Source organism: Bos indicus x Bos taurus, chromosome 4 (genome assembly GCF_003369695.1).
Source record: "Bos indicus x Bos taurus breed Angus x Brahman F1 hybrid chromosome 4, Bos_hybrid_MaternalHap_v2.0, whole genome shotgun sequence".
Lineage (NCBI taxonomy): Eukaryota > Metazoa > Chordata > Mammalia > Artiodactyla > Bovidae > Bos > Bos indicus x Bos taurus.
This window is the reverse complement of record NC_040079.1, coordinates 61,488,293-61,632,471: the sequence shown is the minus strand read 5'-3', so window position 1 is coordinate 61,632,471 and position 144,179 is coordinate 61,488,293.

The following is a 144,179-nucleotide window of genomic DNA, read 5'->3' as shown; positions in this document are numbered from 1 at the left end:
TTGTTTCAATTCCCAGTGTATCAAGCATTCATCTACACATTTCTACTATGCTAAGAAGAATCTTCTCCATAACTGTTTTCTGTTCCTCTAAAGTCTTGAACTTACGCAGTACATAAAAAGCAAGATTCAGCCCCTATTGACAACACTGTATTTGAGGTATTTGAAACTGACACAATGCTTAAAAGAATCAATCTTCAATCTCTTCTACTTCCTACTTGATTCATTTACTGAAATTAAACTCAAAGTGTAGGTGAGAAATATAGAGACAGAGCTGAGAACAGTCATCTGTTTACTTAAATACCATTTCTAGCACAAACAGCAGTTTGTCTATGGGAAGAAGACCTGAATAGACATTTTTCCCAAAGAGGACATGCAGATGACCAATAGGCACAAGAAGAGATGCTCAACGTCATTAATCAGAGGAATACAAACAAAACCACAATGAGATATCCCTTTACACCTACCAAAAATACTATCCTTAAAGAAATCTACAAATAACAAATATTGATAAGGATGTGGAGAAAAGGGAACTCCTGTACACTGCTGATGGGAATGTAAACTGGTATACCCATTGTGGAAAACAGAATGAAGTTGCCTCAAAAAACTGAAAATGGAAATAACCCATGATCCAGCAATTCTACTCCTGGGTACATATCTGAAGAAAACAAAAACACTCATTCATTAAGATACTTGCACCCTAATGTTCATAGTATCATTATTTACAATAGCCAAGATACAGAAGCAACCTAAGGGTCCATCAACAGACCACAGGATAAAGAAGCTGTGACTACACTCACACACATACACAGTTACACAGTCATAACAACAGAATGAAATTTTGCTATTTGCAACAACATGGATGTACCCAGAGGTTATCATTTTTAGTGAAATAATTCAGATAAAAGCAAATACTCTACGGCATCATTTATATGTGGGATCTAAACCATCAACTAATAAGTGTAACAAGCAAGAAACAGACTCACAGAACAAACTAGTGGTGACCAGTGGGGAGAGGGAAAGAGAGGGACAAGATAAGGGTTGGGGATCAAGAGGTTTACAGACTATTATGTATAAAATAAGTTGCAAGCATATATTGTTCACTACAGGGAATACACCCAATATTTTATAATAACTAATAATGGAGAATAATACATAAAATTTTTGAATCACTATTTTGTACACCTAAAACTAATACTATAAATTAACTGTCTCAATAATTTCTTTAAAAAGTAGAAAAAATCAGTTTGCTCACATTTCTGCTTGATCCCAACCTAATCTATGAATCCAGAAACTAATACTGAGAGAGGGAAAAGATATTCCTGGCTTCCATTAAGTAAGTGCACTGTTCTCTTTAAGAGGCCAAGCCTGGGCATTCATCAGTTGTTTTTCTCCATCGTTTTATTGCCCTTATGGTTAGTGGAAGTGGAGTGAAGCAATCAATTGCCTGTCAGCCTTCATTTTTGGATTGTTGTGAGTGTTGATCTTTTTTTAAATTGGTACTTTTTTCCTCCTCTTGTTCCTAGTCACCAGTCTTATCATTGCTCCAGTTAAGCTTGCCCTAAAAGCCTCAGTCAAGTGTCTTTGCTATTTCCAAGCCTTGCTGATGTTGTCTGAGGCATTTTTCTGAGGTCAAATGATAACCTACCAGCCAGCATCCCCACGACAGAGGCCTGAGATTGTCAGCAATTTCAAAATTAAATAAGTCAGTCATGAAGGCATATTTCTGACTTTTTAAAAAGCCTAGAGGATTACAAAGACATGACAGAAGCAACTTGGCACGCATACATACATGCATAATTTACTTAAATATTACCATAAAAAGCTCTGATGAACAGATCTTCAGTACTGGGAGGTGGGGATGCTCCTTACATGCATGTGCCCTCACACATAAACACACTCATTTGTCCTTAGGAGACCTAAGGTAATGAAGGCAGGAGAAAGATGTGTGAGGCACTTTATATCTATTCTTTGTCACTCTCAAGAGTAACTCAACAAGGAAGCTACCAGGGCTCAAATGGTTTCAATTATTCATTCACAAGATTTACCAGGTGCCTACAGTGAGCTCAGCACTGAAATGGAGACTCAATAAAAAGCTAGGAAATTACTCAGTGATAACGGTGTCACATCAAATCTAACTATATTGTTTGTGCAGTTAATTTTCCCTTGCTAAGATATAGGACTGATTTATTTTTATATATTATTTTTTCCCAGAACACTATTCACATAGTTTTTTCTAATAAATTCAAATAAAAACATATTGCTTTACCTAATAAAACTGAGTTGGACAGATTTTGATGGAAGTTTCCATACAATTTTTCTCTTTCAACAATGTTGAGTAGAACTTAAGTTTAAGATACTAGCCTAGGAAAATGATGATGGCAGAAAAGCTTTTTGAAGACCTATCTGAATGCCATAGCCTTCCACAATAACTGACAGAGCCACTGGAAGACTACAAAGTCTCAAAGTTTCGCTGCAAAAAAAAAAGCTGTAAGGTGATCCCCAAACCTGAAAATTCAAATTGGGAGATACACAGCACCAATAAGACCCATGTGGAATCTGCAATTTAGAAGAGGAAACAGAAAAAAAAAAAAAAAAGACTTCCAATGACATTAAGACCCAGAAAACCAGCCATACTAACCAGAATACTCAACAGGCCAATCTGAGAGAAGGAGCCAAAGATGGCAGGGAGGTTTACGGGCTCCAATTTGCAGGTTAGTGGCAGAGAACCACAATCATGTCAGGTGGCGGTGGAGTGGTCTGGGTCTTTTAAACTCTGACTCTAACTAGCTGAAGCTCTCTTCTAGAACAAGAGGTCGACACTGAGAACAAACTACTGGAAATAGAAACCAAACTGAACAAGACAGGGACAGAGAGACAAAAAACGGTTCTGATAAAAGCAGAGGTGAGAAGGATGGTGGTTTTCGTATCACAGAAAGCACAGGTCATAATGTTGAACACTGTGAAAGTAACCAAAGGAGTTCCTCAGATCTGAATGAGGGAAGCTATCCAGGCCCATCTTCTAATAAAAATACAAGAAAAACGATCCCATTTAAACATGAATAGCGAAAGGTTTATGATAAAACCTCACCCAAAATATGTTTAAAAAATAAGGTGCAGATCACTATGCTGTTCACCTGAAACAACGTTGTAAATTGACTTTACTTCAACTAAAAACTAAGGTCCAGAACAATAGGTCTGTAAACAAATGAATGCATATCAGAAAGATACTCCTGAAAAGGTGAGAATTGTAATGCCACATCAAAAGAATTTGCAAGAAATTAATGGTGAAATAATGACACAACTGATGCACAAAAGCTCAGAATTTAGATGACTAAAGACTTGAAAAGACTGTTGGACAAATACAGAAAATATCTGGAAATAAAAAAGAAAAATATTTCAAAAATAAATGGGAGAACACGAGTGAAGAAGTACCAGGGATAATAAATGAAGAGAAATAGCATATGGGAAGAAAACTTTAAAATTAAAAAATGAAGCTAAAAGATTCAAGAGACAGTGATAGAAATAGAGAAAGTGAAAGTAAAGATTCCCCCCCGCCCCCCACACACACACACGAGAAAAGAGGAAAAACTACAATGGAATAGAATACTAAAATTTTCAACTTGATAAGCTTTAAAACAAGCAGCAACTTGGAGTTATAACCAGAAGAGCCAGCATGGGAAAATACACTAACAGTATGATTAACCTTAAAAGAAAATAGAGTCCATGGACAGACAGGGAAAAGTACTAAGTTACTAATAAAAAAGATGAGATTATCAAATTGTCTGAAGCAACATTTTATGACAGAAAACAATTTAGTAAAACAGAAACATGGCAGAATTTAGTAAAAAAAAAAAAAAGAAAGAAAGAAACGGCATGTAAATGTGAGCCAATGATTTAATATTAAGCATAAGTGATTTCAAGTATAAAAGTCATGACAAAATGTTATGAAAATTCAAGAGTTCTAAGAACATTATGCCTATAAACCCTTCTTTAGGCATTTTCTAAGAATGAGCTTTTGAAAATCAAAATAAATCGAGTGAAAACATTAGGACTAGCAATGAATGTTACATGAATATGTGCCTGAAAAAATTAAAGCTAAATGATGTTTAGTAGAGAAATCATAGTATGTGAAGGCTATACAACCTTATATACATTTATCAAAAGAGGTGAAGAATGGAAAGAATAGATTAAAAATAGATCAAAGTAATCATTACATTATTAGCTGAGAAAGAATAACGCGTTACATAAAATGCTGGGAGAGAAGGCGGAAAGAGAAATAGGTCATCACTACTTTCAGTTGCACTCATGGTGGGACAACATCTAGAAAGGGACTGTGGTTATTACATAAACATATTTGTATAAAATAATCATTAAAGCAAAAATACAAACCTTCTTAAGTGTCAAAAGAAAAGAAAAAGAAAAGGGGTTTTGATGGATGGATCAGTTGAAAAATTTTCAGTTTACCTATACAGGAGTTATAAGGCCTGAGGTCAGGAAGATGGAGATAGAACTCGGTTCTCTGCACATGGTTTGTTTATAGACTTGATATTGATATTGGAACAATGAAAATGCACATAAAAATTTTTAAAGGCAAATTCTAAAAAGCTGAAGTAAAGCAAATAAACTCAACTATGTTCTGAGTTCGTAGGAAAACAGGACTATTTTAAGTGACTTTGAAACACAGAAACTTTTACTACATGTGAGGTGAGTCATAACCTAAGTACAAAAAATAATAATAATTGGAAAAAAAATTTTAAATGTATTAAGCATATTGCCCGTGGTGGTGTTTTTACTTTATTGAATTCATTGTGTGTGTGTGTATTAGAGAATAAAGCAACTGAATGATTATATTGATTTCTTCGAGAACTGAGGTTTCCAGCATGAGACAAACGAGATATATATGTAAGATCAATACAGTTAAATAAAAATTCTATAATCTTAAAAGTGAGTAGAATGTATCAATAAGAACTCATGATGTAATTTATTAAGACAAGAAAAGTTCTGGTCACTGGAAAAACCCAGATTCAGGGACCAAAGCAAAAGTAATAACCTTTAACAGTGAGCAAACAACCCCTAACCCTAGCACCCAAATTGTTACTTTTAATACTATTTCCTGAAATTCTGGAGATTTTGATGTCTGTTACATAAAATGTATAAAATGAAACTAGCACTTTTTATTATAACAGAAAACTAGGAAGATACTAAAGAGTATTACAGTCCTTTGGACTCACAAACCAACTTATTTCATTGGCTAAAGATAGGACAATCAAACATCAATGCATAAAACAACTTCAATGGATTAACACATAAAAAATACATAGCATGTAGGGAATCCATTGTTGTTTTGTACTAATAAATAAAGAATCATGCAAACTGAATCTGTATGCAAACTGTATCTTAAGATACATAAATAGTTGACAAGGAGAAGTATTTCTTTTTATTTATTTTTAATTGAAGGATAATTACTTTATAGTATTGTGTTGGTTTCTAGCAAACATCAACATGAATCAGCCACAGATGTATCCACATCTCCTTACACTTGAACATCCCTTTAGAGTAGCATTTCTTTACAGTAGTACCCCAAAATCACTGCAGATGGTGATTGCAGCCATGGAATTAAAAGACCCTTACTCCTTGGAAGGAAAGTTATGACCAACCTAGACAGCATATTAAAAAGCAAAGACATTACTTTGTCAACAAAGGTCCGTCTAGTCAAGGCTATGGTTTTTCCAGTGGTCACGTATGGATGTGAGAGTTGGACTATAAAGAAAGCTGAGTGTCAAAGAATTGATGCTTTTGAACTGTGGGGCTGGAGAAGACTCTTGAGAGTCCCTTGGACTGCAAGGAGATCCAACCAGTCCATCCTAAAGCAGATCAGTCCTGGGTGTTCATTGGAAGGACTGATGTTGAAGCTGAAACTCCAATCCTTTGGCCACCTGATGCAAAGAGCTGACTCATTTGAAAAGACCCTGATGCTAGGAAAGATTGAGGGCAGGAGGAGAAGGGGATGACAGAGGATGAGATGGTTGGATGGCATCACCGACTCAATGGACATGGGTTTGGTAGACTCTGGGAGTTGGTGATGGACAGGGAGGCCTGGTGTACTGCGGTTCATGGGGTCGCAGAGAGTCGGACAAGCAACTGAACTGAACAACTGAACTGAACAGTAGTACCCCAGATAATAAATGAAATGTGAGAGATAGAATTTTAATATTTTAACACTGGAATTAAAGAATGGATCTAGGCAATAATCATTAATGGCTATTGTCATAAAAAAGTTAAACAGACATTACATGCTTCCTGGTAGAATGGAAATACAACACATTATCTCAAGTATTCATGTCCAAAAATTAAAGCTAAATCTAATCAATTCTGAAGACTTTACTACCAATTTACAGGAAATAAATGAGACAGTGGAACATGATGATTGACATACTGGAATGCAATCAACAGAATCCATACAGAATAAATGACCTGATTTCTTCCACAAAGAAATTGTAAAACAAAATTAGACATGGAGAGGAAACCTATATAGCAAAAGAGACTTCATAGTTTTATCAACTAGCTGTAATGTGTGAGTCTTATTTGAATGCTGATGATTTGAAACCTGTAATTTCTGACATATTTAAAGAACCTGAACACTTACTTGATATCTAAGGCTGTTAGAAAATTGTTAACTTTTAAGTATAATAGTAGGCCTATGATTCTGTGTTTTAAGAGTCCTTAGCCTATGAAGGTACATACTGAAATATTTACAGAGAAATTATATAACCTTAAAGTAATCTGGCTTCCCTGATAGCTCAGCTGGTAAAGAATCCGCCAACAATGCAAGAGACCCCAGTGGATTCCTGGGTAAGGAAGATCAGCTGGAGAAGGGATAGGCTACCCACTCCAGTATTCTTGGGCTTCCCTTGTGGCTCAGCTGGTAAAGAATCTGGGTGCGATGCAGGAGACCTGGGTTGGCTCCCTGGGTTGGGAAGATCCCCTGGAGAAGGGAAAGGCTACCCACTCCAGTATTCTGGACTGGAGAATTCAATGACTGTATAGTCCATGGGGTGGCAAAGAGTTGGATATGACTGAGTGACTTTCACACACACACAAACTAATCTGGATGGGGATAGGAAGAGTGGGTAGTGTAGACAAAACAAGATTAAATTTGATAACTGAAGAAACTAGTGAGAGATACATAGAGAAGTTTTATAATCTTATCCTTTATATTTCAAAAGTACAGAAATGAACTAATAAAAAGAATACTAGTTGAAAGGGTAAAGTAGGAATCCTCACTTATTAAAATAAAATGGATATTTTGTTTTCAACCTGTATTACAGAGTAAAAAATATTCCAATTCTTTAAAAAGTTTGAAAGCAATACTCCTAGGTTTAACTATAGAAAAATAAGAAACAGAGTTTTAAATCTGTAACCAGTTATTAATCTATTTTGTTTTGTTTGTGGAATTTTTTTTCCTAGTAATTTCAAACAAAACACTTCCTTTAAGACATGAATAGAAAAATGTAAATAACTAGAAAGCTCATGCTCATATTTTTAACCACCACCTTTTCTCAACGGAAATAAATTTAAGTATTATCTATTCTCTCTCCAAAAGCAGACTTCATTAGCATTGAAATGGATTTTTTATGTGTAATTTACTTTTCCCCCACTGTATTACCTTATAGCTCTTTTACATCTAAGAAGCATAAAAACATTAAAGGACAAATTTTTAAACAATGTAAGATTTCACCATCTCTGAATTGGAATTAAAATATATCAGATATAAAGTAACAAATTAAAAGTAAGAAAATAATCACAAACTCAGAAGGCTTATATTTTACTCATTCCTGGGAGATTTAACTCACAATTACTGAAAATTGAGTAAACTCTCATTTGTGATGTTTATTGCACTGTTTTGAGGACTCATTAGTTTAGCTAGTACAGCAATGCATCATGATTATGATATGGTCGAACCAGTGATGATAGTGCTTGATGGAAATAAAAGTATCATTTGGCTCTCCAGGAGCTATTTATTTGCTAATGTAAACAAGATTAAGAAGAATATACATGCAATAAGGAAGGCAGTAAATGATAGGCAACTACCTAATTTGACTACAACATTTTCATGAGAATGCTGACTCAGGACCCAAGAAAGAGTTCAAAAAAGAGCAAAAGTTTCAGCTCTACCATATACAACCAAATAGATGAGAAAATATATATAACGAATTAGGGCAGAAGGAGTCATCATAAAGGTGGGCTCATTACCTGGAAAACACTCAGTCTCTTCTCCAACCCCAATAGCTATGTATTTCAGAGAATCCAAGTCTCACCATTGTGTCAATTTTCTGTTGTAATGGAGACTCTTGGAAGATTTAAGTGTGTCCGAAGACCAGTTTCATAATCATTCTAAGAAGGCATTGGCAATCTCATGGTAGAACATAAAAATTACAAATAAATCACTTTGGATTCTATCCTAAATTTATCTTTTAGGGATGAGTATATATGTAGTGTGGAGAAGGCAATGGCACCCCACTCCAGCACTCTTGCCTGGAAAATCCCATGGATGGAGGAGACTGGTAGGCTACAGTCCATGGGGTCGCTAGGAGTCGGGCACGACTGAGCGACTTCACTTTAACTTTTCACTTTTCACTTTCCACTGTCATGCATTGGAGAAGGAAATGGCAACCCACTCCAGTGTTCTTGCCTGGAGAATCCCAGGGACAGGAGAGCCTGGTGGGCTGCCGTCTACGGGGTCGCACAGAGTCGGACATGACTGAGCGACTTCACTTTCACTTTCCACTGTCATGCATTGGAGAAGGAAATGGCAACCCACTCCAGTGTTCTTGCCTGGAGAATCCCAGGGACAGGAGAGCCTGGTGGGCTGCCGTCTACGGGGTCGCACAGAGTCGGACATGACTGAGCGACTTCACTTTCACTTTCCACTGTCATGCATTGGAGAAGGAAATGGCAACCCACTCCAGTGTTCTTGCCTGGAGAATCCCAGGGACAGGGGAGCCTGGTGGGCTGCCGTCTACGGGGTCGCACAGAGTCGGACACGACTGAAGCGACTTAGCAGCAGCAGCATATATGTAGTGGAAGTTGTGATGCAACATCCAGATCTTTCAGAAGGAAGGGACTAGCACTGCCAGCCCACTTAGGAAGTTACCTTGCCTGAAGACATCACCTCACCCAAAGCCATGCCCTATTCCTGGGATAGCCCTCACCCAATGTTTGATCAACATGGGGATATAAAGGCCTTGCAACATTGCCCCAGCTCGTGGCAATTCTGAAGGAATCTTCCAGGTTCAAACCTCCCATTGGGGTGGCTGGGGATTTATTTCAGTGACACCACTGCACAGCCCAAGTTCTCGCTCTGCCCACGTCTATTTTCTCTGTCTTGTCTCTGGCTTAGGTGTGATCCCTGCGCACTCTCCAATAAACTTCATGCACATAATCTCTGTACCAGATTCAGATTCCTGCTTCTCAGGAATCTGCGACAGTAAGCATCAGAAACTAGTGGGAAAAGAAGACAAAAGACACATAGAAAAGACGAAACTGTGTAAGACTAAGTAGATACTGGACTGAGGTGTGTCCCCAGGTGCCATCTGCATAGCAGGACATCTTTGAGTGCCGAAGGGTTGGATGACTGGGTACATTTTATTCACAATGAGGGTCAAGAAAATAATAGGTATCTCAATTTCAAAGATGAGGTACCCCTTTATGCTGTACAGTTTCTTGCCACTGATCATATAAATACAAAGGCAGAATTCCTATTGAAGGAGGTGCAGTTCAGCCTAACATATTGCTGCATACATAAAACATCAGTATATTACAGTGCTCAATACTGGGAAGCTTTTAAGAAGGTCTAATGACAATATACAATATTGAATTGCATAATACCACAGGCTGGTCCAACTGCATTGGCAGAAAGGTTGAGGCTATTTCTTCTATTTTACATTTCCCCACTAGGTGCTATGATCATTGAAAGCTGCTGACATGCCCAGTACTCACTAAAGTCTTGCTATGAGTCCAGAACTGTGCAGAAAATTTTATATAAGTACATTTATCCTCTCTGCTGCACTCTGAGCTCCTTGAGGACAAAAACATATCCAATATGCTTACCTCTAAATTTCCCAAGTCTAGCAGAGATCCTAGAATTAACTGCTAAGAACACACGTATACTGTATATGAAGAATATCACAAAAAATCCTCTGAGACCTCCCCCCAGAGATAAGGGCTATTATCATCCCCCTTTTACAGATGACTGACCAAGACTTAGGTAGAGGTCTTGGCAGTAGGTAGAAACAAACAATCCAAACTAATGGTCTCAGGTTCCAATGTACTACTGGGTAAAAGCATCTCCACTCCACCTCACAGCAGAGGAGGAGGTGAGTAAAGAGGAAAAAAAGAGAAAAACATTCCTTGCTAGAGACACTCTCTTCTTTCTGAATCACTTTCTCTGGGGCTCATCTTCAACTCCAAACCCTTCAAAAAAAAAACTCTTCATTAGCTGTTCAGGTTTTTTTCTTGTTTGTTTTCTCCAAACACTATCTGGACAGTAAAGGATAACAACAACAATACAGGTTACCCCCAGATCTCCTGCAGAACTTGTTCTTAACTATGTAAATAGGATCCTCTAAACTCCCCAACAATATTATAAACACCTAGGAGCAAGATAGCAATACCTTCTTATTTTCCCTGTTTGTGGAACAGCAGAACCACACAAAGCTGAGCACACAGATTTCTGTCTCTAACTACCCAGCCAATAGTCAGATCAGGTGGAAGATGAATGAGACATTGATGTAAACACCACCAATACCAGACCGGAAACATCCTTTTCCTCTCCTTTGCAAAATTCTTTCTAATGTCACATCTTGGAACAAGGAACTTACTCATCTTTTTTCAGTGACAGATCTCATGTATTGAACTAGCTGGGAAAATGCCTTAGCAAAACAGAAGAAAAATTAGAGGATGAAGAGATGGTAAAGGTTTTGCTTTCTCCATTGTATAATTTGCTCAATTCAAAGAGCATTTGTTTTTTATTTCATGAGTGACCAAGGACTCCTAGTTTAAAAACAGTGATTAAGGCCTGCACAATTCCGGAAAAAGAAAATAAAAATGCTTCAGAGCCATTTAATCGATCTGAATCAAGAATGGGCCAGGTTTTTTAGCACTCCCTGGAAGTATTAGGTGGAGCTCTAGTTAAAATTATCTATTTCATTACAAGAATAGTACAAGGCTGTCTTTATGCCAGAAAATTATTTAGTTAATTGCTCTAGAATGAGTATAACCCAGTTTCCAGATACATAACATACATTTGCCAAATGTGATTTGACTTATGCCAGCAGCCTGCAACAGTTTTAGCTATAAAAGTTACCACTAGAACTAAAGGATACCCACAGGAGCCTGTGGCATACTGAGAACTGCAGAAAAGCAACACAGGGAAAGGGAGAGAAGAAAAAGACCAAGGACTCCAGGAAAGGAGAAGGAAGAAAGGAACTTAGAAAGAAGGATACTAGGAAATGAATGGGAGAAAGGAAAAAAAAATAAAGTGTGGCGAAGAACAATGACCTTCCATTAACATTCAAGGAAGATGATAAGTTTTTGGCACTATGGATGTTACTGCTTTTCTTAAAGAATAAAATAAAACATGCAATGAGCTGGGCAAAGTGCCAGACATACAGTAACTATGTTAGGTCCTTTTCCTTCCCCCAAATGGGGTATTTGCTTGTGTACTCTATAATATACATTGAGGCTAATTAGGATAACAATACTGATAATGTTTCTTTAATTACTGGGAGAGTTTAGACTAGTCTAAGCTTCCAGGAAAAGCCTTGTCCTGATAGATATAAAAAGTATTCATTCTACTACCATAAGCCATAAGCTTTGCTGGTGCTTCATGAATGATAATTACTTTTTAAGTCCTGTATCAAATTTGGAAATCAAGGTTATGCATACAAATCTCTCAATGTATTTAGGAATTATGCATCTCCTACCTCAAACTCTCATTTATGTTATAGCCATTATCTGCCATCGATTGCAATAGAACACATAAAATAAATGAAACAGTATGTTTCTAAACCCTATCAAAATCTTAATCTCCAAATCTCATTGTAATCATGGGTTTCAGTTCTTTGCCCTGAAGCCCTTTACCAGAGTTATTATTAAGAAGTTAGATGGACTTCTTTAAGTTCCTGTATTTATGACTACCTCAGCCATATGTGTGTGTGTGTGTTATAATCAGTGAATGCTGAAATAACCCAAAAGTAAGCTGCAAGAGGAAAGGAAAATAATTGGTAAGCTCCAATCTCATCAACTGATTAATTATTCTCTAATTGTTGAGAAAGAAAATGACAGATACTAGTAAGTACCTGTACACTCACGTCTTAAAGTGGCTCCAGAGTATGTCCATTTTGTGATCCTCAGAATAAAATGTACAAACCCATTTCGTTGTACAAAGGAACTATGCTGATTATAGTGAAGGCTCTAGGCAATACCCCACAGGTTCTTGGGGGCTGAATCAGCTTTAGTAAAGGATTCCTAACTCAGGGTAGTGTTCCCTCCATGCGTTACCCCACAGCTTCCTCAAAGTCTGAGCTAATTACCTGTGGTCCATTTTTCTTTTAAATAATGTAAATATCTTATGGCTCCTGGAAAATAAATGGTAGTTGATATGCTGCTGCTGCTAAGTCACTTCAGTCATGTCCGACTCTGTGCGACCCCATAGACGGCAGCCCACCAGGCTCCCCCATCCCTGGGATTCTCCAGACAAGAACACTGGAGTGGGTTGCCATTTCCTTCTCCAATGCATGAAAGTGAAAAGTGAAAGTGAAGTCGCTCAGTCATGTCTGACTCTTCGCAACCCCATGGACTGTAGCCTACCAGTCTCCTCCATCCATGGGATTTTCCAGGCAAGAGTACTGGAGTGCGTTGCCATTGTCTTCTCTGGGAAGTTGATATGGCAGGCCCTTAACTACCCTTTTCCATTCATTCCAGTGGCATGTATTATCTGGAAGAAAATCTGTCCCAGGAATTATTCTTTATCTCCAATGAACTCCCCATTTCTACCCCAGAAGGTGGGATGGAAGCCTGCCTCCAGATTATCTGGCCAAGGTGCAACTGTCTGCTGATGCAGTTGTCTTCCCTTTCCATTCAGATAAAGAGAGGCAGATGAGAAAAGGGACTTGCAAATAGTGGTGTCAATGATCTTGTCAACGATCTATTTCTTATTGTCAGCTTCTGCATATTTCTCTCTTTTTCTGGTCTCTTGTTTAGTGCCATGTGTAGGCAAAATTGCAAACAAAACCAGAAAGAAAGATGTTAGCTGTTGGCTGATGACATAGCTTTGCAAAAAAAAACCCAGAGTAACATCTACAGGCGACTGCACTTCAGACTTCAATTTAATTCACTTTCCACCACCAACAAGAATAAGAATAATTTGCTTCAGTGTTGGGAGATCAGAGAAGAGAAGCTTCACTGCGTTTCGAGATGGAAAGTGACTAGATGAAATGGCAGAGGTGGCAGGCACTGCTCATCACAAGATGGAGAAAGGCTGGAAGATGAAATGGAAGCTGAATGTGATTTTTATGAGCTTGGCTCTGAGTACAGTGACCCATCTCTCCGTGAGAAATCCGTTGAAACCAACCCTCCTTGGAGCCGATGTGGACAGTCTGTAATCTCTGAGTACTGAGAAATAAGCTTCTTACAGACAGAATCAGGGGAGACATCTGCCAAGAGTAGGGATACATGGACTACAATAAAAAGACTGAAGCCCAGTTTTCACTGGCACATATCTTCATGCTCTGCTCACCAGGGAGAGATGGACATACAAGTTATGAAAGCATCTAAAAATGTGTAAGTGTGGAAAGTATGTTCATGCACTTATTGTGTATTATTTACTGAACTGTTGCAATAGTCAGCCACCAGGACAAGTACCTTGCTCATATTATAAAATCCACTCTCCATAACAACCTTTGAAATATGAACTACTGTTTTCACCATTTTTCAGATGAGTAAACTGAAGCTAGAAAAGAAAACTGCTTCCTTGCCAAGTTACCATTTTTAAAAGGAAAAGAATGTTATTGCGGAAGAAAAAAAAATTATCTCTATTATTCCCCAGTGGTTCAGATGATTAAGAATCTGCCTGCAACACAGAAGACCTGGGTTCGATCGCTGGGTTAAGAAGATCCCCTGGAGAATGGAATGGCTACCTACCTCAGTATTCTTGCCTAGAGAATTCCACCCACGGACAGAGGAGCCTGGCGGGCTACAGTCAGTCCATGAGGTTTCAAAGAGACAGACGTGACTGGGCAACTAACACTCTCACTTACTTTCAGGGGATTCAAACATACACACTGTATTAGAGGAGAGTGAAAATCATTTATGAAAAATAAATTGGTAGCATGGCATGGTTTATTTAGGTGTTTTCAGCAAAGTCTATATCCTGCATCAGTTTTTGTACCTGAAAAAGGAAGGAACAAAATGTTTGAGTTGTTTTCCTTTTATTGCTTTAAAACCAAAAACAGCTGAACTTAAATTGTTCATCCCCTGGGACCTAGTCCAAGCTTGAAGAATTCTCAGAAAAATCACATTCCTGCACTTCCCCATTTATGCCATCTGCAGTGTTGGGATCATCCCTGGAACCTTTGGGGAAAAGTGTGCTCCTCCTGCAGGTACTATTTGCAGAAGTCACTCATCTATTGATTTCTGATGTTGCTGGTCTTAGCAAGATAAGGCTCCTAATCCATCCACTGAATGTTACTCTGCCAGAGATGAAATAGCTTTAACGCCAACAAAGATTACTGTGATGTTAGGCAGGAGAAGACTGTGTTGTTGGAATTACAGCAGCCCCTGGAATACTTGCCATGTCGTGTTAAAGCCAGATTGACGTGGAACACTGACTCCACTGCTCCTTCTACTCAGAAATCTCGGGGAAGAGCAACCATATGTGGGTGCTTAACTCTGGCAAGAGGCTTATTTCTCATTACAAACTATGGTAATTTTATTTCAACTGGCCTTTCCCTTATATAAGTGATTTATTTAGCTGTTCTTAAGGCATCAATTGTGAAACACACCATCAGTTAATAATAGCTTTTCAGAGGAAGAAACACATTAAATATATGAGTCAACATAAAAAGCAGTCTAGTATCAGAAAACATTTTAATGTGCAAATATATGCATCTTAAAATTAAGGTGTATATGTGTATGTATATTATGTTACAGATATACATAACTACATTTATAGATACATATACTGAATACATATTAGGAAAAAGGAATGGTCATGGAAAACTTTTATATTTAAATCTTGGTGAACACACACATTCCATTTACTCACTGCAGATTGATGTCACAGAGAGTATGACATACAAAGATTTGAAGCATAACCCATCATCTGCTTTGAATAGGAAGAAAGTGGAAAGCCATCTGCTTACAATACTAGTTAGTGTTACTACCTATTAAAAGAATATTATTCTTTTATAAAAAAAAAAAAAAAAAAACACTGAGAACAGAGGGTTTCTAATTTTTTTTTTTTTTGGCTTGGTATATCATATAGTAAGACTTTGGAATAAGCAATGCAAAGGAAGTTCCAGAATGTTTTAGAACATATGAAGGAGCTCCCCTCAAAATCTCCATAGGAAATATGTAATGCAGGAAGCAAGACAAACAAAATGGGTGCCAGGCCACAACAGAAAGAGAGCTCATATCCCCTTTTTGCACACTACAGAAGGACCTGGGGCCTAGCCATAAAAGACAAACGTCTTCCCTCTTCACATTGAGAGGATATAATTCCTTATATCCTCCTTGCCAGTTCCTCTGAAGCCTAAACTCTTAGGCTACATTGCAACAAATATAATTTATACAATATAACAATATACAAAGATAAGTAAGATACCCGTTCTGCCAGAAGAAGTTTATAGTAGGACTGTATGGATAAAAAAGATACACAATCAAAATTACCCATGAAAAGGATAAATAAAACCTAAGGAAATTCACCAGAAGAATGATTATAATCTGTGGGAGAGATTAGAAGCACCTTCATGGGATGAAACTGGAAGATAATAGAATACAGTGGAAGGAGAACATTGGAGGCAGAGAGAGCCGCCTAAATGTTACCGCCACGTAGGACTTGTCCTACAAATGATGCATAGAACATGTGCACACAAAAGTAGGATTAAAGCAGAATCCCATAGGCCTTTAATAAGGGACTTTCAACAGTCCTGGGTGGTCAAAAACACAAACTATATTTTAATAGCTAGTGAGTCAAGACTACCTCATTCTACCGATTGTTTAACAGCAATAAAGTATTCCAAACCAAGTAATGAACTATGTGAAAATGAAATATTTTCCAGAGAACTAATCTAATGACTATACTAGTAAAACAAGAAGCAAACTAGAGGCTCAGAGGTTCTTAATGGGACCTATATTTTCTTTTTTCACTAATTCCCTTTTAAAAAATGAACTTAGACAATGGAGTATGTATATAAAGGCAGATATTATTTATTAGTTTAATGAATTGCTATGTATAATCACCTTTGCATGAAAACTTTCAAGTTAAATCATGCTCCTGTGGGGTCATTAAGGTTGTTAACAAAATCCAAACAGAAATTTAAAGTAGGTTGATCTTTGCAGTGGGAGGGTGCAGTAATTAAAAGCCTGGGTATGGAAACCCATTCCAGTATTCTTGCCTGGAGAATCCCATGGACGGAGGAGCCTGGTGGGCTACAGTCCATGGGGTCACAAAGAGTCGGACAGGACTGAGCAACTTCACTTACTTATTCACTTATGGGAGTCAGAAAAGCCTAGAGTTAAATCCCATCAGTGGGACTCATTGTTTGTATCTAAGCAAATAACCTGACCTCTCTAAGCCTCAGGCTACTCTTCTATGAAACAGGAATATAAAACGTCTATCCCTTTGATATAGGGATAAAAGTATATAGTAGGAAAATAAAATATGAAAAAAGATCATGTGAAAAGTAAATGAGGATGTTTTTAAGTATCCTTTAAAAAAACATCCTAGAACATTGCTTGGAATGTAATGGGAGACAGTTGTTGAAAAACTCATCAATTCAGAGTGTCAGGAGACAATTTCCCAAGGGTATTATGTATTTCTGTATGTTTTCCATGCAGAGGCACTAACTGCCCTACTGTTTTGGACTCTTTCAAGGACATTTATCCAGTAAACAGCTTGGAAGAGGGAGACAATTTCTCTGTCCAGAGAACAAGGCATGTGTGCCTACTATCCAGTATCACATGGAGAATGTTCTCTCCTGGGACAAAGTTCTGGCTAGTTTAGTTGGATCTATTATAAAAGAGTCAGGTTACTGGTGCTTGGGGTAGCTCGCCTGTCACACAACCCATCAGGTGTGCAGGCAAGACTAGAAGCTTGTTCCATCACCCTGTGGGAATTGAGCCTCAGGAAATGGCAGGAGAAATCAATGAGGCTCTGGCTACCCTACTGCCTTACGTATACTGCTTGAGGCCAGTCATATAACCTTGTCCTTGGTGTCTCCCCTTGGAGTCTCAGATTTTCTGCCAGCTTCTGTTAAACTGGGGTGGGCTAATTTGTTAGCTGTCAAGGAGGACAAAAATCTTAGAATTTCACAGTTCTTGACATAGAGCATTCAAAACCCAGTCTAACGCCAAAAGATTTCCCCATGGATTTGCCATGTGGACATTAATGACTACCACCACATCCGATCTTTTGATTAAAGACAGCTCCTGTAAATTTGTAAATATATTATCTCTAACAGAAACTGCAGTGAGTCATTAATGCCTAATTGCTAATTGGCTTATCGTTTAGTTTGTAAAACACTTAGCAAATGCCAGTTGTAATGGAAAATAGGAGGGTCAGTTTGGAAAGGAGTTTCAGTGTTAATAGATGCCTGTGCTGGAGAGACTCCATCCTTGAAAACACCATTTCTTGGAGAGAAATGATACAGAATATACTGAGGTGGCTAAAAAGTTCATTTGGGTTTTTCTGTACCTTCTTAGGGAAAACCCCCTGGAGAAGGGAATGGCTACCCTCTCCAGTATTCTTGCCTGGAGAATCCTATGGACAGAGAAGCTTGGTGGACTACAGTCCATGGGGTTGCAAAGAGTTGAGTATGACTAAGCAACTAACATGTAGGGAAAAACCCAAACAAACTCAAAATATAATTACTTTTTCTCATGCTTTAGTGCATCCCATAAGAGTAAAATATTTTTAAAAATCAATTTCAATTTTTAAATATAGAATCATAAAGGTGGCAGTGTTTTCAGTACTTTCATTCGTCACTATTCTGCATTTGTTAAGTGTGTCACAGTAATTTGTATTATCCTTCCTTCTCACAATTTTGTCAATTCCACTGGCAGGAAACATAGTAAATTTTTCCTTCCTTCCCAATCCCTAACCTTACCCTAGCTTCTTCCCTCCTGAGACCTATCATAGAACCTTGCCCATATCAGACATGCTTAGCAAATACTATGTGAATTGTGAAAGTGACAAAGTTGCTCAGTCGTGTCCGACTCTTTGCAACCCCGTGGACTATACAGTCCATGGAATTCTCCAGGCCAGAATACTGGAGTGAGTAGCTTTTCCCTTCTCCAGGGGATCTTCCCACCCAGGGATCAAACCCAGGTCTCCCACGTGGCAGGCAGATTTTTTTTACCAGCTGAGGAACAAGGGAAGCCAAAGAATACTGAAGGGTAGCCTATCCCTTCTCCAGTGGATCTTCCCAACACAGGAATCGACCTGGGGTCTCCTGCATTGCAGGAGGATTCTTTACCAACTGAGCTATGAGGGAAGCCTACTGTAATCCCAGAAATCCAGAACCTCACAAGCAGTATGAAAAACAAGCCAAGTAATTTCCAGACTACGTACAAGATTAAAAAAATCAAAAGTGTAGTATTCACAATGTTGGATTAATTCATTCAATATTTTATCAATGGCTACTTAGCACTTTTAAATAACCTTGCATTAATCACTTTCTAAACCAGTCCTTGTGAAGAAAAGTATTGCCTCATTTCATTTGTTGCTTTATTTGGATAGCAATGATTTAGTTTGTCTTTCTGGTTTAAGCATGGACTAAGTTGGGAGGAAGCTGAGCACTGAAGAATTGATGCTTTTGAACTGTGGTGTTGGAGAAGACTCTTGAGAGTCCCTTAGACTGCAAGGAGATCCAACCAGTCCATTCTGAAGGAGATCAGCCTGGGATTTCTTTGGAAGGAATGATGCTAAAGCTGAAACTCCAGTATTTTGGCCACCTCATGCGAAGAGTTGACTCATTGGAAAAGACTCTGATGCTGGGAGGGATTGGGGGCAGGAGGAGAAGGGGATGACAGAGGATGAGATGGCTGGATGGCATCACCGACTCGATGGCCATGAGTCTGAGTGAACTCCGGGAGTTGGTGATGGACAGGGAGGCGGGTGTGCTGCGATTCATGGGGTCTCAAAGAGTTGGACACAACTGAGTGACGGAATTGAACTGAACTGAAGTTGGGAGGAATTAAAAAAAAAAAAAATGCTAATTCTCTCATTGTAAGAATTGAAGAGTCAACATCCAGGAGTTCAAACTGACACCATAGTGAGATTAGACACTGGCTCTTCAAATAAATAAGATTCTGCATGCAAAGCTTTTAATGTATGGTAGGGATTCTATAAATAGTAGCTATTATAACTCTGCCAAAAAAAGTTAATCCCAAGGCTCTCTTTATGTTGAGAGTTCTAATACATGTTCAAAAAAATCCATTTATAAAAACGAAAGGCTAAAAATTTTTTCATTAACCCATCAAATATTTAAAGTAGGCTACACTTAAAAGTTGAAGCCATATGAGCTCATGAAAGCAGGAATTTCATGAATTAAACATAGTGAAAATTTTGAAAGAGTATGGATAACTGTACCCTATGCAATCAAGCAGAATTAAATGTGCATATTCCATAAAACACGAATTAAAGTATGGCCTACAGAAAATTACACTGCATAAAGATTTGAGGTTAAGAGGACAAAAACGCTGACTTCCTCATGTAGATCCCTGAGCTACATTGCGGTTTTGGGTCATAACTGTGTGCCATTTGACTTCTACGAAAACCGATGTTCCCTGATGCGATTTCACAGAATTGAGAGGCAGTCTATTATCTCAGAAGAAATAAGGCTTTATCTGGAAAAGGACTTCAATTTGAACTTCAAGTCTAGCATTATTTTAGTTGTGCTGTGGGTCTTGGGTAATTTAAATTTTCTTAACTTTTATTCTCCAATTAGTAAGCTCGAAATAAAAATACACACATTGTAAGATTGTTCTGAAGATGTGTACTGATAATAACGAGTATTTATTGAGTACTTGAGCTTCCCTGTTGGCTCAGATGGTAAAGAATCTGCCTGAAATGTGGGAGACATGTGTTCGATCCCTGATTTAGGAAGATTCCCCTGGAAGAGGGCATGGCAATCCACTCCAGTATTCTTGCCTGGAGAATCCCATGGACAGAGGAGCCTGATGGGCCACAGCCCATGGGGTCGCAGAGTCAGACATGACTGAGCAACTAATCACATTGAGTACCTAGGTTTCCCTGGTGGCTCAGCAGTAAAGAATCTGCCGGCAATGCAGGAGCTACAGGAGACTCAGGTTTGAATCCTGGGTCAGGAAGATCCCCTGGAGAAGGAAATGTCAACCCACTCCAGTATTCTTGCTTGAAAAATCCCGTGGACAGAGGAACCTGGCAGGCTATAGTCCATGGGGTAGCAAATAGTCAGACACAACTGAACAACTAAGCACACATATTGAGTACTCACCACACTGCATTTTATAAAACAATTGCTCTATTCTAAGTTTATAATATTTTTCCAGGTTTCTGTGTTTTATAAACATTATTAATTTTGGTAAAAAAAAAAAAAATTATGTTCCTGAGCTCTTCAAGGCTTGACAAGCATTATATGCACATCTCCAAACTCACTGTGCAATAAAAGTCCAGAAGCAAGCAGAGCCATAGAGTGCAAAGCTTAATTGCTTTAATTGCATTAATGACTACTAAAATAGCCTGGAAAAAAATTACTTTTCTGCATAAGAAGTTTTTAAAACTTTCAGATATCACAACTGGAGGTAAACACTTGTGGGATCCATCAGTACACCCCCATTGCTTTCCTACATTGAGCTACAGAACTTCATTTCTCTCCTGAGGCTGATATAAATTGCCACTGATAGAGGCATAAGTTGGACAAAGGCAAGGTGGTGCCCACCTTTTGACATCACAAAATTCAGAAGGCAAATACAAGATATCAGCACTCTAACAACATCTGAATTTAAAAGGCCCCTTCCATGTAATAAAGGAACGATCAGAATTATGAGTTATAAAATTATCCAATCTTTTCCCTTCCTTCTCAAACATAATATACCTTCACGCAGCATCTCACTCATCCCTCTAGACTGAGAGAAAAGTCCAACCCAGCCAAACTCTCCATCTGTGCTCTGCATCCTGTCCCATTCTTTTTCCTCTGCATACTAGTCCCCTCCTCTTTTCTGTACATTCACACTCTTATCCCTACCAGCTCCCTCCCTTCAACCTACAAGTACATTAAAAATACCTCCACACACGCCTATTTCTCACTTCCAAGAAACGTCTTGCACCAAACATGCAACCCCCATTCCTTACCCACTTTCAAGTCCAAACTTAGTAACACATATACTCCAACTATACGTCAACTTCATCTCACTCTAGAATTTACTACAATCTATTTACCCCCACCCTGGATATCAAGATGTCTTTGGAATGATTTTCTGTGTATCACCAGTCTATCGTCAGTCCCCACATGTAATGGACTTTTAAAGCATCTTCTAGTAATAATTCTTTTCTCCTTAAAAATCTGTCCACCTTGGCTTCTATCCTTGCATTGTTCCCTTCTTCTGAGCTCCAGCCCTCAAGCCTTATATGTTGGCATTTCTCAATGAGCCACTCGTCACACTCTTTGTATTCACATCCTTCACTATGGGTTTGTAATGTTGCCACCCATAAACTACTTCTTCCATAGTCTCTCTCTTGATCCAAGTAATCACCATCTGCCCACTCATTGAAATTTGAAATCTTAGTTGTACTTTCAACTTCTTCATTTGCTATCAATTCCTCAGATTCAATATGACATAAAACACAGTGGCTTTTCAGGTTAAAAAGACCTGAATTCAAATTCCTGTTCTGCCCTCAAAGAGTTTAGAATCCCGTATCTTCTGTGAAAGAGAAGCACGTAAGTGCCCTTGGAATTAAAACACATGCTAATATGTGGGTACTTACAAAATGAAGCGGGAGCCCAGAAAAAAAGTTGTGATTTGCTCTAAGCCTGGATAAGTGGAGGGAAGAATGAGATAGCAAGGGTTGGGGGAGGCGGGGGGAAGCAGGAGCAACCAGAGAGAGTGGAGGGCTAGAATTCAGGGAGTGGAAGAAGCAGGAACTAGACTTGTTGACTGAGCTCATACAGTGATGAGCCTAGTACCCCAAGGGTGGTAGCCCTATTGTGGTTGATGGAGATGCATTAAATATTTCTGAGAACACACTCAATTTTTGTGCCTGAAAATTCTTCATGGCAGTATACAAGTTGACAGAGGGAATAAAGCCTGGAGTGAAAGTCTGCCTGGGAGGCTAAGCCTGATAAAATAATATCAACCTATTCAATAATATTTGTAGGCACCACTGGAGATATATCAGAGTAGAAATGAAGACATTTGAAGATTGGTGCCTTCTCATTGCCTCTGAGGTGTACAATACTGAAGACTCTGAAATCTCATCAACACTTTGAATAAACATTACATAATTTGATGATTGTCTTTCTCTTCTTTAGAAGAAGGCTGCAGAAGTAAAATGTGTAAAGAGCAAGACAGAGTGAAGAAAGAGAAACAGGATAATAGGAGGAAAGAGTAAACAAAAGTATTGTGGGCAAGCACAGAATGCAAAGAGAGGGAAAAGATGGAAATCAAGGAAAATGAAGGAACATATTCTTTTCTAAATATCTGAAAACTAAACTTTCAGTGTTTTGGAAAAAATAAAGCCTTAATAACCATTTTTGAGTTTTATATGGTTACTTTCATGAGCCTATGTATTATGGATATTGACACATTTGAAAATGATGTGCTTTTATTTTACTGGCTAGGATAGTAAACACGTGTGCTTGCCAATAATAATGATTTATCCCTCAGGTTAGTTTTAGTTCTCTTTGATCATGGCACAATTGCTTGATTAACCTACAGTTAAAAAAGGCTTTTAGAAAAAATGTTCATTGTAAAACAAAAAACAAAAAAACCCTATCTTCTAAAAAATGTTCAAATTACAAGCAAGTGTGGAAACTTTATAAGAAAAGCATAAGAGCCATATTAAGTATTAATGTGCTAGACATACCACCTGTGAAGACACTGCATTAATAGCATCACTTAACCTGAATACTTCATTCCACTGCTTTAACCTTTACACCAACAGACTTAATATATTCAGCTTTGTTTTCAATTATCTGTTATGTCCTGCATTGGGTTTATTGTAGACACTGTGAAAACTCTTATGACCCCTCAAAGACATAAGGCAATTTTCTTCCCACCAGGATATTTTGAACAAATTACTCTCAGTTTTAACATGAATAAGTCTATGAATTTTCATTCCCCAGATCTGAAATAATGGAATTCAGCTGTAACTTCAATTGTAATTATCATGTCAATAAATTGAATTTTTTTTAAAAAAACCACTGAAGACGAAACTTTCTGTCTTTATCTGATTTTACTTTCTCCATTTTTCCCCCTCATTTGGGGTCAATCCTAGGGAGCACTTTGAAGTGTAATTATTTTTTAGGGTGCTGAAGGCAGTTCTACTGTTTGAAAAGACAGTGGTATAGCATCTCACTGCTGTTCGCATTACAAAGCATTGCTATACCCTGCACTAATTAAAGGCTGTTAAGAATTTTATGATTAGCCCCTATTAAAGCTCATTGAGCTTAAGTTTTGAAATGCTGCACTGAGTTCAAGCCTAAAATGTTTCTTAGTCATATAACACATTTTAAAGATTAATTTGGATGTTTTTCAGAGCCCTCTTGTTTCCCCTACTCTTGGGTTATCTTAATATCCTTTCACAGCACGGTGAGTGTTAAAGCTAAGAGCTCATGCCCAGAACAAGGAATTTAGCTCCTCTATTCTAATGTAGATGCCCTATCCACCTCAGAATGTTCCCAGGCAAGGAGAATCTTTATAAAGTAGCCCTTGGACTCACTCAACTCAGCTGCTAAAGCCATGGCTACCAATACAGTAAGTCAAATACCAGAAGTTCAGCTGTAAAATATACAGCTGAAAGAAGTCTTCGGATTGAAAAAAAGATCATTAAACTTAGTTCTCCCTCTCCTTAAAAGCCCTTCACTGCAGTCATCGAGAATATATAGGTATTTAAACTTTGACAACAATATTAGCATGATAATTCGTCTCACTTGCTTTTTAATATGCTTAAAGATATAAAACCAGACCCTTGTGGCTCAGTTGGTAAAGAACCTGCCTGCCATGCAGGAGACCTGGGTTCAATCCCTGAGTTGGAGAGATCCCCTGGAGAAGGGAAAGGCTACTCACTCTAGAATTCTGACCTGGAGAATTCTATGGACTGTATGGTCCATGGAGTCACAGAGTTGGACACAACTGACCGACTTACACACACACACATAAAACAGCAATAGCAACAAGGACATTGGTGCCAAACAACTTTTTTTTCTTATAAGTAACAGGAGAGATAAAATCCTTCCTATTTTTCTTCCACCTCTTCCCTACAACCCCACCACCCTCCAGCCTCTCTTTCAAAACCTGTTCAGGGGGTGATGAAGAGAAAATGAATGCAGATGAAGAGAAAAAAATGAAGGATATGTAATCAAGTGCAAAATACCCTGGTAACTATAGAGGAAGAATGAGATGGAAAGGAAAGTGAAAAGGGTAGGGGTGGTTAGGAGTTCTAAGAACTTTCTGTAAAAACAGGATTCTCCAGTGGGGTTTCCCATTGGGAGGGACAATGAAACTGTTATAGACTTTAAAAAAAAAAAAATTTTTTTTTTAAGATTAAGAATCTAACCAAAGAGAGAATAGCCCTTTACCACCCCCTACCCTGGCCCTTGAACAATCAGTTGACTCCTTTTACCCACTCCTAAGAAACAAGGGAGATTAAACAGGCCACAACATGCATGAAACTCGAGGACTTTATGCTAGGTAAAATAAATGGGTTACAAAGAAACATGGTCCAATTCCACCTATATGAGGGACTTAGAGTAGTCAAAATCATAAAGAGTGTAGTGATAGTTGTCACAGGCTTAGGGGAGGGGAGCATAGGGAATTTGATAGGTAATCAGCATACTTTTTAATAAATACACTGTTTAATCTACCATACAACATACTGTTCAATAGGTAATCGGTTTCACTTTTACAGATAAAAGGTTATGGGGATGGATGGTGGCCGTAATTGCACAATAACGTGAGTATATTTAATACCAGTGAATTTAAAAAATGGTTAAGATAGTAACTTTTATGTTATATGTATTCTACCACAAACTTTTTTTAAAAGCCAGTGATACAAAAATATTAAAATAAAAAGTTCTGCCAAATGATTGAAACATGGGAGTATAAATCAACAAAGACGAGAGAGGGACCTTAGGCAGATGAGTGATACCTACAAGTTTCTATGAGATGAAAACAGGACATAGAGATAACTAAGCATAGCCTGAAGTACAAATCAATTTGCCTTGTGAGACCCAAGCCCACAGAATGCTTGAGAACATCCTGAAGACATGATAATGACAAAGCAGAAAACAAAGCAAGAAGAGTATAATGCTCTTTAATAAAAGATATTTCTCAGCCCTTTCAGAAGTTATTCCTAATGAAAAGCCTGAAGGGTAAATCCATTACCACGATATTGTACAAACCATAGTACATCTGGAAGTTTTCTGAGATACTCGGGAAAAAAAATTGTTTTCATACCTTAACAGATGTCAGATTGGAGCCCCAAATTCAGCTCCAGAAGCCTGTTTTGCTGCAAGTAAGCCTTCAGACTCTCAGATGGATTCTGGGGGCCACTCCACAGCTCCTCTGAGCTGGGAGAGAAGGGAGTCTTTCACGAGGGGTGGGGCTTGACCCACACGTGGCATGAGCCAGACCCTTTATGGACTAGCATGGAGGCGGGGGCAAAATGCCAGGGCACACGTGTTGTTCATCCAGGATTCTCATGCTGCCCTTAGAGAAATCCTGAGATCCCAGATTGGGTTTCTTCTGGGAAGAGTGGTCAGGGTGACTCGGCCTCTGGCCTGGTTCCTCCATTCTGTTTTGAAAACTGTATTAACACTTTAAAGTCTGTAAGATGTTCTCTTGTACCCAGCAAAGAATAGCATCACCATGCTACACTTTTATCTTTTTACAAGGTTTATAAAATTTGGAATCCTTGCTAAAAGTCCATCTTAACCAGAATTTATATAGGCATTCCATTAAAGAGGGAGGAAGAGAAGCAGAGAGATTGAGAGAGAAAAGAGACAAAGAGAGAACTCAGAGCCCACAAAACACTGAATACCTTCAAGAACAGTTCCATCCTATTGATCACAAGGCAAAGTTGAGCAGCTGGCTCATCTTGATCCTGTGTAGTGAATTAGACCCACCTGGAGAGAGATCTGAGCCGCATGATGAAATTAGATTCATTCTATCCTACTATCGCCCCTGTGATTCATACCAATCAAATTTCTAATTGAAGACTTAAGAAGTCAACCCAGCTGGTATTCAGAATCCAAATACCATAAAAAGTTCTTTCTTCTGGCTTCAAGATAAAAGACTATTCTTCAACATGTTATAATTTCATGTCAAATGAGATTTTTAGATATACAAAGACTTGTCATTCTCAGAGTGGCTAAAGCACCAAGGCAGGTTATATTCCAGGGCATTCTGTGTAAACTGTGACAGGAAAACAGGGAATGATCTAGCAGCAGTCCCCAAACTTTTTGATAGCAGGGACCAATTTCATGGAAGACAGGTTTTCCACAGACAAGCAGCAGATGGGGGGCAGGAGGTGGTTTTAGGCTGATTACATTCATTGTGTGCTTTATTTCTATTATTATTACATCAGCTCTACCACAGATCATTAGGCATTAGATCCTGGAAGTCGGGAACCCCTGCTTTAAAGCATTGTTGATATTTCAATAACAAAATACCAGAAAAAAGAAGTTACATTTTCTTCCCTCACATGTCAAGATAGAAACACTCTATCAGCTAGAAGTTTCCCTGTAGATGGAAAAGGTCTAAAGCTCTTACTTTGTACATAATGGCATTTAACTGAGGGCACCAGTGATTTTCCATAGTTACTAACCCCAGGTTGGAGCTAGAATTGCTGTTGTTGCTGTTGTTTAGTTGCCAAGTTGTGTCCAACTCTTTTGTGACCTCATGGACTGTAGCCCATCAGGCTCCTCTGTCCATGGGATTTCCCAGGCAGGAATACTGGAGTGGGTCGCCATTTCCTTCTCCAGGGAATCTTCCTGACCCAGGGATTGAACCTATGTCTCTTGCATTGGCAAGCAGGTTTTTTACCACTGAGCCACCAGGGAAGCCATAGAATAGGCTTCAACAAATGAGTCTTCTAGAACATCCTTGTGTTAACCAGATATTAAACTTTTAGAATTTTACAGAATATCAAAATGAAGGCATTATTATAGATCAACTGCCTAGACATCTTACAAGTATCTAATGTAAAAAACCCAGAGATAAATGGAATCCTTAAATATTCTAGAAAATCTGGTCTGCAAAATTAAATGTTGAGCTTTTAAATAGCCTATGGTTATGTAGAGCAAAATATGAGGGAAAAAAAAGGAATAATATGTTCCTAAAGACCCAAAAATTGAGGGCAATTAGTTACTTCATAGGTATAGAAAGACATAAAGAATTTTACTGTGGTGTTCAATAGAACCATATACATGATGGGTTCACTCAGTATAAATAAATAGTCAACAAATACTAATTTTGTGCATGATTGTCTGATTTTGGAAATTAGATAACCATATTCCAGGATTAAAAAAATCCAACACAGGGGACATGTGTTCGATCCCTGGTCAATCCCTAGATTTCCAATACAGCAACCAAAAAAAAAAAAAAAAGTACCACATGCATCAAGAAAGATGAAATCAAAGATCCTGTGTGCTACAACTAAGACCCAGTGTAACCAAATAAATAATTAAATGTGAAGTGAAGTGAAAGTCGTTCAGTTGTGTGTGACTCTGCAACCCCATGGACTATACAGTCCATGGAATTCTCCAGGCCAGAATACTCGAGTGGGTAGCCTTTCCCTTCTCCAAGGGATCTTCCCAACCCGGGGATCAAACCCAGGTCTCCCGCATTGCAGGCGGATTCTTTACCAGCTGAGCCACAAGGAAAGCCCAAGAACACTGGAATGGGTAGCTTATGCCATCTCTAGTGATCTTCCCAACCCAGGATTGAACCAGGGTCTCCTGCATTGCAGGCAGATTCTTTGCCAACTGAGCTATCAGGGAATAAATCAAATTAAATGAAAAATACACCTCAATAAAGAAGCCAACAAGGCATATATTAGCAGCCAAAGGTGGCTTGATCAAATTCAAGGGGAAGGAAGTTGATATTTATGTATGGGGATAAATGTGACTATGATAATAGAATCATGTAATAGTTTCAGAGCTGGAATCATGGTATATAGTCTGAGGTCTGCCATTAACAGTGAATTTAGTCTCATGTTCTTTGTGGCATTTCTGGGTATTTAAAATGCACCCATAAATTGCTTAATTGTTTTGCAAGCAACAGGAACACTAAAAGCTCTTTCCAGTGTCTCAATACAATATTAGAACACAACTTCCTTGAATTTGAGCTGAATGTCACACAGTAAACCTCAAGGTCTTTCTCTTTGGAGCCCTTAAAAGTCAATTTCATAGGCCATTTTTCTTTTGAATATTAACAAATCTTTATCCATTTTCAAAAAATAACTTCTGTATGTTTTTTCTACATGTATAAATTGACAGAAGACTTTTAAATGTCTTCGAAAGTCTAAGGATTTATGCTCTTAGTCTTCTTTAAAATTCTGGTAAGACAACCAAACCCCTTAAAATTTAGTGGCAGCTGTATTTATAATCGAATCTGCTCTCTTTGTTCCCAAATCAGCCCTCATTCATCTGCAAACATTGTTCCCTGTGGGTCTTTATCAGCTGTACTCTAACCTGAGTAGAAATTGATCTTTCTCTCTGGCTCCATCATAAATTGTTCACCGTTATTTTATTGTATTCAATACAACCTCATTCCTTTATGTGCAAACATGCAGTCTTTTGCATGTTTGAGGCTCGGGCCCATACTGTCCTTCTCCTGCTCTGTCCTGCCTACTAGGGTACTACATTGCCTCTCTCTCTTGTCAGTTGGCCTCCAGGTAGGCTCAGCCAATGGGAGATTGTGAAAGACTGGAGCATGGGAGGGAGAAGCCAGGGTATTTCTCCCTCGCCTATCTGCCTCAAGGGGTCGTGGTGGCCCCACAGCAGCAGCTGCATCTTCTCTGTGGTCACCTTCATCAGACATCTTCCTCCTCCATGACTTAGCACCTTCCAGACAGTCCTCACCATGGATGCAGCTCGAGCCAAACTGCCCCAGTTGGGGCCTTGTCACATCACCTCCTTCCTCTCTCTTTCCCTTCAGAGAAATGTTAGCACTTTTTGTTGCTCAACTCTGGGTTACTTACAATTTCATGTTTGGCTTCCCAGCTTGTGACACACCTTTGTAAACACGTTTTTTCATTAAAACCCCTCTGTCTGGAAAACTAAGAATGGTTTCTGTTTTTGTAACTGTAACCTGTCTGATATACACAGTTTTATTCCCTTTCTTGGCTGTAAACCCCTGAAGTTCAAGAGCCTTTATAATGTCCTTAGTGTGCCATTTTGTTCCCAATCTGAAACCCCCTTTAAATTATCCTGACAAAGCTACCTGTGTTATCTTACTACCCTATAAACATAATTAAATCATTCTTTTTAGAAATCTTTGAGGGCTCCCCATTTCCATGACAGTTTTAAAAAATGTTCTTTTTCTTTGTTTCTCAACATGTTTTTCAGTGAATTAGCAGCTGATAAAATATATTTAGTAAGAGAAAATATGAATATAAGCTCATGGTGGCTCAGATGGTAAAGCGTCTGCCTACAATGCTGGAGACCTGGGTTTGATCCCTGGGTCTGGAAAATCCTTTGGAGAAGGCAATGGCACCCCACTCCAGTACTCTTGCCTGGAAAATCCCATGGACGGAGGAGCATGGTAGGCTACAGTCCATGGGGTCGCAAAGAGTCAGACACGACTGAGCGACTTCACTTTCACTTTATCACCATAGAAAAAGTAAACAGATACATTATACCAGAAGAAAAGTTGGGAAGGGAACTTATAGTTACAAAGTTTGTCTCCAAACATTTTGACAGTGGTAAGAGGGAGACACTCAATTACACACCTCTCTTTCAGAGAGCTAGCAAAATGTTCTTGGCATTTCCTTCTGATGGAAATTGCTCACCTTATCAGAAGTGAGGGGAAGTCAAGCAAGTAAGACTTAAAATTTCATGTAAAGAAAGGCTTCAGCAATTAAAAAAGGTATTTGAAAGTCACAGCTCACTTGGGATGGATGAATTGCCTGTCATTCAAACAATCTTTCATAATTGCTAGTTGTCTCTAGGATTTTAATAAATGTGAACAGGAAAGAATTAACTTTGTTCACAGACATTCTCTAATGCTATTAAGAACAGCTCCATACTCTTTAAAGACCAAATAAACAGGCGATAAAACTAGCATTGGGCTTCCCAGGTGGTGCGAGTGGTAAAGAACTTGCCTGCCAACACAAGAGACATAAAAAATGTCTGGTTCGATCCCTGGGTCAGGAAGATCTCTGGGAGGAGGGAATGGCAACCCACTCTAGTATTCCTGCCTGGAGAATCCCCTGGACAGAGGAGCCAGGTGGGGTTTATAGGGTCACAAAGAGTTGGACATGACTGAAATGATTTAGCACACATGCAAGGCTAACATTACTGGATGAAATTGAGGAGCATGGCTCACTCCTGAATAAATGGTTCTTTCCATTTTTTTCTGCTGTGGCCAAAGGAATACCTTCAGGTGAGGCTAGGATATTTCCCTCAAATTAAGAGATATAGAAATAAGAGTCCCAGGTCTGCTCCCAACATGAACAAATAATTGATCAAGTCCTTTACAATTTTGTTTAACAGAGAGTAGAAGAGACAATTGACTGATTAGGATTTATAAAATTTCCACCAATCCCATAAGAAGTAAGCTTCACTTTTTCTCAGTGACTATCTAATTGAGTAAGAAAGGTCTCTATTGAAATTGCTTTAAGAGTCAGTAGAAATACATATTTCTGAACAACCAAAGCAAATATCTGCTGGAGGGTTTTATTTTTTAATATAAATTGATTAAAATTTAGAGACTTCTGCCAAATATAATTTATTCAGTTTTAGAATAATGGATTTTAATCCATTCTTTCTAATGATTACATTAGAGCAAAACCAGTTGTGTTGAGTCCACTTCTGATTTGACAAAATAAAAAATAAAAGTATAAGGGAATTTTAAAAATGATAACGCCTAATGTTGATGAGTGTGTGAGGAAAAGATCATTTTTATAAATAGCCGGTAGACATGAAATCAATAAAGCCTCTCTTCTGGGTTATCAATAAATATCAGAAGTCTTAATATATGTGTGTACCTCTTGATTAAATAATACCGGTTCTAGGAATTTGTTTTAGTGAAATACTTATGGGCATGTACAAAATTTTCTACACAGATGTTCATCACAGCATTGCTTCTAAAACTAAAAAATTGGAAATGACCCAAAAGAAAGTTATTAAATAAATGATCATATATTCCCACAATAGAACATGATGCAGCTATTAAAAATTGTGTAGTAGAAGAATTTAATCATACTGAAAGATGTTCTCAATATATTATACAAAGAAACTATTGCTAAGGAGACTTCCAGTAAAAGATGGTAATGGCAGATTGAACACATACATATAGGCTCACTCCTTCCTGGAACCCTAAAAGTGACAGTAAAGAGGTTTTTTAAAGGGGGAAAAAAAAAAACCCACAAAGTCAAAGACAGAAAAAGAGGAGACAATAACAGGAACACTTAAGATGCTGGAAAGCAAATAGATATGTCATCAGTAATTTAGATACAAGAAAGCTGAGCCCCTACTCAACAACATAGAAAACCAATAAGCAACTTGATTTCCATTTTGTTCCAGAACTCATGAAGAACTCAGAAATTGATGGTATCCGGTCCTTATGAAAGTGGCCTAAAGGTAGTACTAAACATATAAAGATTAATTGAAAGTTAGATTAAAAGGTAGTAAGGGAAACAAATTTTATTGACAAAGGAAAATAGAAAAGCAAATCACCCATTGGCTTCTGCTTTTAACATAATTTTGTGAGCATGTGATATAAGAAGCAGCCATAAAAATAAGAAAGCCAGAGAGGAACTTTGCTGGTGGTCCGGTGGCAAAGATTCCATGCTCCCAATGCAGGGGGCCCAGTTGAATCTCTGGTCAGGGAACTGGTTCCCACATGATGCAACTAAGGATTCTCAACTAAGACCCAAGACAGCCAAGTAAATATAAAAATAATAATAATAATTAGGCCAGAGAAGCCAGAACAAAAGTCTGGCATTTTTTAGCCAAACTATTGGCAGCAATTGGATTTCTTATTACATGATAAAACTAGCCCCATTGCTTTAAGCTAGTCTTCATCAAGCATTCTATTCATTTGACTGAAAGGACTGCAAGTCCAAAGGGAGGTCACCTCAGAAGTAACCAGATTGAATTGTTAATGATATAGTTATTTATACTTTTATATAAGCCAACTACTCATAAAGTATATGTCCTGGCTGATTAAAAATTCTTAGGCAATACATTTAAAAATAGGACTCTACCAAATAATAATATAATTGCCATTTCTAAAATTCAAGTTTGTAAATAGACATAATGGAGAAGGAAATGGCAAGCCACTCCAGTGTTCTTGCCTGGAGAATCCCAAGGACTGGGGAGCCTGGTGGGCTGCTGTCTGTGGGGTCACGCAGAGTCGGACACGACTGAAGCGACTTAGCAGCAAATAGACATAAATGAATTAAATCTAATGACATCCCTCATCATTTTGGATTAAGACTAACCTAGTCATAGTTGGTCAAAGAAATCTGTGATATTTGCCCACATTTTTCAAGAAGTGTTGAGTATGCATCTGTTCTCTGTCAGGAAATACAGTAGATATTGGAGACATCAATATAAATTAGACTCTGCCTCTGCCCATAAGTTACATGTAGCTACTCTACAAATGAAGAATATTGAGGTACTTTCAATTAAATCTTAAAGGATCCTTTGATCATAACTGTAAAATTGTCCTTCCCTGTCTGTAGGAAGAGTGGGCTTCCCAGGTGCTGCAGAGGTAAAGAACCGGCCTGCCAGTGCAGGAGATGCAGGTTTGATCACTGGATCAGGAAGACCCTCTGGAGGAGGAAGTGGCAACCCACTCCACATTCTTGCCAAAGAAATCCCATGGATAGAGGAACTGGTGAGCTATAGTCCATGGGATCTCAAGGAGTCAGACACCACTTAGCTACTGAGCAGGCAAGCATGTCTGTAGGAAGAGTAACCACAAGGATGAAGGAGAAGATATATCTGAGTAACAGAAATCTCTGTGATCCTTGATATCCCTGCAAACTTCACAATGAGGAAGTTTTCAAGTTACTTCAGGCAGAATATATTTCTGGTTTTAAAAAGAGAATATCTTTCTTCTCTTAGAGACATAGAAACCATAGTGACATAAAACACTAAGAACACATTACTTCTTGTTCATTGTGTAATCACTGAAATAAAGTTTTTGATTATGAAGGTTAAAAAGAGCCATTCCTCAACTCCAAACAAGAAGTAATAAATGACCAAAAACCAGGGTCTCAGTCAATGATTCCTTTTCAAACCAAAAGTTGACACATAATGATCATAGTATCAGCATATTAATGATTACTGTATAACTAAGACTATAATTAGCCGTGTTACATTAATAATAATAATGATAAGGAAATCCATCATAATATACTTTTAGATCTTATTCCTTCTTGATTAATTTTCTTTCTTTTATTGGAATTTAAACCAAATCTCATGAATCAAACCCTGCACCAGTGTCATATCAGCAAATTTAGCTTAAACAGAAAATTATATTAATTGCTTTGGATCAGATCAAGCATTACATTCTCCCATTTGTATATTCTCCTTTGACTTCTCTGACAGTGATGATGTCAATGAGTCCTTTCTGTATATAATAATAGGGCTTACTCAGCTGAGGTCACAAATGTCTCCTGGATCTGTCTGACTGACAGATGGCATGTGCTTAGGAGGAAATAGACACTTTAATTATCACAGTTACTCTCAGGTACCTTGGACACTGTGCCCCAAAGTTGATGACTATAATAAACATTGACAGGAGAACCCTAGTCTTCGACTAAAGAGACTCTTACAAAATGGGGGAATCATTTAAAAGTGCTGCATCCCTCAATCCAAGAGTCTCAAATCACAGATTTTTAAGCTTTCATTTCCTACTCTAGGCCCAAGAATCATTAAACTGGTAGTGCTGCAAAGGTATTTCAGTGGATAAAGGATAGTCTTTTCAAGAAATGATATTGGAACCATTGAAAATCCAATGCAAAACCCCCCAAGCCCCTCAAAATTTCCATTCATTTCTCACACCATAATGAAATTATTAACTCAGAAACAGTTGATAGACCAAAATGCAATACCTAAAGCTGTAAAACCTACAGTAGAAAATATAATTGTAGGGAAACTTTCTAAGATGCAATGTTAAAAGCATGATTCATAAAGAAATTGATAAACTGGATTTAATCAAAAGTAAAAATTTCTGTGTTTTAAAAATCACTATTAAGAAAACACAAATGAAACCACAGACTGGGAGAAAATAATTACAAAACATAAAACAAACTATCAAAGGACTTGTGTATAGATTATACACAGAACTTTTACAACTCAATAATAAAAGACTGAAAACCTAATTTAAATATAGGCAAAAGATTTCAACAGACATTTCAACAAAGGAGATATATGGATGGTAGATAAGCACGTGAGAAAATGCTTAAAATCATTATTCATTAGGGAAATGTAAATTAGAACCACAATGAAATACAATTATACATGGCTAGAGTGGATAAAATGAAAGGGATTGACTATGAGAAGTTTTGGCAAGAATATGAAGCAATTTGCAGTCTCACTCACTGCTAGTGGGAATATACAATTGTATAACAACTAGAAAACAATTTGACAGCTTCTTAAAATTTTAACTTATGCCTACCATATAATCCACCCATTCTACTCCTAGGTATTTACCTAAGAGAAAGAGAAGCATGTGTCCATATGTAGACTTGTACATGAATGTCCATCAGTTCAGTTCAGTCGCTCAGTTGTGTCCGACTCTTTGCGACCCCATGAATTGCAGCATACCAGGCCTCCCTGTCCATCACCAACTCCCGGAGTTCACCCAGACTCACAGCCATCGAGTCAGTGATGCCGTCCAGCCATCTCATCCTCTGTCATCCCCTTCTCCTCCTGCCCCCAATCCCTCCCAGCATCAGAGTCTTTTCCAATGAGTCAACTCTTCACATGAGGTGGCCAAAGTACTGGAGTTTCAGCTTTAGCATCATTCCTTCCAAAGAAATCCCAGGCTGATCTCCTTCAGAATGGTCTGGTTGGATCTCCTTGCAGTCTAAGGGACTCTCAAGAGTCTTCTCCAACACCACAGTTCAAAAGTATCAATTCTTCGGTGCTCAGCTTTCTTCACAGTCCAACTCTCACATCCATACCTGACCACTGGAAAAACCATAGCCTTGACTAGATGAACCTTTGTTGGCAAAGTAATGTCTCTGCTTTTGAATATGCTATCTAGATTGGTCACAACCTTCCTTCCAAGGAGTAAGCATCTTTTAATTTCATGGCTGCAGTCGCCATCTGCAGTGATTTTGGAGCCCCAAAAAATAAAGTCTGACACTGTTTCCCCATCTATCTCCCATGAAATGATGGGACTGGATGCCATGATCTTCGTTTTCTGAATGTTGAGCTTTAAGCCAACTTTTTCACTCTCCTCTTTCACTTTCATCAAGAGGCTTTTGAGTTCCTCTTCACTTTCTGCCATAAGGATGGTGTCATCTGCATATCTGAGGTTATTGAGATTTCTCCCGGCATTCTTGATTCCAGCTTGTGTTTCTTCCAGTCCAGCGTTTCTCATGATGTACTCTGCATAGAAGTAAAATAAGCAGGGTGACAATATACAGCCTTGATGAACTCCTTTTCCTGTTTGGAACCAGTCTGTTGTTCCATGTCCAGTTCTAACTGTTGCTTCCTGACCTGCATATATGTTTCTCAAGAGGCAGGTCAGGTGGTCTGGTATTCCCGTCTCTTTCAGAATTTTCCACAGTTTATTGTGATCCACACAGTCAAAGGCTTTGGCATAGTCAATAAAGCAGAAATAGATGTTTTTCTCAAACTCTCTTGCTTTTTCCACGATCCAGCGGATGTTGGCAATTTGATCTCTGGTTCCTCGGCCTTTTCTAAAACCAGCTTGAACATCAGAAAGTTCACAGTTCACATATTGCTGAATCCTGGCTTGGAGAATTTTGAGCATTACTTTACTAGCATGTGAGATGAGTGCAATTGTACGGTAGTTTGAGCATTCTTTGGCATTGCCTTTCTTTGGGATTGGAATGCAAACTGACCTTTTCCAGTCCTGTGGCCACTGCTGAGTTTTCCAAAGTTGCTGGCATATTGAGTGCAGCACTTTCACAGCATCATTTTTCAGGATTTGAAATAGCTCAACTGGAATTCCATCACCTCCACTAGCAATGTCCATAGCAGATTTATTTGGAATAGTCAGAAATTGGAAACCAAAATGTTTTTCAACATGTGAGTGGATAGACAACTTGTGTACATTCATACAATGGAATATAACTCAGCAATTAAAGAAATGAACTATTGATGTTCATTATAGTTTGGATGATACTAAAAATATATGTATATTTAGTGATGAAGACAAACAAAAAGGAACATATACTGTATGATTTAATTTATATAAAATTCTGGGAAATGGAAACTAATATATATAGACAGAAATCAGATCAGTGGTTGCCTGGAAATGGGAGTTAGGGTGAGGCAGAAGGGTCAGGAGGGAGAAATTGCAAAGTAAAACCAAGAAACTTTTGGGGGTGATGGATACTATTCACTATGTTAACTGAGTGATTATTCACTGTTGTATACATATGTCAAAATTTATTAAATTGCGTGCTTTCATTATGTGCAATTTATGTTAAGTACACCTCAATAAAATTGTTTAAAAACCAACTTCAACCTGCTAATTGTGCAACTGAGAGTGAGTACTCGACCTGTCTAAAATTTACTATTTTATTTGTAAATGACAATAATAATAAAACCCTGTATATCCTCAAGGTTACTGCAAAAATCAAATGAGATGCTTGTAAAACATTAAGCAAATTACAAAGAGCTATCTCTACAAAATAAAGTATTACTTTTGACATGGTTATTATTAATAATTTCAAAACCATGCATGACAATCAACAAACTAGTGATTTGTGGTATGGAAAAGGCATGCAGAAAAATGTGAAAGGCATGAGAAGCAGAGTATTAAGTTGAAGTATACTTGAATTCTGAAGAAAGCCAGTGACCACAACCTTTGACTCATGCTATTGATTTTCTATTCTCAACTATCCACATTAGTCCTTGACACTTTAGCTCATTCAGATTCAAACCTGTGTTGCACTTTCTTTTACCGTCTTTCTTTTGTCTTTCTCGTAGTGAGTATGTGCAGAGAAATGACCAGGAGAGTCATACGTAACCTATAAGCAGTGAAACCCAGATGCCAAGTGGTGTTCCCCTGCCATTCTGAGCCAAGTTAGTTTAACTCAACACCCTCCACTCACATACACACATACTCCTTCACCATTTCCCTAGTTGATACAAGTTCAGAGTGTACCTCAAGATTTCTGGAAATTCTCTTGAAGCATCCATGTTCATGGGTTCTTCTAGCTTCTGGATCTCCATAAGTAGAGACAGCATTTCTATTTACACTACATCACCCCAGACATGAAAATACTATCACTTGTTTTCACTAAATAATGTATGAGTTTAGTATTAATAGACCTTACTGGAGAATCAGAGGTCAAGAGTAATCACATTACAGACCATAAAGTCATTAGCACCTAGTTCTATATCCCAATTTCTCCTTGTTATACAGTTCTAGGAGCTCCAAAAACTTCTTTGGTTAGGCAGAACAGTTCAGCTCTTCTCTCAGAAACTTGAGACTCATGACCAGGCCTGTGGGTCTTTCTTCTAGCAGAAAGACTGATCAAGGAATTTTTCCAATAAAAATAATACCCTCCTAAGATGATTCTGATATTAGCTATTAAGACAATAATTATTTTAAAATTCTGTTGTTATAAAATGTGGAGGCAATTCACAATCATAAAATCATGCTTCAATAGAATATATGCAAGACTGATCTTAAATCAAATTGAGGATTTGACATTTTTTGCCTTGTTTTTAAAAACCAAGTAAGACCCTTTCTTTTCTCCAGCTGTGTTGCCCGCTCTTTCCTACAACTCCATGTGCATTTCTCAATTCTCATTATTTTCCTCAAACAGAATTTAAATGAGATACATGAGTCTCGGGTAAGGAACAATTACAATTATATAAGTAACAATAGGTCCTTTAGGTATTTTTAAAGAAAAAAATTGTTCCATATCCGAAGAATGAAGTTCTTATAGAACTGGCTATAGTGTTTTGTATTGGGGAGGCAAGGTGCCCCTCTTCCATATCTAAGTGTATAAGTAGATGAGAAATTTTACTTCTTTATAGATGTAAAAACACAATGAATCTTAAGCAGCTCTTCATTAGAATCATGAATAAGCCAAATTTACTCAGTGAACACATAAAAAATACATAAATCACATAAAAAGGATTATTTTTGTGCATACTTTCTGTATTTAGATAGTTGAGATGCTATGTCCCATGACTAAAATCAAATAAAAAATGCCTAAACCAAAAAGCTACAGTGTTCCCTAAGTGCTAGGGAAGTTGATACTTATTCATAGAGGTAAACACAGTTTTGTATTTAAGATCCCCCTATGATTATTTTAGAGCTGAAATTCTGGCATTAGCAGCGAGTTTGATCTCATGTTATTTCATATTTAAAATATACTTGTGATGTACTTATTTAAGATGTCAATGTGTATGAGCTATATAAAAGTTATATAACCTCCATTTGCCAATGAAAGAAACAATGGTTTCAGATTTAGTGGTAGAATTTCTTTTGACAGTGAAATCAAGTTCAACACCAGGACACAGAACTTAGAGGTCACTTTGTAGGGCTATTCTCATGGATTTTTACAAATTTCCATCCAATTTATTACTAAATTCCATACAAAACTTCTATACTTTTCTTTATACATAAACTTGCAGACTTAAAACCTCCCTGAAGACCTAAATATTTGAGCTTTAGAATCTAATGATTTAATCAAAATCCTTAAAATGTTGTTTAGTCAGTAAGTTGTTTCTACAGCCTGTCAGGTTCTCTGCCCCTGGGATTTCCTAGACAAGACTACTGGAATAGATTGTTATGTCCTTCTCCAGGGGATCTTCCTGACAACAGGGATCAAACCTGTATGTCTTACATTGTAGCCAATTCTTTACCACTGAGACACCAGGGAAGCCCCTTAAATTTTAGCAGCAGCGAATATCTGGGAGTTCTTCATAATAGTTGCAGATTTAGGTGTCTTGTGTTTGGAGGATGACACATTTAGTAGATGAGGAAATTTATGAGGATAAAGGAAGATAAGAAAATGATTCAGTAAGATAATGGAGGAATAGGAAAGATAATTTCTGTAATGTGACAATGCAACATGTTTCTAGAATGGGAAGAATTTAAAGTTGTGTTCAGTCTTGCATTGTAATTATATTCTTCCATACAGAAACAGAGCAAGTGGAGGTGGTGGAATTCCAGTTGAGCTATTTCAAATCCTGAAAGTGAAGGTGCTGTGAAGGTGCTGCACTCAATATGCCAGCAAATTTGGAAAATTCAGCAGTGGCCACAGGACTGGAAAAGGTCAGTTTGCATTCCAATCCCAAAGAAAGGCAATGCCAAAGAATGCTCAAACTACCGCACAATTGCACTCATCTCACACGCTAGCAAAGTAATGCTTAAAATCCTCCAAAACAGACTTCAGCAATACATGAACCACGAACTTCCAGATGTTCAAGCTGGTTTTAGAAAAGGCACAGGAAGCAGAGATCCAATTGCCAACATCCGCTGGATCATTGAAAAAGCAAGAGAGTTTCAGAAAAATATCTACTTCAACTTTATTGATTATGCCAAAGCCTTTGACTGTGTGGATCACAATAAACTGTGGAAAATTCTGAAAGAGATGGGAATACCAAACCACCTGACCTGCCTGTTGAGAAATTTGTATGCAGGTCAGGAAGCAACAGTTAGAACTGGACATGGAACAACAGACTGGTTCCAAATAGGAAGAGGAGTACGTCAAGGCTGTATATTGTCACCCTGCTTATTTAACTTATATGCAGAGTACATCATGAGAAATGCTGGGCTGGATGAAGCACAAGCTGGAATAAAGATTGCTGGGAGAAATACCAATAACCTCAGATATGCAGATGACTTCATCCTCATGGCAGAAAGTGAAGAAGAACTAAAGAGCCTCTTGATGAAAATGAAAGTGGAGAGTGAAAAAGTTGGCTTAAAGCTCAACATTGAGAAAACTAAGATCACGGCGTCTGGTCTCATCACTTCATAGCAAATAGATGGGGAAACAGTGGACACAGTGGATGACTTTAATTTTGGGGGGCTCCAAAATCACTGCAAATGGTGATTAAGTCATGAAATTAAAAGACAGTTACTCCTTGGAAGGAAAGTTATGACCCATCTAGACAGCATATTGAAAAGCAGAGACATTACTTTGCAACAAAGGTTCATCTAGTCAAGGCTATGGTTTTTCTAGTGGTCATGTATGGATGAGAGAGTTGGACTATAAAGAAAGCTGAGCTCTGAAAAATTGATGCTTTTGAACTGTGGTGTTGGAGAAGACTCTTGAGAGTCCCTTGGACTGCAAGGAGATCCAACGAGTCCATCCTAAAGGAGATCAATCCTGGGTGTTTATTAGAAGGGCTGATGTTGAAACTGAAGCCCCAATACTTTGGCTACCTGATGTGAAGGGCTGACTTATTGGAAAAGACCCTGATGCTGAAAGATTGAAGGCAGGACGAAAAGGGGACAACAGAGGATGAGATGGTTGGATGGTATCACTGGCTCGATAGACATGAGTTTAGGTGGACTCCGGGAGTTAGTGATGGACAGGGAGACCTGGCGTGCTGCGTTTCATGAGGTCACAAAGAGTCTGACATGACTGAGCGACTGAACTGAACTGAACTGGATACAGAAACATTCAACATGCTTTATACATACACGGACACTATGAGAGGATGAAGGAAAGAGAAATATCCTCAACATTAAGAAGGAGATAAGAAGCAAGAGAAGATAACAACCCTGCAGTTCAGTTCAGTTTAGTTCAGTCACTCAGTCATGTCCGACTGTTTGTGATCCCATGTACTGCAGCATGCCAGGCCTTCCTGTCCATCACCAATTCCTGGAGTTTACTCAAACTCATGTCTGTTGAGTCAGTGATGCCATCCAACCATCTTATTCTCTGTCATCCCCTTCTCCTCTCGCCTTCAATGTTTCCCAGCATCAGGGTCTTTTCCAGTGAGTCAGTTTTTTGCATCAGGTAGCCAAAGTATTGGAGTTTCAGCTTCAACATCAGTCATTCCAATGAATATTCAGGACTGATTTCCTTTAGGATGGACTGGTTGAATCTCCTTGTAGTCCAACGGACTCTCAAGAGTCTCCTCCAACACCACAGTTCAAAGGCATCAATTCTTCAGCACTCCTCTTTCTTTATAGTCCAACTCTCACATCCATACATGACCACTGGAAAAACCATAGCCTTGACTAGATGGACCTTTGTTGGCAAATAGTATCACTGCTTTTTAATATGCTGTCTAGGTGCGTCATAACTTTTCTTCGAAGGAGTAAGCTTCTTTCAATTTTATGGCTGCAGTCACCATCTTCAGTGATTTTTGAGCCCCCCAAAATAAAGTCTGCCACTATTTACACTGTTTCCCCATCTATCTGCCAGAAGTGATGGGACCAGATGCCATGATCTTAGTTTTTTTAATGTTGAGCTTTAAGCCAACTTTTTCATTCTCCTCTTTTACTTTCATCAAGAGACTGTTTAGCTTTTTTTGCTTTCTGCCATAAGGGTGGTGTCATCTGCATATCTGAGGTTATTGATATTTCTCCCAGCATTCTTGATTCTAGCTTGTGCTTCATCCAGCCCAGCGTTTCTCATGATGTACTCTGCATATAAGTTAAATAAGCAGGGTGACAATATACAGCCTTGACGTACTCTTTTTCCTATTTAGAACCCATCTGTTGTTCCATGTCCAGTTCTAACTGTTGCTTCCTGGCCTGCATATAGGTTTCTCAAGAGGCAGGTCAGGTGGTCTGGTGTTCCCATCTCTTTCAGAATTTTACACATTTTTCTGTGATCCACACAGTCAAAGACTTCGGCAGAGGGATTACTAAAACCAGATTGCTAGTAATGATTAGCATCAGAAGAGTAGGATGCTGAATGGACCAATCAGGAGAAATTTTAGTTATCCATCCCTATCTTCTCATGCCAAGGATGCTTAGAAACATGGAGGGGCAAAGTTTAACTTCTCAGATTGTGTAGAAAATATTTGTGAAATTACACATAAAAAAATTTAGTGGCAACTATATTTATAAGATGCTAGCTACTCAGATAAAAAGCTATGATAAACCTAGACAGTGTATTAAAAAGCAGAGACATCACTTTGCTGACAACAGTCCATGTAGTCCAAGCTATGGATTTTCTAGCAGTCATGTACAGATATAAGAGCTGGATCATAAAAAGGGCTAAGCACTGATGAACTGAGGCTTTCAAACTGTGGTGCTGGAGAATACTCTTGAGAGTTCCTTGGACAGCAAGATCAAACCAGTCAAGCCTAAAGGAATTCAACCCTGACAATTCATTGGAAGGACTGATTCAAAGCTGAAGCTCCAATGCTTTGGCCACTTGATGCGAAGAGCCACCTCATTGGAAAAGACCCTGATGCTGGGAAAGGCTGAGGGCAGGAGGAGAAAGAGGCAACAGAGGATGAGATGGTTGGATGGCATCATCAACTCAATGGACACGAGTTTGTGCAAACTCTGGGTGATAGTGAAGGACAGGGAAGGCTGGAGTGCTGCAGTCCATGAGGTCACAAAGATTTCAGGCATGACTGAGTGACTGAATTACCATTATTTATAATCAAATTTGCTCTCTCTTTTCTCAGATCAGCCCTCATTCATTTGTAAAAACATTGTTCTCTAAGGTCATTTATCAGCTGAACTCTCACCCAATGGAAATTAATCTTTTTCTCTGTTTCTGAGCCACAAGGGAAGCCCCTATCATAAATTATTCACCCTTATTTTATGACACAAACCACATTATTTTACTTGCAGTACCAGTCTTTTGCCTATTTGAGGCTTAGAGCCATACTCTGTCCTTCTCTTGCTCTGTCCTGCCTACTAAGAACACTGTATTACTCTCCCTCTCTTGTTAACTGGCATCCATGTAGGCTCAGCCAGTAGGAGACAGTGAGCAGCTAGAGCTTCAGAGAATGGGAGAAGCCAGGTATTTCTCCCTCTTTTCCTCTGCCTCAGGGGTGGGTGGTGGTCCCACAGCAACTGCATCCTGTCTGTGGTAACTTTTAGCCAAACGTTTTCTTCTTTCCTCCATGATTCAGCACACTCCAGACAGCCCTCACTCTGAATTTGCTGCTGCTGCTGCTAAGTCGCTTCAGTTGTGTCCGACTCTGTGCGACCCCATAGATGGCAGCCCACCAGGCTCCCCCATCCCTGGGATTCTCCAGGCAAGAACACTGGAGTGGGTTGCCATTTCCTTCTCCAATGCATGAGAGTGAAAAGTGAAAGTGAAGTTGCTCAGTCATGTCCGACTCTTAGCAACCCCATGGACTGCAGCCTACCAGGCTCCTCCATCCATGGGATTTTCCAGGCAAGAGTACAGGAGTGGGGTGCCATTGCCTTCTCCGCACTCTGAATTTAACTGTCAACAAATTCTTCCTCCTAGGCTCTGGCATTTTCATCAGTATATGAGCCTCTGATTACATGATCCTGAACTCTGAATGAACAGAAATACCTCAAAAATTGATGTTCAACATTAGTAACACTAATAGTTAATAGCTATATTCTTGATATTGTATGATGAGAATGGTACTTTACACCTGTGCTCTTCCTCCCCAGAACCAACAACCCCAGTCCAATCTTGAGAAAAACATCACATAAAATCGTGTTGGAGGACTTTCTTCAAAATACTTGACCAGTACTCTTTCAGATGAATTTTTAAGACATTTTCTCTAAAGCTTTTAGTAACTCTTGTAGTATCTACTATTTTATCCCTTAAAATCAGTGGGACTATGTAATGAAGCCTTCATTGTAATGAACACTGGAATATGCATTAAATATACCAAAGTTAATATATTACAGCAGTATTGATTTTACCTCACTAATTCATATATAGTATGTTCATATTTATACATAATTTACAAATTTGTATAATACGTATATGTTATACATATACATATGTATAACATATTTGTAATACAAATATGTAACACAAATTGTAATACAAATATGTATAATATACAAAATTATACATATTTATACGTAATTCATATCTGAATGTGTTTTGTAGTAGGATTACTTTGTTTCTGATTTCAAATGCAAAATAGCTTGAGTACTTCCATTTCAACATATCACAAATAAAATAATGTAAAATAAAATTTTAAGTGACAATCATAAGATATATATTTTATTCTATCCCATTTTCCCTAAATTTAATCTCCCTCAATATTACAACTAATTATTCAAAAAACAGTTGCATATCTTGTTTCCATGTCTCTACTCCCCTCTCCTTTCTTAACTTTGAAAACGTAAGATGGAAGCCACAGTCTTTTATAACCTAATCATAGAAATGAACCCTATAGTGGGAAGTGAACCCACCAAGTGTTCTTGGTCACATCATCCCATCCCTGATACAATGTGGGAGGAACTGCAGAAGGCCGGGATCATTTGGGGCCATTTTGGAAACTAATCACTCCAGTAAAATCAGCCATTAATATGAAAAGAAGGGCAGACCCTTTCTTCTGCTTAACTAACCCTCAGAACCCTGTACCTGTTTGTAATAACTTACATGAATGAATATTTATTCATTCAAAAAAAAAAAAGGATTAATGTTTTTTGATGGAGCAGGGACTAGGGGGAAATAAAGGAAACTGGAAGACATAGTTTGGTTTCTTTGGTTGATCTTTTTTAACATTTTTTATTGTGGTAAAAGTCACATAATATAAAACATATGATTTTAACCGTATTAAACTGTACAGTTCAGGGCACTAAGTGCATTCACATTGTTGTGCAGTTCTCATGATCAACCATCTCCCGAATGTTTCACGTTCCTAAATTGAAACTCTGTCCCTATTAAAAACTAACTCTCCAATCCCTCTCCCATCTCTTTGTTGATTTGGACCCTTGCACTGAGTGTGAGGCACTGTGATTGAAGAGGCACAGGCTAAAATCTAAAAAATCAATTTTTAAGAAAAACTGTAGTTTCAAGAGTAGTATAACAGACCACCTCACCTGCCTCCTGAGAAATCTGTATGCAGGTCAAGAAACAACAGTTAGAAATGGACATGGAACAACAGACTGGTTCCAAATAGGAAAAGGAGTACATCAAGGCTGTATATTATCACCCTGTTTACTTAATGTATATGCAGTGTACATCATGCAAAATGCTGGGCTGGATGAAGCACAAGCTGGAATCAAGATTTCTGGGAGAAATATTAATTACCGAAGATATACAGATGACACCACCCTTATGGCAGAAAGCAAAGAAGAACTAAAGAGCCTCTTGATGAAAGTGAAAGAGGAGAGTGAAAAAGTAGGCTTAAAGCTCAACATTCAGAAAACTAAGATCATGGCATCTGGTCCCATCACTTCATGGCAAATAGATGGGGAAACAGTGGAAAACAGTGTCAGACTTTATTTTTGGGGGCTCCAAAATCACTGCAGATGGTGACTGCAGCTATGAAATTAGAAGATGCTTGCTCCTTGGAAGAAAAGCTATGACCTAGACAGCATATTAAAAAGCAGAGACATTACTTTACCAACAAAGCTCTGTCTAGTCAAAGCTATGGTTTTTCCAGTAGTCATGTGTGGATATGAGAGTTGTATTCTAAAGAAAGCTGAGCACTGAAGAACTGATGCTTTTGAACTGTGGTGTTGTATAAGACTCTTGGGAGTCCCTTGGACTGCAAGGAGATCCAAGCAGTCCATCCTGAAGGAAATCAGTATATTCATTGGAAGGACTGATGTTGAAGCTGAAACTCCAATACTTTGGCCACCTGATGTGAAGAATTGACTCACTGAAAAAGACTCTGATGCTGGGAAAGATTGAAGGCAGGTACAGAAGGGGATGACAGGATGAGATGGTTGGATGCCATCACTGACTTGATGGACATGAGTTTGAGCAAGCTCCTGGAGTTGGTCATGGATAGGGACGCCTGGTGTGCTGCAGTCCATGGGATTGCAAAGAGTTGAACACAACTGAGTGACTGAATTGAACTGACTGTAGTTTCAAGAGAAGGTAAGGCCTAGAATATGAAAGGATTCCTAGAGTCTTTGTAAATTGTACAAAAGTACAAGAAGGTGCAGCTGGAAAAGCACAGAAGTTTGATGAAGAACGGATTCTCACCTTGCAGGATGAAGACCACTCCAGTCCCTAAGCTTGTGGGGCCAGAACACTTGGCAGTCTGTGTGATCCTTTCTCTAAGGGCTCCAGAAACCATTCCCATAATGATCCCCAGCTAAGTTCCTGCTTAGGCAGGAGAGGAAGAGATAACATAACAAGGACGTGAAAGCAAATGTGAATTGATTTTGTAAACTCAGGTAGGTAAGGCCAGGTATTCCAACCTCTGTCTTGGGTTGCACACACTGGTTGTGTGCTCAGTTGCTTACTCGTGTCCAACTCTTTGCAACCCCATGGACTGCAGCCTGCAGGGCTCCTCTGTTCATGGGATTTTCTAGGCAAGAATACTGGATTGAGTTGTCATTTCTTACTCCAAGGGATCTTCCTGACTCAGGGATTCAAGCTGTGTCTTCTATGTCTTCTTCACTGGCAGGAGGATTCTTCACCACTGTGCCACCTGGGAATCCCTTGGGATTCTCAATTACTTTTTAAATATTCCAGATATTCCTATACAGTTGTTTCTCAAATATGTTTCTCTAGTCTCCTCCTGTCTTCTGAAACTCAGGGCAGCATATTCAAAAGTCTATTGGACACTTGTGCCTACTTGCCAGCTGCCCCTGAAACACATGACAAGAACCAATATTCCCTCCTCTTCCTCTCAGCATTGTGATTTCTATTAATGGCACTCTCATTCTCCTCATCAATTTTAAACCTTGAACACATGCTTATTTCTTTCCACCCAAACTCCCTTGGATCAGTAATAGTGATTGTTAAAAAAAAAAAGCAACCTTGTCTCAAACTGTCTTAAACCATAAGAAATTATTATTGTATGCAACTCCAATCCAGGGTCAGTATGGAGGAAAGGAAAGAAGAGTGAATTAGAACCTAATCCACAGCCCAAAGATATCAAGGAAGACTTAGATTCCTTCAAGACTTAGAAATTCTTTAAATTCCTTCTGAGCCCTACTGTTTTATCCTAAGTCTAATTTTCTTTGTGGTCAAAAGATGATTACTGTGAAAATTAAAACAATGTTGTTCCAGCAGGAGGAAGAAACCATATTCCTATCGAACACAAATCCTTCTTTCATGTGACTGAGTCCATTTTACTCATAAGCTTGTCCCTGGAGTCTAAAGAGTTCCAGATGAAAGCTATGTGGTTTGTTTGTTTGTTTGTTTAGCTATTTAACTAATGAGAATCCATTCCAGGAGGAAGGCAAATAGAATTATATTCCCTCAAGTCATGTGAGGGCCGTCTGGGATACCTAAACAAAGACATGTTTCCACCAGGAAGAAGACAGTCATGGATGTCCAATCAAGCAATGATCAGCAGGATGACATAGTGCAGATTACTCACACTGTCTCCCTAAAATACAAATCTGATCTTGTCATTATGGTTCTCTTTTTGTCTTACAAAATAACAGCTAAACACTGTTACACTAAATTCCTACTTCCCTATAATTTGTACTCAACACAGCCTTAAAATGTGAACATTCTTTACACTCCAACCAGACCATGACACTCACCATTCTCCATGTGCTCTGCTGTATCTCCTGGTCTTAACTTTGTGAGCATTAGTGTTTCCACTGGGAACTTCCACTAACCCCTATTTCAATCGATCAGCTAAATGACTGCTTCTACTTTTAGGACACCTGTTCTCAAAAGTAATTATATATTATAATCACTTGGGGAGATTTTTTAAATTACTTAAGCCTGGGACACTTTCCCAGAGTTTCTGATTTAATTGGTCTGGGGGAGGGCACAGACATTGGTTTTTGATTTTTAAAACTTTTCAGGTGATTCTGATGTCCAGTCAAGACTGAGGACTATTGTTACAGAACAACAACTTAGTCTTTCCTGCCCACAGCTGAACGTAAATCTCTCCTGATCCTGAACTTCCACAGAACTTTTCATTTCTCTCTGATATCAAGGAAGACTTAGATTCCTTCAAGAATTAGAAATTCCTTAAATTCCTTCTGAGCCCTACTGTTTAATCCTGTCTAATTTTCTTTGTGGTCAAAAGATGATTACTGTGAAAATTAAAACAATATTTCTTGTTCCAGCAGGAGGAAGAAACCATATTCCTATCAAACATAAATCCACTGTGGCTATATGTGTGCCTGACTCAAGACTTCTCCCAGATTCTAAGCTCTTTGGGACAAGGTCCATGCCATATTACTTCCACGGTGCCTAACATGACTATTCAAGATAATAAAGATGTACATTTTGTAACAAGCACTAGGTTTATCAGACTATCAGAAATTCTAAATTGTTTATCACCACCTCTGGGACCATGACAAACAATGATAAAAAGAAGAAAGGAAGCTTGACTATGATATACACAAATTATGTCTTGCTATACACAAATTCTGTCATCATATCTTATAAGACACACATATCCAAAAGGAACACTTCAAACCATTGAAATCAGTTCTCATCAGAATATTGATCTATATTTAATTTTGGGGAAAAATGCAACAATTTTTAAAGGAATACAATGCATTGAATGATTATCCTGTGCTTAGTCCTTTACTAAGCTCTTTTCAAACATTATCTTATTTAATTCTCAGAACAATCTTATAAGGGCAGTATTAATATTATCATCCTTTAGTTTACACATGAAGAAATTAAAGTTAAGGAAACTTGCCTATGGTTACACAGAAGGTAAAAGGCAACATTGAGATTCAAACCTAAGTCTTTCTGATTCCAAACCCCAAAGCCTTATGACCAGGGTAGGTTTTTGAATATCTAGAATTTTTCACGTAAAATTCAAACTCTTCCCAGAAAACTTATCATTTTTTTTTCCAAAATAACACTTTGGTAAAATGAATTAATTATCTCTATTACAAATGACTTCTTAAAGCAAAAACTTGATATATAGTAACTTTAGAATCGAAAAAAAATGATGCCAGAATCCAATCCCTACTATAGAGGCTCTCTCTTTCCCCAAATGTAATTGTGACAGTACAGGAACAGAATCTGTGAGAACAGTTAAAGGATGGAGACTTCACGAATCTTCTATCAAAAGAGTAATACTCAGAAAAGAGCTGACAGATAGGAACTATCTATTGCTATTCATATTTGTAATTCTATTTAGGGTTAGTTTGCACCAGCAAAGTTCTCAAAATTTCAAACGGGGGAAAGCTTATTGAACTTTCATTTAATATATATAATACTTGAAATAAAAATAACTCAGGTTTAGGTGATAGCACTATGCCACCAAAGAACAAAAATCTTTTTACATATAAACCTTGTTATATGAGATTCATGGACTCCATTCTCTTCAGTAACTGCCAGCATATTTAGATAATTGATCATGCGTACTGCCCTTGGGTTCCTGCTGACTGTCAATTAAGTTTGTTCTTAATGTCACTGCATGGAAATTGCTATAAGCAAAGACAGATGACACTGCTGCTTCAGGGTGATAGGATTTGAAAAACATCATGACAAATGCTTTTGGCAACTCATGGCAGAATATTCAGATGTAAATTCCACTTTACATCAACAGTGTAATATTTATCTTTGACAGTCCTGATTGCCTACTAGGAGGTCCATTTTAGAGATTAGTTTGAATAAAATGTTGTTTTTAAATGTTTTTTAAACTAAAATTCTCATAATAAAAATGTCAGCAATTACTTGATTACTTCATTGAAATCCTATAGAAGGTTTTGTTTTTGAGGAAACTAAACTTATTTGAAAGAAATAGAATGATGGTGAAAGCCACATTATGTATATTTGGATTTAAGGATACTAAAAGTAGTGGCCTTTTCATTTTTTTATTGAGTCCCTGCCTCATTAATGGGATGTATCAGTCATGATGTTTCTTGTTTCAAATGACTGAATCCCCAAGTGAACCAGCCACAATGGACAACAGCAAATTTATTGGCTCATATAACCCATCTGCTGATGGGTTGAAAAGACATATGTGGACCTGACCTCTGGACCCAAATCCAAGGACTTAGACCTCTTTGGTTGTATATTCTATCTCTCAAATCTTCCTACCAGCTTCTTTCCCTCAGATTAGTTTCTTCATGTGGCCAAAAACAAACAAACAAGCCCCACACAGCCCTAGGTTTATTTGCCTCAAGCTCCTAGAGCTTGTGACTAGAGAGAGAGAAAAGGCTCTCTTTTCCTAACTTGACCTTGAAAAGTCACAGTAAATGAATTGTATTGCCCAAACTTGGATTACCTGCCCATTGCTTGGATTAGTCACATGGGCAAGAGCTGAAAAATTCTGTTAGATCCCAGACTCCTTCAAGGTTAATGCCTACCACAATAGCTAGGGGATTCATTTCTGTGATCAGAAGATGGAGAGATCTAAATAAATACAAATAAGAGATATTCCACAGAACAAAGATGAGTTGGACAGTGTAAAAAAAACTTACCATATTATTGCTTATATTGTTGAACAATCCTTAATGTTAATAATAAGATGTCTTTTTTTTTTTTTGGCAACAACTATACTGAATTGGGTTGACTTATCCATGAGGTTATTTGTTTATTCTTTCCCACATTCAAGGAGCACTACTTTTTGGTGAGCTAAAAAAAGTACAAGATCTTTAGTTTTCCTTTTTTGTATTAGATAACTTGTACCTAACATTGGGCTTCCCAGGTGACGAACTGGTTAAGAATCTACCTGTTAAATCAGGAGACACAGGTTGGATCACTGGGTCAGGAAGATCCTCTGAAGGAGGAAATGGCAACCCTCTCCAGTACTCTTGCCTGGAGAATCCCATGTACAGAGGAGCCTGGTGGGCTACAGTCCATGGGGTCACAGAGTCAAACTTAACTTATTGACTGAGCATGCACACACTCAACATTATTATTGGTCTAATTAGAATTATTTTCCAATCAACAGGAAAAAACTACAATTTTAACAACTTTATAATGGTAACTTTTCCATCTATGAGGTGCCACATTAAAATTTTAAAGATATTCTTTGTACAGATTGCAGCCAGGTTGCATGTGTTAAAGTATTACTCAGGCAAGTACACGTGTTTGGGATAATTATGCAGTTTTCCCTATTTATTTATGAAGTGTCACATTAAAGTTTAAACCCAGATTTATCATTGAATATAGATACCCCATGCATAGCAAACAGCAGTTGCCTCTTCAGTTTGGATGTTGAGTGATAAAAAATTCAGCTCTCAAAACCAGCTGCTTAGTGTTTAAAGACAAAGCTAACCAGATAAAGCATCACAGAGCTTGAAATGTATATAATTCACATTGACTAAGACTTGAGAAGTGAAAATCCACTGAACAGTTAATAGAAGAATCACATAAGTTATTCATGATAAATATTTTTTTTTTTGGTAGGGTCTACTTTCACATATTTCTATATTCTACAGCATTTCTAATGCTGATTCTTCTAATGTGAACTTTCTGGGTGACTGGATTCTGCAGTAATTCTTCGGTTCATTGACATAGTTTGTGAATTACCTACAAATGAAAAGTTAAAAAAAAAAAATCAAAATTGAGATCCTTAAGATGCCCAAATATTCTATTTCATCCTTCACTAAACCTGCCCAAATACCTGTTTTTCATTCTCAACATGTACTACTTGCAAAATTCAGCTTGGCTCATTAGAAAATCAAACTGAAAAAACAGAGGAGGTATCTGGGTGGGCTACAGGGCAGGGAAGTGAATTCTGTTATTGCCACTCCCTAGAGGGGTGTTTTGGCAGTGCAGGTGATCATGCAAGCTCTTGAAGCAAAGGAACACAGAGTCTTCAGGTTCAGTTCAGATCAGTTCAGTTTAGTCGCTCAGTTGTGTCTGACTCTTTGCGACCCCATGAATTGCAGCACGCCAGGCCTCCCTGTCCATCACCAACTCCCGGAGTTCACTCAGACTCACGTCCATCGAGTCAGTGATGCCATCCAGCCATCTCATCCTCTGTCGTCCCCTTCTTCTCCTGCCCCCAATCCCTCCCAGCATCAGAGTCTTTTCCAATGAGTCAACTCTTCACATGAGGTGGCCAAAGTACTGGAGTTTCAGCTTCAGCATCATTCCTTCCAAAGAAATCCCAGGGCTGATCTCCTTCAGAATGGTCTGGTTGGATCTCCTTGCAGTCCAAGGGACTCTCGAGAGTCTTCTCCAACACCACAGTTCAAAAGTATCAATTCTTCGGTGCTCAGCTTTCTTCACAGTCCAACTCTCACATCCATACATGACCACAGGAAAAACCATAGCCTTGACTAGACGGACCTTTGTTGGCAAAGTAATGTCCCTGGTTTTGAATATGCTATCTAGGTTGGTCATAACTTTTCTTCCAAGGAGTAAGCGTCTTTTAATTTCATGGCTGCAGTCACCATCTGTAGTGATTTTGGAGCCCAGAAAAATAAAGTCTGACACTGTTTCCACTGTCAACCAGCAAAGTGCTGTCCTGGTGTGAATCTTAACTTCAAGGCTACAACCTGCCTCCCAAGCTCCAGATTCATTTATTCAACTGCTTACCTTTTCACCAAGTATACACTAAGTAATACTAAGTATTTCACCAAGTAAATACTTCTTTCACCAAGTACATTTAATACTAAATATGTGTGAAGAGGATATGGCGGTGAAGTCATGAGGGAAACAGACACAGATGCTGCCAGGAGCCTAGCTGAAGCACCAGAGAGAAATCAGATGGTCACACAAATGGAAATACTCTGAAAGAAAACAAAACAAAATACTGGAGGAATCCTGCATAGAAGCAGCTGGGTGCAGGGTGATCCTACAGGGAAATTTTCCATCAGAAGTTACTCAAGTTGAGAATCAAAGGATGAGAAAGGAGTCCCAAGACAGAAATGGAAAGGACAAGAAAGACCATGTTTATGTTAAATCTTCTAGTGAAAATGACGTCGCTCAGTCATGTCTGATTCTTTGCAACCCCATGGACTGTAGCCCACCAGGCTCCTCTGTCCATGGGATTCTCCAGGCAAGAATACTGGAGTGGGTTGCCATTTCCTTCTCCAGGGGATCTTTCCAAACCAGGGATCGAACCCAGGTCTCCCGCATTGCAGGCAGACACTTTAACCTCTGAGCCACCAGGGAAGCCCAAATCTTCTAGTAACTACCTTAAAAAAGGTAAAGTTAATCTAATAGCATTTTATTTAACACAGCATATCACTATTTCAATCTGTAACTAGTATTAAATATTAATGAGACAGTTCATGCTCTCTTTTCGTACTAAGTTGTCAAAGCGTATTCCACACGTACAGCACATCTCAATTCAGACGAGCCATAGTCCAGGTGCCCAACAGCTTCATGTGCCTAATGGCTATTATATTGAACTGCACAGCTCTTGATAAAAATGAATAAAGCACATAATTATAACCTGTGGTAAGCACTCAGGAGATCAAGGCCAGAAAGTGCAGAGGTGAGGAAAGGTAATAAATTGGAGGGACAGAGAAAGGCTCCGAATAAAATAACATGTAAGATGAAATCTGAAGTATGTCTAGGCATTAAGCTGGACAAATAGGCACAAGCGTTTTCCTCAAAGAGGGAGAAACACGTGCAATGGCTCTGAACAAGGAAAGAGCTCAGAGCACTAGAGAACTCCAGAGAGGGTGGGCCAGGCAGGGATGCACTAGATGAGGGAAGATCATGGGGGGCCTCTGGGTATAACCAAAATATTTAGATCATAAACCACATTCAACTGGAAGCCAGAGAAAGGATTTTTGCAAGTTAGCATTGCCTTTAACCACTCTCTCTTCACCCACCCCTGACACACTAAAACCAAGGGTAATTATTAGATAATAATTTGTTTGATCTAGTCGCTAAGTCTTATCTGAATCTTTTATGACCCCATGGACTGTAGCCCTCCAAGCTCCTCTGTCCACGGGATTTCCCGAGCAAGAATACTGCTCCTCTATCCACGGGATTTCCCAAGCAAGAATACTGGAGTGGGTTGCCATTTCCTTCTCCAGGGGATGTTCTTGCCACAGGGATCAAACCCGAGCCTCCTACATTGGCAGGCAGATTCTTTTACGACTGAGCCACCAGGCAAACCCGAGCTAATAACTACCCAAATCTGTATCACCTGTCTTCACTAAAGCAAGGTTGTTTTAAGAGCTGTGTGTCCTTTAGACAGTGTAGCCTGAATGATAAAATGTTCACCAAAGTTTTCCAAGAAGTTGAAGTTAGTTGTGTCTAGTTCCATCTGAGGTGGCTATGCTGAATAGGACCACTGACCTTTCAAGTAGTGTCCACTAGATAACCATTTGACCACTGAAGGCTGAAAACCCTACCCGCAGATCTTCCTAAACACCTCCATTTTTCATGTCCAGAGGCCTGAATTTAGCTACACTTGTGCAGAATGATGACAACCACACATTTTCCAATTACCTTTCCCCATTCTAGCCCTACCACTTTTTTACTTATCCCATAAGGATCCTGAGCTTTTAGGGAGACAGATATAAGACTCATTTTCCTATCTCCTTACTTGCCTGTCTTGTGGGTAAACCCTCTCTCTTGGCTGCAAACAGGGTCTGAGCATTCTGACTTGCTGCGCATTAGGCAAAACAAATCTGGTTTATTAATGACACCAGCTCCAAAAGCAGAATCACATCTTTCTTCTCTGACCTCCCTTAGCACAGGGAAGACCAGCATAAGGGCAATTTGCTTGGTGAAGTATTAATGTCTGTCTTCCACACTTATCTCAGACTTACTTGAGACAAGAATGGCACTTTTTACCTTGAATTCTCCAGCATGCAGCACAGCAACTGACACAAAGTAGGTGCTTAATACATTTTTAAGATAGAAAAGGGAATAAAGAGGGTTGGGAAAGAAGGCTTGGAGAATAAAGTAGAGGGAGTCCAGGTAGGTGGCAACTTTGAAAGGTGGTCTCTAGGTAGTGCCTAGGGTGTTTGGTGGTGTTCAGAATAGCTCTTCCCTCACTTTGTCCAGTGAAAAGGGTTCACAAAGCTTATTAGAGGAGCAGACCCTTGCAAGTCTTCAAATGAAAAGGGCTGGGCAAGAGGCAAACTGTCTGAACTCTTTCTGTGCAGTTTGTTTCTAAACTGTCCAATTTCTTTTAAAAATGGTTATACAATTATGCAGACTAGTCTGAAAGGTCTTAAGTAAAGCAAGCTCACTTTCAGTGAACATTCAGATATCCAGAACTCACCCCAATTACTCAGAAACTGGTTCTGACTCCACCTATCTGCCCTAATTAGTGAGGATGAACTTAATTGAGGCAGCAGCTGCAGGTGAAATCAACAGTGATGCCAGCCAGAGTGGACTGAAGAAGGTTTACGGGTTATAATAAGGGCACTCGCAGGCAAAGTTGTCTCTCTTTCTCTCCCCTCCTCAGTCTTTCCTCTCTTCCTGCCTCATCTTCCTGATAGTCAAAGGAGACAAGAATGCATTTGAAGAAAAGTGTAGCAGCAAGACGCTACATATGGTTATCTGTCTGTGTTAGTCGCTCAGTCTTGTCCCGCTCTTTGTGATCCCCATGGACTGTAGCCTGCCAGGCTCCCCTGTCCATGGGATTCTCCAGGCAAGAATATTGAAGTGGGTTGCCATTTCCTTCTCCATATGATTATCGAGAGCAGATACATTTGATTAGTTTCCATACACAACCAGACAATTCATCTCTAAAACTAAGCTAAGAGGCAGAGAAGATTCTACAATAGAAATATTTGATTCTGGTACAACCTTTTAAATGTTTAGTAATATGGGTCATATATGTCTCATATATTCAGACTAAACAGGACTTACTTTTGGGAATTTTCATTTTGTTTACATATGAGGCAATCTTGATGAAAATAACAAAATATGGTTGACCCAATTCAAAAGACCTAGAATTGACCTACTATTTTGAAACATGGTCTCCTTCCACAAAAAAAAAATTATTTTTCCAGACTATAAATGCAATAAAGCATCATAGTATATATAATGAATTCATGATGTCACTACTGAATTAACTCCCAAGGACATAGTAAAGATTTATAATTAGACCTTCATTTTAATAACGAAGCTCAGAGGCTAGAGAAACTAAAAATATTAGATCATTTAAGATTTAAATTTAAACAATGAATTTTATGAAATGGTGACAATCTCATTTCTATACTGTTCCTTCAGATCATGACTGGCTAGACTGTAATGTTTAAGCAGTGTTTTCCTGACTGTACATAATAATTTGTTTACTTCTCTTATGTGTCTAATTTTTCATCACTCTGCCAGTCTCACTTTTAAATTTAATATGTAATTTCAAAGCAGAAAATCAACTCTAGTTTCTATATTAATTATGAGAATTATCCAATATCCTTGTAAGCATTGACAGGGCCTGCAGTATGCTAAACCTCTGGATGAGCCCGCATCAGCTTTGATTGTAATGAAAGGCTGTGGTTGTCCCCGGGTAGCTAATTAGATAGCCACCTTTTGTCTATGAAACTAAAAACGAAAAGAAATGCGTTTGAACCAATGTAAGGGCAGGGTGATAGTTTCCTGTAAATACATTATTTTCTGAGTTCTGTTAATGGAATATTAGATGAGTTAGACATACATCCCTTTGAACATCTATTTTTTCGATCCCTTTAAAAATATTTTGAATCTAAATTCTGACATGAACTAGATTAGCTGAATTACACTCTCCGTTCTTACTTGCCAGTTTCTGTTTTCATTTTTTTTTTTTTAATATCATTGCTAAAAAAACCCTAATATGTACTATTTAAGAGCAAAGAGAGATTTCCAGGGTAATCAGCATTCTGTTCAGCATCCTTTCATCCACATATGAAAGTTCAGTTTTTTTTTTTTTTTATTGACAGCCCTCTTCACCCAGCACCTGTTTACATTTGATCCTAAAAAGAATAAATATATATGATATATTGTATATTAACTGGTACCTCTGCTGACACAGAAGTTTAATGGGTGAGAAAGATAAATAAAAGTGTGTGGAAAATACACACTTTCACAAGTGTGTTTGAATGCAAGCAACACACTCCCTCCTTGTGATTGTTTTCTGAGTAGCCACCATTCCTGTACCAGTGTTATTTATTCATGGAGGGAAACTTGAACATCAACACTTACTCCAAGGAGACTTCAAATGATTACAAATTATTTTAAAGGACTCTCATGCTTGTGCTGGGGCACTAAGTTGTGTCTGACTCTTAGTAGGACTTGAAGTAAAATCTAACCAAAACTTCCGGAATCATACTTAGATCACAGCAAATAAGAAATTATTATTTTACAGAAATTGGCACAGAAATAGCATTGTTTCTCCACTAGCAACGTATTCTGATTTGTAACAGTGAAAGTGCTCCAGAAATTCTTCTCTGTAACTTATTCCAAAACCTCATACCGTATTGTAAATTCAATTTCCATTCATGACCTGTGTGTGAAATAAAACAACCAGCCATTATCCTCTGCAAAAAGAGCACTTTTATATTTGAAGTCAACACTTCAACCTGGCGTTCTCATCTGCACCTAGAATGCTAACAGATTCCATGGATTTTATTGGTTAATGGTTCTTCTCTGTAAATAGTAAAAGTCCCTCTTTAATTTAAAGGGGAGACACTGTATCGTCTTCTGGGAAGTATTCAAAATACTGAAAGTGTTACTATAAGGCTCTTACCTGTTAAACATTTGGCATTTTTTGCCCCAGTTCTTGGGCTCTCCTTGAAGTTAGAGTCCTGGTAGCTTCTTTTGCATCTCATAGACAAGTATGGCTATTCTGTGTCTCTCCCTCAGGTGAGCATTTGAGAGTGGGGGTGGAGACAGGATAGTCTCCTTATCTTGATTTCCCAATTTTTCTTTCATGAGGCAGGAGCTGAAAAACACAGAAGAAAGGCACAGAGAATGCTTTATGTCAACAAACACACATTCCACATAGTTATATTTTTTCCCAATCCGAAAAGGATGTGTCCATCTATTTTTTTCCTAAAGAAGAGAAAAAAACAGCAACTTTCTCAAAGTTACTTCAATCTACATCTTCTGGACATTATCAGTTCAGTTCAGTTGCTCTGTCATGTCCGACTCTTTGCGACCCCATGAACTGCAGCACGCCAGGCTTCCCTGTCCATCACCAACTCCCAAAGCTTACTCAAACTCATGTCCATTGAGTCGGTAATGCCATCCAAGCATCTCATCCTCTGTTGTCCCCTTCTCCTCCTACCCTCAGTCTTTCCCAGCATAATGGTCTTTTCCAGTGAGTTTGCTCTTCTCATCAGGTGTCCAAAGTATTGACTATTACCAATACATAGCTCCATTACATTTCTCTCACAACTGAAGTTGGCCTTAGCTGTCTCCATTGTTTAAACTTCCAATTGGTTTTTGCTTGTCTTTTCCCATTTGCTACTTTAAATGCAATGTGCTCATTTGTGTCTGACTCTTTGTGACTCCCTGGACTGCAGCCTGCCAGGCTCCTCTGTCCATGGGATTTCCCAGGCAAGAATACTGGAGTGGGTTGCCATTTCCTCCTCCAGGGGATCTTCCTGACCCAGGGATCAAATCTGCATCTCCTGCATTGCAGGTGAATTATTTTTACTGAATTAAACAATACTGAAATGTTTACTCAAACTACTGAGTGCCTATTCAACTGCCATTTACTGCAGTAAGAGTGAAAGTGTTCTACTCTCAGTCCCACCAACATCCAACCTGTGTACCCAAGGCTGCCTGCCACTCACAAACACTCTCTTCTCAAACTGGGGGCTCCCACTCATCTGCAGCACCTAATAACTACAGTGTTTATTGGTAAGAATCTTTGGATGCCACATTAATGCCACCGGGGCAGCCCAACTATTCTGGAGAATATTTTCTTGATGCCCAATATTGATTGGATGCCTACTTCAATACTTTTAAAAATGTCTAAGCTTCACAAAGCAAAGGATCTACTTCCTGAAACTACACAATAAAACATCAACGAAAGACAAGCTTTAAGATCAATTAAAATTCTATCTGATAATGTTTGAATGATAATCAAGATTGAAATACCTCTCAGCTGTCATCTACTAAATAGAGTTGTGCTCTCAAAAGATACATACATGGTCATTCTCTAAGGATATTGAAATAATTCTTTGATGCATTTGCAAAAATTGTGTGGAAAGATAATACAAAGAAGGAGATTAAATTTTATACATCTATCAGTGGCAAATTAATAGAATACACAATACATGTTTCTACTTTCAGGATGTATTCTTGGAATTTATTATGCACATCAGTTATTAACTCAAAAAGACCTCTGAGATTCTGAGAACTGGGCTTTACATACAGCATGTGTGCGTGCTAAGTTGCTTCAGTCATCTCTGACTCTTTGCGACAGTAGCCTTCCAGGCTTCCTCTGTCCTTGGGATTCTCCAGTCAAGGAGCGTTCCCAACCAAGGGACTGAACCCTGTGTATCCTGCACTGGCAGGCAAGTTCTTTCCACTGGCACCACCTGGGAGGCCCTATATAGAGCATCTTATTGCAAATGAGATTAATAATCCTATTAAGTATTATTGGTATAGTTGATCTTAACCTTATAGATGAAGAATTTGAGTTGTTGGAATGTTTTGTAACTTGCCTATTCAAGGCTGAATGTTTGTGTGCCCCCCAAAAATTCTTTTGTTGGAGCCATAATTTCTACTGTGATGGTATTTAGAGATCATTTGTAAGATAATTAGATTTAGGTTAGATCATGAGGGTGGGGACCTCACGATGAAACTAGTGCCGTAATAAGAAGGGGAAGACACATATCTCTCTTCATACATGAGCACTGAGAAAATGTCATGTAAGCACACAGTAAGAGGACGGTTGTCTACTAACCAGGAAATGGGTCTTCACCAGAAATAAGACCTGTCAGCACCTTGATCTTGGTCTTTTCAACCTCCAGAAGTGTGAGAACTAAATTTCTATCTTTGAAGCACATAATCCATGAAATTTTGTTATAGCAACCCAAGCTAACTAAGACATTGCCCATTTTTTCATGGAAAATTAATAGACAGACTCTTTGACAGTAGAAACACACCTTTCCAAAGGTACCAGACAGCTTTATCTTCCACACATAATACTGGTAATCATAATGTACTAAGCAGAGACATCTGAATGTCATTGGCCAATCTTGAGATATCTTCATGGATTAGATGGAGAAATTAAAAATAATGACAGAAGAACAGCTGTTGGCAGATCCTTACTTGACCAAATGACCTTAACAAATGTTTCCAGTTTATCACTGTCTGAAATTCTTGCTCTATTTACTAAATTATAAGGAATTTGAGAGCAGGATACATTTGAAATACTAACACATGCCAGTTATTAAATATTTAGGGACTGCCAAGTGCTGTTCTAAGTGGTTTACATGTATCAGTATGAAGACATTTAATCCTCACAACAACCCTATAAGATTTTTAATTAGTATTACTACTAGTATCACCATTTGAGAGATGAGAAAATTGAGTCACAGAAACAGTGCTTAATTAAAGCTAGGAGAGCTGGGAGACGGAAGGGCTGGAATGTAGTCATCCCAGCTCCAGAGCCCACAGGCTTAACCATCGTCACCCTTTTTGTTTTTTGACTGCACCACATCTTCATTGTGCATGTAGGATCTTCAGCTGTGGCATGTGAACTCTTAGTTGCAGCATATGGGATCCCCTGACCAGGTATCAAACCCATGCCCCCTGCATTGGGAGCTTGGAGTCTTAGCCAGTGGATCACCAGGGAAGTCCCATCATCACCTTGTCCTGACCCTCTATCTCATTCACTTTTGAATCCCCAGCAATTATCCCAGTGCCTGATTGTTCACTTTCATTGTGTTCATTGAATGAATATCTAAGTAACGGATAGGTCAATACCCAAATTAGTCACATAAATGCATTACGCATTAAGACAGAATATCCAGAAAATGGGACTAAAATCCTGTTGTTTAGGAACAGAGGATGAAACTGATGAATGCGTGAAAATTGCTGACAGGAAGGCTCTGTGGGGAATGGAGTGGTTGTAAAAGGAAAGGAAATAGTTCTTATTCCTGCAGTTGGTGTTATTTCCCAAGAGACTGATCTACCAATATTACCACTGGTATTTTATTATTTTTAAGTGTCAGAATTTGTAAAAATCAGGGAATCCATGTTCCTAAAGCATTTCAAATATGAAATGTACAAACACTGTCAAATAACCCGGCAGCTCCCAGGCTCCTCTGATTTCAGCATCAGGCTTCCAGAGGCCTCAGAGCTGTAGGCTCAGATGCATCTAGTCCTTTGGGATTCTAGCACCTTCCTACCCTGTTCAGCTCCCTCAAGGGACCTTTTAGAGGCACCATCTCAGAGACACTCTACTGCTCAGGCTAGTGATTCTGAGTCAGTTTTAATTTCTCTCCCTGACCCAGAGGTGCCCTGTCCTTTGTCTGACTTCTGCTTCTTCACCTGCCTTTGAGGAGCCACTTGTCAAACTCAAGCCCAGGCTCTTATTTGTTGTTTGCAGGAGAGGAGGAGCAATCAGGGACAAAGGTAGGAATTATAGGAGTGGAAAGAAAGGCTGGGAAAATGAATTATAAGTGTGGGAACCAGGGAACAGGAAGGAAGAGGAATTAGAGATTAAATGGAATAAGATTAAATGAAACTGTTGAACAATATTGGATATAATGGCATTATGGGAATAAAAATATTATATTTTGTAATTAAAAATAGCACGCTGTGAAGGAATGCATGGGAAACCTTCTACTAAGGAAAGGAAATTGGACCACATGCATAAATGCTACTGTCACCTCTTAGGAAAGGATACAGATTTTACTGCATTACTTCAAAGGGTAGAAGAAATTGCCAAGAAGAAAATTTTAGGCCACTGTAAGGAAACATTTCAAACAAAACTCCATCTGAAAATTAATGGGCTGTCTATAATGACAGTGAATTTTCTGTTAACTTGAGGCAATTAAACAAAACTTGGGTAAGTGTTTTTTAGGAATCCTATACTGATAAGTTTCCTGAATTCCTAAATCAAAAGTTCTATATTCCTTCCCCCAATACCAACAACTATAATGACTATGTTTCTAAAATTCCTCATAACAAGAGAACTTTAAGTCAAAAAAAAAAAAAAAAAAAACTTTACTGGGATAATTAATATTAGACTAACTAAGGTCATTAAAGGAAATCTTTTTTTTTTAATGAAAGGGAATCTTAAGTATTTTAAGTATTTGCTAAAACTAAGACAATAACAACCACGACACACAGCAAATAAAGAAGTTATCAATAACTTTTACATAACTTAAATAGTAATAATTGATCCCGAGATGCAGTTTTCATACCATCCTTTGCTCAGAATCTTCTTTTTATTCAGTATGAAAGAAATGCTTGAAATCAATTGTGCTTTGTTGTAGAAGCTAAAACAAAGACTGTTTGCTTATCCAGGTTTACAAGGATTAAGTTGCCAGGCACTGCAGTCCTTAACCCACAGTACACCCTGAAAGGAATTCAAGACAAAGAACAGAATGAGATACTCTGTGCTTTGAGAAAACAGGCAAAACTGGCCCTCAGTTATATTTTAGGAAAGAAATGTTTTATGAACCTAAATTCTTGTATCTTCCTGTACTTAGAAAAACACTAAAATCATTAACTGAGAAATCTGTTCCTCCTGACTTGCAATGACCTTCTACTGAGATGTGTGCTTGATTACACATCCTTCTTAGCCAAAATCATATCTAAATCTATCTGTGAAAGTGATAGTTTCTCAGTCCTATCCAACTCTTTGCAAACCCCATGGACTTTAGCCCACCAGGCTCCTCTGTCCATGGAATTCTCTAGGCAAGAATGTTCCAGTATCCATCCCCTTCTCCAGAGTATCTCCCCAACTCAGAGATCGAACCCATGTCTCCTGCATTGCATGCAGATTCTTTACTGTCTGAGCCACTGTGTATATATATATATACACATGTATCTCCATGCTGGTCTCTCTTAAGAACAGTTCCTCAGAGCTACCTGAGAGGCTGTCTCCTGGGACACAATATTCAGTAAGATTCAAGAATAAAAGTGACGCTCACAGTTCTCAAATGCACACTGTGAATTTTTTATTTCAGTCAACAAAACTACGCCTTGGGAGAGGCATTTTCTTCTACCCTACTTCTCCTTTAGTCTCTTCTTCCCTCCAAGATCTCAATCTCTTTCTAATTTTTTAAAATCAGAGCTTTTAACTTCTGCCTCCCAACTTCTTCTGCCCAACTCTATTGCATAACTGTAGAAAAACTTGCATGCCTCAGATAATATGCTTGTGTTTTCTGACACATATGTTCTAGCAATAAATGGGGGAATGCTTCAAATTCCTGAACAGAGGTTATTCACCAGAGGATCCTAGAAGGTAGCAGAAGTCTTAGACTTGGCTCCACCGGCAATTTTTGTAAGACTGAAGGCTTCTGGTCCTCCCAACACCCAGGAAGAATGTTCTGAGACTCAAGTTATTCTCTCTCTGCCTCATTTCTCCCTTTGAAAATGAGTATAACAGATCCCTTCCTGCTTAGTCATGTGCTCAAACCCTACTTTTTTTCTCCCAAATTCCACTTCCACCCTTTTTTCCTACTTATCTCCAATAGTAGGCAGCCAATATTTGCTGCCATTCTCTAGATTGTTGAATAAGAAAGTAAACTTGACTGTGCTGGAATTTTGCTTTAGGGAAATTCCTGCTCAGAAAGAATGCATGTGCTTTCCCAAGGGCATTTCAGTTGTGTTCTTTATTATTTTTAAAATTTTATTTTAAAATTTATTATTTTAAATTTATTTTAAAATTTATTATTTTTATTAATATTATTATTTTATTATAAATTATTATTTATTATTTTAAAAATTTAAAAAAGGACCATTAACTGTGAATTAGTTAACTCTTTAGAACAGGACAGTTGCTTCTCTTAAAAAAATAAATAAAAGATTTTAGTATGATTGCCTGCCTCCATGCTCAGTCATGTCCAACTCTTTGTGACCCCATGAACTGTAGCCTGCCAGGCTCCTCTGTTCATGGGATTTTCCAAGCAAGAATATTGGAGTGGGTTGCCATTTCCTCCTCCAGGGGCTCTTCCCTCCAGGAACTGAACTCTCATTTCCTGCGTCTCCTGCACTGGCAGGTGAAATCTTTACCACTGTGCCCCCTGGGAAGTCCCTTTAATAAGATTGCTGCTGCTACTGCTGCTAAGTCGCTTCAGTCCTATCCGACTCTATGCGACCCCATAGACAGCAGCCCACCAGGCTCCCCCGTCCCTGGGATTCTCCAGGCAAGAACACTGGAGTGGGTTGCCATTTAGTATGAGGTAAATCTTAAACAAGAGAAAACAGAAATTTCTATAAATTAAGTATAAGTGACCAATAGAAAAAAATATATATACTCAGAAGCTATACTCAAAATTCAAAGGCTGTATTTAATGGAGGTAGGGGGTAGGAGAAGGATAAAATATTTTAAGGACAACAAATCTTTCTATTCAGTTTCATGCTAAATTAAAATCAGAGGTAAATGTTATTGTTTAAAAAGGAAAAAGAAAAAAAAAATGGCCCCAAATGGAGTCATTTTCCCCCAGGACAGCAAAACAAGACTTAATTACGGTTTCAGCCTTTTCCAGGAATGTGATCTTTAAACAGTCTGAAATTTCCTGATCAACACTAATCAGATCATCTGCATGATAAAGACGCCTGCCTTTCCCTTACTCCAAAAAAGAAGACAGGCTGGCTGGAAACAATCTTTTCTTTTATACTGCTAATATCTTCTTGCCACCCTCCTTCCGCCTATTAAAAAAATTCTTTCCATTCTGTACTACTGAGGCAGGAGATAGATGGGCTCCACGTTAGAAATTAAACAGGCCTCCTGTTTGCACTTCATGAGGCAGGAAGAAGTGAGCTTCAGGCTGGACACTTATAACCAGTCTGCTGTTTGCATTTCCTGAGATAAGACAATGGTTGTTGTTCAGTTGCCCAGTCGTGTCTGACTCTTTGTGACCTCATGCACTATAGCCCACCAGGTTCCTCGGTCCATGGGATTCTCCAGGCAAGAACACTTGAGTGGGTCGCCATTTCCTTCTCCAAGGGATCTTCCTGACCCAGGGATTGAAACTGGGTCTCCTGTGCTGCAGGCGATCTCCTGCATTGCAGATGGATTCTTCACTGACTGAACCACCAGGGAAGCCCCAAGACATAGGTGGACTACAGTTAAGGCATTTACGACAGCCTTGTGTTTGCCCTCTGAAACAGAAGGAACAACAGAAACAGAGTAAACGGCCAGTTTTTTGCCTCTTGTAAACAGCGTAAGGTAACGGTCATGGCAAGGACAAAGAGGGGCAAAACCCTGTTTGAGTAAAGGATTAAGGGCTCTCAGCTCCACCTCCTTCTTTGGGGACAAGGAACCAGGACACACAGAAAGGGTCCTTAGGGATCAAAAGTCATTAAGGGATACCATAATGAGTCTTGCTCCTCCCAGAAGCCTTCACTTCGAGATCCATCTTGCCTGAGGGTGTGTGCGCACCAAAGTGAGGGTCTCAGGGCAGGTCAGGTGTGGAAAAAGAAACCAGATAATTGGCTAAAGGAAAACAAAGATTGGGAAGAACTGACCTATATAAATGACTTAACCACCTCCTTACTGCATTCCCCCTCAGTAAGGGGGACACCCACACCTCTTCTCTCTGGGTGTGCATCTCTGCCTTGCTTCTGTCTTAACAAACCATTTCTCTCTGTGCTTTCCAACTTGTTATGCTATGTCTGCAGTAATAAACTTTGTACCTGCATTTACAGTTTTTGTCTCCGTGTTAAATGCATTTATCACTGGGGACAAAGATCCAGGGAAAAAATAGCTTCTAGCCTCTAGCCCTTCTGGTCTGGTGGCTAGGATTCTTGGTTCCATTCAGGCTTCCCAGGTTCACTTCCTGGGGAAGGAATTAAAGTCTTGTTTCACGCTGCCTCTCGCTGCTGGCTAGCCGACACCACTGCCTGTCAAAGTGCCCTTCTATTTGTTAGATGGGACACCACCCAATTCATGAATTGCTCAATAAAGCCAACTGGTTCTACAAATTTAGTCAGTTGAATTTTGTTTTTTAATAATCATTATTCAACAAATTCCTGAATTTGGATATTGGCTTACTCTCATCTTCCCTGGTGGTTCAAACGGTAAAGCATCTGCCTACAATGTGGGAGACCTAGGTTTGATCCCTGGGTTGGGAAGGTCCCCTGGAGAAGGAAATGGCAATCCACTCCAGTACTCTTGCCTGGAAAATCCCATGGATGGAGAAGCCTGGTAGGCTACAGCCCATGGGGTTGCAAAGAGTCAGACACGACTGAACGATTTCACTATGCTATGCTATTCAACAAATGGGCTTCCCTGGTGGCTCAGAGATAAAGAATCCACCTGCTAAGCAGGAGACTTGAGTTTGATCCTTGTGTTGGAAAGATCCCCTGGAGGAGGTATGGCAACCCACTCCAGTAATCTTTCCTGGAGAATCTTATGGAAGAGGAGCCTGGTGGGCTAGTCCATGGGGTCACAAAGAGTTGGACTAAACAAACAACAACAAATTCAATAAATAAACTTATAAATGGGCTTAATGTATTCATTTTTGCCAGAAAGGAGGATGTGCAAACATCCAGAGCACAGACAGAGACATTATAGAAGAATGCAGGGGGATACTGAAATCCTGGAGGATGCAAGCCAACAAAGGAGAGAGGATAGGGTGTTTAGAAAGAGGAAGCAATATATAGCAAAGGAAAGCAAGACAGATGAGTCAATGAAAGAAGGAAGAGCATGAGGGAACAAGAACAACATCTACCAGCCATAGTGACATGAGAGAGAAGAAAAAGAAAAAAAACAACAATTATCAACTGGCAGCAGTAGTCCCTTTAGGCATCTCTCAAAGTGGTGTGGTTCATTTGCCAATTTGGCATCAGAAGGCTAATTAATTTTTTAAATTGGATTTGAATGCCTTTAAAGGCAGATTTTTCTCCTCAGTTTTCTACCAGACTAAACATGTCCTAAGATCTAAAAACCTAAGAGGAATGAAATTTAAGGAGTGGTATTGGATTTCTTCTAGAATGGAGGACCAATGTTCAAATAGATCCCTAGTCTATAGCCATGGTCAGCATCACCATCCAGAATTTAATTCCTAGATGTGTTCTCTCCCTTCAGAAAGCGCTATGTCTCTCTGCCACTAAATGCACAGTCCCCTTTATAAAGCATTTAGACCTTTATCTTCACTCCAGAACTCTCCTCAGATACGAAGAAATTAAACTTAGTTTTAACAGGAGTAGAGTAAGAAGGCCTAGCAGCATTTCATGTTCAGTTGAGTAGGCAAGATATAGTTAGGAAACAGTTCTGAAACATAGTTGGTCTCCTTGGAAGGGGTATTCCTTGGAAGGGAGTGCAGTGCCCAATCTTTTCTCTGAACAACTCAGGCCAGGTGTTTTTTGGAAGCCAAAAATTTTTCCAACATTTCTGAATAATATGGAGTTCATAGTATAGACTGCAGAAGCACCTTCTTACATCCAAGGAATCAGAGGCAGCGCTCTAAAGTAAGCATATTAAAGGGCTGCCATGAAATGTACAAATTTTACACATCAGATTGTATTATCTGTAAACTGGTTTGTCACTGGGCAGGTGTTAAGTTAAAAGATATAACCAAGCCAAAGAGTGAGAGAAGGGAGTATTAATATTACTTGCAACAAGGGGAACATTGGGGCTATTTCCCAAAGCAGTCTTCCCAAACAGCAAAACTGGGGAAGTTTTAAGCTAAATATGTGCATATTCTTGAAGGGAGAATTCGGAATAGAACTGGGGCAAAAGTTGGCAGAATCCAGGCTCTAACTGATTGAAGTCAAAGTGAAAGAAAATGAAGTCGCTCAGTGGTGTCCGACTCTTTGTGACCCCATGGACTGTAGCCTACCAGGCTCCTCTGTCCATGGGATTTTCCAGGCAATAGTCCTGGAGTGGATTGCCATTTCCTTCTCCAGGGGATCTTCCCAACCCAGGGATCGAACCCAGGTCTCCCGCATTGTACACAGATGCTTTACCGTCTGAAGAGATAAGCAAAAGTCAGCATCTTCATTCCTTAAGTTTTAGATAGCCTGGTGGTTGAGTGCTTGAGGGAGTTTGGATTCAGCAAATAGCTCAAGAATGTGCTTCAGGCTAACGTTTACCTTCAAAACAAAACTGGAGGCTTTACAACTGATTTATTGTCTCTGACGTGGTTAAGTTATTCCTCTGGCCATGGTAAATTAGCAGTTTGTTCTTACATTTTTTTATTCCATTAAACTCATTAACAACTGAGACCTGTTCTTCTGCACAGGGAAGCATTGTGGCCAAGCTTAGATCACATGATAAAAAGCTATGCCTGAATCTTTTCCTCTCAGAAACCCTCTATCTAATCTGCCTACAGTTGGAGAAATATCCTCTGCAACCCACTCCAGTGTTCTTGCCTGGAGAACCCCAGGGATGGAAGATCCTGGTAGGCTGCTGTCTATGGGGTCACACAGAGTTGGACACGACTGACACGACTTAGCAGCAGCAGCAGCAGCCTTTTGTCAGTTCAGGCTAGGTTTTGCTCCTAAATAAATTTAGGTCAGGAGAGTTTTGCTGATAAAAAGGTAAAACCAATCTCAACCAATCAATCAACAAAGAAATCTCAATTTTCAGGACAAGATGGATTTTAGAATTGTGGATAAAATGTTGAGAACCTGCACCATATAAAAGGGAATATGCAGAGTGGCAGGAGAACCTCTTTAAGACAAAAAAAAAAAAAAAAAGAAAGAAAGAAAGAAAGAAATAGAGCAAGCAAACAAACAAAAGTAAACAAGGCAAGTGTTGAATGAAGAATGAATGAATAAATGATTGTCACCTGCATAAGGGAATGAAGTGCAGCAATGTAGAGAGGTAGGGACATTAGTGGGGATATTTTACACACACCAAGGGCATGAATACCTGAGTAATGTAAGAAGGATACAGATGCAGATGTGCCTGAGACCAAGAAGCAGCCAATAGGGTGCAAAAGTCCTGCAGGAAAAGATAAGGGAGATGCAGCAGTAGGGCAGGAGGAGGTTTAAGCCTGGAGACAAGGGCAGGCAACTGGAGCCAAGAGGAAGCTGGTCCAGGAATCTTCCTACCACTTCAACAACCAAGACCAAGGAAACTGGAGTCTCAGTGATGTTGAGGTGCTATGATCCATGTGTCTGTGTCCCCTAAAATTCAAATGTTGAAACCTAGTCCCCAAAGTGATGGTATTAGGAGGTGGGTCACTCGGAGATGATGAGGTTATGAGTGTGGAGCCCTCCTGAATAAAATAAGTGATCTTATAAAAGCCACCAGTGGACTTCCATGTTTGTCCAGCATTATGACTTCTAGCACCCACTGCAGGGGCATGAGTTTGATCCGTGGTTGGCGAAGTTCTGCATGTTGCACTGCATGGCCAAAAATTTAAAAATAAGACTTGAAAAAAAAAGCCACCAGTGAAAGCTCTTTTGCCTTTTCCACAATATGAAAACACAGAGAGAAGATGGCCACCAAGGAAGAAGTAGGTTCTTACCAGACACTGAATCTGCAAGGATGTTGGTCTTGGATTTCCCAGCCTCCCAAACTGTGAGAAATAAGATTCTGCTTTTCCTAAGCCACCCAGCCTCTGGTACTGTGTTATAGCAGCCCAAATGGATTAAGATGGGAGGGATTTCAATTTCTACAACTCATCTGTTAACTTCAACTTCTTTATATTCTAGTAAGTGTCTGACGTCTCATCTGTACAAAGGATTTATCTCACTATTGGGTTTGGTTGAGTCGGCTGAGTCGTCTCTTCACATCAGGTGGCCAAAGTACTGGAACTTCAGCCTCACCACTCAAGATGGTGGAGTAGAAGGACATGTACTCATCCTCTCCTGCAAAATCACCAAAATTGCAACTCTCTGCTGAACAACCATTGGACAGAATGTTGGATCCCACTAAAAAAAGATACCCCGTGTCCATGGGCAAAGGAGACTCCTCAACAAGACAGTAGGATGGGTGAAATTGCATTTAGAATCAAATCAAATCTCACACCTGTCAGAGATGCTCAGAGGGCACAAACGAAACCTTGTGTGCACCAATACCCAGGGAAACGAGCAGTGACCCCACAAAAGACTGAGCCAGACTTGCCTGTGAGTCTCCAGGAGTCTCAGGTAGAGGTGTGGGTCATCAGGAGCACTGAATACAACAGTCCTGGGAGCCGTGGTGGCATGCTGGCATAAGTTCTTTTGAAGAAGGTCCCCATTATGCCATTACCCCTACCATAGTTTAGTCTTAGGCCAAACTACAGGAAGGGAACACAGTCCCACCCTTTAGCAGAAAATTGGATTAAAGATTTACTGAGCATGGCCCCTCCCACCAGAGCAATACCCAGTTTTCCCCATAGCCAGTCCCTCCCATTAGGAACCTTCCACAAGCCTCTTATGCTCTTTCATCAGAGGGCAGACAGAATGAAAACCATAGTCACAGAAAACCAAACAAACTGATCACATGGATCACAGCCTTGTCTCATTCATTGAAACTATGAGCCATGCCCTGTAGGGCCACCCAAGATGGACAGATTACAGTGGATAGTTCTGACCAAACGTGGTCCACTGGAGAAGAGAATGGCAAACCACTTAAGCCTTCTTGCCTTGAGAACCCCATGAAGAGTATGAAAGGCAAAAATATACGACACAGAAAGGTTTTTTATTACTTCAGTAAATAGCCTGTGGATCGCCTTCTTTCCTTAGTCTTGACCCTGAAGCAATGCAATGAGAGTCAGCTCCATCGTCCTACATGAGTAGCTGAACATTCTATAGTCAAGGGATAGGGAAAAGTCATTTTTCTCTGCTTTTTATAAAGAGAAAGAAATCTCAGCAAGCTAGTTTTTTTGTTTTTGTTCTTTTTTTTTCTACAAGAGTACTGAGAAATCCAAGGAAGTTTTATATCCCCATACTCACATGGTTTAAATGAGAATTATGGAAGATATTAATGGAAAGTCTGCCATTTTATTCTATATAATATCTTAATTAATTTTGTACTAAGGGTAAATTGAACAAAGATTTTCTGTCCTGATAACAGGTATTCCCATGAATGTCAGGACAATTATGTAACTTTCTTTGAGATATTCGATGTAACATACCTTGGAAACTTAGAAGGTGCACTAGTAGGTATTTTACTAGATTTCTTTAAGAGATTATGTTCAAGTTTAATGAAATGAAGTGAGCTGGAGAAACTTTGTCTTTGCCTTAATATGTTGAAGCTACTTTAAGTACATTTCATATGCTAAAGGAACTAAACCACAGGCTGGGGCCCGATGACCTGAGCCTGGTTAATACAACAGCAAAGTGGAAATTAAATCATTTCTGCTAAGGACAATCTCAACTTTACATCAAAATATAATTTGTTTTATTTTTAAGAATTAGATCTAAGGAAAATAAGCAATTCTAAGGTAAATCTCATTAAAAAAATAGAATGTTAGAAAGACAAAACACTTTTGTATAAATGTTCTTACTCATTAATGTATACCTATCAAAGAGCAGAATATTTAATTGAATTTCATAAAAATGTAATTACTAATTACTTTGCCATGATATCATTTTACATACTTATAGTAGTTTCTGATAAAAATATAATATGATATAAAACATTTATTATTTATCTTCTATTAAGGTTATTAAAAACAAAAATCTTCTTTGGAAGAATGAGGAAATGCTGCTATGTATAGAATGTAAGGTATAAAGGGGTTTCTAAAATGTATTTATGTTTTTCTACTTTTTTTCTTGACCATCCCAACATATGCCAGGCACTAGCAGTCAAGGATGGTTCAGTGGACTTAAGTCAGATTAGTGAAGTGTAGTTCTGTCTCTGCTTCAGCTGTTCTATGACCATGGACCCCAATTTCTCTAGTACCAAGACATATTACATATCTTTGCCCAAAGTGTTAGAAATTCATCAAAAAAAAAAAAATAGCAGAAATGATGCCTTATTTTTCTCTGAAATCTCAATGGGTGGTGTGGAGTTGGTTCTCATTAAATGTTTTCTTAAAGAATGAAGAAGAAATAAAGGAAAGACAGAGGAAGGGGAAGGAGAGAAAGGAAAAGGGAAGAAAAGAGGGGAGGGAGACAGAAGAAAAGGAAAGAAGGAAGAGAGGGAAAGAGAGAGGGAGGGAGGGAAGGAATTGTATATGTGTGAGGGGAAGCCCTATGGCAATATAGGGAAACTTAATGTGGTCTGACTTTTATGTCTCTTATGCTAGAGTATATTTAGCTCAACCAGCCAACCACGTGTTTTTACTGGAATACTGCCATGTCCATTTGTTTATGTATTGCTTATGGTTGTTTTTATATTACAACTGGTTTTGGGTAGTTGTACAGGAGGCCATATACTACCAAATGTAAAATACTTACTATCTGACCTTCCATAGAAAAGTTTGCCAATCTCTAATATAAATATTCCATGTAGCTCTGAGTGCTAGAGAATGTATTTCAGATATGATAACATCAGAAGACCCCATCACTAAATTGGACACAGAGTTTTAGGGTTATGAGGAATATTTCTCATGACAAAGCTGCATAGTGGAACTTTCAAAAGTCCCTGATTCTTTTTTTCAGTAGCTACTGATTTAAAAATCTTTTCAAAAGTTAAAATTCTTAAAAACCCAATTCCTGGTAGTTCAAAAAACAATGAGTTTTAAAAGAACGAGGACATATCCTACAGAGAAGAACTATCAGATTGCTGTTAAACAATTAATGTTGATCTAGAACACATCCTTTCAAAAAGTTAGTGTGATCATACATCTGGGTTTACTCAGAACAATTCCAATTTCCACCTATATTCCCAGCATAAGCACTTAAAGTGCCACTTCTCACTGTCAAAACGTCTGGGTTTGGAGAATTTTAATATGGTCATACTTTGTATAGCTGATCCAAAATGTATTGTGTTTGCTCTTATCAAACCAAAGTTTTATCATCTTTTGAGTGTCTTGCTGGGTCTTATGGCTTTTTTATATTCTGAAGCAGTCTTTGCTAAGAAGACCACAGCTTTTACATTTTAACTCTGCTTTGGAGGAAAGATACAGTAACAAAACGTACATTCAAATGCTCTACTTGTGTGACTTTCTCCTACAGAAGATAAAAATTGAGCTTCTCTTGAAAATACTCTTTGACTACCAGGCTCAGATATTTCTTCCTTAGTTCCCACAAGATCAATGATCCTGTGGCATCATTGGAAAAAATCATTTAACTTCTTTTCACTTGTGGCTATGTCTAAAATTTCATCTCAAAGAATTTTTTGAAGTCATATCTGAAAATCAGTGATCATTAAGATGTTCAAAATGTCTTCCTTGAAAACAGAAGCTTGAGCTACCAGAAAACAGCTCACCCCCGGTACATTGTCTTTGCTAACCTTCAATGGGAAATATTTCAAACCAATAAGCAGGTGTGCTAGTTGGCTCTGTGTAGATTATTTAAAAAGGGAATTGATGGCTATAGATAAAGAGTTTTACCTGAAGTCAATTTCACAATGTACAAAAGCGGGCAGGTTCCCTGTCTAAACTATTTGAAGTATCCAAGTGCCCATGAAAACTTTGCTTTGCCCTAAAAATATTTTTGTGACTTTCATACAGTTCTGCACTGTTTAACACCAGAACCATTAGCCATAAAGCTACTTTTATTTTAATTAATTAAAGTTAAATTAAACATTTAGTTCCTCAATTGCACCAGCACCAGTTTTAGGTTTCAGTGAGCACAAGAGGCTAGTGATTATGTATTAGAAAACACAGATATAGAACACTTCTAGCATTTCAGAGAGACCTATTCATAAGCAACAGATAGATGGAAGAAAAGGTGATTAGAATAATTCAGCTAATAGGTCTCTAACAATACCTCGTCTTTCTTCCAACTAGCAAATGTCATACTATAAAGTGGAATTATTGAATCATTGATATATCTGGATTCCACTTTTTTTTCATTAGCAACTATTATGTGATAGACTGTGCTAAATGCTGTTAAGAATTCAAGAAAGAAAAGTGTTGTATTCCAAATAGCTGACCTGAAGAATGAGCTGCAGACACATATTTTGGGCATTGATGTAGATATGAACAACTAAGCATAAAGAGAATGGTTCAAGCACACGCAGATACCAGAAAGAATGAAGCGTATCCAATCATCCAGGCCTCTCAGAGATATCTCAGGAAAATATTCATTTATTCATTCATTCATAAATTTACAACAACTCTTGAAGAGGGCAGAACACATCTTCTCAGTTTTATGGGACACAGTAAGTGTCTTGCCCAAGTTTACCTAAAGATAACCAATCAGTAAGTGATGGTTCCAAAACCAGATCCCAGTTGGGTGCCTTTTCTACTATATAGCAAACTGACAGCCTAGAAGTTTTAGACTTAAAAAATCGAGGAAGAAACTGTGCATAGGAATAGGAAAACATTAGCTTTATAGAGTATTTTTTCCATTAAAAGGAGATATTTTTAGTAAGGACACAACCTGGTTTCAATTTTCTTCTATTCTGCAATTTCCATTAAGTATAAAGGTTTGAGGAATAAGTATCATTTCCCAAATGTTTATGATGCTTCTGTAGGTTATGCAGTTATGAAAATGAGGTACATTTGTAGACTAGTGCTGTATATGTTCCAAAATAAGAAACTGAGAGTTGTGCTGTGCTGATTTTGGTTTTCACTTAGAAAAGGGGTTGGACATATTTAGAGGCACCATCATTTGGAGACTTTCCTGCTCAGCATATGACTGCGCTGTCTTTCTGATCAGGAAGAACAGCAGAGGTTTCTCACCACAACGTGCATCTTTATAAGTGGCCTTTTAAAGACTGCACTTAACCTGATAGAGAATGTTGGGAAAAAACACCCTTTGTAAATGCATATTTGTGGTAATGTAATGTCTTCTGAAGGGCAAGAGGCCATCTCTTTGGGGTTTCCCAGATGGCACAGTGGTAAAGAATCCACCTGCCAATGCAGGAGACACAGGAAATCTGGGATCAATCCCAGAGTGGGGAAGATACCCTGGAGAAGGAAATGGCAATCCATTCCAGTATTCTTGCATGGGAAATTCCATGGACAGAGGAACCTGGAGGGCTACAGTCCATGGGGTAGCAAAGAGTCACACACACACATACACGGACACAGGCTATTTCTGTCTGAAAGGTTAAAGTAATTTTAAAGCATACACATTTGAGTGCCAAATACGGAAGCAGAGTAATAGTTCATTATCCACATATTTAGCAGTGTAGTCCAAAACCCAAAAGACTCTCTTTGCCATAAGACTCCTTAGTTGGCTTTCTGGTAGACACTCTGCAGTAAGAGTTCTATGAAAAATGAAAGTGAAAGTCTCTCAGTCATGTCCAACTCTTTACAACCCCATGAACTGTAGCCCACCAGGCATAGTTCTGGTTTATAGCATCAGGATGTCTTTTTTTAGTGCTTTATCTTTTCCCTTCAGACTGAGATACTTCTACCCTGGTGTATAAAGCACATAGAAACAGTGATCGTGGTCACATAAAGACCAGTCAAGTGTTCGTTGCTCAGTCGGCGGCTCCAACTCTTTGCGACCCCATGGACTGTAACCTGTCAGGCGCCTCTGACCATGGAATTCTCCAGGCAAGAATACTGAAGTGGGTTGCCATTCCCTTCTCCACAGGGATCCTCCTGACCCAGGGATTGAACCCAGGTCTCCTGCATTGCAGACAGATTCTCTAGGAAGACCATAGATCTCTACAAAGAGAAAACTAGAGACCTGTTTCATAGAAGATGATATCAATAATTGATATTTGCTTTGCTATCTATCTAATCCTTGCTCTCTCTCAACTCATCTTTCACTACCATCCCTGCTCCCCCATTGTCACTCAGCTCCAGTCAAACTGACTTTCTTACTGCTGCTTGAACATAACAAGCTCGGTACACTTCAGAATCTTCACACTGGTTCATCCTTCATCCTGAAGTATTTTTCCCTTTGATTGTTCAAATCAAAATGCATCTATTCAGAGAGATCTCCCCCCTACCACTTCATCCCTCTCTGCCCTTTTTCCCTGCACTATTTTCCTTCAAAGCACATAGCACATTGGACTGTAATTTTGTTCTCTCTCTCTCCATCAGACTGAGAGCTGCATGAAGCCAGGGGAATGCTCGGCTTCCTGGCCACTGCCTTAGCAGCAAGAGCAGTACTCAGTACTCATGGTAAGCACATAATAAATATTTGTGGCATGAATTGATGGAATGAAAAAAATTTTTATTATATTCATTTTCTCCATTTTATGTTTTAAGGTTAACATTTTATCTTTACTATCTTGCATTATCAAATGACAACTCAGAAATGCAAGCTTAAAAGAGGAATTGGTAAAGTGGAGAAAGCTGTGCAGTTCTGTCTTTGATCTATTTAATTCAGCTTGATGATGAGAACGCCATATACCTAGGACTATGTAGAAATGGATCAAGGGGGAAATTTGTGAACAAAGAGGAAAGATTATTTGTACATAATGATCCATCTGAAGCTGGATGTTGGCCTCTCTTTAAATGGGACGTTTAGCAACCATGTTCGTTTCTCCAGAAAGAGGAAAGGAGGTATTTGAGAGGCTTAACTTTTTTATCCATTCGGGGCACCTTTATGAGGCAGGCACTAAGGAATTAGAGTCACAGATTCAATTGGTATTAGAACACAGCGACATGATTTCCTACAGATATGGATTCTAGAGCCCCAGATTATGAAGATTTCTGGTTATTTTTTTCCATTTGCCCTCAGACTACCAAGGATAAGAACATCTCATTATCTTTCGTTAAACAGTGCCTTGTCTTTAAATGTACCCAAAGTCCTTTAAGTCCTGCCTCTTCCTGATCTGTTCTCCAGGAGTATTTCTATTTTTAGCTTGGCTTCTTGCAACTAAAAAGTTGACTTCATTCCCCAAGGAAATGTAACAGCCTTTTCTCTGGGAAGGATACCTAGAAATATTTGTCCAGAGTGATACACCTCCTGTATGGGTTTTGCACACAGATTTCAATGGATGTTTCCAGGGCATTGTTCGACATTCAGAGGTAACATGTAAAATTGAGTATATGGTGCCTCTGTCACACATTAAAGTGATATGAGCCATGCTTGAGCTAAGAGACACAAGATTTTTGATTTCTCCCATAGCAAGAAGTTATATTCTGTAACATGTGCTTGGTAATTACAGGTCTTTTTGTGGGCATCAGTGCCGTATGCAGACTGTACCCTGGTGGCATCATTTCAAGGTTGCAGAGTCACATATTGTAGGTGAATCATTTATAATCACCACTGCTACAGCAGCACTGACTGTCATGTTTTGCTTTGAATGGGTGTTTCTATAACAAATGTTAAAGTTTCTAAGAAGTGATTAAAAAAAATACAAGTTACTGTTAATCTATTTGAAATACTTCTTAAAGTCTATCACAAAATGTCACCATGTACCTTGAAAAGGGAGTGAGATAAGAGAGAAAAAAATGATGCTAACCAAACTTCTTTCATTAGTTACATTTTTAGTAACTTATGCTAACACTAGAGCAATCTAGAAAAAGTCATAAAGACACATGAACACTTTTGTACTTCTCTATCAGGGCAATTCATCTTTTGAATTATAAAGATTCTGATGAGGTAACAGGGCTCAAATATCTTTATTTGTTTAGTCTTACTTGATCACATTATAAGACAAATGAGGATTCATTTGTTCATTTATTCATCCACATTAATTCATTCATGTTTTTCTTTATTTTAAAATGTGATCTTCATTGCAACTCTGCAAAATATACATTCTACTAAAAATAGAATATCAAAGTGGTTAAGATTATTGGCTCTGAGTTTGAGAGTTTGACAGGCCTAACTTAAAATACTGGCTCTACTAATTCCAAGCTACTGTGACTCCCAACTCACTTAACTTTTCTGTACATTGATTTCCTCATCTGTAGAATTCAGACAATGGCAGAACTTCTTCACAGAATTGTTTTTAGGATTAAATAAGATCATCAGTATCTGACACATGATAATTGTTCAAAATTTGTCATTACATCGGAGAAGGCAATGGCAACCCACTCCAGTACTCTTGCCTGGAAAATCCCATGGACGGAGGAGCCTGGTAGGCTGCAGTCCATGAGGTCGCTAAAAGTCAGACACGACTGAGCGACTTCACTTTCACTTTTCACTTTTCACTTTCATGCATTGGAGAAGGAAATGGCAACCCACTCCAGTGTTCTTGCCTGGAGAATCCCAGGGACGGGGGAGCCTGGTGGGCTGCCGTCTATGGGGTCGCACAGAGTTGGACATGACTGAAGCGAGTTAGCAGCAGCAGCAGCCATTACATAATCGTTTTACTGATGAAGATAGATTTAGAATGGTAATGTAACTCACCCAGGAGTACACTGTTACTAAGTGGTTGAACTGGGATTTGAACCCAAGTATTTCTGACTGCAGAGGTCATGTGCCTAAATTTGCATCATAGCTCAGAAAAGAGGAGTATAGAAGATCAGTTCACTCATAGAGGACGTTGTCAGGATCACTTGCAATACTGAACGTAAAACCATGTTGAAAAGTATATATAACTTTTGTGTATATCTAAAAAGTTTAGCAATCTTTGTTTACCCTAAAATAAGCCTGAGCATTGCTGTGACAGAAATTGACTAGCTATTCACTAAACCTATTTCTTCTTCCCTGTAGGCACATAGTCAGACTATGGTTGCCACCCTCTCTTGCATGAAGTATGCCGTGTTAGGAAGTTTTGGCCAGTGGAATATGGGCAGAGGTGTTGAGCATTATTTCCAAGCATGGAACATAAAATCTTCCTAGGTGCAATAACTTTATATTCCTGTCACCTTTCAGTGGTTGCAAACAAGATAATCTCCAAGGCAGCCTTTGGACTACACATACACAAGGGAATCCACAAGAGGGAATGAACCTGAGTTCTTGAATCACTGCTAGGAGAAGGACCACCATCATTCAGGACCCCATAGTTTTGGAAGCTATCTGAAAGTAGAAATAAAGTATTGTGTTTGAAAATTATTCATTTTGGAATTTATCTGTTATAACAGCCAGTGTTATCTTTATTAGTGCATTTACCCTGTATTAACCACCTGGGCTGAACAAGTAGAATATTACAACTGCTGCTACTGCTACTGCTGCTAAGTTGCTTCAGTCGTGTCTGACTCTGTGTGACCCCATAGACGGCAGCCCACCGGGCTCCCCCATCCCTGGGATTCTCCAGGCAAGAATACTGGAGTGGGTTGCCATTTCCTTCTCCAATGCATGCAGGCATGCTAAATCACTTCAGTCATGTCTGACTCTGTTCGACCCCATGGACAGCAACCCACCAGGCTCCTCTGTCCACGGAATTCTCTAGGCAAGAATACTGGAGTGGGTTGCCATTTCCTTCTGCTAGGAAACGTGAAATGTCAGTATAACTTCTTTTACCTCTGTATTCAGTAGGGTATAGCACAGTCCTTTTGGAAACTAAATGAGATGCACATTTCACCTTGGTCATCCTGTATTTTAAAACCACTAGAAACACATCTTAAAAAAAATTACTCAGGATTTTAGAGTCAGAAACATTTTAAAAGTTGCCTAATTCAATTCATTTTGAGTTTGTATCCTAGTACAGCATCTCTTGGGCTTCTCAGGTGGCTCTAGTGGTAAAAAAAAAAAAACCTGCTTGGCAATGCAGGAGATGTAAGAGATGTGAGTTCAGATCCCTGGGTGGGGAAAAACTCCTGGAGGAAGGCATGGCAACCCACTCTAGTATTCTTGCCTGGAGAACCTCATGGACAGAGGAGCCTGTTGGGCTATGGTCCATAGGGTCACAAAGAATTGGACACAACTGAAGCAACTTGGCAGGCACGTACTGCATCCATACAAAGTTAACATACCTACAGCAATAGTAAACTCAATTTTAGACTACTATTCTATGGAGTAGCATTTACCATTCATTCTGGGCAGCATATAGTTGAAGCAAAAGTTCAAGACTCATGGCTCTAGTCCATATCCAAAAGCAGATGTGTTTTTGCCCATCATCAGTTTTAAGTTAAATTTTGATTGATGCAGGTATTCTCCAAAGTTCCACAGGCCCCACCACCCTCTACTGTCACTCCATGCTTCTCCACAGATAACATCTTTGTGTTATTTGCCTGGTCCCTAAAGCATTTGGGTTTGTGTCTAGTAGTTGTCCTTGAGATCAAAGGACCTGGGTTCCAGTCCCAGCTCTCCAGCTTTCCCAGTTTTGTGATCATTGGCATGCTCCTTAATCTTTTTGAGTTTTGTCATCTATAAAATGGATTTTAGAAATTTGGCATTTCTTATAGTCAGTGGCTTTGAAGCATAAATGAGGTAAGGTCCTATGGAGAATTAAGGTATTAGAATTTTAAATAGGGTAACAAAAATTTTTTTTTTACATCTACTATGTAAAAATATTTGAAAGAGTTGAAGAGAATGATCATGTAGTTTCTGAGGCTTCTATTCTCTAGTCTAAAATTTCCCACCCCTTTCAGTTATTCTTTGAATGGCATTATATCAGATGCTGTATGGTTCTTAGATAGGTTGGAAACATAAAAGTGTGAAGTAAGCTAAGTGTGGACTATGGTAGACAGAAAATGCCATGCCTGGTATAAAGAGAGAAGCCAATATGCTGGGTGGAGATATTCATTTGGCCAGAACTTCCAATTTTTCAAATGAAGGAAGCAAACAGAATTTATATGTGAAATCTTTCAATTTTTAAATGTTGAAATATATTCATTTTTTAAAATATTGGCCTAGAGGTCTCTAGTTTATAAAACTGTTTCAAATTTTTAGGCCTTAATACATAGATATTTTAGAGTTTATGTGCATCAATCCATGTATAGATGGTCCAAATCTGAAAAAAAAAAAACATTTATCAACTATCATGATCAAAATCTTTTGAAAAATAAATTCTATTAATTGAAATGAGTAATCTCTCCTGAGTTTATGATTTAGTTTCTAAATATGTATCAAAATAAATAAGCTTATACTACCTGTATTAATGACAAGATAATCACCCTAAGTGTTCAGTTGCTGAAAGAGCTCACTAAACTCAGCTTACAGTCACAAAACAGCTTTATCATAGGCAAAAATGAAAGAATAGTAATAGCTGGAGGGTATGCACTGAGAAAGAGGTCTGGAGATCCCAGGCTCAGGTTTCTTTGTCTTCATGGGATGTGCTTTACCTTCAGGTCTGGAACTGTCATCTGCTTGAGGACATATGAATCACCTCTGTAACAAGGGTTCCTGTTTGTTTTTTCCCCTAGGTGAGATCTCTTATAGGAAGCTGGACACATAAGCATGTTACAGCTACATGACCAATCTTAACTGACAAAAGTTCCCGGCTTCACCAGGCAAATTACCTGGCTCACCCTGTCCTAAGACAAGTGACATACTCATGATTATAGAGAAAGAATAGCCATCTTTTTGCTGAATTTTTTCAACAGCCAGAATTACCTTTGTTATGATTACCAAGACAGTTCCCCTCAGTTTGACTAAACTATAGCCAATTTTCTTCCTAAGGCCCCTAGTTGCACTTTTCTTAGAGTATTTATTTTAGTAAACTTGCAACTGTAAATCGTTTTTCTATCTCTCTGAGATGTAAATCTTTTTCCAGCCTCTTGCCAGTTTTACAATCAGCAAAGTCTTTCTTAAGGACTTGGGAGCCATTCTATTGAAATATAATCATTAAAAAAGATGACCTCCCAGTCTCTGTAGAAAAGTAAAAGCCTGACTTCTCTAAGCGCCAGATAGCCTAATCAGCTGATCAACTTCCTGGCTAGCATCTACCTGTATTTTTCCATAGCTCACCCCAACACGAATGAAAACTCTTCAGCGTTCTGTTTCAAAGAAGTTGAAGTCAATCTCTCTCTCCTATTGTAGTAGTATTGACTCCTATTGCAATAGTCATGAATAAAACTTCTTTGTATGTTTAACTCTTACTGTCATAATTTTTATCTAATGTGATAATATCATTAAATAAAGTGATTTTTTAACCCATATAATAGCCACTTATTAAATATGAGTGTTTATTAAAAAAATAAGTTTGGGGAGTTGGAATGAAATACATAGGTTTTCTATATCTTCATCTTCAAGAAACTAAACTACTTGATTCTAAAGACATATTGTCTAGAAAATATGTCTAAAGACATATTGTCTAGAAAATATGTCTAACGACATATTTTCAATGATTCAGAAACAATATTTAATAATAAAAGGAAAAATACTTTGAAATAACAGCTATTTCTGATACAGAGTATCTGATTTCAGCAAAGCTAACTTTGTCCTCAAGTCCTTTACTTTAACTTTTTAGTTTTGAGTAAAGACTGTCCTTTTGGTAGAGCTTTTGTTTTCTTAAAAGTACAATGTGCTTTTGAAGTGATTAAACAGGAGCAAAGCCTTTTTAGAAAATAATTTGGTTCAATTTGAAAATGTCAATATATGTTGTCAATATTAATATCATTTCCATGACCAGATTAATATAGGATATTTTAGGCACAGTACGGGATATCCTTTTCCTGATGACACTGCAGACGGATAAAAGTACATACAGTTCAAGTTGTTAGTAACTTTGTACTTTTTGGTAACATGTACATAAAAGTGATGATGATTGACCCAGTGTTGGTGATTGTGATCAGGGAGGCTATGAGGATAAAATGGTTAAAACATAGCAGTGCCAAAAACTGTAACTATTGTACACAATCTCCTCTTCACTGAGTTTCTGAAATGTCCTTGGATTGATTTTAAAGTTAAATGCCTTTTCTTCTAAATAAGTAAAAGCACCTAGACCACAGACACTGAAGTTTCCATGATTTTTTTTCTTGATTTAGAGCTATCATTAAATTTCAGCAGATGCAATTGACCCTTGAACAAAATGGGTTTGAACTGTGTTGTTGACTCATATGTGGATTTCTTTCCCTCAATAAACACTACAGTTCTATATGATCGTCACTTGGTTGCATCCATGGATGCAGAACCATGGATATGGAGGGCTGACCATGGTACTTAATCACCTGCAGATTCTGGCATCTGTGCAGGTCCTGACACCAATTACCTGTGTGTATTGAGGGATGCCTCTATAGACAAAAATGATCTAGCAATCCCCCTTCTGGACATATATCCAGAAAAGACAAAAGGTCTAATTCAAAAAGATAGCAATGATATTTATAGTAATCAAGACATGGAAGCAACCTAAGTATCCATCAACAGATGAATAAAGAAGATGGGTGTATACAATTCATGGGGTCACAAAGAGTCAGGCACAGCTGAGGAATTAACACAAGGAAGGGTCATTCACTTTATCAACACCTAATGTTTTCCATTTTAAAAAACTCTTTGGTCTACAGATTTTATAGTGTGTGGGAAAGTACCATATTAAGATCAGAGATGGGTAAAGCATTCTTTTCTTTTCTGAGAGGGAATAAGGCCAGCAGATCAGTTTTGGAAGATGTAGAATAGAAAATCACCTGAAACTACACATGCTTCACACCTTCTGGAAAAATTTCATATGTTCCCAGAGGTAACCCAAGACTAAAGAAAGCATCTCCTAAAAATTCTGAAAAAGAAAACTCCTTGCCCCTGCCCCAAGCATCTGTCTAGCTAAAACTCAGTTGGATTAGAGTCCACAATTATTTGCATTAGAAAACAACCCCCAGCAGATTGTGAAAATGATTCAAGTTGGAAAATCACCAAAATGAATGGGAGACAATGTGCCCTGGCTCTCCAAAAGAGTCAGATGGATGCTGGGTTCCAATCTTGGTCCTACACTTTCTAGCTATGTGACTCCACGCAGATCATTTAATGTCTCTGAGCCTCAGTCTTCTCAACTGTACAACACAAATAGCAATCTACCTTTTAAATTAGGGGTTGTTGAGAAGATTATATGATATAATTTATGTAAATCACTTAACAGTGTCTGTTACATGGAGGGTATTTGCTAAATAATGGTTGCAGTCATTGTCATTGTTGTCATCATCACCATCATTTTATTCCCTGGAAGGAATATATGGTACTGAACTACATAGTACCATAGTGTCAAGAGAAGATAAGTGGGTATTATGGGCCCAATTCTTATTCTTTGTGCTCTACCATGGAGATAATTATGGGGAAAAGATCACACTGATTGCATGAGTATGAGAGAATTACATAGGAGAGACGGCAATACTTTAGCAAACCTCAGTGCTTTTCTCTCAAAGGGAAAATTAGAAGTAATGAGAAACCAAAAATTCAGATACAAAAAGCCCGAAATATTTAAATTATATCATCCACTAGACATATGTCAGACTATCATATAATTTCAGCAACTTGATCCCATTTAGGAGATTTTTACAACCTTACTTTAAAAACCATATAAAAATTAAATTCAATAAAAATTAATGTATACTCCTATCTACCTGACTTAATGAGAAAAATTAGTTTTAGCCATAAAGGTCTCCAAATATGATTTAAAGTATATGTGGCTGCCACAGAAAGAATGGAAAAGATGTAAAAAAATCATTTGGTTTGGGGATGATGTAGGCACTTAAATTTAGAGACTAAATGAGAGCTAAGGGAAATCCATTTCTTTAATTATAATCCCATCAAAAGTACATTAGTCAAATGTACTTTCGGATTTAGATCTTCAAGTGCCAAAATACAGGATTAATACATAAAACCACATGATTACTCAATAACAATTTGTATAAAGATGATATCCATGAGTGATCAAACAACAGCTAGGAAGAACTTTTTTGAAGGGACAAGTAAAACTCATTTGTCATTTGTTTCAGTTATTATTAATACAAGGGTACTGAATATCCAGCTAATAATGCAAAGTAATCCCCTAAAATGTAAATTTCAAGTAGATTAGAAATGTTTAATTATCATTCAATTAGAAACTAAACAGAGGTTTAGAAGAGAAACTGCTAACTAATAATGGTAGTCATGACATCAGAGGAGAACATGCTTATAACTCATTCAGTCAGTGGTTTAAGCTGGAAAACTTGGAAGCATCCATATTCTTCAACATGGTTTTGAATATTTGGAGATAAGTGAACAAGTATAGCTTATTAGCTGCTGCTACTGCTGCTGCTAAGTCGCTTCAGTCGTGTCCGACTCTGTGCGACCCTATCGCACAGCAGCCCACCAGGCTCCCCTGTCCGTGGGATTCTCCAGGCAAGAACACTGGAGTGGGTTGCTATTTCCTTCTCCAATGCATGAAAGTGAAAAGTGAAAGCGAAGTCGCTCAGTCGTGTCTGACTCTAGGCGACCCCACGGACTGCAGCCTACCAGGCTCCTCCATCCATGGGATTTTCCAGGCAAGAGTACTGGAGTGGGGTGCCATTGCCTTCTCTGAGCTTATTAGCTAAAGTTTGACTATTCCAAAATACAAAGAATAAATGACTGAAATTTATTCTTTTATGATACAATCCAGAGAAAGTTTACATGCTTTACTAATTCATACTTCTACCACATACTTTAAGATGTTTTTGTGATATACCTTCATTGAAGACTAATTTATTGAGCAAGACCCCTTAGTAAGTCTGTAAAATGTTTCTCTATGGCAGAAGAACTACTATATCAAAAACAGTTTGGTATTGATATATACACACTACTATATTTAAAATAGATAACCAACAAAGACCTACTGTATAGCACAGGGAATTCTGCTCGATGCTATGTGACAACCTTAATGGGAAAAGAACTTGAAAAGGAGTGGATGCATGTGTATGTATAACTGAATCGCTTTGCTGTACACCTGAACTATCACAACATTTCTAATCAACTATACATGCTTAGTCACTCAGTCGTGTCCTACTCTTTGCAACCCCAAGGACTATAGGCCACTAGGCTCCTCTGTCCATGGGATTCTCTAGGCAAGAATACTGGAGTGGGTAGCCTTTCCCTTCTCTAGGGGATCTTCCCAACCCAGGAATCAAACCTGCATCTCTGGCATTGGCAGGCAGATTCTTTACCATCTGAGCCATACTCCTTTATAAAATAAAAAGTTTTAAAATTCTCTTTATTGAACTTAGTTGACATTATAGTCCTAGAAAAATAAAGAATACGTATAGTTATATGTATATTAGGCTATAATGCAAGTATTAGAGTAGGCTCTGTCATAAACTTCATGAAAGTACTTTATTGCTATTAAAACTATATAAAACACAAAGTTCATATATTCTCTAGACATCAACCTATGGAAATTTAGAGTTGTAAAAAAGAGAAGACTATAAATTGACAGGAAGACTGCTTGACACAGTGAGAATGGAGCTGATAACCTGGCAGTCTCTGAAAAGAAATGGAATCTGACTTGATAAATAAAACTGAAGGATGGAAAAAGAGAGTGGATAAGGTAAGACAATGCAAGTACAATGGTTCATTGTGCAATACATGCAGGAAAAGAAAAGGAGCTAATTACTAGAAGTTCTTGTGAACCTGTGTGCATTGAGATAAATTACATTTGCAAGGACTTCTGGGAAGATGCTGAAATGAAAGTGCCCAGAATTATGTTCAACCACTTCATGACCCAGATAATCATGATGGTGTGATAACTCACACTCATCTAGAAGCAGACATCCTGGAATGTGAAGTAAAGTGGGCCTTAGGAAGAATCACTATGAACAGAGCTAGTGAAGGTGATGGAATTCCAGTTGAGCTATTTCAAATCCTGAAAGATGATGCTGTGAAAGTGCTGCACTCAATATGTCAGCAAATTTGGAAAACTCAGCAGTGGCCACAGGACTGGAAAAGGTCAGTTTGCATTCCAATCCCAAACAAAGCCAATGCCAAAGAATGCTCAAACTACCACACAATTGCATTCATCTCACATGCTAGTAAAGTAATGCTTAAAATTCTCCAAGCCAGGCTTCAGCAATATGTCAACCGTGAACTTCCAGATGTTCAAGCTGGTTTCAGAAAAGGCTTAGGAACAAGAGATCAAATTGCCAACATCTGCTGGATCATCAAAAAAGCAAGAGAGTTCCAGAAAAATATCTATTTCTGCTTTATTGACTATGCCAAAGCCTTTGACTGTGTAGATCACAATTAACTGTGGAAAATTTTGAAAGAGATGGGAATACCAGACCACCTGACCTGCCTCTTAGGAAATTTGTATGCAGGTCAGGAAGCAACAGTTAGAACTGAACATGGAACAACAGACTGGTTCCAAATAGGAAAAGGAGTACGTCAAGGCTGTATATTGTCACCCTGCTTATTTAACTTCTATGCAGAGTACATCATGAGAAACACTGGGCTGGAAGAAGCACAAGCTGGAATCAAGATTGCCAGGAGAAATATCAATAACCTCAGATATGCAGATGACACCACCCTTATGGCAAAAAGTGAAGAACTAAAAAGCCTCTTGATGAAAGTGAAAGAGGAGAGTGAAAAAGTTGGCTTAAAGCTCAACAATCAGAAAACTAAGATCATAGCATCCAGTCCCATCACTTCATGGAGAATAGATGGGGAAACAGTGGACACAGTGGCTGACTTTAATTCTGGGGGCTCCAAAATCACTGCAGATGGTGATTGCAGCCATGAAATTAAGACCCTTACTCCTTGGAAGGAAACTTATGACCAACCTAGAGAGCATATTAAAAAGCAGACACATTACTTTGTCAACAAAGGTCTGTCTAGTCAAGGCTATGGTTTTTCCAGTAGTCATGTATGGATTTCAGAGTTGTACTCTAAAGAAAGCTAAGCACCGAAGAATTGATGCTTTTGAACTGTGGTGTTGGAGAAGACTCTTGAGAGTCCCTTGGACTGCAAGGAGATCCAACCAGTCCATTCTAAAGCAGATCAGTCCTGGGTGTTCATTGGAAGGACTGATGTTGAAGCTGAAACTCTAATACTTTGGCCACCTGAAGAGAATAGCTGACTCATTGGAAAAGATCCTGATGCTGGGAGAGATTGAGGGCAGGAGGAGAAAGGGACTACAGAGGATGAGATGGTTGGATGGCATCACCAACTCAATGGACATGGGTTTGGGTAGACTCCAGTAGTTGGTGATGGACAGGGAGGCCTGGCGTGCTGCGGTTCATGGGGTCGCAAAGAGTCAGTCATGACTGGGAGACTAAACTGAACTGAACTACTAAGCAGTGCTTTTGTAAAAATTAATTGATTCCAGAATTCATCCTCTTTCTCTTAATAAGAGTTCCTGTGATTTATTTTCATTTATGTTCAATTCACTTATTTAACTTTAATATACAAGAGGTTTGATGTTCAATTTATAAATTGAATACCTTTTTATCATTTTAAAATACAATAATTTAAAAATACCATTTGCTATCTGTTCATGGGAATTCAAAGTCCTTAAACTGTCATTTAATATTTATATTTTCCATTGAAAACAATAGGAAAATATTCATTTCTGTTTTCCTCCTCCCCTCCAAATCCAGAAAATTACATTCTAAAATTTTCTGTAGTAAGTAGTAAGTAGTATTCTTGATTTACGGTTAGAAAATAATTGATGAACTGGAACAAGCATCATAAAAACATGATGGTAGTACATAAGTAAATAATATTTAATTACTCGGGTCTCTTAATACAATCTTTCTATTACAGTCACTCTAAATTTAATAGGAAGAGGTAAGAAGGAATTCTTGCCTGTGAAATTTCATGGACAGTGGAGTCTGGCAGGCTACAGCCCATGGGATCACAAAGAGCTGGACATGACTGAGCATACACACATGCAGAGAGGGATAGCATTATAAGGATTATTTAGCTGCAGTAATTAAAGGTATTAAATTTAGGCTTCTGCCTTTCTTTATCCCTCCTGACATTTTCCCCAGTGATTTTAACTATTATCTAGTGACTTTCTGGTATATAATAAGCATTCTCATCTATGTTAAATGAATATTTGATCTGATTTCACAAAAAACCTAAGAGGTATAGAATAGAATAGTATAGAATAAAACCTTTAGGTGAATATTTGCCAAATAAGATTCCTTTGATTATCTGCAAAGATACATTGGGGGCTTCCCAGGTGGCACTAGTGGTAAAGAACCTGCCTGCCATTCCAGGAGACTTAAGAGACATGAATTCAATCCCTGGTCAGGAAGATCTCCTGGGGAAGGCTGTGACAACCCACTCCAGTCTTCTTGCCTGGAGGCTCCTATGGACAGAGGAGCCTGGCAGGCTACAGAAGGAGTGGTTCCCTGGTAAATTTTACAGACTGGGGACTAAAATATATATATATATCTTGGAAGAGTGTCCAAAAATAGAAATCTTCTTTAGTAGATGTTAATATTTAAAAAATTATCTCTATTATTATATATAAATGACCTTCAGTTCAGTTCAGTTCAGTTGCTCAGTCGTGTCCTACTCTTTGCAACCCCATGAACCGTAGCACGCCAGGGCTCCCTGTCCATCACCAACTCCCGGAGTTCACTCAGACTCACGTCCATCAAGTCAGTGATGCCATCCAGCCATCTCATCCTCTGTCATCCCCTTCTCCTCCTGCCCTCAATCCCTCCCAGCATCAGAGTCTTTTCCAATGAGTCAACTCTTCGCATGAGGTGGCCAAAGTATTAGAGTTTCAACTTTAGCATCATTCCTTCCAAAGAAATCCCAGGGCTGAACTCCTTCAGAATGGACTGGTTGGATCTCCTTGCAGTCCAAGGGACTCTCGAGAGTCTTCTCCAACACCACAGTTCAAAAGCATCAATTCTTTGGTGCTCAGCTTTCTTTAGAGTCCAACTCTCACATCCATACATGACTACTGGAAAAACCATAGCCTTGACTAGACGGACCTTTGTTGACAAAGTAGTGTGTCTGCTTTTTAATATGCTGTCTAGATTGGTCATAACTTTCCTTCCAAGGAGTAAGCGTCTTTTAATTTCATGGCTGCAGTCACCATCTGCAGTGATTTTGGAGCCCCCAAAATTAAAGTCAGCCACTGTGTCCACTGTTTCCCCATCTATTTGCCATGAAGTGGTGGGACCGGATGCCATGATCTTGGTTTTCTGAATGTTGAGTTTTAAGCCAGCTTTTTCACTGTCCACTTTCACTTTCATCAGGAGGCTCTTTAGTTCTTCTTCACTTTCTGCCATATGTGTAGTGTCCTCTGCATATCTGAGGTTATTGGTATTTCTCCCAGCAATCTTGATTCTAACTTGTGCTTCACCCAGTCTAGCATTTTGCATTTTGTACTCTGCATATAAGTTAAATAAGCAGGGTGACAATATATAGCCTTGACTACTCCTTTCCTGATTTGGAACTAGTCCATTGTTCCATGTCCAGTTCTAACTGTTGCTTCCTGACCTGCATACAAATTTCTCAAGAGGCAGGTCAGGTAGTCTTGTATTTCCATCTCTTTAAGAATGTTCTACAGTTTGCTGTGATCCACACAGTCAAAGGCTTTGGCATAGTCAATAAAGCAAAAGTAGATTTTTTTTCGGAAACTCTTTCTTTTTCGGTGATCCAGTGGATATTGGCAATGTGATCTCTAGTTCCTCTGTCTTTTCTAAATCCAGCTTGGACATCTGGAATTTCACAATTCATGTACTGTTGAAGCTTGGCTTGGAGAATTTTGAGCATCATTTTACTAATGTGTGAGATGAGTACAATTGTGTTGTGGTTTGAACATTCTTTGGCATTGACTTTCCTTGGGATTGGAATGAAAACTGACCTTTTCCAGTCCTGTGTCCACTGCTGAATTTTCAAAATTTGCTGGCATATTGAGTGCAGCACTTTGACCGCATCACCTTGTTTGATTTGAAATAGCTCAACTGGAATTCCATCACCTCCACTAGCTTTATTCATAGTGATGCTTCCTAAGGCCCACTTGGCTTAGAATTCTAGGATGTCTGGCTCTAGGTGAGTGATCACACTATCATGGTCATCTGGGTCATTAAATTGTTTTTTGTATAGTTTTTCCATGTATTCTTGCCAGCTCTTCTTAATATCTTCTGCTTATGTTAGGTCCATACCATTTTTTACCTTTATTGTGCCCATCTTCTCATGAAATGTTCCCTTGCTATCTCTAATTTTCTTGAACAGATCTCTAGTCTTTCCCATTCTATTGTGTTCCTCTATTTCTTTACATTGATCACTGTGGAAGGCTTTCTTATCTCTCCTTGTTATTCTTTGGAACTCTGCAGTGAGATGGGTATCTCTTTCCTTTTCTCCTTTACCTTTCGCTTCTCTTCTTTTCTCAGCTATTTGTAAGGCCTCCTCAGACAACCATTTTGTCTTTTGCATTTCTTTTCCTTTGGGATGGTCTTAATCTCTGCCCCCTGTACAATGTCATGAACTTCTATTCATAGTTCTTCAGGCACTCTATCAGATCTAATCCCTTGAATCTATTTGTCACACTTCCACTGTATATTTGTAAGGGATTTTATTTAGGTCATACCTGAATGGTCTAGTGTTTTTCCCTGCTGTCTTCAATTTAAGTCTGAATTCTGCATAAGGAGTTCATGATCTGAACCACAGTCAGCTCCTGGTCTTGTTTTTGCTGACTCTATAGAGCTTCTTTGTCTTTGGCTACAAAGAATATAATCAATCTGATTTCAGTATTGACCATCTGGTGATATTTATGTGTAGAGTCTTCTCTTGTGTTGTTGGAAGAGGGTGTTTGCTATGACCAGTGTGTTCTCTTGGCAAAACTGTTAGCCTTTATACTACTTCACTGTGGACTCCAAGGCCAAATTTGCCTGTTACCTCAGGTATCTCTTGACTGCCTACTTTTGCATTCCAGTCCCTTATAATGAAAAGGGCATCCTTTTTGGTTGTTAGTTCCAGATGGTCTTGTAGGTCTTCATAGAACTGTTAAACTTCAGCTTTTTCAGCATTCCTGGTCCTCTACTATAATATTATAATCTAGTCATTGGAATGTATTTTTCTCTGTCATCAGAAGGACCATTTAACTAACCTGAACTTAGCCACTTTTTTTTAATTATGGAGAAGGACAAGTATTGCAAAGTTGGAAACAACAGAAACATACTGTTAACTTATACATTTTGAATGAGAAAAATATGTAAAAATATTTCATGTTCAAAAAGTAATATATTGTTGTAACATAATAAAATTTTCATTAGAAGCTTTTAGACTTAAAAATCAAATATTACAATAAAGTTTATTATTGTTTTTGCTCATAACTAGGTATTAGTTACTCTAAAGATTTTCTTAATTTTTTCCATATAGTTGTATCATTTTAGGCCAGTAAAGTTAAAGTTACTCTTGTCATGAAAATTGCTTATTAGAGGAGATTATTAAAATATAGGTTAACTTATGTTCTTCATCAATCTAAGGAGCAAACAAAAAGAAGATCAGAAAACAGTACTAAGTACTTCTATTATGAAATATTTGAGAATTATGAAGTGTACAAGCTCCTTTCCAGGAGATGCTAGCATTTTGTAGCAAGTCAGAGAGAAAATACATGGATGATGTCCACTGGCCTCCATGGGCTTCCCAGGTGGTGGGAGTGGTCAAGAACCCAACTGCTAATGCAAACAGCATAAGAGAGTTGGGTTCGATCATTGGGTCAGGAAGATCCTCTGGAGTAAGGGAATGGCAACCCACTCCAGTATTCTTGCCTAGAGAATCCCATGGACACAGTAGCCTAATGGGCTACAGTCCACAGGGTCACAAAGAGTCGAACATGGCTGAAGTGGCTTAGCATGCACTGGCCTCCATCACTGGAGTGTGTTTCAGTGGACCTCTAGACATACGCCAAACTAGATGCCCACCCCCGCATCCCGATTTTACACCTACAATTCTACAGACATTGGTCTTCATACAACCTTGCTAGGAATAAGAGAAACCCCCATTTCCCTCAGATCATATGTGAGCAAGATAGATACCCAGCTATCCTCCAGTGATATATAAGACATCCCCCTAGAGCACAGGTAGGGTTCCACTTGATTGCTTTATGCATAAGATAGAGAATTTGCTTTAATAATTCAGCCTATACAAAAAACAGTGACTGGTTTACAACAATTCATCTATATAAAGTAAAATTTAAAATTTGGGGTAAGTCCCTAAAATTTGGCTGAAGAAAGACCAGATTTATGCTAACTATAAAGAAAATTTTCTCAGATTATTTTTTATATCCATCGATCTTATTTCTCAACAATTTAAAGAAGAAACTCCTTAATAACTATTCACTCTTTTGAGAGTCATTATTCCTAAAGTTGTCAATACTGAATTCTATACTTACCACAGACTGGTTATCACTCAGGCAAGTTTTTGTTTTCTGTGCTCCTGGGTGGCAATAGAGAAATTTAGTGAGAGGGTTGTTCCTGAGTGTGTAGCCTAAATATAGAGTAGGAAAACTAACACTAACTACCACCACCACCAAATTGTCACAGAAATATTTGCCCCCCCCCCCCAACCGAATGGTTGATGAGAGTATATGATGGTTAAGCATTCATTCATATTCATAGGAGTGGTTAGATATTTTCTTACTCTAAATGTGGAGTTTCACCTCTTCATGAGGCTAATGACCATCTTTTTAGTGGCATTTCCCATTGCTATGGAACCTGAAGATAAGAGATTGCTAAGTAAGCAATCGACTGTCAGCAATACAGACTTTACAGATTTTCATTTAGGACCAGTTGAAAAGGCATTTAAGGAAGCAGTTGGGATTTCACAGCCTGATTATGAAATAGAGATTACATGAGGCAGGACAAATGTAAAAATTGTTTTTATCTGGAAGGCAGGCTCAGTCTTCAAGAATATTTGACCCTTGCTAGCAGCAGCATTTCATGGGTGAGTGGCATATTAAGGAGAATAGAAAATGTACTGAAAATATCAAAATTCTTGTATATTTCCATGAAATATTTTATGAAAAAAAAACAATTTAAATTTTATCTACTGAGAATCAGAAATGTTTAGATACAGAGTTGGAGGCATTATGAGAGCACCAGTAAGACCATTTCATATTTTCTGGGTGTTTCTGGTCTTGTAGGTGACTGTGGTTTTGAAGTCAGCCCCATTTGGGGAGGCAGAATGGACCATTGCTTCATGAATGCCAATATTTCCTATCTATTACAGGTTACCCTGTAGAATGTGTATGCAGCTTACACATATAGGAAGAGTTTTTTGAAAGCATCATCAGGCCTATTGAATTTCATGTAGTCTCATCCAAGGCTTTTGATGATGCTTTCTGCCTTCATGAATAAATTCAGACGTGCTGAGAGAATGAGTGCTCTGAATGAGCACTGCTGAGCGGTTACATGATCCATCGGCTTCTTGTTGAAAGTGGTCATGTTGGACTCTTTCATGATGGAATGGAAAAATAAATGACTTAACTCATCTCCCAGTCTCATTACTCTCTCTGGGAGAGGCTTTCACCATGTGCACTGGTGAAGAGATTACTGGGAGAAGAGAGAAGCAAGAGATAGTTGGAATCCAATATTTCGTAGGCCTTTTTCATACAACGCAAATAACTCAGGTATTCAATCTGATACTGGAGGAGGCAGAACAGTTCGTGGAGGCACTTTGCCTTTGAATGATGCCTCACAGCTTTAAAGAGGAGTATGGTAATGAGCTTGGTGAATTATGTGCGAATTTCCTTAAACGTCTAGTCTTCCTGTCTGAATTCAAGTCATCTGAGATGGTCCTGGACAATTTTAGTGACATTTAGTCAATTGGTCTCCCAGCTTATCATGGTTACTGTGATGGGAGTAATAATGGGCTGTTTCTTTCAATGCCCTAGTAGCTATGTGAGTGTGGGGAGGCTTTCACATTTTTTTCATATTAACAATAACTTGCATTCAGGCAGCAACCTGATACTACCATTACTAGTGTCTGATACTAGCATTTCCCAGGCATTCCCAGGTGCCATAATATGCCCCAATATGAAATTAGATGGCTAAGGAATAGGATGGAGAGACCACTTTTTCTCCTACAAATTCATCAAAAGATCATTTGAATGCTGAGCAACTTACAAAAAAAACTTCTGAATGCTGGTGGAGGACACCAGGCACAGAGAAAGGCAGCCCATTCTCTTCGAAAGAAGAATGAGTCAAGCTTGAAAATTGGGTTATAATTTGTAGGAATGATACTTTATTGAGGTTTACAAATAATGAGATCAAGAAAAGTTAATTTGTAACTATATCCATCAAGAAACATAGAAAATTGAAGGGAGAAATTTTGCCTCACTATTGAACATGTGGAGTGACAGCTGCGCAGCATGGCCATGAGGAGATAAACTCATGCCCAAGCAAAGGAGAAGTCCCAGCAAGATGGTAAGAGGGGCAAAATCGCATTTAGAACCAAACTCCATATCTGCCAGAGACACTCAGAGGGCTCAAACAAACCTTGTGCCCACCAGGACTCAGGGACCCCAAGAGACTGAGACAGAACTGTGTTTGTGCGTCTTCTGTGGAGGTACAGGTCAGCAGTGGACTGCTGCAGGGGCAGGGGCTCCGGGTGCAGCAGACCGGGGTATGGCATAAGCCCCTCTTGGAGGACATCACCATTATCTTTACCATAGAGCCACCAGAACTTACATGGGACTGGGAAACAGGCTCTTGCAGGGCACAAACAGAACCTTGTATACACCAGGACCCAGGAGAGAGGAGCAGTGACCCCACAGGAGACTGACCCAGACTTGCCTGTGAGTGTCCAGGAGTCTCCAACAGAGGCATGGGTAGGCAGTGGCCTGCTGCAGGGTTGGGGGCGCTGAGTGTAGCAGGGCATGCATGGGACCTTTTGAAGAAGGTCACCATAATCTTCATTATCTCCACCATAGTTTGGCTCCAGGTAAATAACAGAGAGGGAACACAGCCTCAACCACCAACAGAAAATTGGATTAAAGATTTACTGAGCATGGCCTTACCCATCAGAACAAGACCCAGTTTCCCCCTCAGTCAGTGTCTCCCATCAGGAAGCTTCCATAAGCCTCTTATCCTTCTCCATCAGAGGGCAGACAGGATGAAAACCACAATCACAGAAAACTAACCAATTGATCACATGGACCACAGCCTTGTCTAATTCAATGAAACTATGAGCCATGCCATGTAGGGCCACCCAAGATGGACGGGTCATGGTGGAGAGTTCTGAGAAAATGTGGGTCACTAGACAAGGGAATAGCAAACCACTTCAGTGTTCTTGCCTTGAGAACCCCATGAACAGTATGAAAAGGCCAAATGATGGGACAATGAAAGATGAACTGCCCAGGTTAATAAGTGCCCGATGTGCTACAGAACAGTGGAGAAATAACTGCAAAAAGAATGAAGAGACAGAGCCAAGGCAAAAACAACACCCAGTTGTGGATGTGACTGGTGATGGAAACAAGGTCTAATGCTATAAAAAGCAATATTGCATAGCAACCTAGAATGTGAGGTCCATGAATCAAGGTAAATCAGAAGTATCAAACGGGAGGTGGCAAGAGTGAACATCGACATTTTAGGAATCAGTGAACTATAATGGACTGGAATGGGTAAATTCAACTCAGATGAACATTATATCTACTACTATGGGCAAGAATCCCTTAGAAGAAATGGAGTAGCCATCATAGTCAACAAGAGTCCAAAATGCAGTATTTGGATACAATCTCAAAAATGACAGAATGATCTCTGTTTGTTTTAAAGGAAACCATTCAATATCACAGTAATCCAAGTCTATGCCCCGACCAGTAATGCTGAAGAAGCAGAAGATGAAGAAGGTTGAAAGTTCTATGAAGACCGACAATACCTTCTAGAACTAACACCCAAAAAAAGATGTCCTTTTCATTATGGGGGACTGGAATGCAAAAGTAGGAAGTCAAGAAATACCTGGAGTAACAGGAAAATTTGGCCTTGGAGTGCACAATGAAGCAATGCAAAGGTTAATAGAGTTTTGCCAAGAGAACCCACTGGTCATAGCAAACACCCGCTTCCAACAACACAAGGGAAGACTACACATGGACATCACCACATAGTCAATGCCCAAATAGGATTGATTATATTCTTTGCAGCCAAAGACAAAGAAGCTCTATACAGTCAGCAAAAACAAGACCAGGAGCTGACTATGTCTTGGATCATGATCTACTTATTGCCAAATTCCGATTTAATTGAAGAAAGTAGGGAAAACCACTAGACCATTCAGGTATGACCTAAATAAAATCCCTTACAAATATACAGTGGAAGTGACAAACAGATTCAAGAGATTAGATCTGATAGAGTACCTGAAGAACTATGGATGGAGGTTTGTGACATTGTATAGAAGGCAGGGATCAAGACCACTCCCTAGAAAAAGAAATGCAAAAAGGCAAAATGGTTATCTGAGGAGGCCTTACAAATAGCTGAGAAAAGAAAGAAGTGAAAGGCAAAGGAGAAAAGGAAAGATATACCCATTTGAATGCAGAGTTCCAAAGAATAACAAGGAGAGATAAGAAAGCCTTCCTCAGTGATCAATGTAAAGAAATAGAGGAAAACAATAGAATGGGAATGACTAGAGATCTGTTCAAGAAAATGAGAGATACCAAGGAAACATTTCATGCAAAGATGGGCACAATAAAGGACAGAAATGGTATGAACCAAACAGAAGCAGAAGATATTAAGAAGAGGTGGCAAGAATACACAGAAGAACTATACAAAAAAGATCTTAATGACCTAGATAACCACGATGATGTGATCACTCACCTATGGACAGACATCCTGGAATGCGAAGTCAAGTGGGTGTTAGGAAGCATCTCTACTAACAAAGCTAGTGGAGGTGATGGAATTCCAGTTGAGCTATTTCAAATCCTGAAAGATGATGCTGTGAAAGTGCTGCACTCAATATGTCAGCAAATTTGGAAAACTCAGCAGTGGCCACAGTGCTGGCAAAGGTCAGTTTTCATTCCAATCCCAATGAAAGGCAAGTAAATTAAAGTTCAAAATTCTCCAAGCCAGGCTTCAACAGTACATGAATCGTGAACTTCCAGATATTCTAGCTGGATTTAGAAAAGGCAGAGGAACCAGAGATCAAACTGACAACCTCTACTGGATCATTGAAAAAACAAGAAAGATCCAGAAAAATGTCTACTTTTGCTTTATTGACTATGCCAAAGCCTTTGACTGTGTGGATCACAACAAACTGTGTAAAATTCTTAAAGAGATAGGAATACCAGACCACCTGACCTGCCTCTTGAGAAATCTGTATGTAGGTCAGGAAGCAACAGTTAGAACTGGACATGAAACAACAGACTGGTTCCAAACAGGAAAAGGAGTACGTCAAGACTGTATATTGTCACCCTGCTTATTTAACTTATATGCAGAGTACAAAATGCAAAATGCCAGACTGGATGAAGCACAAGCTGGAATCAAGCTTGTCAGGAGAAAAAACAGTAATCAATAACCTCAGATATGCAGATGACACCACCCGTATGGCAGAAAGCAGGAAAGAACTAAAGAGCCTCTTGATGAAAGTGAAAGAGTAGAGTGAAAAGGCTGGCTTAAAACTCAACATTCAGAAAATGAAGATCGTTGCATCTGGTCCCATCACTTCATGGTAAATAGATGGGGAAACAGTGGCTGACTTTATTTTTCTGAGCTCCAAAATCACTGCAGATGGTGACCGCAGCCATGAAATTAAAAGACACTTACTCCTTGGAAGGAAAGTTATGACCAACCTAGCAGCATATTAGAAAGCAGAGACGTTAGTTTACCAACAGAGGTCCGTCTACTCAAAGCTATGGTTTTCCAGTAGTCACGTATGGATTTGAGAGTTGGACTATAAAGAAAGCTGAGCACCGAAAAATTGATGCTTTTGAACTGTGATGTTGGAGAAAACTCCTGAGAGTCCTTTGGACTGCAAGGATATCCAACCAGTCCATCCTAAAGGAAATCAGTCCTGAATATTCATTGGAAGAACTTATGCCGAAGCTGAAACTCCAATACTTTGGCCACCTGATGTGAAGATCTGACTCATTTGAAAAGACCCTGATGCTGGGAAAGATTGAGGGCAGGAGGAGAAGGGGATGACAGAGGACGAGACGGTTGGATGGCTTCACCAACTCAATGGACTTGAGTTTGGGTAAACCCCGGGAGTTGGTGATGGACTTGAGTTTGGGTAAACTCCAGGAGTTGGTGTGCTGCAGTCCATGGGGTCACAGAGAGTCGGAGATGACTGAGTGACTGAACTGAACTGATGAAATTCCCCCAAAGTTGTCAAAATTACAAAGATTAAGAATTACAAAGACCTGATTATAAGATCTTCTAGCACCTTATTTCTATGAGTGTGAAGGCAAAGGGAATCTTCACTTAACAGATATCACAGGAAACCTACACAAACAGCCTGTGGTACTGTTTCCAAATCTCAGAGAATTTTCCTGGTTTCACTTCCCGTTTTCCATCAGGCATTGCTTCATGCTTTTTGGGTTTCATGCTAAAACACATCATGATTCTATCTCCCTACCTAACTTCTTGGTTTGATGATTTGTCATACCCACTTCATTTTGCCTTTAGATGCTTTTTCAAATCCTAATATCTTGATTTATTTGCTTCAGAACTTTTGTACAAACTAAAGCATTACAGAGAGTGCTAAAGCCCCCTCGTGCACATCTCTCTAATTCCAATCCCATAGCTGCTTTCTTGAATTTGATATTTGTCATTCTATTCATGCTTTATATCAATACTAACGTCAGCTGTATCCATAGACATTTATATGATTTTCTTTTGCAGGTTTACTGAATTCATTGTTAGGCAATTTGCTTTTTAAACTTAGCATTCTGTTTTTGAGATTTGTCCATATTAACTTATGTAACTATTTTAATTGCTGTATTCAGCATTAGCACACCACAATTTATTCGTCCATTCTTCTGTTAATGAGTATTTTAAAATGTTTTTTTGTTATTAAGAAATAATAAGGCAATGAAAATTCTTGTAATAGGTTTCTGGTACAGATGTGCAAAAATTATCTGCATTATGTACCCAGAAGTAGAACTGCTTGATTGAAGGTACACACATTAAAGCACATTTGCTTTACTTGTTGCTATCAAAATGCCCTACAGTGTACTTCTCTCCAATAACAAACTTATACGCATTACAGAGGGTTTCCATTTCTCTGTAGTTTCTCCAGAACTTTGTTTTGTCAGGCTTAAAGACTTTTGCTAATCTGTCTGAAAAAAAAAAAAAAATATATATATATATATACACACACACACGTATATATACATACACATGCATATGTATATGTGTATATACATAATTATGTGTGTATATATGTATAGTAAATATATATTTAAACTATACTGTATTTAAATGTAGGAGCTTTCCAGGTGATTCAGTGGTAAAGAATCCACCTACCATTGCAGGACACAGGAGATGTGGGTTCAATTCCTGGGTCAGGAAGATCCCCTGGAGAAGGAAATGGCAACTCACTCCAGTATTCTTGCCTGGAGAATCCCATGGATAGAGGAGCCTTGTGAGCTGCAGTCCATGGGGTCTCAAAGATTCTGTCATGACTGAGCAACTGAGTGCGTGCACATAGACACACACACACACATATATATAAAACAAAAACATGTATGCCTCTCTGACCTCTTGTGAAGTTCAGCTTTTTTGGGGATTCTTTGTGTGAATGGCCTGTTATGCTTTTCAAATTTTTCTGTGGTCTGTTTTTCTTTTTTCTCTTATTAATTTTAGGAGTCCTTTATAAATTCTGAGCATTAGTCATCTGACAGTTGTATACTAACAAATATCTTCTCCAAGACCAAAACTCTGTCTTTTAAATTTTTATGTGTGGTGTATTTTTCAGTATATAAAATTAAGTTTAAGGCAGTTAAATCCACTAATCTTTTTCCCTATGTAGAATTTATAATCTTTGTATCTTGTTATTTCTACACAAACATCAATGAAATATGCTCTTACAGTTTCTTCTACAAGTTGTAAGTCTTGTTGTATACATTTAAGTTATTAATTCCTTAGAATTTCTTTTACCCATAGTGTGAGGTTGGGGCATGGGTCTATTTATTTTTGTATAGATAACCAATTGTTCTACTGCAATGTATTGGAACTGGTTTATCTTTTCCACGAAGAATTGATGCTTTTGAACTGTGGTGTTGGAGAAGACTCTTGAGAGTTCCAACCAGTCCATTCTGAAGGAGATCAGCCCTGGGATTTCTTTGGAAGGAATGATGCTAAAGCTGAAACTCCAGTACTTTGGCCACCTCATGCGAAGAGTTGACTCACTGGAAAAGACTCTGATGCCGGGAGGGATTGGGAGCAGGAGGAGAAGGGGATGACAGAGGATGAGATGGCTGGATGGCACCACTGACTCGATGGACGTGAGTCTGAGTGAACTCTGAGAGTGGCAAAGAGTCGGACACGACTGAGCGACTGAACTGAACTGAACTGATCTTTTCCACATAATTTGTAATGCCATCTCTGCTTCACATTAATTTTGCCACTTCTTCACATATACGTCTATATCTGTGTTCCAGAGGTGTGTTTGTTCTTGTCTACACCAATACCATACTCTCTTAATTATTGTGACTCAATGGCACCCCACTCCAGTACTCTTGCCTGGAAAATCCCATGGACGGAGGAGCCTGGTAGGCTACAGTCCATGGGGTCGCGAAAAGTCGAACACGACTGAGCGACTTCCCTTTCACTTTTCACTTTTGTGCATTGGAGAAGGAAATGGCAACCCACTCCAGTGTTCTTGCCTGGAGAAACCCAGGGACGAGGGAAGCTGGGGCTGCCGTCTATGGCGTCACACAGAGTCGGACACGACTGAAGCGACTTAGCAGCATGGTAAGTAAACAAACCTTCATGCATGATAGTTGTCCTGACATCAGAATCCCATCCCTGAAAAATTATTTTGACAATTCTTTGTCCTTTATGCATCTATACTTATTTAAGTACTGACTTCTAAATTCCTTAAGTAACTTGGGATTTTGATTAAAATATCCATTGCATTTATAGGTTACTTTTGGGGAATGTTATCATCTTTTACACATGTTTTTCCATTTCTTCAAGCTCCTTTTCTGTCCTCCAATGATCTTTATAATATTTCTATGAAAAGAATTGGGTGTTTTTTGTTAGATTCATTCCTAGGTACTTTAGTATCTTTTTGTTGATAGAATGTTATAAACTATTATTATTTAAATATAAAATGTATTTTATTTTCTCACTGGAAAATACTACAGCATATGCTGTTTCTTAAAATGGAATTCCTTCTTTTAATAAGACATATGCACTACTTTTGTTTTAAAAAATCTTGATTTGAATCATTTTGACATTAACTCCCAAACAGATGATAAAATTCAACCTAGGGCTTTGAGAAACTTCTCAAGCAGTTTTTGTAATTTTCACGTCTATATATGCTCCTTCAGAAGAACCTATTAGCTGTCAAGGTGTCCGGTTTTAAAATAAAATTTAAAAAATAATTTAGCATTCATATAACAAGATTAGGTAAAATCGAAAAACCACTTCTGATATAGTAAAGTGAAAACAGCCCAAAGAAACAGGTTTTCAAGGACAAAGGACAAAGGAAGCAAAACTAGAAAAAGTGAGGGAACATAAAATTGGACTAATGGAGAAAAATCTAAAGAACCTGCAAGTAAAGATTAGAAGCTGGATTTAAGAAGGTGCGAAGAAAGCAATAACCAGTAAGAAAAGAAACTTGATGGAAGTGACGAATGAAAGAATGTGTTATGTGCTTAGCTTGAAATCCTTGCTACCCTGAAAAACTATTTTTCCCGCCTCTGGGTTTTAATTATATCTTTTACAATAACCAAAGTTTTCTGTAATCTCCAGGGCAGGGCTGGGGTATCGCAACAGGCATTTTCAGAATGGAGTAGGTGTTGCTATGAGGAGGCCAGTATGTGGATGCACAAGTGGGAGGGAAGATACTAGATGACAAACTGTGTGGAAGAATTGGAAGAAAACAGTATATAAAGATCAGAAGTAGAGACAATTCTCATGAAGAAGAAAAAAAAAAGGGTCATTTTAATGAAACATTCTAAAGCTACATTTTAGGAGAAGTGCCATTCTTCAGTAAGCTCATTTAGAATAAGGGAGGGGGAAAAGGGTATGCACATAGTCTGAGAAAAAGATATATTCAGCTTCAAAGGAATATGCTATTATTCCTTATTTCTCTTTTTGTATGAATTCTGAAATGTGCTCATCTTATCAGCAACTGTTATATCCTATGCTGTATACTGGATGCTAGATTCAAAGTCCTTTTATTATTATTTTTTTTTATTTCAAAGATTCATTTAGGGATGCATGCTTTTTGATTCTCAAATGTCATCTCAATTTAGCTATATTCATGTGTCCTTTTATAAATGGAAAGATTTTACCCTGGGTAGGGTTGGTTAAAAGAATATTGCAGAGATGGTCGCCTAAGATGTAAGATCTGAAGGGCAATACAATTCTCTCCTTCGCTCACCCAGCACCTTTTTCATCTCGTGCTGCAACCTGAAATTCCACCATTGACATTTCACTGCTTTGGACTACTGTTGATGTGTGTACTAATAGTGGAGTGTAGATGAGTTTATCAGGCCATTTCTTTCAGTATAAAGAAGAGAAATTGGGAGATGTAATAGCATTGCCTTATAGATGGGACTCAAAATGATAGAAAAGAATTGTTTTGCATATCATTGCATATATAGTGCTTAAGAGAGTATACACTTCATAAATATTGGCTGAATGAATGAATGAAAAGGATAGAGAAGTATATTTGTATAATATCACATTATATACTGGTAAAATTAACAAAACATTCAATAACATTAATGAATCTTAGCTATATAATATTAAAGAGAAATAGTAAGAACTCTGAATAGCATAGCATAGAAACTTTGAGTGAATGAAAGTTGCTCAGTTGTGTCCGACTCTTTGCAACTCCATGCACTTATACAGTCCATGGAATTCTCTAGGCCAGAATACTGGACTGGGTAGCCTTTCCCTTCTCCAGGGGAATCTTCCCAACCCAGGGATCAAACCCAGCTCTCCCACATTGCAGGCATATTCTTTACCAGCTGAGCCACAAGGGATGTCCAAGAATACTGGAGTGGGTAGCTTATCCCTTCTCCAGCAGATCTTCCCAACCTAGGAATCGAACCGAGGTCTCCTGCACTGCAGGCAGATTCTTTCCCAACTGAGCTATGAGGGAAGCACAATAGTAACTTTTCATAAAATTAAATCAAATAACACACACACAAACACTTACTCCTCTGCTGCACATTTTAGGAATACAAATATTTGTAATAAGTTAAATAAAGGAAATAAAGAAAATGTTGGATACAGGATTCAGGTTCAGGGAAGGTAGGTGAATGAAGTAGAGGAGGTTACTCTATGAACGCTATGGTGAGATAAAACTTATTCTTAAGTTTATAGACTCTATGTTGGTCATTGGTTTCAAGAGTGTTTGTTCCAATATTACAAATTAGTAACTCAATAGATAGAAATGCATGGATTAATAATGTGTTCTTATTAATATGTATTATTATTCAGTTCAGTTCAGTCGCTCAGTAGTCGTGTCTGACTCTTTGCGACCCCATGAATTGCAGCACACCAGGCCTCCCTGTCCATCATCAGCTCCCGGAGTTCACTCAAACTCATGTCCATCGAGTCGGTGATGCCATCCAGTATTCTCATCCTCTGTTGTCCCCTTCTCCTCCTGCCCCCAATCCCTCCTATCATCAGAGTCTTTTCCAATGAGTCAACTCTTCGCATCAGGTGGCCGGGGTATTGGAGTTTCAGCTTTAGCATCAGTCCTTTCAATGAACACCCAGCACTGACCTCCTTTAGGATGGACTGATTGGATCTCCTTGCAGTCCAAGGGCACATCATTAATAATTATTAATACCAATCCAAGATTACTGGTATACCAGAAGTCCAAACTAATTAAATACATGCCTATATAGAAGGAAAGAGAAATAACTCAGTTAGGACTGAGGTTTGCTAGAATAAGACAGCCCACACTACAGTGCTCACTGCTGGGTTAGAGAATGTGGAAGAGGAGACAGCCAGTGAGGAACGTGCCCCTCCATGGTTTTCCATAGAGAGATATATTTAGTTTTTCCCACTAGAGGACATGAGAGGTATCTACTGAAAAAATCCTGAAACACAGTTAGCTGAATAAAGAGCAAATTATCTACCATCACAGAGGCTCATTAAAACTGTACAACTTATTATTTGCTCCAGAAATGCAGATCTTAACATCATGATCAATCATTGGAAATCTTTGTTTTCATAGTTCTAAATCTTCCATTTTCTTTTTATGAATGTAATTTTATATTCTTAAAATTATTTGTTTTGTATACTATAAATACTTTATATTTTTAAAGACATGGGATATAAGTAACAGAATTAAAAAACACATGCCACAAATGGCTAAAACCTTTAGTTTAGAAATAGGGAAATAATTAACTGCAAAGGCTAGAAGAATCCTCTTGATTTGGGTGGAGGGTGTTTCTCTGCTGCAACTATATGTTAACCATTGCACTTCAACAGGAAGGATGTCTACAAAATAATATTTATAACAATTTGACCAAGTAGCATATTCAGTTGAAATAACTAAAAAAGATACTTGACTTTAGCTCTTGGCTATATGTTTCAAAACCATGTGTTTCAGTTTTGAAATCAGCCTGAAGCAGACTCTTAAATTTTCTTTTTCTAGGTACTATTGTAAAAATGTTATGAGTACTTTCGGTTTCAAGGTGGCAGTGAGCAAAAATTTCTATTCCCTTTGCTTTCTAAAATGGCCCCCAAGATAATAGAATTAGCAAAAAAGAAACAAAAAGTACAAAACTGATCCTGAACAAAACTAGGAGATATCAGTATCCCTAAGCACAGGATGTGAAAACCATTGGAGTCATCCAGTGACTTGGCAAGCAAAATCCAGTGCGACTCAGTGTCTGTGGAGGAGGTTACTTGGGAAGACTCAGGAAAACTTGCACTTGGAGTTAGCAGATACTTGGGGATCTGATTTTCTTATGTTTCTTTGTGAAAGTCCATATAAATTACCCATCCTTAGTCCCTGCATAAGTCAAGAGGCAGACCGGTAGAAACTGAAACAGAGCCAAGTACAACTATAGGACTTGTGGGGCCCAGTACAAATGAAAAGGTGGGGCCGTTATTCACAAATGAATTTCAGGATGACTACATTCTCATTGTAAAAAATGAAAGTGCAGGGTCTTTCTAAGTGCAAGTATACAAGTGTATCAAGCCACCCATGAAGGTGGCTCTGCAGAGAGCCTCCATGCTCAGAAACACCAGGTAGAGAGGAGGGCAGGAGTGAGGTATGTTACTAAAAATGAAATTACATTAATATCTAATGTAATATCTACTCAATGGTGAAGTATTCCCACCATCATTCACGACAACCTTCCTGTCATTCAGGCTATTCACTCCTTGAGAAGTCTGGAGAAGCCACCTATACAGAAACTGAACATTTAGAACATAGAGGTAGATACTAGCATTCCCAGCAAAAAATCTATCAAATGCACACAGTGACAGAACACCTAGAGATAATCTTCATTCACCTGGAGACAGGTCTCACCCATATACACAGAGCTTATGGAGGCTTTAGTATTTCACTGAGAGAGTTACCAGGGATCTGAGAAAATAAACACACAACAACAACACTAAAAGAGCTATAAACAGAGAAAAACAGAAACAATGTAGGGGACAACAGTATTTCAAAAGAAAATGTTAATATTGAAAACAATCATATTCATAATAGTGTCAGATTGCCTTCTGGCCACACTTTTTGCTTTATATTTTCTGCTATCACAGAGGAGCTGGAAACTGAGAAACCTCATTTCTCAAGATCTTTGCCAGCAGTTTCAATGCCAATGAGAAGCCCTTTCATGATTCAGATTCAGAAGGCAGAAGAACAACTAAAGCTGTTATGGCTACTTCAAGATTGGAAAGCAAGAATGTGATTTTAAGAGGCAGCAGGTGTACAGTTTTGCCAGTGGCTTTCAAGCATTATGTTGTGAAAATTGCTTTGGTGCTGCAGGCATCAATCATGGTTTTCTCAGATTCCTATATCTTCCTAATTTCCTAAAAGCTAGTGGTGGCTTTATCTAATCTATGTATCATAAGCCTTTCCATGATATTAAGAACCCATTACTCTGAATTAAACACGTTGCTATTTAAAACATCTAGTGGAGTTTCTGTTCTCCTGATGGATCTCTGACTGATAAAATAATAGGTAACGTATATTTAGTGTTTGGTATGTAACAAAACTGCTTATTTATTGTATTTTATACTTGAAGTTCATTTTATTTATTTTACCTATATTTTTATATTCAAATGACAAACTATTAGAATGATACTGACATGACACGAGCAATATGTCTTTTGTCTTCTATTCCTTAATCCCTATTCCCATCCCAACAATATGTAACAATTTAAAATATATATTTCTTTACCATTCTAGTTTTTGTAATTGAAAATATCAGTACTTGGAATAAAAACTCAAAGAGATAAAAGAATAGAAGAGAAATAATATGATATTTATGATATATGTTTGGGGGATTGAAAATCCATTTAATAGGAAGTCTACAAAGAGAAAGCTAAGGGGTATTATGCAAGCCCTCCCCCTGCAAAGCTTCCTAGAACTGAAAGATATAGTTATACATGCTAGAAATTTCTCTGAGTCCTCAGTACAAAAATCTAACTGAAGGTACTAGAGATAAACGCCAAGGATACAGAGAATATCTAATAAACTTCAGAAAGAAAAAAGTACATCAGTACAAATAACTGGGTATCAAAATGACATCAGACTTCTCAAAAGTAGTATTAGAAACTAGAAAGCAATATAATAATGTCTTAACTATTCTGGATAAAATGGTTTTAACCCAAATTTTTATGATGAGCCTAAGTATCAATCAAATATGAAGGTAATATTGGAACATCTTATTGACATCAAATTCTCAAAAACATTAGGCTCCTCTGAACTCCAAGAAGCTACTGAAGAACATGCTCCATCAAAATAAAGAAGAAAACAAAATGGTAAAATGTAGGATTCAAGAGATAAGAAATTCTGTATGGGAAAGAGAAGTAGGCACACCAAGGACCATAGTTTTATAATAACAGACTAAAGTAGGCAATTAGGCTATATAAGAACATAAAGACAGAAGACAGAAAAATGAAACTGGTAAAGATTGTCTGAAGTTTGATGTCAGGAACTATGCAAGAGATTTGAAGAAGAATAAGCAGATGGAAAACAAAGGGGCAATGATTTCCTCTGAACAATATAAAAATTACACAGAAAGGTAGTATAATCATAGTGTACTAACTTGTACCAACAATGAGCCCTATACACAGGACATATTGATGAAAACATTAAATACAGGTTCAACAACAGCCCAAAGATCATATTAACAAGAACAACAGGAGGAAGGAAAGGAGACAAGTGGGATGTGAAGGACTGTTGGTTTCCATAATCACTATTTTGACAAAGGTTAATAAGAATTGATTGAGGATGAGATCAGGTATAAACACTGTCATAAATTATGCATTTATTTACTACTCTAAATGATTCAGAAGCTTATGAATGTTGACACAGCTGCAGATTCTAGGTTTTTAAGATTCTTTTAGGGAAAATGTATTACGAAAATTACGCCTGAGATAATAATGCTAAGTCACTTCAGTCGTGTCCGACTCTGTGCGACCCCATAGACGGCAGCCCACCAGGCTCCCTGGGATTCTCCAGGTAAGAACACTGGAGTGGGTTGCCATTTCCTTCTCCAATGCATGAAAGTGAAAAGTGAAAGTGAAGTCGCTCAGCTGTGTCCAACTCTTAGCGACCCCATGGATTGCAGCCTACCAGGCTCCTCCGTCCATGGGATTTTCCAAGCAAGAGTACCGGAGTGGGGTGCCATAAGGGTCACATCAAACTCTCTGGAAATATGACTCTTACCCTGTAGGACCACCTTTCATGTAGATCCTGCACCTAGGACTCTGTGGTTATGTATTGAAACACATGCTGGGCCTGGCATTTCTCTTCAATATTAGAGTTTCATTAAAAAAATGCAATGCATTTAGACATTAAGTATATTTTCCACTTATTACCTTCAGCTTCTTCAGGTTACTTTTTTTTTTTTTTTTCTATTCCAAGCACATTCTTAAATGAAATGCCACTTAGTTAGAATAAGGGTCAAATACCTCAATTCTGTAAGAATCTCCTGGATTGAGACTTTAGACAATAATGATTCTGTGAAGCCTTTTATCATCATTTCCCTTGTCAATCAATAGGCCACAAAGGTATTAATTTGACCATTAAAAAATATGATAGCAATTCATTTTTATTTTAAAAATTAAAAATTCTGATATTTCAAAATTAAGTATAAGGATAAGGCTCTTAATGCCTTTAATGCTTGAAATACATGGGGACACAGTTTCAGTAGATCAGTGCAATACTACTCTTTTGTCCACATTTTTCACTAATAATTCACATACCTTTCAGCAGTCCTTGACAAGTGATTTGTACATCCTTCTGATAAGTCCTCTTTTTAGTCACAGAATAAAAAAAAAAAAAAGGAAGAGAAAAAGAAGTTTGAAGGAGACACTCAAATCTAAATTTAATCATTGAATGAAAAATAAAAATTAGCCCTTTTCCATCTTCCTTCTTGTTAAATTTTTGGTGGGACTTCAACTAACCAAAGAATAGGAGCTGCTAAAAAGACCACTGCATTTAATTCTAGCCTCCTAAATAATACTTCATATATATATATATCCTCCAAGAAGAAATTTTCATTTTTATGCTCCTACAGTGTGGGAATAGTAGATTGGAATTGAAATGCTACCTTGCTTCCCCAAGAAACAATTTGACTGGTCAAATTTAACTGCTCAGTGGGAAATTTTCCATCATTTAAAAAGACCATAAATGAAGCATCTGAGCTGTTTGCTTAGCTCTCTGACCTCTCTCTTAGCTCAGGGATAATGAAGCTTGATAGTAGTAATGTGCTAAAATCATTTACCTCTATGAAGGCTTGAAAATCTTATCCTATAAACTATGATGATCTTTAAAGTTTTTCAGAAGTTTTGCACTAAATCAGCTAGATCCTTAACTTTTTTCTGGGATTGTTCTCAGACATTTAAAATGTTTTTTTCCTTCCTTGTGGGTTTAAGCAAATATTTCTTAAGAAGCTATTAACAGTTGGCTGCGACTTAAGGATAAAGACTTCAGCTTTCAAGTTGGTTTTAATATTGGTTTTGGCTCATGAATAAATATTAGCTTGTTTGAATTATCTATTTATCACAAGGCAAAACAGAAAATTTTTCATCTTTTCTCCATATTTTTTTTTCATTTTTCTTATGCAATCACAAACTGTTTAAAATCACTTTAGTTTATCCCAGAGTAACATAACTTTATATTCCTCCTAAGTGATTCTTTCCAATAAATACCATTTCCTTCCTTTTTTTTTTAATGCAAGCATAAAACAGCCTAATATTTGTCAAAGCTCTTATACCAGACAGGGGACCAAAGCAAATCATCTGGTTTATTCTGCAATTTTAAGGCAGGAACATACCGCTGATTATATTATCAAATGCAGCCAGCTGTAGTTTGAGATAGCCTATTAGTGAGAAAGGTTGATATAACCAATCAACAAATAAACAGGTAAAAATCTTTTCATTTCATTTGATGTGATTCTGACAAATGAGAGGAACATGACCCTATTAGTATTAAGAACAATAAGGTAGAAAACCACTCACAGAACAATCAGTGTGGCAAAATTAGATCATGGTCAAATTGCCTCCCTCCTTTAATAGACTTTTTACTCTGAAGCCACCTGCCCTGGAGTGTCTAAACCCTGCATCAGGCTGATGTCGTTATGGATGCATTATTTTGACTTTCTCAGATAAGTTTGTCTTCAGAGGCCTAATGGTTATCCTTTAGATTACAGGAACCTGGAGCAGTTGTTGTTCAGTCACTCAGTCTTTGCCACCCCAGGGACTGCAGCATGCTTGGCTTACTTGTCCTTCACCATCTCCCAGAGCTTTCTCAAACTGATGTCCTTTGAATCGGTGATGCCATCCAACCATCCTGTCCTCTGCCATCCGCTTCTCCTCCTGTCTTCAGTCTTTCCCAGCATCAGGGCTTTTCTAATGAGTTGACTCTGCATCAGGTGGGCAAAGTATTGGAGCTTCAGTTTCAGCATCAGTCCTTCCAATTCATATTCAGAGTTAATTTCCTTTAGGATTGACTGGTTTGATCTCTTTGCAGTCCAACAGACTCTCAAGAACAGTGATAAAAGTCAATAGGAGTTTATCAAGCAGTTGCCTTTATTCGCTAGAGCAGTAGCTGGTTTCTCTTGTTGTTTTAGAATCCTTATACAAGCTTGTATACCTAAAGCTGACGGTGAAAGGGTATAGATATGTAAGTCTTCACAGAGTTATTTTATGAAAATCTGGACTGTTTTTTCATTTTCTGGAAAATTGTGTAGGAAGTAAAAGTGTTACAAAGATATCTTGCTTTTAAGTTGCAATTTGGGGAAGCAATACATTTTAAGTGAAATATATATTGAGGAAAAGACAGCAGGTATGGTTCTTTCTAGATAGACATGACCATCATTAGGAATCTGGACAAAACTTTAAAGTCTGGAACAGATTTGAGCATGGTAAGCAGACACAGATAAAGCTTCCAGAATGGAAAGGATAATGATTATTCTTCTAGAGTCATGCTGTGGCTCTGAGATTAAATGTATACAGAGATTTACAGACACTTGAACAGATTCTGATAATTGGTCCAATGGTCAGTTGTTGACCATTTATGAGCACTTAAACTGTTAAAAGCAATATACTAAACACCACAGATGGTATAAGCTTAAGTGGGCAAATTAGGGTAGATGAGAATCAAATCTGTGGGATTAGAAATGCATACACGTTCAACAAAAACAACGTGCACAGGAACAGGCAAGATGGCCCAGGGCAATAGTGATCTATAATTCATCAGCGCTTCTTGTGGGCCAGTAGTTCTCTTCTCACTATTGATTTCTGTTCTGCTGTCAAGATTCAACCAGACCCATCATGCCTGAGCAGCCCTTTGGCTCAGGCTTTTCCCTTTTCCTTCAGAGCCTCCACTTGACTTGATTACAGTGAGTGAGCTTAATAAAGCAACATTTCCTAAGTTCACTATAACATGAGTCATTGGGACACATGTTCAATGCAGATTCCCAGAGTCAATCCCTATAAACACTGAATTGATAAGACAGAAACTCTGTATTAAGAAAAAGTTAATCTCCCTTAATCAACTCCTATGCACAGGCCAATATAGGAAACAATATAATAAATGTTTCATCCTAGATGAAATATGTTTATTTCAAGGAATGAGTATTTTCTTTTCTTGGCTGTGCCCCATGGCATGTGGGATCTTAGTTTCCCAACCAAGGGTAGAAACCACACCCCTTGCATTGGAAGTCTGGAGTCTTAACCACTGGATTTTAAATAATACTTTATCTTCCCCAAAGGCAGTAGGGACTGGATGGAAGATTCAGTATTCTCTATTCAGTATTCAATAGTCATCCTCTGTTCTAAGATATTTAGTTTTTCGAGATGCATGTGTGAAAAAGTCACAACATAGTCTTTGACCACAAGGAGCTTAACAGACATGTTAATGGTTATATGTGGCTTTATTATTATTTGTAAGCTAAGTAAGAAATCATACATACAAGCTTACCTCATAAGCTTACCACATACATACTCTATGTGATATTTCTATTGGAAACATTATGGTGTCTATTCAATTAGATAATGTTAAACACAGACTGCTCAAGATAAGATAGGAGCAAAATTTGTCTATCCAAGACCAGAGTGCTAGAAGGTGCAGAGTTCCATGGCCATGGTGAGGAAGTTAATACAAGGCGCAGCTGCAGCTATTAGCATTTCAGAATGGGTTGGATATAGTTGTAACATGAGATAGAAATCAAGATTGATAGGTAATATATTTCATAATTGGTAGATTTTTCTTCCTTCTACATTTCCTATTCAAAGTATTTTTTTTTTTTTTGATCTCCCATATTCTTTATTAAGAGATTCCCTGGTGGCTCAGATGGCAAAGCGTCTGCCTGCAATATGGGAGACCCGGGTTTGATCCCTGGGTTGGGAAGATCTCCTGGAGAAGGAAATGGCAACCCACTCCACTATTCCTGCCTGGAGAATCCCAGGGACGGAGGAGCCTGGTAGGCTACAGTCCATGGGGTCGCAAAGAGTCAGACACGACTATGTGACTTCACTTCACTTCACTTCATTCTTTATTAAACCCATCATACACTTAACAACCATTCATTAAATAACTCTTCCTCTTCATTGGATGAATTATTTCTGTACCAGTTGCAAATTGTGCACATCTATGGAACCAGATCTTTCTTTACTCTCTACCCCAATGTGGTGAAAATCATACATAGTTGCCAGCTTCTACCTGCTTTTTCTGAGAGCATAGAAAAGAGCCTGAGTCTCTTGAAAGGTCCCAGAGTATCAGGTAGATAATACATAAACTAGAAAAAGATTATGTCTTCCTCTCCTTCCTTTATTTTCCTTTATCAGTTTGGTGACAGTTAAAGCTTTCCTTAACCAACACTGAGTCAAAGATGCCAGCAAAAAAAAAAAAAAAAGCATATGTTGTTAAACAGAAAGAGAGGTAAGATTCATTTAATTAGGGCCAAGGATGAGAAGTCATGAGCATATTATAGGCTGAAGTTCTCAGAAGAAGCACTGGTGATGGAATTAGGCTCAGGAAGGAATCTGTAGTGATTTCCTTCTTTCCTTGGAAAGTTGATGGCACAGAGGAAATGGCAGTCTATGGTGCTGGTATTCCACTTAGCTTATTCCCACAAGCACACCTCAGCTTCGTGAAGCCACAGTGATAAAGATGCCTATGAATTTCCAGTTTGCCTTTAAGAATGTAGAGTTATTTCATTTTCTGATTTGGTTCTTGCTGTATGCCAAATGTTGAGGAATGTCTGGAGAGTTTGAGATTCTACTGTTAATAGGTTTTTTTTTTAATTATTATTTTGTTTTAATTCTTTGATGGCCTTAATCTGATCTAGGAGGACCTGCAGAAAAATCCCAGTTCATGTGTGATAGCATGGTATCTGCCCAGGTAGGAGTATTGAAGCTATAGGGAGAAAAATGCTACAAATCAGGAAATTTCTCCCTGGAGAGCTTGTTACCTTTTTACCAACACACCACTGTCAGAGCAGAACTTTCCTCATCTCCTGCACATCACTGGAGGCCATCCCTTCATTCTTGGCATTAGCCAGCAGGAGTTGCAGTGGACAACTCTGAGCATTGCCACTAACATCCAACTCCAGGTGTGGTCTGGCCCTGGCTGCAAATAGGGTGCAACCCACAGTTCTTTCTGATCATAATTTTGGGGCCCCAACTTGATGGTTGTCAAGTCAGGTTCTCAGAATACAAAATGAGACCAACAAGAAGGCAATAGCTGTCCCAGGGAAAGATAAGCTTGATAATCAATGGGTACCCAAAAGCAGAACAAAAAGAAAAAGAACTAAAGAGCCTCTTGATGAAAGTGAAAGAAGAGAGTGAAAAATTGGTTTAAAGCTCAACATTCAGAAAACTAAGATCATGGCATCCAGTCCTATTACTTCATGGGAAATAGATGGGGAAACAGTGGAAACATTGGCTGATTTTATTTTTTGGGGCTCCAAAATCACTGCAGATGGTGACTGCAGCCATGAAATTAAAAGACACTTGCTCCTTGGAAGGAAAGTTATGACCAACCTGGACATCATATTAAAAAGCAGAGATGCTACTTTACCAACAATTGTCCATCTAGTCAAAGCTATGAGTTTTCCAGTAGTCATGTGTGGATGCGCGAGTTGGACTGTAAAGAAAGATGAGCACCAAAGAATTGATGCTTTTGAACTGTGGTGTTGGAGAAGACTCTTCAGTGTCCCTTGGACTGCAAGGAGATCCAACCAGTCCATCCTAAAGGAAATCAGTCCTGAATATTCATTAGAAGGACTGATGCTGAAGCTTGAAATCAGTCCTGAATATTCATTAGAAGGACTGATGCTGAAGCTGAAACTCCAAATCTTTGACCACCAGATACAAATAAATGACTCATTAGAAAAGACCCTGATGCTGGGAAAGAGTGCAGGTGGGAGGAGAAGGGGACAACAAAGGATGAGATGGTTGGATGGCATCACTGACTCAATGGACATGAGTTTGAGTAGGCTCTGGGAGTTGGTGATGGACAGGGAGGCCTGGTGTGCTGCAGTCCATGGGATTGCAAAGAGTCAAACACGACTGAATGACTGAACTGACTGACTGATTGACTGACCCAAAAGCAAACTCACAAGTCACAGTACAATATCTTACAAGTGTTTTCTGCCCAACTGAATTTGGAAAGCAATGAAAACCATGAAATTTTAGTGTCTTCTCTCAACTGGGCACCACAGAGAGAGGTGTTTGGGAGCTGACTTCATGAGGTTTCTCACCTTTGGCTGACTTTCAGCAGTTTTCCCAGGATGCCACAAGTTCTGGAGCAAGTGCGGGTGCCTGGCAGGACTCATCCTGGACACTAGAAACCACAGAGGAAGAAAAATAATTTCCCCTCTGCCCTTGACAGTGAGTGCCTGGCTGAGACCTCTTTTGCTCTAGGGCATCTCCTAAATGGATAAGTTTATCTAAGACGGTTGGAAGTTCTCCACCATGGCCACTGTAATTCAAGACTATCTTTGGTAAGGCTAACCTATTTTTTCAGCCTTAAAACAAAATTCTCTTCACCTGAGGCCTCACACTGGTTCAAGTCTAGTTTAAATAAAATCCATTTTTACCCCAGACCCAGTTCAGTTTCTAAGCTGGACCCAGCCCAGTTTTTTAAGTCCAACCTAATTTGACCCTGCTTGTTTCTGGACCAGTCCAGTGGAAGAAATGCTCGAACAAAGACTTCAAGCTCATGATGCAAACACTGAGGCTGGGATCTGAGGAGGACTTACCTGCCACATCCAGAGGGAGCTAAAAGGCTGCTGGCTCAAAGTGTTCAACAAGTACCTACTGTATCTTGCTTGCTGCTCTTGAGGGCTTTTGGAGGTCTCCTTCAGTTTATTCTTCTTAAGTCAGAATTGTTATAAGATAAACTGAATAATACTAAAAACTATGAGTTTTTTGATCAAAAAATTGACTCTAATCAAACAGCATCTAATCTAGCAAATACAAAGGAGCTCCAAGGAGCTCTACAAAATGAAGACTTTGATAGCCATAAGGGAGTGGGAACAAACAAATGTATGAGCCAAACAAGTGGGTTGGTTATTGCAAAACCAACTTTAGGAGATGTCAGGGTCTATCAAGCAGATTATGTAACTAACCAGGTAATTCCCAACTGGCTGGTTTAAGATTTCATTGCTGAGAGAGCTGAAACTGTAATGAAGTCTTTTGTGACATGAGGCTTAGTAAAACTGACTCCATTTGGGGTGTATTCTCTTGTTTTCAACATCTATTAGTAGTTATTTCCATGGCTATAAGAAGCTAAATAGTATTAGTAAATATTTGCTAAGACTAGTGACCAAGTACCCCAAACTTACTAGCTTCCAAACTTTGAGCAATTATAAAATTTTATTTAAAATTAAATTATGTTTTTATTATTCTTTCTGGTTTTTTATTGATAGAATCATTTTGCACAATTATGATAATTTTATAAGTATTACTGTCCATTTATGTAAGATAGATTATTTATTACCCCTTTTTGACTATAAAACTGCAGGCTTCTCTCTTAGTGCACTGCCCAGTTTTGTTTTAATGTATTTTCACAGGTAGCTGGACATTCTTGCCTTTTACATATTGTGAATAATTAAAAGTTCTTTAAGCTCTGTGTAAATCTTCTTAAGTGGACATAAATAATATTTTAGAGACAATGCCACCATAATGGTATCCTGAAGGGTAGGGTGAAATATATAGGAAGGTGTTTCAAAAAGATTCTTAATGCTAGTTACAAGTCTTTCTGTCTTATCAAAAAGTCAAAAGATTGCTGATATTTGTAACTTTGCCAGAAAGCTTATCTCAAATGTTGGCTGATATTGTAGGAAGGCATATAGATAATTTGTTAAAATCAAATTTGCATCTTCAAAAATGTTTTCCTTTTGTCCTGTGCTTTTGAATATGAGTCACTGGTTGTTAAGGGATTTCGGTGTCCTGCTGAACGATCATCTGGCTCCTAGGACACCTCTGAGTTTGTGGAGAAGGACAATGTCTGAAATCTTTTCTGTAAGAACCACTTCCTAGAGTTGTAGCTTTGTAGTTTTAAGGAGAAATTTTAAATTCACATCAACTGGTTTTTCACCTATTGTTTACCCAGTACAATACTAATTTTTCTTTATTGTTATTTTCTAATGTTTCAAATTATTTTACTTGTTAATCACTAACTTCTCATGAAGAAAAAATAATAATAATAAGCACATTGAGTGATTTTAAGTCACTTTCTTTACCATGCCTTTTCTGATCTTCAGCCATACATCCTCAGGATTGTTGGTGACAAATGAAAAAGGTGGAACAAATATTTTATAAAAGTCTTATCCTAATATTGTTTGAAAATGTTAGTGGTCAAAATCTAAAATTATGTAAGACAAGAAAATAGGTGCATGCTACTTCTATATGTGTGGGCATATTGTTCAATACTCTGGTCTTAATTAGTTCTTTTTATATTTTTCATTGGTTTAATATTTTTTCTGTTTTCCTTAAAATTATAAAGCCACTAATCAGTTCAGTTCAGTTGCTCAGTCGTGTCTGACCCTTTGCCACCTCCATGGATTGCAGCATGCCAGACTTCCCTGTCCATCACCAGCTCCCAGAGCTTACTCAAACTCATGTCCATCGTGTTGGTGATGCCATCCAGCCATCTCATCCTCTGTTATCCCCTTTTTCCCCCAGCTTCAATCTTTCCCAGCATCAGGGTCTTTTCCAATGAGTCAGTTCTTGGCATCAAGTGGCCAAAGTTTTGGAGTTTCAGGTTCAATATCAGTCCTTCCAATGAACACTCAGGACTGATTTCCTTTAGGATGGACTGGTTGGATCTCCTTGCAATCCAAGGTACTCGCAAGAGTCTTCTCCAACACCACAATTCAAAGGCATCAGTTCTTCGGTGCTCAGCTTTCTTTATAGTCCAACTCTCACATCTACACATGACTACTGGAAAAACCATAGCTTTGACTAGATGAACATTTGTTGGTAAAGTAATGTCTCTGCTTTTCAATATGCTCTGTAGATTGGTCATAGCTTTTCTTCCAAGGAGCAAGCGTCTTTTAATTTCATGGCTGCATTCACCATCTGCAGTGATTTAGGAGCCCAAAAAATAGTCTGCCACTGTTTCCACTGTTTCTCCATCTATTTGCCATGAAGTGATAGGATCAGATGCCATGACTTCATTTTCTGAATGTTGAGCTTTAAGCCAACTTTTTCACTTTCATCAAGAGGCTCTTTAGTTCTTCCTCACTTTCTGCCCTAAGGGTGGTATCATCTGCATATCTGAGGTTATTGATATTTCTCCCGGCAATCTTGATTCCAGCTTGCACTTCATCCAGTCTGGCATTTTGCATCATGTACTCTGCGTAAGTTAAATAAGCAGGGTGACATTATACAGCCTTGACATAATCCTTTCTTGATTTGGAACCAGTTCCCAAGAATAGCAAGGAGAGATAAGAAATCCTTCCTCAGTGATCAGTGCAAAGAAATAGAGGAAAACAATAGAATGGGAAAGACTAGAGATCTCTTCAAGAAAATCAGAGATACCAAGGGAACATTTCATACAAAGATAGGCACAATAAAGGACAGAAATGGTATGGACCTAACAGAAGCAGAAGATATTAATATGTGTCAAGAATACACAGAAGAATTATATAAAAAAGATCTTCATGATGCAGATAACCATGATGGTGTGATCACTCACCTATAGACAGACATCCTGGAATGTGAAGCATCACTTAGGAAGCATCACTACGAACAAAGCTAGTGGAGCTGATGGAATTCCAGTTGAGCTATTTAAAATCCTAAAAGATGATGCTGTGAAAGTGCTGCACTCAGTATGCCAGCAAATCTGGAAAACTCAGCAGTGGCCACAGGACTGGAAAAGGTCAGTTTTGATTCCAAACCCAAAGAAAGGCAATGCCAAAGAATGTTCAAACTACTACACAATTGCACTCATCTCAACACGCTAGCAAAGTAATCCTCAAAATTCTCCAAGCCAGGCTTCAACAACATGTGAACTGTGAACTTCCAGATGTTCATGCTAGATTTAGAAAAGGCAGAGGAACTAGAGATCAAATTGCCAACATCTGTTGGATCACCATAAAACAAAAGAGTTCCCAAAAAACATCTACTTCTGCTTTATTGACTACACCAAAGCCTTTGACTGGATCACAACAAACTGTGGAAAATTCTTAAAGAGATAGAAATACCAGACCACCTGACCTGCCTCCTGAGAAATCCGTATGCAGGTCAAGAAGCAACAGTTAGACCTGGACATGGAACAACAGACTGGTTCCAAATAGGGAAATCCACTAATAGGTCCTAATTATTGAGTCTCATATACATGAGACTATGGAGTCTCTTCAACCTTTTTTTCCCCTTTTTCACTTTGGACGTTTCTCCTTTTCCTTCTTTGTTGTTTTATTCTCTTTCCAGCTCCTGAAGGTATGCCTGACCCAGGTTCTATCATTGGTCCTCCTTTATGTATGGTTTGCATTCTCCGTCTAATAGGGATTTTGTCGATTTTTACACTTACTACCTATTACTTCTATGCATATAATTCCCAGAGCTATAAGAGTGGTCCAGACCTTGTTTCTAAATTTCAAACCAGCATGCTTAACCTTTCCAACTGTTTGTTTTGAAAGCTCCTTAATATCAACAAACCAAAAGCTGAATTGTTGCTTTTACTTCACATGTTTCCTCTTCTCTTTGCCACTAGCATTCTTTAAGTAAGCCAGACTCAAAAGCTGGGGATAAGATTTATTTCTGCACTCTGATTTCTGTATTCAAACCAGTTCCAAAAGTCATATATATTTGATCTATGCATCTTTTGTTCTTTTTTCCTAATTATGTCATCATCCTGGTTGATTAGTCTTGTCTCTACTGGATTCTTTGTTTTCTTTCTCTCTGCTCTAAAATCCATGCTATACATTATAATCAGTTCATTCTTTAAGTTTCAATCCTCTGGCTCTGATAAAATGCCTCCAATAATGTCTCAATTTCTACATTATGTATAAATTTCCCCTTTGTCAGTCAGGTCTGGGTTATAATTCCATTTCGACTCATTTTATTTTACTGCACATATTGCTCTGATGGTCTTCCCATCAGACTATTTCCTTGAGACCATTCTGCGTTTTCTCTCATTTCCTTACAATCTCCCCAACATGTCCAAACTTTCAAGTTCACTACATGATAGCTCCTGTTAAAGCCTTTTCCTACATAGCTTCCCTTAAACCTCAGCTCTTCTCAAACCTTTTCTGATGCTCCAATATTGAGCATACCTAAGGTTGTGACATTTTATGTATGTGTATGTATATATATGTGTGTGTATTTAAATATATATTTTGAAACTATATAGGATTATTTAGTATCAAATTTGTTTTATCCACACCTGTTTGAAAACTAAGGGTTTCTTTGTTGTCTTTCAAATACTAAGCACCTTGCATAGAGGTAGGACCAGGTATTATTGATTTTTCTAGAACTCCTATGACATAAGTCCTACATGCCTGGCAGCAAGGGAATGGAAGATGAGAATAGACTATAAAGTTGCTGCAGGTCTATTATCATTTTATTCCGCTTTCCTTCTCTTGCTTTCCTCTTAAACTTGTGGTCATCAAGCATGACAGACCTGATAGATTTTTGAAGGGAAAGACAAAAATATGACATCAAGTATGTATAGAGCATTGATAATTTATAAGCTGCCAAAGATAAACTTTTCCCACAGTTGAAAGGAGTGAGTCTCTCTGAGTTTTCACCTGTCCAGAGAAACAATTGGGAGGTTAACAAACAACAATTCCCTCAGGACAGTAGTTACCTGGCTCTCTAATTTTCTTTCTTTCTCTCTGAAATGAATGTAGGTAATTTTCTTGCCCAGAAAATGTACCTAGTGGGAAGAGTATTCCCTTAAGCATCCTGATAAAGACAAGCAGAAGCCACAGGGCAGTGCTGGTTCTGCCCTCCTTTGTCTAGTTATTGTACAACACAAGAAAAGGCTCCAAGATCTCAGGGTGCAGGGAGTAACATAAAGAGGAAAAGTATCCCAGGCAGGGATAATGTGGGGCTGTGCTCTCCTCTCTGTAATTTCTGTATCTGCTTCGGTCATATTTAAAAACCAGAGACTCAAAACACACAGCAGGGAGACTTGTAGAGGCCCTTTGTTATTTCAACTTGAGTGAAACAGTTCTATGCACACAAACCTAAGACGGTCTTCAGCATCTGGAAAGGTGGTGGTAATTCCCTAGCTTTGCTTACAAAAATTCAGAAATTCTTTAGCTTTGTATTCTCATTATGCAACCCAGAAGTTTCCATATCTACCAGTAACAGTCCTTACAGCCCAGCCACTAATTAGAAAATTTTTCTTCCTGCTGGTGCTAATAGGAAACCAAATATAGCAGTGTTTTAATATCTAGCAATAAATGCTCTTTTCTTATTTAAATCACTGTGCTTGTTATTTTCATATAGCCAAATATTACTTTCTGAGCATTGCTGGTAGCATAAGAGCTCAGGCATGTGAGAGAGTTCCAAATTCTAAGAGGCTCGTTTTGTGGCTGTTTTAGATTATGGTGATTTTAAGGATTCTATAAAAAGAACAAGCAGTCCAATCATTGTGGGTAAATGGGTTTTATGACTATTCCCATAAGTGCTGATATTCTTCTGCTTACATTCATGAAGTTTCCTAGAGTAGAAGCTTCTCAGTAAAGTTTCCAGCAAAAGTTATTACATGGAAAAACATTGAGTTCTTCTACAAGTTATGACTTATGGTGTCCAATGACTACTTATTAGCAGGCATATTCATCAGCTGGGATAGTTCTTTACAGTGAGCTTGAGTTTGTCTTAGGCACTTGTTCCCTAAAGCAGACACGAATATATTTCTTCTAAGTAGCTCCTTGGTTTAACCAAGTACTAGCAAAAAAAAAAAATGTTTATATTAAGGGTTTCATTAGCCCAGATTCAGGTCATGAGTAGCTCCTGTGCCCAGAGCTAATGTGCAGCTCTTGCCTTGACATCATGATTTTTGATTTGGGTTATAGCATTTGGTTGGGGAATAATTTGGTTGAAATGGCAAACTGATCAGTTTAAAATATTTTAAATCCCTGATTTTTCATACATAGTTGAAATAGGTAAGGAGCTAGGTGGTTTGGCAAAACACATCTTTCAAATTTTGTGTTTTTCAGAATTTATAGTACACTTGACCTTTTCTTGTCTAATTCTATCTCATATTCTGCCATCTACCCCAATTTTGTCATTTTATGCAGAAAACGATAGGTAACAAATCAAACAGGTTTTAACACATTATCTAATTGCACTGCTGTAATACTGTTTCCTAATTTTTAATTCCAATGAAGTTAGGCTCAGGGGTGTAATATCTATGGCGTTAGAAAAAAAGGAATTGAAAGAATGTGATCTAGAATATGAAGGCTTTTATTTCACACAGGGATATGTATCTTTTAAGTAAAAGAACCCTTTAAAATTAAAAGAAACCTGAAGTGTTGTATAGCTTTAGAAGATTGTTATTAATATAAAGACATATGGGAAAAGTATTGTCTTTTCTTAAAAATAAGTGGAGTATAGTTTTCACATTTATTATGTCAATGACCTAATAAATTGCTTTGGAAGACTTCTACCACTCTATGTTTAGAGCTAAAACCAGAAACAAAAACACCTTATCAGAAATGGAACTACGTAAAACCTTCAGCATTACTTTATGCAGGGCTGTGACTATTATTCAAGATAAGATGCTAGGTGTATTTTATATTATTATTTTATTTTTCCTTTCAGTACAGTTGACATACCACACTGAGTAAGAGTAAAGTGTGCCAGCATAATGATTTCACTTATGTACATCATGCAATGATTACCACAATAAGTTTAGTGACATCCACATTCTCATATCAATTCAGTTCAGTTCAGTCACTCAATCTTGTCTGACTCTTTGTGACCCCATGAATTACAGCACATCAGGCCTCCCTGTCCATCACCAACTCCCAGAGTTTACTGAAACTCATGTCCATCGAGTCAGTGATGCCATCCAGCCATCTCATCCTCTGGCGTCCCCTTCTCCTCCTGCCGCCAATCCCTCCCAGCATCAGGGTCTTTTCCAGTGAGTCAACTTTTCGAATGAGGTGGCCAAAATATTGGAGTTTCAGCTTCAGCATCAGTCCCTTCAATGAACACCCAGGACTGATCTGCTTTAAGATGGACTGGTTGGATCTCCTTGCAGTCTAAGGGACTCTTAAGAGTCTTCTCCAACACCACAGTTCAAAAGCATCAATTTTCGGCACTCAGCTTTCTTCACAGTCCAATTCTCACATCCATACATGACCACAGGAAAAACCATAGCCTTAACTAGATGGACCTTTGTTGGCAAAGTACTATCTCTGCTTTTCAACATGCTGTCTAGGTTGGTCATAACTTTTCTCCCAAGGAGTAAGTGTATTTTAATTTCATGGCTGCAATCTACAGTGATTTTAGAGCCCCCCAAAATAAAGTCTGACACTGTTTCCACTGTTTCCCCATCTATCTGCCATGAAGTAATGGGACCGGATGCCATGATCTTCGTTTTCTGAATGTTGAGCTTTAAGCCCACTTTTTCACTCTCCACTTTCACTTTTATCAAGAGGCTTTTGAGTTCCTCTTTACTTTCTGCCATAAGGGTGGTGTCATCTGCATATCCGAGGTTATTGATATTTCTCCTGGCAATCGTGATTCCAGCTTGTGCTTCATCCAGCCCAGCATTTCTCATGATGTACTCAGCATATAAGTTAAATAAGCAGGGTGACAATATACAGCCTTGACGTACTCCTTTTCCTATTTGGAACCAGTCTGTTGTTCCATATCCAGTTCTAACTGTTGCTTCCTGACCGGCATAGAGGTTTCTCAAGAGGCAGGTCAGGTGGTCTGGTATTCCTGTCTCTTTACGAATTTTCCACAGTTTATTCTGGTCTACACAGTCAAAGGCTTTGGCATAGTCAATAAAGCAGAAATAAATGTTTTTCTGGAACTCTCTTGCTTTTTCAATGATCCAGCAGATGTTGGCAATTTGATCTCTGGTTCCTCTGCCTTTTCTAAAACCAGCTTGAACATCTGGAAGTTCACGGTTCACATACTGCTGAAGCCGGGCTTGCAGAATTTTGAGCTATCTCATATATATACAATATAAAAGGGAAAAGGAAGACATATTCTTTCTTTGTGATGAGAAGTCTTTGGATTTACTCTCGTAGCAGCTTTCATATAAGATATGTTTATCATGATATATGTTATATCCCTGGTACATTTTTATAACTGGAAATTTGTACCTTTTATGCTAGATGTATTTTAATTTATTGTGTCTTGAAAGTAAACTTTATAGGAAAAGGATACTCTTAGTTTGTCCTACTAGTAATATACTTGTATCAGCAGAATAGCAAATGCTCTAGATAAACATATGGACAGAAAGCAAAAGTTTAAATCCCATTAACCAATGTTCTGTTATTTGTACTTAATGTCATACAACTAATAGGTCAATCAACAGTTATAGACCTTTGAGATGGAATTTGTTCACTCAGAATGTTTTGCATTTCTCTGTATTCCAGAATAGCACAAATCTCATTTCCTTACTTTTATTTCTTTGTATTAGACCTTTTCAATTTTTAAATGGAATGTACCTGAATTAATTAGCACTTCATAAAGAAAAAGAGTAGAAAGTTAACATTTTTAGATCTATTATTTTTAAAAAGATGATACAGATAGCTATTTAATAAACTTTCCTTTACATGAAAGTCAAGGAATTTATTTAATCAGGACTGGACATAGGTTTTCTTACGCCCACAGATGAAATAATTTTTCGTTAAGAAATAGGAGGTTTTAGAGTTTGGATCTGCTTCTTCCTAGCCAGATAGCACTGAGCTATATATATATTAAAAAAAAAAAAAGCTGTGGTTTTGAGGTTTATTTCTTGCATTCATTCTGATTCCCACTTTCCTCATCCACAATGTGGAGATTCTTGTCTTAGGTTATGTTAGAGAAGAAACAGACACTGAACCGGAGGAGGTATATTGAATGGGGAGAAGTGCTTTCAAGAATGGCATCTGTGAAGAAGTGAGGGAAGAGGGAAAGCTGAACTTCTATTCATCTGAAATAAAGGCCTCAATCAATCCTGTGGGGGGCTCTGAACCAGAGTATCCCTGGAATTAAGATGTCTTGAATTGAGGTAAGTGATTCAGGCCTCTGTTAACATTTTATCAACAAGTTGTTGGGTGCAGGCTGCCCTGAGTAAAGGGTACATAATGTTGAGGGAGACAGCTCTCTTTGGCTAAAGGAAATTCCTAGGAAGTTAGCTTAAAAATCAACCCTTCTTTCAGCTGGCAAATGAATGCCTTGTTCATTCACTTGGCATGCTAAAGTGTGCACTATGAATTTGGGTAAACTCCCGGAGTTGGTGATGGACAGGGAGGCCTGGCGTGCTGCAGTCCACAGGGTTGCAAAGAGTCGGACACGACTGAGGGACTGAACTGAACTGAACAGTTGTCTTAAAAATATAGACCTATGTCTATGCCTAGCATATACTTTCCATATCACAGTTAGTAGGAATTATTATTACTATATTTATTATGAGGATTCATATAATTTTTCTGAGGTACCTATGGGGTTACATACAAATTGTTTAACAATTATTAAATACTATAAAATATAAAGTGAGTGTTTCCTTTTGAGGCCCATCTCCAGCCAGTTGTTTCCCTGCATACATGAGAAAGAGCTGATTGGTCATTTCAATCATTATTACTATCCCTTGCATCAGATAGATGCATTTCTATCCATTTCTGCTGATGTTCCTTAACATGGAGTATACTACGTGGAGATTTAATTCAAAAGCTAAATACAGACATGCATGGTGGCTCATAGTAAGTGTTTAGAAGAGACTTCTTAAGCATTAAATTTTTTCATTGGCCAGTTAACTGGCTTTGAATTGTTTTTAATGGATAAAACATTTTAACAGTGTTCTCCAGAGACTGTTCTGATTTCAAATGGAGCATTTCCAATTAATCTAAGAAAGACATTATATAAACACAAGTTAACAATCTCATGGCAATAGATAACACAATATTGCTGCAAATTATTATAGCTTTATTCAGTAGGCAATTCAAAGAGTTATTCTAGACATAATCAAACCCATCCTTGCATCTCCACAGACTCTTTGGATGCAGGTATTATTGCCCATAATTAAACCCTAGGGTAGATATTTAAGATGAATTACCATTTAGCCTTTTCTAAATCTTGAATTACTAAAATCCATTGACTACTTGTTGGAATTACTTGTCAGTTCTATGGGTGTGTGTGTCTGTGTGAAGAGCAGCGGTGTGGTAAAAATGACTTTTGGAGAAATACATTATAGCACCCAAAGAAGAATACGTATTTTTCAAGCACCATTTGACATTGGGTATTTCCTACCCTTATGTGAGTGTGCATGTTAAGTCACTTCAATCGTATCCAACTCTTTGCGACCCTATGGACTGTAGCCCTCCAGGCTCCTCTGTCCATGGGACTTTCTAGGCAAGAATACTGGAGTGGGTTGCCATACCCTCCTCCAGGGGATCTCCCCAACCCAGGAATCGAACCTACATCCCTTATGTCTCTTGCATTGGCAAGGGGTTATTTACCACTAGTGCCACCTGGGAAGCCCCCTACCCTTATAACTCCTTCTATATTTTCCAGATTCATGAGTGTAAACGTTTGATACTCATGGTTCAGTAAATTCTCCTTAATAACATTTGAATGGATTTTTATCAAAAGAAATTGATCTTAAAGAAGGATTTTGTTTTACTAAGTAATCTAAATATATAGTGTCAAGGTACTTTTAAATGTTTAAATGTTTTAAATGTTTGAATATAGGGTGCAATGGCTTGCACTTTGTATGTATATTACTGAATATTTTTGAAATTTATATCTACATGTGTAAAGTTAGACTAGAATGGAAATGGCTAGACATAGAATGGCAGCCTGTGCACTCTGAGTTTCTTTAGCTCTTTCATGAAATATCATCTGAAAACATGGTTGCTAGTATGAGTATAACTGATATTATAGGTATCTAACTGTATGTCATTAATGAGAGCTTATGAGGCTTCTCTACTTCAAATAACACTCACTTAATTTTACTTCGCACAAGTAAGATAATTGTATAACAAGTACAGAGTCAACCACAAAAACAATTGTAGTTATAGGTGGACCAACAGGTAGCCCTGAGAGCATGATCAGATAGCAATAAGATGCTGAAATACATTTGTCTATGCTAATAAGCATCGCAAAGTAGTAGGTCATCAAAGACCAGTTTGAACTTATTTTGTATTTTCTTATTAGTTGAGATTTGTGAGCTGTTGACCACACAGTGCCTCTTAGGTTACTTTTTCCCAGAAAATCTGGTTCTGAGTGTAAGTAATGCTTCAGTTTAAGAGGATTACAGAACATTTTCTTTCTTGCAAGTGTTATCCAAACTTAATTGAGATGATGGGGCTCTGGCTTATATGAGTGAGGAGGTAGTATCTTATATCCTGAGGTAGCTTCTATGCTCACTTAGTGTTAAGCATAACGGGAAACCCAACTGTTAAGAAGTTTGTCCAGTAATGTTAAGAAAGAATTTCAGATGTAGGATGTTCTAAAAACAAAGCTTTTGTGCTTGAGGAAGATTATTTACATTACTTTCACCTGCTGCAAATGAACAGACAATGTGTTTCTAATTTCTCCTTCTCATACAGGAAATAAATGCTGAAGATGATACCAAAAGAATAAGTTCAGGGATATGCTAGTGTAAACTAGTCAATAATTCATTCACTTAGCTTTCATTGAGAATCAATTCTATACTAAACTCTGCTATTCACACCCCCAAATTGTGGTCACTTTTACTGTATCTTACGTGAACTCATAATGTTAAAACAACACCATGAAAATCACAAAGTTTGGGACATTTAAATTTTTTCTGCCAGTTAAGACAAGTACAAAGTAGAAATTTCATATCATAATTCAGAATTCTAAATACAAAATGGTAATTCTGATACTTTTGAGCTCAAATATTTGCCAGTTACTTCCTGTTTCAGCCTTGGCTCTAGTATTAATATAAACATCTACATGGAACCTTTCTGAATATGGCTTTGTTAGAGAAGGTATGAAGTAAGAAAAATAAGAGTTATTTTATTTATGGGAGCATTTGATCTACAATTTGATTGAATTGAATGTGACTGAAGAAGTTCAATTTTTATTTGCTATAGTTTATTATTGTGGTCTGGCAAATAACGTAAAAAAGAAAGAAATACTGAACTCAAAAAAAAAAAAATTTAAACCATGGCAAATCAGATAGATTAAATGTTGAGTGATAACCAATTTGCCTCTCATCCAGCTATATTCTATGACAGGTCACATCATATTCAGGTGAACACTGATTTATTAAGAACCACAGGGCTACAAGGATATGTAAGACATGGTGAGTTCTCTGATAAGTAACTTGCTTTCTCATAGCAATATACAGCAAGAATATAAATAACTGTTATGTTTGGTAGATTATGATAAATTCAACAGGAGAAATATAGATGAAGGACTATTGGTATTTAAAGGAAATAAATACCACCAAGAGCTAAGTGACTCCAAATTTGGAAAAGTTAATAGAGGACATGAATAGAAGGAAAAACACACAGAAGTGAGGAGCTGGAGGATGGTGAAATAATGGGGTGGGGGGAAGGGTCGAAAAACAGAGTACAATTGGTGTTCACAAGATAGGAACCACAGGAATCTATTTTGATCTGCATCTCTGTGAGAAGGGAGGCTGAAATCAGAGTTAGCAAGCTACGGTTTTGGAACCAGCTCAGTTGCTACCTGTATGACCTTGGACAAGTTACTTGAAAACATTGGTTACTGCCCAGTAATCTCTAAGCTCCTTTTTTAGCTTGGAAATGCTTTGCTTCTTTGGGTATTGGTACACAAAATTGTAAGGAATGTCATATGTATGCTTACATAATTAGGAACATGGGCTTATCAAAGCAGGCAAAGTATGAAGGATGTGTGACTGTTAGTGTGTGCTAAGTCGCTCAGTCATGTCCAACTCTTTGCAAACCCATGGATGGTAGCTCACCAAGCTCTTCTGTCCATGGGATTCTCCAGGCAAGGATACTGGAGTGGGTTTCTATGGTTGCTATCTCCAGGGGATCTCCCCAACCCAGGGATCAGACCCGAGTCTCTCATCTTTCATGCAGTGGCAGACATGTTCTTTACCACTAGTGCCACCTGGGACAGTACTTCATAATGTTAAATGGAGATATCCTCATGGCTGGTTAGAATCGTGAACGTTGGTACAGACATGAGGCAGAAGATTAATAAGGTAGAAATTTGAAAGTCTTTTTCTGCTGAAAAAATAAAATTATTATGTGATGGAATGGGATTGTAGAACATGTGATCAAGACTTAGTGTGAAGACAAGGGGGAATAAAATCACTACAGACTAAGGTGTTCTGGGAAATGGATGTAATTCAGATAGTGCTTAAAGGGCGGGGGTGGGGGGGGTGGAGATTTTGTTACTAAAGACTGAAAGACAAATGCAAAGGAGGAAGTGAGTATAGGATCGGGAATGTTCAGGACACTTGTGAGTAGAGAGAAAGTGTAATTATCCTCTAGAAGATCAACTGGCAGGCTCTTTTGTGCAAACTCTTCAGTATGGTATGGGAAAGGTGAACAAGAGGCAATGCATTGTTTTTGAGTATAGATGCGAGAGTTGGACTGTGAAGAAAGCTGAGCGCCAAAGAATTGATGCTTTTGAACTGTGGTGTTGGAGAAGACTCTTGAGAGTCCCTTAGACTGCAAGGAGATCCAACCAGTCCATTCTGAAGGAGATCAGCTCTGGGATTACTTTGGAAGGAATGATGCTGAAGCTGAAACTCCAATACTTTGGCCACCTCATGTGAAGAGTTGACTCATTGGAAAAGACCCTGATGCTGGGAGGGACCGGGGGAAGGAGGAAAAGGGGATGACAGAGGATGAGATAGCTGGATGGCATCACGGACTCGATGGACATGAGTTTGAGTGAACTCCAGGAGACGGTGATGGACAGGGAGGCCTGGTGTGCTGTGATTCATGGGGTTGCAAAGAGTCGGACATGACTGAGCAACTGAACTGAACTGAACTGAAGCCAAGATAAGTCTGGGTCAGTCTCTTGTGGGGTCACTGATCCTTTCTCCTGGGTCCTGGTGCACACAGGGTTCTGTTTGTGCCCTCCAAGAGTCTGCTTTCCCAGTCCTATGTAAGTTCTGGCAGCTCTGTGATGGTGTTAATGGTAACCTCCTCCAAGATGGCTTATGGCCATACCCAAGGCTGCTGCACCCAGAGCCCCTGCCCCTGCAGCAGGCCACTGCTGACCCATACCTCTGCAGGAGACCATCAAACACTCAAAGGCAGACCTGGCTCAGTCTTTGTGGGATCTCCTAGTGCACACATTTTGTTTGAGCTCTCTGAATGGCTCTGGTGGTTATGGGTTTTGATTAGAAACATGATTTTGCCCCTCCTACCGTCTTGCTGGGGCTGCCTCTTTGCCCTTGGACATGGGATTTCTTTTTTTGGTAGGATCCAACATTCTCCTGCCAACGGTTGTTCAGCAGTGAGTTGCAATTTTGGAGTTCTCGCAGGAGAAGATGAGCACACTCCTGACACAGACTTGCCCATGAGTGTCCAGGAGTCTCTGGTCGAGGCTTGGGTCCAGGGTGGCCTGCTGCAGGGTCCAGGCACATAGTTTGGCCTCAGGTCAAAGAACAGAGAGGGGACATCTCTGCCCATCAACAGAAAATTGGATTAAAGATTTACCGAGAATGGCTCCATACACCAGAACAAGACACAGTTTCCCCCTTAGTCAGTCTTTCCCATCAGGAAGCTTCCATAAGCCTCTTATCCTTATCCATCAGACGGCAGAAGAAATGAAAACTGCAATGACAGAAAACTAATCAAACTGATCACATGGACCACAACCTTGTCTAACTCAATGAAACTATAAGCCATGCCATGTAGGGCCACCCAAGATGGATGTGTCATGGTGGAGAGTTCTGACAAAACATGGTCCTCTGGACAAGGGAATGGCAAACCACTTCAGTATTTTTGCCTTGAGAACCCCATGAACAGTATGAAAAGACCAAAAAATAGGACACTGGAAGATAGGACACTGGAAGATGAACTGCCCAGGTTGATAGGTGCCCAATGTGCTACTGGAGAACAGTGGAGAAATAACTCCGAAAAGAATGAAGAGACAGAGCCAAAGCAAAAACAACACCCAGTTGTGGATGTGACTGATGATGGAAGTAAAGTCTGATGCTGTAAATAACAATATTGCATAAGATCCTGGAACGTTAGGACCGTGAATCAAGGTAAATCAGAAGTATCAAACAGGAGATGGCAAGAGTGAACATCAACATTTTAGGAATCAGTGAACTAAAATGGACTGAAATGGGTGAATCCAACTCAGATGACCATTATATTTACTGCTGTGGGCAAGAATCCCTTAGAAGAAATGGAGTAGCCATCATAGTCAACAGAAGAGTCTGAAATGCAGTACTTGGATTCAGTCTCCAAAATGACAGAATGATTGGTTTGTTTCTAAGGCAAACCATTTAATATCACAATAATCCAAGTCTATGCCACAACAAGTAATGCTGAAGAAGCTGAATTTGAATACCTCTATGAAGACTACAAGACCCTCTAGAACTAACACCCAAAAAAGATGTCCTTTTCATTACAGGGGACTGGAATGCAAAAGTAGGAAGTCAAGAAACACCTGGAGTAACAGGCAAATTTGGCCTTGGAGTACACAATGAAGCAGAGCAAAGGTTAATAAAGTTTTTCCAAGAGAACACGCTGGTCATAGCAAACATCCTCTTCCAACAACACAAGAGAAGACTCTACACATGGACATCACCAAATAGTCAATACTAAAATCAGATTGATTATATTCTTTGCAGTCAAAGTTGAAGAAGCCCTATACAGTCAGCAAAAACAAGACCAGGAGCAGACTGTGGCTCAGATCATGAACTCCTTATTGCCAAATTCAGACTTAAATTGAAGAAAGCAAGAAAAACCATTAAACCATTCAGATATGACCTAAATCAAATCCCTTATGATTATACAGTAGAAGTGACAAATAAATTCAAGGGATTAGATCTTATAGACGGACTGCCTGATCAAGACCATCCCCAAGAAAAAAGAAATGCAAAAAGGCAAAACAGTTGTCTGAGGAGGCCTTACAAATAGCTGAGAAAAGAGAAGTGAAAGGCAAAGGAGAAAAGGAAAGATATACCCGTTTGAATGGAGAGTTTCAAAGAATAGCAAGGAGAGATAAGAAAGCCTTCATCAGTGATCAATGCAAAGAAATAGAGGAAAACAATAGAGTGGGAATGACTAGAGATCTCTTCAAGAAAATTAGCGATACCAAGGAAATATTTCATGCTAAGATGGGTACAATAAAGAACAGAAATGGTATGGTCCTAACAGAAGCAGAAGATATTAAGAAAAAGCAGCAAGAATATGCAGCTATGCTATGCTATGCTATGCTAAGTCACTTCAGCCATGTCCAACTCTGTGCGACCCCATAGATGGCAGCCCACCAGGCTCCCCCGTCCCTGGGATTCTCCAGGCAAGAACACTGCAGAACTATACAAAAAAGATCTTAATGACCTAGATAATCACGATGATGTGATCACTCACCTACGGACAGACATTCTGGAATGCAAAGTCAAGTGGGCCTTAGGAAGCACCACTACGAACAAAGCTAGCAGAGGTGATGGAATTCCAGTTGAGCTATTTCAAATCCTAAAAGATAATGCTGTGAAAGTGCTGCTCTCAATATGCCAGCAAATTTGGAAAACTCAGCAGTAGCCACAGGACTGGAAAAGGTCAGTTTTCATTCTGATCCCAAAGACAGACAATGACAAAGAATGTTCAAACTACTGAAAACTGCATTCATTTTACACACTAGCAAAGTAATGCTTAAAAGTCTCTAAGCCAGGCTTCAGCAGTACGTGAACCAAGAACTTCCATATGTTCGTGCTGGATTTAGAAAAGCTGAGGAACCAGAGATCAAATTGCCAACATCCTTTGGATCATTGAAAAAGGAAGAGATTTCCAGAAAAATATCTACTTCTGCTTTGTTGACTACACCAAAGCCTTTGTGAAAGTGCTGCACTCAATATGCCAGCAAATTTGGAAAACTCATCAGTGGCCACAGGACTGGAAAATGTCAGTTTTCATTCTTATCCCAAAGAAAGGCAAAGCCAAAAAAATGTTCAACTACCACAAATTACACTCATTTCACATGCTAGCAAAGAAATACTTAAAATTACTTATGCTTAAAAAAATCTGCTGTGTCTGACTCTCTGTGGACCAACCAGGTTTGGACTTCAGCCCACCAGGCTCCCCTGTTCAAGGGATTCTCCAGGCAAGAATACTGATATGGGTTGCCAATTCCTTCTCCATTTGACTGTAGAAAATTCTTAAAGAGATGGGACTACCAGACCACCTGACCTGCCTCTTGAGAAATCTTCTGCAGGTCAAGAAGCAACAGTTATAACTGGACATGGAACAACAGACTAGTTCCAAATCGGGAAAGGAGTATGTCAAGGCTGTATACTGTCACCCTGCTTATTTAACTTATATGCAGAGTACATCATGAGAAATGCCAGACTGGATGAAGCATAGGCTGGAATCAAGATTGCTGGGAAAAATACCAACAACCTCAGATACGCAGATGACACCACTCTTATAGCAGAAAGTGAGGAAGAACTAAAGAGCCTCTTGATGAAAGTAAAAGAGGAGAGTGAAAAAGTTGGCTTAAAACTCAACATTCAGAAAACTAAGATTTGGCATTTGGTCCCATCACTTTATGGCAAATAGATGGGGAAACAATGGAAACAGTTAGAGACTTCATTTTCTTGGGCTCCAAAATCACTGCAGATGGTGACTACAGCCATGAAATTAAAAGACACTTGCTCCTTGGAAGAAAAGCTATGACTAACTTAGCATATTTAAAAGCAGAAACATTATTTTGCCAACAAAGGTCCATCTAGTCAAAGCTATGGTTTTTCCAGTAGTTATGTGTGAATGTGAGAGTTGGACTATAAAGAAAGTTGAGCACCAAAGAATCGATACTTTTGAAGTGTGGTGTTGGAGAAGACTCCTGAGAGTCCCTTGGATTGCAAGGAGATCCAACCAGTCCATCCTGAAGGAAATCAGTCCTGAATATTCATTAGAAGGACTGATGCTGAAGCTGAAACTCCAATACTTTGGCCACCTGATACGAAGAACTGACTTATTGGAAAAGACCCTGATGCTGGGAAAGATTGAAGGTGGGAGCAGAAGGGGATGACAGAGGATGAAATGGTTGGATGGCATCACCGACTCGATGGACATGAGTATGAATAAATTTTGGGAGTTGGTAATGGACAGGGAAGCTTGCATGCTGCAGTCCATGGAGTCACAAAGAGTCAGTCACAACTGAGTGACTGAACTGACTGATATATGTGTTTGTGCCATATGTATCTCCACATACCTTTTTTTCATATTAGTGTGAAAAAAATATATTTTGTCCTTTATGTGAAATCTATTTTAATTCACAGCAAATTATAAATAATCCCAGACAAATGTTTCTAGAACTCCTCAAATTTAAGTTCTGTTGGACAGAGCTGCAGGAAACGCACGAGGTACCAGCTCAGGTGTCTAGATAGAACTAGTGAAAAGGCCTGATAACCCTGCTGGAAACCACTATTATGCAGGTTGGCCTGGGATGAGTGTCTTGGATGGCAGCAGGTTCTGGATACAAAATATGAGTGCTTGAGGTGCAGAAACACCAGTCAACCTTGAATGGATGAACATGAGCTGGTACACTATTTGGAAAAGCTGGCAGAGGACTTGGTTTGAGATAGCTGAGAAAAACACTATTCTGATTACAGTGTTAGACAAAAAGAATATCAATCTTTGCTTTTACTTTTAAGGGATTCCTTTCTGTAAAGGTTTAATCCCGACTGAAAGATGATCTGACCTGGGTTCTATTCCTCACATCACATAAGAGGTGTTCACTTTTGAGTCATGTGATATTTTCTCTTTCCTTTTCTATAGTAATAAAAAATTGTTCAGTGGTAATATTTAGTTTACTTTGTAGAATTATTAAGTAAGAAAAGCTATGATTTGCCAGGAGAATATGTAGTTCTAACATATTTAAATACCAATTCTAGGTTTTTAAGACTGCCTGGTTACTCAGTGGTAAAGCATTGCCTACCACTACCAGAGAAGCGGGTTCAGTCCCTGGGTTGGGAAGATCTCCTGGAGAAGGAAATGGCAACCCGCTCCAGTATTTCTGCCTGGGAAATCCCATGGACAGAGGAGCCTGGCAGGCTACAGTCCATAGTAGGACATGACTGAGCACATGCATGATGTATGAGATATAATACATATATAATATATATACTATATATTTTTCAGGTCCTCTAATATATATGATATATAATTCTATGTAGTTATATGGTAGATTTAAATGACTTTTAAGACTTCCTTTTTTCTCATCATAAGGAGAAAACATTTATTCTTTTTTCTCTTTGTTTTGTAACTATATAGATGATTTATGTTAACTTATTGTGGTAGTCACTTCCCAATACATGTAAGTTAAATCATTATGCTGTACACCTTAAACATCTACAGTGCTGATGTCAATAAAACTGAACAAAAGGGGAGTTGTATGAAAATTTTAAATATATTCAGAATTGACAGCATCTAATGTTTTAGTTTTTGCCACTACAGAAGATGAAAACCATCTGAGTAAAATAAAGTAATTGATATTATAGTTAAAGCATTGAAAGCATACTAATGGAATTTCCCATATTCCAGGATGAGAAGCAGGCCCAGAAGATAGCAGGAAAGAGCTGAAAAATTGCCCAAGTTGGCTGCACTCTGTTTTTTCAGTCTGATGTTCCAGTCTCTCTCCGCTAGAGTTTCCTGTTTCTTCTCTCCTTTCAGTTTCTTCACCTCTGTGAACTTCTAAGAATAAAATATTTTACATGGGTTGACTTCCAAGTCAGCTTTTGGTTGAGGTTTGTTTTTACTAGGTAAATTTCCAAGCTGGATTCTTTTTTTTTTTTTCTCTCTTCTTCTTCTTCTTTAGATTAGGAATCTTCCTTGCATGCTGGTTGGTTATTTGAGACACAGGCACATGGCCAAGGAGAACCATGTGAACCAGCCACTTCTTCCCTCACTTCATCTAGGAACTCAACTCAAAATCAGTTGGATTCATTAATCCTCCAAATAAAGCTTCAGTCTCCAGGTCAAATTCTTGGTCCAGTTCTTCATTCTTTGGAGTTTTGTAAACATCTTAAAGTAGAAACCTAGGAGGTAAAGAGATGGTTCTCATGGGGCTAGCATTGCTCCTTGTGACAAAAGATCCCAGTACCGGCACTGAGAGTTTCCTTGGGGTCTGGGTTCCTGAAATGAGCCAAACGCGGATCTCTCTCACATTTGTTAATTTCAGGTCTGGGGTTGCCACAGGTTTGGGAGCAGAAGAGACTTTCAGCACTTTTGAAAAACTCTAACAAAACAAGCCACAGAAGATTTCACCTAGGAGAACTAGGTAATACATAATCTCCATATTGCATCCCTAACCTGTCTTATTTTTGTTGCAAAAATAAAAATTAGAACTCTCCTGATAGCAGCAATCTAAACCCAAGCAATTCTGTAGCTGATGGGAGTTAGGCAATGTTTAAGCTTTCCAGTTTATTGATAAACAAAATGTTGCAGTTTATTGATAAATAGTGGCTAATTTATATAGATTTTTGAATGTCTGCCTCATAATTTCATTTCAGGGATTTAAATGCTAATTTCTTTAAAAATATAATTTCTACAATTTGAATGGAAGTGTGGTGAATTAGATATCATTTGACACCATCTTGGGGCTTCCCCGGTGGCTCAGATGGTAAAGAATCTGCCTGCGATATAGGAGACCCAGACTTGATCCCTGGATTGGGAAGATCTCCTGGAAAAGAGCATGGTGACCCACTTTAGTATTCTTGCCTGGAGAATTCTATGGATAGAGGAGCCTGGCAGGCTACAGTCCATGGGGTCACAAAGAGTCGGACTCGACTGAGCAACTTCACTTTCACTTTGACACCATCTTGTAAGTTAACTCTGAAAAGGGCTGATTTTCCAAAGTATGCATTAGTTTTGTTTTCATCCTTAAGTTTCATTACTTTGGCTAAAGAAGCAACATCACATTCAGCACCACAGGCAAGGTTTAGACAAGATCCAAGTGCTGAAATGCCTGAGTAGCTTGTTTTGAAGCCTTCTTTGACTTGTCAGCTTAGGAATCTGGCATTTTGGCAATCTGGCAGCTAGAGAGCAAGAAGACTGTGGTGCTCCACTCTGACTGGACTCTCTGGGCATCCTCAAATACACCGTGAGCCTAGCACACTCACCCTGGAAGGGTGAAGTCACTGGCACTCCATTGCGCCCATAGGTACATATCTGCATTGGGCAGAGGGCTGTTCACCCCCCAGCAGACTGCCTTTCTGCTCAAGCGACTAGGGAGACAGGTTCCTCTGTCTTCCCTCTGAATCTTCCTCATGTATTCATGGTCAGCATAATTTCATGCCTTTGAGTGTTAATTTTTCCAGTAAACAATAATAATTATCATGATGGTGAGGGTCAATAGCATGTGGCATCAATTATTTTTTTGTTAACTGTAAATACTCTAGTAAGCATTTGACAAATTCAGAGTTTATACTCTAAATTATAGATTTTCTAGTCAGGATCAAGTAGAGAGCATTAAAAATAGGCAACAACATTTGAAGGGAGATTCAGCCTACCTCTCTGCCAGTTTCTTCTTTTTCACTCCTCAATAATTACCAAATTTAGTTCTTTTTTTTCTTTCAATTTTCACAAGTGGTGTCTGAGTGCATTCTTGTTGTAAAAGAAAACAAACAAACAAACACAGAGACTTTTCTACATCTGTGCTATATAATGTATGAAGCATGGCTAGTGTGATTAAGGAACTGAATTCTTAATTCTATTTTAATTAATTTAAATTTATGTTTTTATAGTACATGTGACTAGGAGCTCCCATATTAGATAGCATAGCTTTTTCATCTGTCCCCAGGGCTGTTGCAATAGACTTTATCAGGGTCTCTGTACTTAGGCTCATATTTCTCTTTACGAGCATGAGCCTTATACAAATTATATCATATTTCCCTACTACTACAAATCCTTCAATGAGTCCCATTTCACCATGATGTCATTCTAAAGCTGTTTGAAAGATACATAAGGCTCATTATGAACTGGCGTTTTCATACCTTCATCTCCTACCATTCCTTAAGTTCATCGGAAATGGCATGATTTCTCTTGCTCAATACCTTTTCACATGCTCTTCCCTCATCTGTCTAACAAATTTCATCAAGTCTCAGATAGCTTCCATCCCCTCAACATTTTTTGCCCCATAAACTTCCCCAGCAGCTGTAGATACTTTCTATCTCTGTATCTTTCAAGCCACAACACACACCAGTAGGTGCTGAATAAAATACCAGTTCCCTTCTCCTGTTCTCTCTGCTAGTACCAAGGATGACTATTATGGTCTCATGTAAAACTTTGTACTGCATAACTGAAGGAGGAAAAAAAAGTCCAGGAGAAAGTAATTTTACTACAGTGTAAATTTCACAGTGGGGAGTGGGCAAAGATGAATCTCTTTTATTCACAAATACTCTTGATCTCTTAGAACAATGCATGGCATAGATTAGGAGCACAATAAATATGTGTAGCATGAACAAATTATCAAATTGTATTTTCACATTTTTTTCATGGTTATCCATTTTGACCTTCTGGAGTACTTAAATTCTGGCAAACAACCGCCAGGTTAAAATAATTTTTGTGAATTGACAAAATATGTAATTGAAAACAGCCACAAATCCCCAAATCTGCCCATTCTTTTATGGTTGCTGCTTCCTTCAGGCAAATAAAATGATTGCTTTAGGAGAAAAATACATAAATAAACAAAATGCCCAAACATCATCTCACTGAAATGGAATCCCAAGCAATATTTGTCTAAATCACCTGTCCCTCACACTCTGAACTTTATTCCTGCTGAAACCCAGCACAACACATTTTGTTATTTTCCGGTACTCTTCCATTTTAACATAATGAGCAGATGTAATTAAAGCTCATTTATTACCCATTAGTAGGTACTCAATTAAATGCTTTGTTTACCATTAAACCCAATGGCTTCCAGTGCAGAAGTTCACTGCTACTTGAGCTGATTGGACCCGTATCTAGTAGGCTCCATTAATATTAATTTGTGGTTAACTTTTACTTATTCTAAAAATCTGTTTCCTATCTACAGGATTATGTTCATATCCAAACCAATTTGTATTAATTTTGGAAGTCAAATATCAGGGGACATCATGTCAAAATTGTTAATGACTCCTTAATATAAAATATCTATTGTATTCTGTTCATAGTCATATTCTTCAACTGAGTAAAGCTATTAAGTAAAAAAAAAAATCTATTAAGCATAACTTTGTCATATTACTGGCTTATTACTCTTGATTTCATTACCTATTCTCTAGATATTTGGATATATTATCTCAATATTTTTTATGCAGTCTTGATTGAATGTCCATTTATATGAACAGGCATTTTATCTCTTTAAGCAAGATATGAGTTTTATAAATGACTCAGTATTTTGGTGAGCCATTTTCTCTAAGATATGAAGCAAATAGTTGTGCTAACACAGATATTATTTATTCAAAGTGTTATATCAATTTTGTCATTAGTATCTAGTATTTTAGCATTTTAAACACTTTCCAGCTGCCCATCTGTACAATATTTTCCTCTCCTATTGGACATAGTCCAAAAATAAATGCACTGACAGATATGTATAGAGCACTAGCTGAATGTTTTAAAATGTTATATTATTTGTTTAGGATGTTGTTTTTATTGAAACTGCTTATAACCTGAAAACATAAAATGCTTTCATTTAACTATTTGTTTTTATCCCCTGAAAATTTCTCATTCTAATATGTGAAGAATGCATGCTCTTTTTGATTTGCTACACAAATCCACCACAGATTTTTCTTAAAGATTCACTGAGATTGGACTTTCATAAGCCCATCTCAAAGTTTCCTTATTATGTTCATGCTTGTCATCAAAAATAAACTACAGACATTTTAATTATAACATCATAATATCATCTCATTCATTAGTGAAGATTAACCTCCTTTCTCAATATTCAATGTCCATTATTTTTTAATTTTCTCAAATGTGGTTTGTACCCAGAGTTTCTCATTAGGAAAAATTCATATTTTCTTTCATCATTGTTTGCAGTTCATTCAGAGACCACTAATGATGAATACACAAGTGCTTTTAATTTCTAAGAGCTATTCTGAAGGTTGAGACTGGATAGGAATCATATAGTTTTATAACCACATGTTATTTGTGAGACTTTCTTTTAACTTGATCCTTTCAGTTAAAATCCTTTGAGATGCTGGGGAAATTTCTCCTACTCCTGTATTTCCTCTGATGGACTTAATATCAATCAAAATAAAAATTCTTATTAAAATATAAAACTAGAGGAATCTGGGCTATTTCATTTGATTCCAAAATAATATCATAGACCAAAGTGTGGATTAGCTATATAATTTCTCTATTCATGGATATACTAAAGTAACTCCCAAACTCAACCATTTTATATGTTTGTATTTTCATGTTCATTATGTACAACAAAATTGTTGCTCAGTATGCACAATATATTTTCATATTGTCCATCATATTTGAATTTTTTCTTTGAAAAGTAAAATGAAAATTTGGTTTATAAAGGTAACACAGGTAGAAAATGAGGGAAGGTATAAAATTGTAGGAAAATGAAAATCTTCTGAAATTGTACACCTGAATGGTGATTGATACTAACATTTTGACATAGTACCTGGTGTCTCAGTGCATTGATATCCATACATTCAGTCATTTATTCAACAAGTATGCATTGTGTACTTATTATGATCTAGTCATGATCTAGACTCAGATATGTTGTGAGCAAAATATTAAACCTTTACTTTGTGGAGCTAATTTGGGTGAGGGAAATTGTAAATTAAAAAAAAATTACATAGCAAAATTTCAGATAAGATAAGTTCTGTGAGAGAAAATAAAATAGGGTAAAAGAATAAAGAATGATTGGAGGGGATATTTATTTCAGGTAGGGTGATCAGGGAAAGCCTCTTTGAGGAGACACTGGAACAGAGCCCTCAACTGAGGGAAGAACCTTGAAATGTCTAGAGGCTAAACACATGAGGAGGAGGTGGTGTCTTTCGGCTCTAAGGCAGGAATGGGATTGGGAGGTTGAAAGATGGCATAAGGGACTGTGAGGACCGACTAGAAGGAAAGCAATGATGTTGGAGAGGTAGGAGGGTGGGTGTCTTGTAGGTCAAGGTACAGAGAAGAGTTTTTATTACAAGTGTTAGTATAGCTTTTGATGGTTTGGGGCAGAAGAGAAGTGATGTGATTTACTTTACATTTTAAAAAAAGATCATTGTGGTGACTGGGAAGAATGAACCAGAGGCATGAATGATTCAAGAAGATTTATACAATCTCAAAATGTAGTATAAAGGTGATGAGAATAAACCTGCTCTTTCTCAGTTAACAATACAGCATCGACCATTTAAATGCTGTGTGGGTTAGGTTAGCCTTGTCTAGGGCCTCTCAGCAGTGGCACAATTAACATTTGGGGCCATATGATTCTTTTGGGGGAAAGAGGGCTTTCCTGTGCATTGTAAGATGTTTAGCCTTCACTCACTAGGTATCAGTAGCCCTTCCTTCCCAGTTGTGACAACCTAGGTACCTCCAGACATGACCAAATGTCTCCACTGGGGCAGAATTATGCCTTATTGAGACTGCTGGGAAAGGCAACACTGTGGTAACAAAACCCTCCACATTTCAGTTGAACACATGTACTTACTTCTCTGCAAAATCTGTGGAGTCCAACAGTTCTCAAGGTTAGCTTCCTTCTAAGTTGTAGGATCCAAGTTGAGACTTGTGTCATGTAGAAATACCATCTGGCTTTCAGGTGATTATGACAGGAAGTGAGAACTAGATCTTAATGCTTCTGTCCAAGTGACTCACGTCACTTCTGCTCACTGTCTATTGGGCAGAACACAACTTTTAACTGCAAAGGGACTGAGGAAAGTGGGGGAATGCATAGATGTTTGGCAATCAAGAAATGTGTCTGCCTCACTTCTAGGCACCAAATATCACTGGTCTAAAGCAGTTCTGGAATTTTTCTGGGTGGATACTGTGAAAATCTTTTATCCTAGGAGTGTGGGGGGGCCAGTGACTAGGCTCCTAGAATTGCTGTTGAATCTGAGGCTCCCAGACACCACTTGTCATGAGGTTTTTATTTATTTATCTATTTTCATCTTGGGCACATTTGAAGTGGATGTTAAGGCTTTGCTCTTTTTGGTAGTTGCATACTTTTGTCATCTAATTCCTGACTATGGAGAACTGTGGAGACAAAAGTCATTTTAAGTACTGAACAATCACAGATTGTTTAAGGCAAAACTGATTAATATATATATATATATATATATATATATATGGCAGTATAGCTCTCTTGTAATCTTAAAAAAGACTGCTTATCTTTCAGATTACTCTATTCCATGTGCCAGTAGCCCCATCTATAATAATCTATAAGAGGCCTTCCATCTATTTTATATCTTTCCTCTCATGCCTTTAAAGGTCTTTCTCTCTCAGTTTAATAGTGTGTAATGTGAGACTATCTGGAAGTTCATACCTATTAAGATTTTAATATGCATATTTATTTGCATTATTCCAAAAATAGTACAAGGTTTCTGAGGCAGGGACCTATTATTACTTTTAGCAATAATGGCATTGATCTCTTTTCCTCAATTCTTCCACATACTCTTGAGTGATGTGATGAAAGTTAGATAAAGGTGACCTTAATGTATGTGGATTTCTAAGTGAGGAATCTCAAAACCATGAAGCTGAGAGTTTATAGGAAGACAGATGTTCCTCTTCTCCTCCTGAGAGAGGGATAGTAAGCTTTAATATGTAAACAAAATAGCCTTGGTTCTTACTCTCTAGAATGTAAATAAACATTTACTTTCATGGAGGCATGGGAGTGGGATTCAGCAAGCCTCTTCCAGTTTACATCCCCTGGAATATCTTTATGGCTCAGATCTCATTCCCTGTTGATAGATAACACACACTTCTAGTGAGGTAAATCTTTAATCCCTCCCTGAGGTATATTATTTATTCAGTTATCTTTTAACTGCCAACTCTTTC